The sequence below is a fragment of the Aquarana catesbeiana genome, linkage group LG02, assembly GCF_042186555.1.
Source record: "Aquarana catesbeiana isolate 2022-GZ linkage group LG02, ASM4218655v1, whole genome shotgun sequence".
Taxonomy (NCBI): domain Eukaryota; kingdom Metazoa; phylum Chordata; class Amphibia; order Anura; family Ranidae; genus Aquarana; species Aquarana catesbeiana.
Window position 1 is genome coordinate 730,870,189 of NC_133325.1, and position 144,179 is coordinate 731,014,367.

Below are 144,179 nucleotides of genomic sequence, written 5' to 3' on the forward strand. Positions count from 1 at the left end.
TTTGTTGGTCCAGAGGAAGCACAAGAACTGAGGCATGCAGGTATGGACATTGTGTTTCCTGTAGGAGGAGCCTATCTCTCAGATGCTGCCCTGGAAGACGATTTGAGAAAAATACATACATTTTATTTGGGTACAGTGTTGCACAACCGGGCAATTGTCAGTTAAAGTACTGCAGTGCCGTATTGCAAAAAATGGCCTGTTTAGGAAGGGCGGGGGGGTAAACCTTATTGTAGGTGAAGTGGTTAAATACACTAAAAAATGAAAGCCAAACTCCAGCTTACACTTTATAATCAGTTACAGCAAACAGTTTTTTTCCTTTCGGGATGATTTTGCATAAATAAATAAAAACTGTTACTAAACCCACAACAGTAAAATCATTCTATACATGCAGTAAAGCATGCGTGTTATACTCACTGTGGAACCTAACGGGGGAATCCTCTGCATTGTGTAAAAAAGGCTGCTTGATCCTGTGTGCACAGATCCTCCCCCTCCTGCACTGTCCCCCTGGAGAAGCCCGGATAAGACAGAGCCTTTGGAGTTAAGCTGCACATGCTCAGTTTGGTGTGTATTACTAGAGAGGTTTTTTTTCTTGGGAGAGCACATGTGATCAGCACAGAGCCAATCAGCACTGTCCTGACAGAGGGTCAGGAACCCTGCAGCCTCATAGAACAGCTCAGTGGTCAAATGTAGAAAAAAGGAGCCCGAAGGCCAATGAAATAAGGAAAAAATTCCATATGAATGAATATAAATACACAGCTGCCAGCACCTTAAAGTCTAATACCAAACTCAAACAGATAAAATATACAAAGCAGATGCAGCACTAGTGAAAATAATGATCAATTAAACAAATGAATGAAAACTAAAGCAGAGTCCCATTGAGGATCAAGTCCAGAAAGAACAAGGAGGTAACACCCATCCGTGTGGATAGAAATGGTAAGCTACAGAGAAGGAAATCGTGAAAAATCCTTCATATAAAGTGCATCCAGCTCCACACCCAGGTGAGTAGATAAATAAAAAGATATTTATTCCTGCGCTACCATATAGGAAAAAAGGAAGCAAATGGGAAAAAGCTGCATGCACCGAACCAGGGTCAACCAAACCTGGATGGACAATAATGTAAAGGTAGAGAGAGGTGCTGCGCTAATCCATCACATAAAGCGAAAATGAATAAAAATAAATATGTACAAATAAGGTTAAAAGCCACTAAAATAGACCATTCGTATCGTAGCTGGATAAAATGAAATGTAAGGTGCAAGAATGGACAGTCGCTCACAGGGTCACTATATGATAATTAGTGAGAATGAACGGCCTATAAAACACCTGAATAATGTCATCTAAAAAATATTGAAATTCCCACACTATAAGTAAGGGAAAAAAAAAAACACTGGCATGATATATAATAATCAGTGTGACATCATGACCAAAGTGCAGCATGCAAACATCAAAAAAGGTTATCACCAAAACTATGTGACATATAAAACACTCCAATCACTATGTGTAAAATATGTGCAAATCTCTGCAATAAACTGAAAATAGAAATGCCAAAGGTGTGACAATATATAAATCAATGAATGTGACTAAATACAATGAAGATGCGACAAAGTTCATATGTGCAAACAGCAATGTGCAAAATTCTGGTGTAGATGGAAACAAAGTGAAAAATGGATAAATAAAACTACAAATCAAACAATACAAAAACAGTTCATATGTGCAAAATCGCAAAAGTGGTGACGATAGAGTCAAAATGCCAATTCTTTTGAACGAATAGAAAAGTTCCACTGTGCAGTGCTCAAACTGAAACAAAAAAGTGACTCCTCTTCGTGTACCAATCACACAATAGTGAGCAGTGGCCTCTTACCTTACGGTAATGAGGAAATAGCATTTGATGTATGTAGGGGCTACCTCTCCTTGTAATCCTGAACCACGGTGTGAGCCCTGCAGGGTTTGGTCCCTCAGTGGATATGGAGGAGGTAAGACAAAGGAGGATACCCAATAATGTAATGTTGTCTAAACACTGGTAATCTTTATTCCAAAAAAGCAACTTCGGGGTACTCACATACATAACAGTATAAATGGCATTGAATCTGAGGAACGGCGAGCTCGTATGTCCACGTCAGAGCAGAGCGCCTATGCCGTCCCTACGCGTGATGTCACCAACACACGTGACTTCATCAGGGGATATAGGGAAGGCGTAAAGAGTGTCCTTAAATAGCCTTAGCAACTTAGTATAAGTCCTTAGACCCCATTTGGCAGCCTCACACGCTTGATGGTGAAGTATTATTGTATATAAAGAGGCAACATCTGCAGTAGCCATGATCCACGGTCCCTCTTCTCTGGGGATATCTTCTATCATTTGAAACATTTGTTTTGTATCTCTAAGGTAGGCTTTTGTGCTTTGGACGACTGGTTGTAGGAAGAAATCTATGTATTCAAAAGAATTGTCATTTTGACTCTATCATCACCACTTTTGCGATTTTGCACATTTTTCACTTTGTTTCCATCTACACCAGAATTTTGCACATTGCTGTTTGCACATATGAACTTTGTCGCATCTTCATTGTATTTAGTCACATTCATTGATTTATATATTGTCACACCTTTGGCATTTCTATTTTCAGTTTATTGCAGAGATGTCACATAGTTTTGGTGATAACCTTTTTTGATGTTTGCATGCTGCACTTTGGTTATGATGTCACATATTACTGATAGTGTGGGAATTTCAATATTTTTTAGATGACATTATTCAGGTGTTTTATAGGCCGTTCATTCTCACTAATTATCATATAGTGACCCTGTGAGCGACTGTCCATTCTTGCACCTTACATTTCATTTTATCCAGCTACGATATGAATGGCTTATTTTAGTGGCTTTTAACCTTATTTATACATATTTATTTTTATTCATTTTCACTTTATGTGATGGATTAGCGCAGCACCTCTCTCTATCTTTACAGGTGAGTAGATAGCCTGCTTACAGGATCGCCGTGACCACTAAACAGTAGTCTCACCGAGCTCAGGGAAAAACGGTCTCCTCAGGACCTTTAAAGTTGTCTGGAACTGCAGCTAGAATTAATGATGCTCAGAAAACACAAAAAAGAAAAGCTCCCATAGTGTAGTACTTTGTAAAAGCAGGTCTCCATAGGCTTCACTTCACTTCCTGTATTATTTGCCCATCCACCTCCTGAGAGGAAAAACGTGATGACGTCACCGCCGCAGGCTCCACCCTATGTATTTCGTCACTAACGGACATCGACTAGGGATTGGCTAAGGGACTGTGTCATCACGCATACTGATTTATATACACCTTCAACGCAATCTTAACTGTTGGTCACTGGATCAGTATAATGGATAAGAAGGCGGCACTGCCATTTTAACTGCTGGCCACCGATTGGAGCAATAGATATACAAAAGTGTAAAAACTAAAGAAATAAATCAAAAGCACCGCCATCTAGTGGCGGAAATGTAGAAGGAAAAAATTTTAATGTTGGATGGCAAATTAGAAGGAGAAAAGGAAGTGAAAAGAAGCCATACAGACACCACATGTTTGTACAGACAATAAAAGACATCATAGATGCTAGTATTACCTAATTCCTAAAGTGAAGGTAAAACTAGAGATTAATAATAATGGTACATAGATAAAAAAAGGGTAACAATTTATTGTTAAAAGATAATAAATGGAGATGGGCAGAAGAACTGTTTTCCCCTTTTAGATAATCACTAAGCATTATTTATGAAACAATTAATGTCCCAGTCGACGTTTAAACCGAAAGGCACATAAGATTTCATATCAAAAATCCATCTGGTTTCAAGTCTGGAGATTGATCTGATCATATTCGTACCCCTCCAATGGGGTCAGATTTTGTCAAATGCCAGAAAAAGAGTCCCCTTAAGTTTCTTATCGTGATACTTAGCGTAGTGTCTAGATAAATTATGCTTTTTGAAACCCCTCTTTATATTCCCCACATGTTCAGATAGGTGTAAATGCAATTCCCTTTTTGTGAGGTCCAATATACTGCTTAGAGCATGGACATTGAATCATACAAACAACAAATTGAGTAGAGCAAATAATGAATGATTCTATATTGTACATCCTATTTGTCTGAGTAGATTTAAAAGTCTCACATTTTCGACCTCTAAAAGAATTAATTTGGCAAATGCTACATTTTCGGCATGGAAAAAAACCTTTCATAGAATGAAAAAATATAATGGTTTTTGGGGGGTCTACTACATTCGGGGCAATACTATGCCTCAAAGAGGGAGCTCCTCTGTATATTACTACAGGGCGGTCCAGAATAACTGGACCAAGAACTTTGTCATTCTTTAATATACCCCAATGTATATTGTGGATTTTTTTCATGTTCGTTAGAATATCCTGTAATCATGGACCATCCAAATTTATTGTCTGCTACATGGTTAGTCCCTCTTGTTCTGTTAAGCATAATGCACCTATCCATATTAGCAACTTTATCAATGGTTACATGAATTTCTTTTTCCAGGTAGCCTTGAATCTGGGAGTGACTCGCCTCATACTGCAAGGTGATACCTCTGTCATTCTGATTGAGTCTTAGGAAAAACGCCTCAAGGGAAGGCAGATCTCCGTCCCACAGGAGAAGGACATCATCGATGTACCTTCTCCAGAAGCGTAGCTCCCTGGGGGGATCTGTATCGATCACCTCTTGCTCCCAAGGGGCCATAAATAAATTGGCTAAGCTAGGAGCAAATTTTGCGCCCATCGCAATGCCACATGTTTGTAAAAAGAAATTACCCCCAAACTAAAAATAATTATGGCCCATTGCAAAAATCAGAAGCTCCATAACAAAATCTCTTTGCAACTGCGACAGAGAGTGATCCTGTTCGAGGTAGAACTTCACTGCCTCAAACCCTTGCTGGTGAGATATGACGGTGTAGAGAGAAGCCACATCTGCTGTCGCCAGAATGTAGCCCTCTCTCCACTCACACCCATTCAACAGGTTGATAACCTGTGTTGTGTCCCTCAAATAAGAGGGGGTCGCAACCACTAAAGGCTGAAGAAAGTCATCCACATATCTGCCTATCCTTGCTGTCACCGAGTCTATGCCACTAATTATAGAGCGACCTGGGGGTTTTGAGAGATTTTTGGGAATCTTAGGCAAATAGTACATAACCGGTACTCTCGGAACTGATGGTACCAGGTATGCCTTTTTTTTTTTATTCAAAATTTTTTGTCAGAACCCCTCATCAATTATGCTCAAAAGTTCTCTTTTGAATTTTGCTGCAGGGTTTGAGGCCAGTGGTGTGTAGGTTATACGATCAGACAAAAGCCTATTCATTTCATACTCATTACCATACCCATACCCCAGATGATATCTAATCAGACGAAACGCGCCGGATCGAGTTCTGCCAACATCATCGCGTCTTTTTATGTCCTTTTATGAGCCTTTTATATGCTTCAGAAACGTGAGTGTTTACTTGGCCTCCTTTTTTAATAAATACAATTTTAAACGTTATCACACTATGTGGAACCTTTCTTTGATTTTGGGTTTCATCGTGTGAGCAAGAGGACCTCCTCTGTCCTTCCCTTCCTCCATCTGTGCCTCATCCATTTATTTGATGTGAATCCATTGCTGATTATTACCGTAAGGTTTGGAATTGTGACCAAGGCAATCTGGATCCTTAATGGTTTCCCATATATGGTGTTCATCACCACAAGCTCAGTCAACTTAGGTGGTATAAGCCCCCTTAAGTCCACTGATTCCGGTAAGCCTTTAGTCAAATTGGTGGCGGTTCTTTTTACTAGACATGTGCGATTCGTTTCCTAACTAATTGATTTTCATATGAATTTGTTAGTGTTCGTACATTAAGATCAATTCGAATATCTGCATAGCTGAAAGAGCCAAAATACGAAAATTACAAAATTACGAATAAGCAAAATAATGAACACGCGAAAATCCGAACTTATGAACGGACAAACCTACGAAAATACGAAACTCTGAAACAGTAACAGAAAGATGACATATAACGAATGATTTACTTTTGGTATTTTCAATTCTTTGTCTGTTCATAATTTCGTATGTTCGTATTTCCATTTGTGTGCTCGTAATTTCGTTTCTTCGTCTGTTTGTAATTATGTTTGTTCGTGTTCTCAAATCGTTCTTTTGAATGGACAGTGTAAGTGTATCTTAATATGTATGTTCGTAATTTCATATGTTCGTAATTTTGTGTTCTCGAATCGTTCTTTCGAATGGACAATGTATTAGTGAGTGATGTATCTTACTTAATATCTTTAGCCAATCAGCTTATCCCTTTTGTGTCTGAGTCACACTGCATTCCTGAATCTTTTTAGATTCAGTTGAGGAGACGGAGTCAGGTCTCGTGACTGAGGGAGTGGACTGAAGTAAGTGCAGGACTTATTAGAAAAGTAATAGGAAGTAGCAATTATTATTCTTTATTTCCTACGAAGGTACGAATCAACGAAAAAGGCAATCTCACAAAAGTAACAATTAAATTACAAGTAATGTACCGAATAAACGAAAATTATTATCTAACAAAATTACGAATTTCGAATCAAAGAAAAGTAGACTAACGGAATTACGAATCATTTCGTTTCAACGAAAATAAAACTGTTACGAAAATACGAACAAGTCCGAATATGAAAACTCGCGTCTTATGAAATCACAAATCGATACGAATGAAGAGAAACTTAAAGAACTGAAACGAAACAAATTTTTTTGTTGTGCATGTCTACTTTTCACAAGAATTTTCCCTTTAATACGCCTTCATCTTGATGTCATCTGTTTCATCAATGCCTTTGGGATGCTCACTCATTAGCTATTGATTCCAAGACTTTTTTGAATCAACTCTTTTCTTGTCACTTTTATTATATATATTTTTTTACTGGGTGGACATTATTTAGTTGACACTGATAACACTCACTGTTATTTTGTACTTAGTGTATTTAAGCGCTGCATTTTTTGTTTTGTGGTCGTTTTCAACACATGTTGTTGTATGGCTTTCAAATGGCTTTTATCTTGTAAGTGCAACCCACTTGTTTTTTTATAAAACCTGCTTTTACAAAGTACTACACTATGGGAGCTTTTCTTTTGTATGTTTTCTGAGCATCATTAGTTCTAGCTGCAGTTCCAGACAACATTAAAGGTCCTGGGGAGACCGTTTTTCCCTGAGCTCGGTGAGACTACTGTTTAGTGGTCACGGTGATCTGGTAAGCAGGCTATCTACTCACCTGGGTGTGGAGCTGGAAGCACTTTATATGAAGGATTTTTCATGATTTCCTCCTCTGTAGTTTACCATTTCTATCCACACGGATGGGTGTTACCTCCTTGTTCTTTCTGGACTTGATTCTCAATGGGACTCTGCTTTAGTTTTCATCCATTTGTTTAATCGATCATTATTTTCACTAGTGCTGCATCTGCTTTGCATATTTTATCTGTATGAAAACTACTCCTACAAGCTTCACCAGGAACTGATAGAAATCACAAGACGGCTATATACTGCTGATGAGAAAAGGTATTTAGCAGTTTATATTTATTAAATAATTGAAGGGGGAGGGGGATAATTGCATTTCCATGTTCTGTGTACTGTGGGAGATCAGAAATAGTGAATGCAGGTTCCTGGGTTTAGTAACACTTTAAGTGGTTTGTCTCATCCATGTAAACTGATACATTCTGCTGGGGAGCTTGAGCTTATGAAAAACATCAGACTTACTGGCTGGATCACCAGATGAAAGTAAAAGAAAGAAAGCCTAAAAAAGCTTTTGAGTTTAATACTGTTTTAAATAGCATTTTGGTTTTTGGTGCTCAGATGCAGTGTAGTTTCACTTTAAAATAAAGGAAAAAAAGTGAGAAAAAAAGAAAAAACCAATGCAGCCACTACATTTAAGAACCGGTAAGCTGCAACACTATCAGTTTTTGTTGTTGAGCTTAGAAACGCTTTAAAAGAGAAGTATGGGTTTGGGGGTTATTGCAGTTTTATACTTACCTAGGTGGATGCAGCATCGGTCAGATGCTGCATCTGTCTCCCAGTGTCTCTGCACTGAGAACCGAGCGATCAAACATCGCCGATGGCTCAGTTCTTTCGGCACCCCAAGCAGAGAGCTGCTGCCTGTCAATCGGCAGCTCTCCTGCTCTGCTCCGCCACGCTTGGGGAGCCGACATCCCAGCGGCTCGCTGAGAGGCTGAGACGGCTATCAGTCCAGGCACCTGGAGGATCCAGACTCCCATTGTCGGGATGACGCGATGCCTGGACTGATATTGGTGATGTCAGCAGTCAGCGGACTTTAGCTCGCTCTCTGCTGAAAACGGGTCACAGGAGTGCAAAACGAATTGCACTCCTATGACCCAGAGGAGAAGCCCAGGCAAATGAGCTCAGGCTAGACTTCTCCTTTAAATATATTTGTTTGCATGTGGTCATACTTACACCAGCAACTTAAGCAGTTTTCTGGGGTGTGTGCTGGAAATCAGACCATGACCATCCCTATTAAAACAAAAGTATCAAATCTGTGCAGCGTCAGTGATATCCTTACGTAACGTATATTCTATTTACATAGTCGGTTTTATTTCTCCGCTTCTGAGTCTTTATGGCTGATTATATTTAAAACAACACAGAGCAATTTAAACATCCCAGAGCTGTACAAAGTGTATCTATCACCTGCAGAGTTTTGGAATGAAGTGATATGTCAAGAGGATAATCTGTAACATAATAGGTTAGGTCTGAATCACAGCCACGTAATGTGTTCCTGTTTGATTTATTCTAGTTGAAATTGTTCTATTTTTTTTTTTTTTTCAGTCTGGATTTCCTGCAGCCGAGTGATTCAGCTCTCACTGCAGACTGGAGTTGGAAAAGAAAAACTCAGAGGTCGCCAGAGGTCATTATTTTCACATAGTTTGGAATAATGAGAGCATCACATGTCAGCCAGCGGAGAACAAAATGTCACATGCTCCAGCTAAAGGTCGGCGCTGGTCAGAGGTCGCTCAGAGAAGGCCAGGAAATGACCTCACGGGTCAGACAGAGTGCACAAAGGAAAGGTCAGCAAATGTCACGCAAAGCATGCAGCTGTTTGAGAGATGAAACAAGCAAGGCACCTTTTGTGCTGACACTTTCTAAGGTGACATCTCCACAAGACTTTCATTTACTCAAGCCTTTTCCTCATAAAGTTTGTATCCAAAAGATGTGGCTGCACGTTAACCCTTCATGTGCATGGCTATGGCTGTTTCAAGCCCATGTCTATGGGCCCATTCACACCCTGTGTGGGTGGACTGCGCAGAGCAGTGTGGTCCCACTGCAAGACATGACTAAGACCGCTTTCACACTGGGGCCGCCTGTGCGTTAGCGCTAAAATGGCACTTATTTTAGTGGCGCTTTAGCGCTGTTTAAGAGGCGCGCTTTTAACCCCAAAGAAGGGGTTAAAAACACCCATGTTGAAGCGTTTCCAATGCGCTTCTCAGGCGCTTCTGAAGCGCTGGCCAATCATTGCAATGGGCAGGGGCATTTTGGGAGCACTGTATAGAGCGCTCCCAAACCAACCCAAAGATGCTGCTTGCAGGACTTTTTCTAATGTCCCGAAAGCCCGCAAGCGCACTGCCCTAGTGTGAAAACGCTCAGGCTTTCACATTCTGGCTGCACGGGAGGCATTTTTCAGGTGCTTTACCATACCTCCCAACATTTTGAGATGGGAATGAGGGACACCTACTAGCAAACGTATGTAGGCATAGGACACACCCCGCCTGCCACGCCCCTTAAAGGGGACATAACCAAAAAAAAAGGTTATTTAAATCAACAAGTGCTTTTTTTACCACTAATATTTCTTTATATTGGCTTTTAAAATTGACAAATGCAGCAATTTATAATTTGGATGAAAGGTTTAGCACTGGGAAACACTTTTTGAAAGATAAAAAGTGCATTTTATATACAACTATATAGATCAGACCAAAATGAGGGACAAATGAGGAGTAAAGAGGGACAGAGGGACATTGCTCCAAATCAGGGACAGTCCCTCGAAATCAGGAACAGTTGTGAGATATGGGAAACAGATACTTTTCCTTGACCGCCGACCTTCTTGCCACCATCTTCTATAATCCATTGCATGTGCAGCTGCGTGTGCACAAATATACCAAGAGCAGCAACAAGCCTGCAAATGCGCCCTTGGTAACATACTGCCTCCTGGATAGGTGTAATGTGGCATTCCCAGGAAGCAGCAGGGCCAAGCCTAGGCCAGAAAGCAGGAAGTGTTGCTTTGCACTACAAAAAGGTATAGCATTGTGGGGGCTAAGGGCCCCTAGGGGGCCTGGGGTCACTTTAAGAGGCTAGGTGACACTATGGGACCTAGGTGGCACTGTGGGAGGTTAGGGCATCTACAGCTACTGGAGGCCTGGGAGGAGGGAGGTTATGGCCACAGCCCTGTGGTTGAGAAACAACGAAGACAATATTTGCTTATCTTGGGTTCATACAGTATGTTATTCCTGTGTACAGGCACTTGGGCCACAGTTCATGCTCTTTCTTGTCCCCTGTGCCCAAGGAGCCCTTAGTGGACACAAGGTAGGCAAAAAGTACTGCCATATAACACCATTGGTAAATGACAGGTAAAAGCACAACTACCTCAGTGTCTTTTTTAGTAAACATATTTCAAATTATAATAGCTATATTTACTTTAAAGTCATTTTTGATATGACACCTTTCACAAGCTTGCTCTTACATGTTTTTGGTGCTGTATTAAAGATTTGTAAAATAACCACTAGAGGGAGCCCTCACTGGCTTAGTGCACTTACTCTGAACTAATGGGGAAAAAAGATAACTACAGACTGCATTGTTTTCAACGAGTCAGCTGACTTGTAGACTTGCATCATTAGGAAAGAGCAGTAAGGACATTCACTCCATTGCAAAGCAGGAAGCACAGCCTGCATATGTAATGAATAAATATTTATAACCTATATATAGCCTGAACATTATACAAAGAAACAACATGCATTATACATGCTGATTAAATCATTTACAGTACATCAAATTGAGGTTTGGCTTGCCAATGACAGGCTTGCCCCCCTAATACACTTCTCAGTAGACCATTTGCAGGACAGAGCCTAATATTAGTGACAACATAGATTGCATGATTATTCAAGTCTCTGTACCCCACATATTGCAGATTCTGGTTGTATAGCTTATTGTACAAAGAGCTTTCTTTTCTGACACTGCACTGTCTTTGAAAGTAAATTCACCTGAAAAAAAAAAACATCAGGGAGAGATGCAGGCAAACCAAGGTATTCAAGAGGTAATACTGAATTCTTCTATTTGGCCAGTGGCGGCTGGTGCTCAAAAATTTTTGGGGGGTGCAAACAAACTGAAAAATTCTGAAAATACCCCATCAATTGCAGCCTCACTGTACCATCAATCGCAGCCACTGTGCCCATCAATTGCCACCACTGTGCTCATCAAACGCAGCCACTGTGCCCCATCAATTGCCACCACTGTGCCCATCAATTGCAGCCACTGTGCCCCATAAAATGCAGCCACTGTGCCCCATAAAATGCAGCCACTGTGCCCCATCAAACGCCATCACTTTGCCCCACAAAACGCCACCACTGTACCCATCAATTGCCACCACTGTGCCCATCAATTGCCGCCACTGTGCCCATCAATTGCTCCCACTGTACCCATCAATTGCCGCCACTGTGCCCATCAATTGCCGCCACTGTGCGCATCAATTGCTCCCACTGTGCCCCATCAAACGCAGCCATTGTGCCATATCAAATGCTGCCAGTGTGCCCCCCGCTGGCCCACCGTCTGCACTTACCTGTCTCGGTGGGACAGCTCCTCGATGTCTTCTCCCGTCCTCTCTTTTCGTCCTCTGCTATGATTGGATGCCTGGCATCCAATCACAGCGCCTGTTGATTCAGCCAATCAGGTGACGGGTAACATATCTGAGCACCTGATTGGCAGAGAGGCGGTTTATTGTTAGGAAAGCGAATATTCATTTGCTTTTCTAACACAGCTGAGTGACCTGCGGGTGCCCAGCATAGGCGCTCGCAGGTCCCCGGCCATGCAGCCGGAGCCCCACAATCTCTGGGGGAAAAGATTCCCTGCTAGCTGTCAGAATGGGGGATCAGGAGCAAGCGGGGTTGTTCTGGAAATTTTATAGATAGGCAACTCCTATCCTCATATTAATTAGTGGTCCCAAATTAATAATAACTACTGCAGTAAGGAACAGACACAAAAGATACACACAGCATCTTTCCAAAATAACTGTTCTGTTTATTTGACGCAATAAAAGTTTTTTTAAACACATGATTACATAGGTATCACATTACTATTACAATTGTATGTTAACAAGGGGCGTAACATAGGCAGGCTAATTCTAATCAGGACTTGAAAGAATGCAAACATGTAATGAAAACATTATTAGTGCCGTGTGCACAATGAGTGCAGTGTGAAATACATAGGAAAACCATACAAAATGGAATAATATTTTATACAGAATTTATCATTTCCTTAACAAGCATCAGTGCATATGTAACATTAATATGGGTGTAATATGTGACATGTTAAAAAAAGGTGAACTTATCCTTTAAAAGAGTCCTTTGCATCAGCAACAATCTTTCCATATAAAGATATCCAAAAGCCCTAAGATAGCTGCTGGGTCTTGACATCTTGCCAGGTTATGTAGAGAGATGAGGGGGTGGGAGAGGCAGAGGAGAGTAAGTAGACACTCTCCAAAAACAAGAAGCAATTGACTGTCCTATATTAGTCGGGTTTTTAGAAAATTCAAAGGCACATTACAAATGGATATAAAAATCATGTATGGAAGGAAATAGCCCTACTAATAGGGCGTACACACGGTCGGACTTTGTTCGGACATTCCGACAACAAAATCCATGGATTTTTTCCGACGGATGTTGGCTCAAACTTGTCTTGCATACACACGGTCACACAAAGTTGTCGGAAAATCCGATCGTTCTGAACACGGTGACGTAAAACACGTACGTCGGGACTATAAACGGGGCAGTGGCCAATAGCTTTCATCTCTTTATTTATTCTGAGCATGCGTGGCACTTTGTCCGTCGGATTTGTGTACACACAATCGGAATTTCCGACAACGGATTTTGTTGTCGGAAAATTTTATCTCCTGCTCTCCAGCTTTGTGTGTCGGAAAATCCGATGGAAAATGTCCGATGGAGCCCACACACGGTCGGAATTTCCAACAACACGCTCCGATCGGACATTTTCCATCGGAAAATCCGACCGCGTGTACGGGCCATTAGAATTGAAAATACTTTAATTTCCTGTGTTTTTAATTGTTTAAGCTGGTGATGGGTTTATTTAATAATAAACAAATTATTGTATCGTTTTAATGTTAACCATCAGACTTCTGCTTATGCCCAACCAAATTGGTATCAAAACAAATGTAGAATTCTACAAAATGACTAACTTATACTGGAAAGTGGATAATTATGTACTGTATTTTCTGTTATATTGCAAACTATTTCTGAGCACTTGTATATACTTGAATATTTCTGGCTTGCATTTTCCAGCTTATTCATAAAATGTGGGCCACTGTATTGAACGTGCAGGACTTTACGGATTTCTCCCTGCTCCCTCAGTGGTTGGAGGAGAGACAGTCATATGACACGTAACCAGGCTCTCCTCCAAGCTTTTTTTTCCTTCTACCATTCATTTTTTATTGCACAATGCTCTCTTCAGACTCCCATATGTCCAGTTCTGGAATCACATGGCACAATCAGGTAACATAAGGGGGGGAAGGGGGGTACCAATCATTCTTAGTTGCCAGCAGTCGTAACTGGTGTTCCATTGGTTGGGGGGGCATCACGCAGGGGCCTCGGGAGGGGGGTGGCTAGGGGTGGCTGAAGCCCCGAAGGTGACCCCAAAAAGCCCTGAGTCTCAGGCATGCAGCTCTCCAAACTGATCCCGAGCGCCGCCGAGTTTGACTGAGTGCCATAGCAGGTCCCGCCTTCTGGAGCCTGCAATGCCTATGATGGATGTCCCACTGGTCCAATGCCGGGACCGCGGGACATGTGACATCCATCATAGGCACTGCAGGCTCCAGAAGGCGGGAATTACAATGCGGCCGCCGCGCCACATCCTCGCTCGGCACTCGGGCGGGTGGCTCTCCTCTCCTCCTCGGCTCCTCCTCCTCTGACTGACTGACTGACTGACTGCCTGGTTGGTGTGACACCGCACACCACAGCTGAGGTAGGTCAGACAGTATATGTAAATGTCAGTGGATGTAGGTCAGGCAGGTCAGTGTATGTAGGTCAGTGTAGGTAGGTCAGTGTAGGTAGGTCACTACCGTCAGTGTAGGTAGGTCAGTGTATGTAAATGTCAGTGGATGTAGGTCAGGCAGGTCAGTGTAGGTAGGTCACTACCATCAGTGTATGTAGGTCAGTGTAGGTAGGTCACTACCGTCAGTGTAGGTAGGTCAGTGTAGGTAGGTCACTACCGTCAGTGTAGGTAGGTCAGTGTATGTAGGTCACTACCGTCAGTGTAGGTAGGCCAATGTATGTAAATGTCAGTGTATGTAGGTCAGGCAGGTCAGTGTATGTAGGTCATTGTAGGTAGGTCAGTGTAGGTAGGTCAGTGTAGGTAGGTCACTACCGTCAGTATATGTAGGTGAGTGTAGGTAGGTCAGTGTAGATAGGTCACTACTGTCAGTGTAGGTAGGTCAGTGTATGTAGGTCAGGCAGGTCAGTGTAGGTAGGTCACTACCATCAGTGTATGTAGGTCAGTGTAGGTAGGTCAGTGTAGGTAAGTCACTACGGTCAGTGTATGTAGGTCAGTGTAGGTAGGTCAGTGTAGGTAGGTCACTACCGTCAGTGTATGTAGGTCAGTGTATGTAGGTCAGTGTAGGTAGGTCACTACCATCAGTGTATGTAGGTCAGTGTAGGTAGGTCACTACCGTCATTGTAGGTAGGTCAGTGTAGGTAGGTCAGTACCGTCAGTGTAGGTAAGTCACTACCGTCAGTGTATGTAGGTCAGGTAGGTCACAGCCCAGCCAAAAAAAAGCCTGCGTCATGTGTACACCCCCCCGTTTCTGGCCTTGGACTTCGGGCTGAAGCCCCTGGTCTTTTTGCCACCTAGCAACGCCCCTGGGCATCAGACAGACCTGACCACATGCATTCGCCCCCTCCCTGCACTCCAGCTCGCCTCCCCACACAAACCCCCCCTGTCGCTCGAGCCCGTCACTGCACACCATACCCCCCTGTCGCTGGCTCACTCGCCCTCTGGTCTGCCAGGCCCCCTGTCAGCCCTGCACTTACCCCATGCAGGTCACTGCTGCAGCGGCGGCTTCCCCTCCTCCATCTCCTCCATGTCCTGACCGTCGCTTCTCCTCCCAGCCGATTTGGTATTCGGACTCCCAGCCAATGGGATCTTAGAGCACTGCTCCCTGAGCCCACCCTGTTGTGTGACATTAGCAAATTAATATTCACTAATGTCTTCCTGTTTCTCCTCCCGGCCAATCAGGATGCGGGTCCTGAGACCCCATTGGCCTGGAGGAGAAGTAGGAAGACATTAGCGAATATTAATTCGCTAATGTCACACAACAGGGTGGGCTCAAGGAGCAGTGCTCTGCTCCCCGAGCCCACCCTTTTTTAAAGCCAATTAAAGCCTCCGGCTCTAATCACATGCTTAAAAAAAAATGGAATCTATGCGTTCGGCGCCCTGCATGTAGATTAGGGACCGGATGCATGGATTAGGGGGGCAGCGCCCCTGCACCCCTAATAAGCGGCCACCATTGGTTGCCAGCAATGATAATTATAGTACAAAAAGATTTTCCAGCATTTCTTTGCGACAGATTGCTGTTCCTATTCCAGTGGAAAAATAAGGAGTAAAACTTCCAATACGGAACCCTTCATGCACTGCAATTATCAGCGCACCAACTTAGAAAGCAGATTGAGGTTGGCCCCAGAGTTGCCTAATTTGGGCAGATGCTCATCTTTTGCCATAAGACACCTGCCTTACTATGGGTCCCAGTAATTAGGATTTGGAATGTGGATACAACTTTTTTTTAAACTTAGCTTGAACATAAATACCTGCCTGTTAGTTTGGTCCCTTTGAAAGTTTGCTACCATAAGGAAGTAACACATTTTCCTTGGGATTACTACGTTTGGTTCCTTTTCTTTAGTATAGGACCCAAGGCTGCAAGTAGACTCGTCCCCGGAGCCCAGCAATCCAAAAGAAGCACACAGCTGCCTCTAAAAAAAAGACATTGATTACATTTTTGCCGATATGGGGGAACTTCCCAGGAGAACATTTATCTACAATACAGCTGGCAGGAAGGGTGTAGCACAAGAAGTACACGTTTTGATATTTTTATTACACTAAACATAACTGAACAAATTTAAGATCACCTAACAAAAAATCAAAACAGTTTACATTATGAAAGGCTAAAAATAATTAATTAAAGCCTACTCTGGGCATAACTAAAAATAATAAAAATAAAAAAATACCCTTGCAATGGGGCCCTACTGCACTCCAAAGGTTAAATGTTTATTATGTCTAGAGGTGCTGGAATATGAAGTAATACATATCGTAATTTACACGTCAGCAAGGTTCCTCCGGCGAGACCGGTCCACTGCACATTTCTCTCTAAGGTGCATCCACCTAAAGTCACACTCCATCCTCCGTCAAGTATAATGCAGGGTTAATAGCCCTGAACTGTCCATGATGATGCCAAGGTAGCACAGCAGGACGGAGGAAGGTAAGCGTAAGGTATATGTAATCATTTCTGATCCTCTATTACTTACAGCAGTAGCAAACATGTAAGCTTTGCAATGCTGGAGCGCCACACTGCAAGGGTATATTTTTTTAATTCCTGGAATTCAGATTTACAGCCTAACTCCAGATAACTAGAGTGGAGAAGAGTTAGGGCCCATCAACATTTTGTTGCTGGAAGTAGCACAGTGGCTAAGTGGTTAGCCACTTCTGCATAGCAGCACTAGGGTCCTTGGTTCAAATCAGTGGTGGCTGGTGCTGTATTTTTTTGGGGGGGGTGGCAAACAAGACAATCCCACCGCCACCCCTGTTGGTCGGTTGGTCCTGCACTCACACCGACACACCCCCCCAGTCGGTCAGACCCGCACTTACCACATCTAGATTGCGGGCAGCTTCGGCTCCTTCCTGCGTCTCCTCCACTACGTCACGGGCTTCACAGCGGCTTCCCTCCTCCTTCCCTCAGCGTGGCGGCCCATGCGATCGCTTCTCCTCTTGAGCAATCGGGTCCCACCCAACTGGGTGGGCTCAGGGCACAGTGCTCTGCACCCAGGGCCCACCTTTTTTTGAAGGACTGATAAAAGTGGAGTAAGTAAGTTACGCCGGCCATAGATGGATTAAAATTTGGCCGGTTCAGCAGGGACTGGCCAAATTTTGATCCATCTATAGGCAGGATGGTTGTACAGATCGACTTCTGTACAACCAACCTATTGTTTTTTTTTTGTTTTTTTGCCAAATTAGTGCGACCGGCTATAGAGTGCAACATTGATCATTGTATTCTGCGGGCAGGGAAGGCTCCCCACTGGCAGAACACAATAGCACTGTGGGAGGGATTTCTTCAATAGTACTGTATGTTTCAACAGTACCAAGCCCTGATGAAGGGGGACCCGTTAAACCCCAAAATGCATTACATTTTTTTTTACATAAGAATTTGAATAAAATAAAATCTGGACGTTATACATTCTGCTTTTGGTACAGAATGGCCCTGACTTTACATTGCTGGCTGTGTCCCCATTTGGGGAGATTTCTCCAAACCCCAAAAAAGATTTAGAATTTTCCCCACTTTCTGTCTTTTTAAAGGGTCAGTTTATTGAAAAAAATGCATAGCCATTCATCCAGTGAATCTACATGTACTTTTTTTTTTTTGTTTAAATTGGGCATATATGAATTATAATGAACTTTAATTTCACTTTAGAATTAATGTTCTTTTGTTATATACAGTAGTAAAATACTGCTTTATGGCCACTAGTTGGAGCTGAGAAAAATAAGAAATGTGTATGTCTTTGTAACAAGAGATACAATGTAACAATTGTAGAGGACACTAGCAGGAGTTAGCAGATAAATGTAATTGCTACATTGTATCTTTTTTACAGAGATATATGTATTTCTTACACGCCTCAGCGCCATCTAGTGGCCACAATGCAGTATTTTTCTAGTGCATAGCCTAAACAACATTCGTTTTTGCCCAATTCACACAGATCAAATGTACATGCAGATTCACTGGATGAATCTAGGATCTAGAAGCAGACCTTCTAGCTGTTAGACAGAACAGGAAATGAAAGTAATACACATAATGGGGACATAAATAGTAATAAAAGCACATGACTGGTGTATGGCTAATGTGTTGGCTGCCACCACCTATTAATCCCACCCCTCTTTTTCTACCCAACAAATACCTTAGGAAAGAACTATGCGAAAGCTTCTGGATTTAAATGGCCATAGCAGCCCCTTTATTAATAACCATAACAAAGTTTTATATAAAATAAATTCCATTTTATATAACCCAACTTTATGTACCCGCCTTAAACTGACTGCTATGTCTAAGGTTCATGAAGGAAGGTTTTCAATCACATCAGCTGTACCACCACCACCTAGGCATCCTGGCCCCTAGCCGTAATTCCACCAGTTCAGGGACAAACTATTACCAACTTCTTACTCGATGACTGATAGCCCATTATTTTCATGATAGGGAAGGTACCCATACCGAGATAGGCCCAACCCATTCCACACCACATACTGTATTCCTTTCAACATTCCGACCTTCAAGAACCTGAGCCCCTGCAGCCATCAACCTAGACAAGAAAACACAACATTAAACCAACCACACAGCCCAAGATAGGGAGGGAGGGAGGGAAAGAAAAAACTTCCTGTGCTGTTACCTCTCTCCTGCTGCCCCCCAACTAATGGAAACTACCCCCGCCCCCAGGGACTACCCAGTACCCAGGCTGCACCCCCCTACCCTTCCATCGCTACAATGTAAGCCACCCCCCCCACCAGTACACTAACAAGAATTGACCAGTGCAGCCTGCCCAGCGACGCCCAGTCATGTGGGCCCTGCACCTAGGTTCCCTTTGCTCCGGGCCTGTTCTGTAAGGGTGTATCCACATTTGTGAATGCAACCGCATTTCGATTAGATGTGAGAACCCAAGCAGGGGTTGCCATGATTAGCTGGGGGAGAGGCAGACCCATTGAAATCAAAGGGAGATGGCAAGCTTGGCTTCCGCAGATAATCGCTGCCGCTCGTATGTAATCGCTCATGCGAGTAATCGACCCTGGATGCAGATGTCCAGGGCAATTGCTGCATGAGTGATTGCATGTTAGTGACTGCAATTAGCTACGGGAACTGGCAGCCTCCCTTTGCTTTGAAATGGTGCTGCCTCCTGCAGCTAATCGTGGCACACCCGGTGGGGTTCTCCCATCTAATCACAGTGCAGCTGCATTTGCGGATGTGAATATAACCTAAACCTCAGTCAGGATTTTATTGCTGTCAGTGTGGCAGATTCAGAGGACGGGTGTCAAACAGAACAGGTGCTTCAAACTCTTCTCTACGAAAACAAAGAACAGGTTTTCTCTGAAGTTGGTTTTAAAAACTAGTGTTGTCATTTGGCACAGCCAAAAACATTTGTAGTGCAATTAAGGACTCAAAGGTCCCATTTTTAAGAAACACCTGCAGCCAACTGTTCAAATTCTTTCCTACATTTGTTCTAAACACAGGGAGCACAGCCTCAGTCATACTTATGGGAAGAGAGCATGTTGTACTGGAGACACTGGCACCATTCCCTACATACAGAGGTCTGGACACAATGTCATAACCTCATACAATTCATGGCTCTGATCTTTAATATGTGTTACCAAAAAGCAGAAGGGAATGCTTAAAGTGACACTAAACTCTGGTTTGAAAACAAAATTCTAAGTTAAGCATGTATGTTGTATTGTAAATCAGAAAACTACCTTCTTGCTCTCAGCTTGTTCCAGAGAGTGGCTATTTTTGTTCTCCATGGTCCAACGGTATGTAACAACATAGCCAACCTCTCTTGTGCGCTCTTGAACAGGACTATAGGATTTATAGTGTGCACCAAGCTGTCAGTAGCAGACCCATTAAGTACTGTAAGTTGTGAGGTGGGACTTCCAAGGATCAGGCTATGATTTTCCAGCACATCCCACAGATGCTTGATTGGATTGAGTTTTGGACAATACGGTGGCCCAATCAAGACCCAAACTCGTTGTGTTCGTCAAACCATTCTTAAACCATTTTTTCAGTGTGCAGGGTGCATTATCTTGCTGAAAGAGGCAACTCTCATCAGGGAATACCTTTCCATGAGGGGGAGTACTTGGTCACCAACAATGTTTAGGTAGGAGGTACAGGTCAAGGTAACATCTACATGAATGGCAGGACCCAAGGTTTTCTAGCACAACATTGCCCAAAGCAATGCCAACCACCAATAAATTTACTGACAAGTTAGTAAAAACCAGTGATTTTTTTTACAACTGCCAGTAAATATCAGGGGCTGATAATTTCATGCTGTGTTGACTTTTTAAGTGTAAATCAAGCAAATTACTTTGTTATAGGTATTGTCAGTATTTCCATATCATGTTTATACTGTTCAAATATTCACTGGTAGTTTTCCATAGGACTTCCGTAATTTCTTAGGTTGCCAGTAAAAAATGTGCTCCTCCAGTAAATTTTCCATGTTTTGTCAGTAAAAAATGGTGCGGGAGGTTGGCAACCCTGCTCTAGATCAGTGGAGTCTAGAGGAGAAGAAGCTGTGGGAACCTGTTGACCTGTTCCCTGTTGAGGGAAAAGTGGAAGATTGGGTAAGTAAATCTTTTTTTGTTTCCCTAGACCAAAAGGAGCAATTAACCCTTGCAGTGTAGGCACAGCCCCACTGCAAAGGATCAATTTTTAGTTGCCCAGATGCAGCCCCTTGGGCTTTAGGCAAAGCCAGTGGATGGGACTGGTGCTCACATACAGCAGTTGCAATCCTTTGCTTCACACCTGCATCAAAAACTGTCACTTCTGTTGCATTCAGTGGCCAGTAAGTTCATCGAACGTGACCCATTCAAGCAAAATGGAAAGCTCTGCAAATGCCCGCAACCGCATGCAATGCACATGGTTGCAGTACATTGATACAGCAATTACGGTGTTAAAACAGGTAGTGAGAAGACGTCACACTGCTAATTCACAGCCTGTCAAATCCCTCTGAAAAACAATCTGAATGCAGATCAAAGTCTGGGCTTACCTCAAAACTGCTGTGTAACTTGTCGGTGCTATATAAATACCTATAATAAATAAAAGCAGGCTTGTAAAGTTACTGAGGGGTCCTTTTTAAGCAATGATGAGAATGACAGCTAGTCAAGGGTCAAGTTTCTACCAACATTCACAGTGTGGAAAAACAAGTACAATCCAGACAGCTATGTTTGAGATTTGTATAGCAAGGGAAAGCTGCGTGGTGATGGATTCAAGGATGTGAAAAACTGAGCTCTCACCATGCAGCCTGTACACAATTAGAGCAGAGGGACTCAGCACTTTCATTCGATAACTCAGCTCAACTTGTGACGTTGTTAGTGTGGCTCCCAGACTCAATAAAATATCATCAGGAAAATGGATGTGCTGGACGAGTGCTGGTAAAAAACTGCACTCAGCACAATGCGGTGATCCCGGAGATCTATCATCCAGATAGCATACAGATTGGAATGAAGGAGGATCAGGTCTGTTCATGTAACATACAATGGGTATAGAAAAGAATTACCCCCTTCTAAAATAATCACCTTGCCTGAAATTGAGACAAATACAGTTTTTGTTTTATCCAGCTGTATTTACTCAGTGTAACTTATAACATCCAAGTGACAGATATAACACCGTCATGTCAGAAAAAAATAGAAAAATTCAAAAACAGATTCACTGAGTTGGAAAAAGGATCACCCCCCCCCCCTCCTAAAAATGACATGTAAACTCAATGAGGGGTAGCTAATCACCTTCTCCAAAGCCATTTGACTTTCAACTGTGATCAGCTGTGGTCATTTTGATTAGCGCTTTCATGGAGTATTTCAGTCCCGAGTAGTGCAATTGCAAGCAATCCACTATGGGTGACAAGGCACGGTCACCAGGATCTCTGGGATAAAGTTGTGGATAGGCACAAGTCAAGAGATTGATACAAAATAATGACAACAGCTTTATCAATGCCTAGAAACAAAGTGAAGTCTATTAAGAACTGGAAGGTATTTGGTACAATACAGACCCTCTCTGGATCAGGATGTCACTCCAAACTGGATGAAAGAGCCAGGAATTGAAGACAAAGAGTGGTCATTGTGTGCATCTGACAACACTATCACAAATTTTCCACAAACATGGCCTGTATGGGAGGGTTGCAAGTAGAAAGGCACTCCTCAAGAAAGGCCACATGCAGTCATGACTGAGCTTTGCCATAACGAACCTTGAAGATTCTGAGGCCACATGGAAAAAGGTGTTATGGTCAGATGAGACTAAAATTTAATTATTTGGCCTCAACACCAAACAATATGTCTGGCAGAAATCCAATACAGCTCATCATCCAAATAACACCATTCCTACAGTAAAGCATGGAGGTGGTAATATCGGTAATATCCTGTTATGGGGATGTTTCTCTGCAGCAGGGACTGGATCACTTGTCAGGATAGAAGAAAAATGGATGGGGCAAAATACCATCAAATTCTTGAGGAAAATCTGCTGCCCTATACCAGAAAGTTGTCAATGGGGAGAAGGTTTACCTTGGCATGACAATGACCCAAAACCCAGCAAAAATGACCACAGAGTGGTTGAAGGAGAAAAAAGGTGAATGTCCTTGCATGGCCTAGTCAGAGCCCAAACCCATTGAAAATCTGTGGAATGACTTAAAGACTGCAGTCCACAAATGGTCACCATCAAATTTAACTGAACTTGAGCAGTTCTGCAAAGAAGAGCGGGCAAATGTTGCAAAGTCTAGATGTGCAAAGTTATTAGAGACATATCCCAACAGACTAAAGGCTGTAATTAAAGCAAAAGGTGGTTCAACAAAATACTGACACAAAGGGCGATCCTTTTTTCAACTCAGTGATTCTGTTTTTTTTTTGTTTGTTTTTTTCTGACAGGTTGGTGTTATATCTGTCGCTTGGAGTAAATACAGCTGCATAAAACAAAACATGTGTCTGTCTTCATTCAGGCTGCAAAGCAAAGTGTGATTATTTTTTTTAAAAGGGGGGGGGGTGATTCTTTTCTATACTTACTGTACATGGAGCAGACGTCACTAAAGATTAGACACACAAAACATTGTATTTATTTACTATGCTAACCGATGTATCATATAAACTGCTCTAATAACTTCATTCAAGGAATTAAGATATGACCAAAGGCAAAACGTATTTTTTTAACTGCGGCTAAAGTGGGGAGTGATTAGAACATCTTTTTATATTGCTATTCACATCCTTGTTAAGGAAGTTTATCCTCTCTACTTGTCCTGGAAAAGAAAATCCAAATTTCTAGGTTGCCCCCCAGAACAGGAATGGAGAGGAAATCCTCTAATGCATGCACTACTTTTAAAAATGCACTGCAACCAGAAGGCATGGTACTGTTCTTCCATGTGATCTGGTGAAGGCAAACGCACTTGTGGGTAGGTGCACCATGGTGCGGCGGCAGAGTCCAGATGCAGAAAACAGATCTGTATTGAAACTGAGGTTCAGCAATACACAACAGGCCCAGTGGGAAGTCCACCCAAGCAGGAGCACTCACAGGGTGTAACAGCGATGAGTAGTAGCAGAAGGTCTCAGGTTTGCCGACAGCATCTGTCCCGAGGGGCAGAATGCGGCCTGGTCGGTCCTTACCCAAGTGGGGATGTTTTCAGGAAGGATGACATGTCCCTGCACTTTCCATACTCATCTGGAACTTCTCCCTGACACTAGAGTGATCTGTCACTACACTAGCCACATGCGAAATGCACACCAAACCCAAGAGCCAGAGTCTTAAATTGACTCTGCCTGACCCAAGATAGCTACCGAAGTCACATGGGTCGCCAGCATCCAATCGGATGCTGCCCCTCAGTGACCGAGGAAACTATAGTGAAACTAGGTTCCTCTCGACTTCCTCCTTCACCTGCATTGCCATTATGGACAACCACCACCTGCAGTGGAGAAAATAGACTGCACCTGCCTACACGCTGCATTTGCAATCTGTGTTTGGGGTGTGGATCGCACACCCAATGCATTTTGTATGCAGTACAGGAAAGAAAAACACAGAACACAGATTTCTCACACCTTTTCTGGTGTGAACAAGCCCTAATTCTATTCACAATACAAAAAAAAATTTACCTTCAGTTTTACCTTACCTTAAAGAGACACTGTCACTTTGCCCATTTAGGAAAATCACTTGACCTTCGGAAGATTTTACCCCTTTCATGACCAGGGCATTTTTTGCTATTCTGCAATGTGCTACTTTAAAGCGAGTTCCACCCAAAAATGGATATTCCGCTTTTCGGAATCCTCCCCCACTCCGGTGTCACATTTGGCACCTTTCAGGGGAGAGGGGAGAGCAGATACCTGTCTAATACAGGTGTTTTGCTCTCACTTCCAGGCATAGATAGCCGAGCCACTTCCGGGTATCTACGCCACTTCTCCACAACCCCCCCCCCCCGCTGTCTTCTGGGAGACACACAGGTCCCAGAAGACAGCAGGGACCAGTGGGATCGCGCAGCGCGTGATTCCCTTACCAAAGATGGCAGCGCCACACCCGAGAGCCAAGGGACGAGTCGGCTTCGGGTGCAGACATCGCCCTGGACAGGTAAGTGTCCTTACTTTAAAAGTCAGCAGCTGCGGTATTTGTAGCTGATGACTTTTTAAAAGAATTAGGCGGAACTCCGCTTTAACTAGCAAATTAAATTGATGTTATTTTTTTCACACAGATTTCTTTTGGTGGTATTTGATCACCACTGGATGATCTGGACCATATTTTTTTTAAAGAGAAACAATATTTTTTACTTTTTGCTATAAAACATATCCAAAAAAAAAATCAAATTTCTTCATAAATGTATTCCAAAATGTATTCTGTTACATGTCTTTGGTATTAAAAAAATATCTAAACGTGTATATTGTTGTATATTGGTTTGCATGAAAGTTATAGAGTTTACAAACTATGGTATATATACTGTAATTTTTTTTTTTTTAACTAGTAATGGCGGTGATCAGCGACTGTGATAGTGCGGTGGGAAATCTGACACTAAGGCCTGATTCACACCTATGCATTTTTAGTGCTTTTTGCATTTTGCAGATTTGCACTACAGTCCATTTCATATGGTTTCCTATGGACCACGTTCTATAGTGCAAATCTGCACAGTGCAAAAAGCACTAAAAATGCATAGGTGTGAATCAAGCCTAACTGATGCTAGGTAGGAACTGACTAACTGACACTGACATAATAGTGACACTAATACAGTGACCATGGCTAATACTCATAGGCGTGCGCACAGGGTGTGCCTGGGCACACCCTAATTACCTAGTGCGCATTAGCATTATCGCTTTGTGTAGCAGCAGGGAAGTGGGAAAGATCTCCTGCTTTCCTGCTCTGCCATAGGAAAAGAGATTACGCACTTCTCTTTCACTGCACCGGCAGGGAGATCAATGTGCCAGGCCCATATATTTAGACACACATGCATGTGTGTTTGAGCTTTGGGGTACACACCCTAATGCAATATGCTGCGCACACCTATGCTAATACTATACACTGTCTCTGTACTAATTACACTGGCTGGGAAGGGGTTAACATCTAAAGGAAATCAAGGGGATATCTGTGTGCCTAACAATGTGTGCAATATGTGCTGCTTTTACTAATCGATGTGGCTGATTTTTCTCCCTGCTTTGCTTTGCAGGGAGAAAAAAAACAGCCACATCGCTGCTCCATGTACAGAGCCCTGTGTTGTTAGTAAACACAGGGTTCTGTACTGTGATTCGCTGAGCCTATCAAGTACCGGCCATAAATCATTGGCCGGGACCTGCTGACTGGCTTGTGCTGTACCCCCTACCCAGAAATGCCGGATCACGTACATGTACATGTATGGCCACCTCGTTGTCATATATATGCATGGGGCGGTCTGCAAGTAGTTAAATCCAAAACAAGAAATGAGAGGAAACCCCTCCAAAGTAAGGGTGTCCCCATTGGGAGATTTTGCATTTATTCCTTATTTGGTGACAACCCAAAATGGGTGATTTTACTTTCGTTTCTTGGCGATCAGGAAAAATAGAGAGGGTAAATCTCCCTAATGGGGACACAGACAGCAATTAAAACCAGACAGGTGTTCTAATCCCTTCCCACTCTATCCATAGCTAAACAAAGTTTTGCCTTTAGTTATACTTTAATATATTAAATGTGTCAAACAGATGACAATTTATGTTTTAAAGCCCAGTTTAATTTTTATGTTACATTTCCCAGCTCTACAAATTTGTTTTGCATTATTTCCAAGGTCCTCAAATTCTATTAAATTATCTTCCTTTCTCCTTATGATTTAATACTTTACTCCCGATCTTTCCCACAGCCAGTCTGTAGACATAGGGACATCTATCTGTACAGAGCATAATGGATGCTGGAATTGCCCTAACCTGATACCAGTAATGCAAAATGCAGCTCACAGCGGTAGGAGAAAAGCAGTGCATGTAGGGAAAACAAAAGCCTAAAATGATAGAATTTGAAACGAGGTAACTTCTCAAAATAAAATGTATGAGCATTTTGGAACCATTTAGGCCTCTTGCACACGGTACTGATGTTTGAACATCAGCATTTCTGGCTGTAATTTCAGGTATTTGCGCATGCGCATTTGTTCGTACAATACATTCCTTATGGCAAAATCTGTGAAAATTCTAAATACGTATGCTCATATGCTTGTATTTGTGCGTATTGGTGCAAAATACTGACCGGGAAAGCAGATTTTTTTTTTCTTACTCAAGAATACGCACTGCTTATTTGCGCACATGTGTGTAGAGGTACATTGTAAACAATGGGCTGCATTTTAGATCAGTTAAACAAACGCTGTACTGAGCCTTTTGATACTGCAGTGTGCAAGAGGCCATTATTCAGTGCCTTGAAAAAGTATTCATACCCCTTGAAATTGTCCACATTTTGTCATGTTGCAACCAAAAATGTAAATTTATTTTATTTTATTTATTTCAGGTACTTATATAGCGCCGTCAATTTACGCAGCGCTTTACATATACATTATACATTCACATCAGTCCCTACACCCTCAAGGAGCTTACAATCTAAGGTCCCTAACTCACATTCATATATACTAGGGACAATTTAGACAGGATCCAATTAACCTATCAGCATGTCTTTGGAGTAAAATGTATTTTATTGGGATTTTATGTGATAGACCAACACAAAGTGGCACATAATTATGAAATGGAAGGAAAACGATAAATGGTTTTCAATGTTTTTTACAAATAAATATGTGAAAAGTGTGGCGTGCATTTGTATTCAGCCCCCTTTACTCTGATACCCCTAACTAAAATCTAGTGGGACCAATTGCCTTCAGAAGTCACCTAATTAGTAAATAGAGTCCATCTGTGTGTAATTTAATCTCAGTATCAATACAGCTGTTCTGTGAAGCCCTCAGCCAAGGTTTGTTGGAGAACCTTTAGTGAACAAAGAGCATCGTGAAGGCCAAGGAACACACCAGACAGGTCAGGAATAAAGTTGTGGAAAAGTTTAAAGTAGGGTTAGATTATACAAAATATCCAAAGCTTTGAAAATCTCACAGAGCACTGTTCAATCCATCATTCGAAAATGGAAAGAGTATGGCACAACTGCAAACCTACCACATCATGGCAGTCCACCTAAACTGACAGGCCGTGCAAGGAGAGCATTCATCAGAGAAGCAGCCAAGAGGCCCATGGTAACTCTGGAGGAGCTGCAGAGATCCACAGCTCAGGTGGGAGAACCTGTCCACAGGACAACTATTAGTCGTGCACTTGCCACTCAGGCTTTATGGCTGAATGGCAAGAAGAAAGCCGTTGTTGAAAGAAAGTCATAAGAAGTCCCATTTGTAGTTTGTGAGAAGCCATGTGGGGGACACAGAAAACATTTGGAAGAAGGTGCTCTGGTCAGATGAGACCAAAATTGAACTTTTTGGCCTAAAAAGCAAAATGCTATGTGTGGCGGAAAACTAACACTGCACATCACCCTGAACACACCATCCCCACCATGAAACATGGTGGTGGCAGCATCATGTTGTGGGGATATTCTTCTTCAGGAGGGACAGGGAAGCTGGTCAGAGTTGATGGGAAGATGGATGGCGCCAAATACAGGGCAATCTTAGAAGAACATCTGTTAGAGTCTGCAAAAGACTTGAGACTGGGGGCGGAGGTTCACCTTCCATCAGGACAACGACCCTAAACATACAGCCAGAGCTACAATGGAATGTTTTAGATCAAAGCATATGCATGTGTTTAGAATGTCTAGTCAAAGTCCAGACCTAAATCTAATTGAGAATCTGTGGCAAAACTTGATAATTGCTGTTCACAGATGCTCTCCATCCAATCTGACAGAGCTTGAGCTATTTTGCAAAAAAGAATGGGCAAATATGTCGCTCTTTAGATGTGCAAAGTATTTACTCAATAGGGCTGATTAAAAATGCACGACACATTTTAAACATATTTATTTGTAAAAAATGTGGAAACCATTTATCACTTTCCTTCCACTTCACAATTATGTGCCACTTTGTGTTGGTCTATCACATAAAATCCCAATATAATTAATTTACGTTTTTGGTTGTAACATGACAAAATGTGGAAAATTTCAAGGAGTATGAATACTTTTTCAAGGCACTATACAGTAGTTTGTTTGTCTTTTCCAGGATTTTTCCAACCCCAGGCAGCTGCAAGAGCCGCAATGTTCACAGGAGATCAGATACCCTTTTACTGGTGTAATGCTGGTTACCTGAAAAGTCTCCTATGAAACCTTTCTCATTGGGAATTTCCGGCATCATCTCTTCTGTCTGCATGGTATGGGGAGCCTAGTGGCTTATGGCTAGTGTTTCTGCCAAGGAGAACTGGAGACACTATCTGCATTGAGTTTGCAGGTTCTGTGGTTGTGTGAGTTCCCTCGGATACACTGGCCTCTGTGGCAAACCTACAAATCTCTATATTTAATACAATAACAAAAATATGTGAGGCACATCAAAAAAAGAAAAGTGAACATTCCATAGGTAAGTACTAAATCTCTGCTTCTGAAAGGGAATCTTTGTTTGATTCTGCAACAGAGTCAGTGCTAAAAAAAAGTGTCAGAATAATTGCACTCAGCCTCTAAGAGCTCTGATATGATAACAAAAATATGGAAGATTAATCGCCCTATAGCAATTTTGCTGCTACAGGGCAGTAGCTGTGCACCAGATCATGTATATATACTCCCGCCTGCAGGAGTCACGCATGTGATTATTCACAGAAGAAGCCGATCTGTGGGTGCCAGACACTTGATGTCCGCCGGCACCCACCGATCGTCGGGCAGAGACTTCGAACGGAGGTCTGCCTATGTAAACAAGGCATAGTTCCGTTCTGACAGGGGGGAAGGGATGGATTCTGTGTTCCTGCAAAGTAGGGACTCAAATCCATCTCTTCCCCTAGTAAAAGCAGCACACATAGTAAACATAAACATTGGCTAGGCACACCCTTTGATTGCCCCTGATATTTAACCCCTTCCCAGCCAGTGTCATTAGTACAATGACAGTGCATATTTTTAGCACTGTATCAGTGTCACTGGTTCCTGCAAACTGTCAAAAGTGACAGTTAGTGTCCGAATATTCACTGCAATATTGCAGTTCCGCTATAAGTCATCACCATTACTAGTATAAAAATAAATTATAAAAATTCAAGTATATATCCCATAGTTTGTAGACGCTATAACTTTTGCGTAAACCAATCAATATACGCTTATTGGGATTTTTTTTTGTTTTTTTTTTTTTTACCAAAAACATGTAGCAGAATACAAATTGGCCTAAATTTATGCAGAAATTAGATTTTTTTAATTTTTTTATTAGCAAGGTTTTATAGCTAATAAAGATGCGCAATCCAAAAAAATCAAAGGAGGAGGCCAGCATGTGCTACAATAAACCAATGTGCTCAAAACTGCAAAAATAAAAACATTTGTTTTTATTTTTGTTTTTTGTTTTTCTTTTGTTTTTTTGTTTTTCTTTTTGCATTTTTGAGCACATTGGTTTATTGTAGCACATGCTGGCATTTGTATGTGCCTCCTCGTTTGATTTTTTGGATTGCGTGTCTTTATTAGCTATAAAACCTTGCCAATAAAAAAGTGTAAAAAATCTTCTTAATTTCTTCATAAATTTAGGCCAATTTGTATTCTGCTAGATGTTTTTATTATACATAAATAAATAAAAATATTATTTTTATTAGTTATACACATTTATGGACTGCATATTTAAGTTTTTTTTAGATGCAGCACCTTTTCTTTTATACATGTATTTGACATATTTATATATATGCACTGTTTTGTTTGTTAATTGGGTTTAGCGCAGATCTCCAGCTATACAAGGTTTTATAGCGGAAAGTAAAAAACAATGTTTTTTTTTTTCCCAAAATGATTGCTCTTTTTTTGTTCATAGCGCAAAAAAAAAAAAAAAAAGAAAACTGCAGAGGTGATCAAATACTACCAAAAGAAAGCTCTATTTGTGGGAAAAAATGACAACATTTTTATTTGGGTACAGCGTTGCATGACCGTGCAATTGTCAGTTAAACTATTGCAAAAAAATTACCTGGTCATGATGGGGGGTAAATCTTCTGGAGGTCAAGTGGTTAAGCTTGTCAAAAAATGTAAAGACTGAAAGTCACGTCACTGCAATAATAATTAAAAATTTGCATTCAGTGCACTCTACTTTCCCTTTTACATTTCCCTTATACATTTTTCGTGCTGATCACGCAGCTTTATCATGGTTTATCGCAGACGGCTCTAACAGTATGAAGGATGCCAGCTGAACAAAGCTTATACACTCAGCCATATTACTGAGCCCAGAAAGTAATATTACCTCTCCCAATAAAAGAGGATTCACAAACAATGATACGATTGTCTTTTTCCGCCTACTTATTGATGACGGCTATAAACGCAGGCACAGGATACTATGTCCTCTTACTCTAATGCTGATTACACTTTTAAATGCTCCCTCGTGTATAGTTGTGTAGCTCCAGCATGCTGTCTATCCTGACAACACTCCCAGAGGGAGATTCATAAAGGGTTAGTAGGGCCCCATGACCCAGTACAGCAAGTCCCCGAGTCACAGGTGGCGTTATTATATCATTGTGTACATATACAGTACATAAAACTATTATGTATTGGGATTAGAGTCTTACATAAAATACTCTTTTCACAAGCAGAATCATTTACAATTACTGTGTATAATTTACAGTTGTGATCTGTTTAATACTTTATTTTTATAGTTCATACGTTTGCCATAATAATTATTTGATACTACACTTTTTCAGCAAGTTAAACTGCCCTTAACATTACATGGCGGTCAAACATGTGTTCATGGTCTAACCTTTAGCATTAAAGCAGTGTTAAACCCAAAAGCAAACATTAATTATATTGCAGCTTATCATTTCTTAGATGTGATGGCTGCGCTTGTTTTTTTGTTTTTTTTGTTTTTTTAGCCTTTCTTCTATTTTTATCTGGTGATCCAGCCAGTATATCTAGCAAAACAATTGTAATTGTCAATAGAAAAGCAGGATGTGGGGTTGTCACTGAGGTGAGCGCATGCACAATATTAGTATAAAAAAATAATTTTATTGTACAAATATAGTTTAAAACCTACAGTTGAGTATAAAAACATGCAATCATATACAGACGATAGCACAGCAGCTGTAAGCGGAACTTCAGTCATTTTTTCAATGTTTCATCTTTCCATCTATTAAATCTTCTGCCCTTGTTGTTTTAACTTTGGATAGTAAAACATTTTTTTTCTGCCAGTAAATACCTTATACAGCCCACTTCATCTTTCTTGTGTGGTAAAAAGCCTAGGCTTATGACATCATGCCCAGCTCTCTCTCTCACTCTCGTGAGAGTTTGCCAGGAAAGGAGGGGGATGAGTCATAAGAGGGCCAATGAAAGCTGCAGAGCTGGAGGTGTGTCTCTGTAAATCCAGAAAGTGAACAGGCAGCAGTTAAAATGGATGCAGCTAGACTCAGTGGAGGGAGATTTCTGCAGCATATTTGGCAAGTACAGGATCACAGTATATACAAAATAATAAAAGTGGTTGGAGGGAAGCTTCAGAATGGCAAAGATGTTTTTTTTTTTTTTTTTTTTTTACAAATTATGTGAGCAGACTGCAGTTCCTCTTTAAATTGTTGCACATTTCCAAATTCCAGTAAATACATTGATTTGCTTCATTGGTACATTGTAGTCCATCGCAGAACTATTTCTCTTCAGGGAACTTTGATGTATATCTAGACCATTGTCATATTAAAAATATATATATATTATACACCCAAACAATTTTTTGTAATTTAATATGTTATCTCTGTTAGGAAAGGGCTCACCTGCTGGTGGCACTTTGGCTCTCAGATCCATAGGCTGCAGTTCCAGCATCCCCCAGCGGGTGTCTCTCAGCAGCCAGAAGCTCACATCATCTAATGCAATCAGTCATAACCTGATGCTGGTTGCAGGAAATGTATTTAAACCCTGTCCATGCTCTTCATTCCTGCCTTGGTGTTTTGTCTCCAGATGCCCCTGACCTGTGTTCCTGAGTTCCTTATCCTGTTCCTGGACTCTGATCCCAACCCTGCAGCCTGAACCCTTCCCACCTGCTCTCCCTGTCTCCTGTTACCCTCTCCCTGACCTGTCTGGCTCCCAGATCCCTCTGCTTGATCTCCCGTGTATGACCCTGGCTCTGTTATGACTTCGCTTTGCACTCCCTGCTTTCTGTTTATATCTGGTTTGGACAGTTGTTTATTGTGTGTCACGGTTTGTTTGGTTTTCTGGTTTATTTTGCACAGTATTGGAGGTGCGTTTACATTTATGTTGTTCACTTATATTTAACCACCTCCCACCCAGCCTATAGCAGAATGACGGCCGGGCGGTTGTTCCATTATCCTGACTGGAAGTTATATGACGTCTTTCAGGATAACAAGCCGGTGTACACCCGCGGGGGCGCCCTGCTCGGCAATCGGTGGTGCTGTGTGTTAGTCTGACACAACGCAACTCCGATCGTGGTAAGGAGCCTCTGATGGAGGCTCCTTACCATGTGATCAGCTTTGACCAATCACAGCTGATCATCGTGTGAACCAGGAAGTGCTGGTAAATGGCTTTCCTCGGTTCGCACTGACAGGGAGAGCCGATTGGCGGCTCTCCCTGTCAGAGGGGGGGGGTCTGCGCTGATAATCAGCACATTGATTATCAGTGCAGCCCCCATGAGAGGTAAAACAATAGTGTACTAAAGTGCTGATATGGTGTCTAGTAAATCAATATAGGAAATAACTAAATAATCAAGCTGCAACTATGTGAAAGTGTTCTGACACCACTAAAGTGAATATTAAAAAGCAACAATTAATAGTGTGCTAAAAATGAACTTCCTTTGGCATACTTGGAGCTCAAAACCACCCTTCGGGTGAAGGACTTGGAGAAACCCACGTCTCAGCTCTATGGGTCTCTGCTGGTTGCTGCCGGCCCTAAGTTGTCTCCCCTCCGCAGGAAATGGGTGGGGGACATACCGGAGCTGGACGAGGATGACTGGAGGGAGATTTGGGACTTTCCCTTCTCCCCTCTGGTCTCAGCTATGGACAAACTGGTCCAATACAAAATTGTGCATAGAGCTCACTACACGCCTCACAGGCTACACCAGATGTCGCCGGTGCATTCTCCGGCATGCTGGCGTTGTTCCTACCAACCGGGTGACTTTTTCCACATTTTTTGGGCTTGCCCAGCAATCGAACATTATTGGAAAGAAGTACTCCAGGTGATTGCTAAGGTCACTCGTGTTCCTTACGATCCCAAATATTGTCTGCTGGGGCTGGTGGAACAACTGACAAGGCTCAGAGCCAGGAAAATACTCATATCCCTGCTATTGTACTATGTCCATAAGGCCATTACGATGAACTGGAAACAATCGTCTTCCCCCTCTTTCAGATTCTGGAAAAGCCTAGTGAATGCCAGTTTACCCCTGTATAAAGCCACCTACTCGGGCAGGGGTTGTCCACAAAAATTTGAAAAGGTATGGATCTTTTGGCTAGATGATAATACCACGGCAACTGATGCAGTAACCAATTCCTAGATTAACACTATATCTCTAGTCTGTTAGTATATTGACCCAACTACTCTCATGTTGCATTATCCTGTTGGTACCAATTTGAGCACAGATTCTCCTCAACTGAACTTCTCCCCACATTGGGGTTATAGTATAAGTTAGTTTGTTTATGTTGTGCCCTGTTGCGGTATGTTGCCGCATCAGAACTGCCCCTGCGTGGGCAAGGTTTGGCCCCCACATGGGCTAATTTTGTGTGCTAATGAAAAATGTAATAAAAAAGATTTCGCAAAAAAATTAACTTCCTAATGATAATTATATAAATAAATGAAGTGCTAAGTGATAAGGCAGATATCAAGGGGACAGCAAAAAACACATCAGACAACCCTCAATATAAACTGAGATCATTCATCAGAGTTAGGGCATATTGCAGTCCTCTGAGGTTTATGTGCATAAGACCAAAGTCCATGAAAGTCCTAAATTGTAACAAGAGCAAAGGAAAAACCAAAACAATTCCGGGATGTTTATTCAGTCATTGTCAGCGGTCTGCACAGTAGGATCCTCCTCTGCTTTTTTTACGCTATTTCCTATTCTATTTTTTACCATACATGCAATGTGAGATATTCCCATTTGTGTGTATCTATATGCATATATTTATTTGATGTACTGTAGTTTCGTAGTGGTCTTATGGTGATAAGCAAAATTCATCATTATTATTACTATATTTAAACCTATTTATTTAATGTGCTGCAAGTTTTAAGTGATATACTAGTTGACCACCAGAGGGAGTAGGTGATTAGCAGCCTATTGAAAGTAAAGGAAGATTGGTTTTTAAACTTTAGTTTTTATATTCCAGCTAGGTTTTAAATGTCTATTGTCTGATTTTTTTTTTAATAAATTTATTGTGAGCTGTCAACATGTTATATTGAAGCTAATGAGCGCTGAACTAGCATGATGATCCAATGACCACCGAAGTCACTATGGCAACCGGCACGCTATAGCAAGCTTAAATACGGAGACTTGCTGTCACATGGCTACCCTTGATAAAGTCACATGACATGTGACGCAACGCGTCGGGAGGAGCCAGTGACGTCATTTGATGTGCCCTTTCGCTACACATTGTATGCGGTATGAGGAGAGGAATCGCGGTGAGCGACTGACTGTTCATGTGCGCTGTTATTTTATAAGTACATGTGAGTGGATCCACTTATGCTTTGTTTGGATGTGGATACAGTTTTTCGGTTCATTGCGCAATGATGTTTTCTTTGATTGCATGAATGAAACATACCACTGGAGGAATTAAGAAGTATAGCGTGGGGAAATTAGCAGAGGAGGATCCTACTGTGCAGACTGCTGACAATGATTGAATAAACATCCCGGAATTGTTTTGGTTTTTCCTTTGCTCTTGTTACAATTTAGGACTTTCATGGACTTTGGTCTTATGCACATAAACCTCAGAGGACTGCAATATGCCCTAACTCTGATGAATGATCTCAGTTTATATTGAGGGTTGGCTGATGTATTTTTTGCCGTCACCTTGATATCTGCCTTATCACTTAGCACTACATTTATTTATATAATTGTTTTTGCTGTCCCCTTGATATCTGCCCCATGAGAGGTGCCCATCAGCTGCCAGTCTGTGCCTCATCAGTAATGCTTGTCAGTGCCCATAAAGGTGCCAATAGGTGCCCAAAAATGTGCAAATCAGTGCCCATAAAAGTAATGCCTGTCAGTGCCCTTCAGATGCCAATCAGTAATGCCTGTCAGTACCTCATCAGTGCTGTCTATCCAGTGCCCTTCTATCAGTGCTCATCAGTGCTACCTATCAGTGCCCATCAGTGTTGCCTATCAGTGCCACCTATTAGTGCCCATCAGTGCCGCATATCAGTGCCCATCAGTGCTGCCTATCAGTGTTGCCTATCGGTGCCCATCAGTGCTGCATATCAGTGCCGCCTATCAGTGCCCATCATTTATACATATTAGTGCCTCCTCAACAGTGCCTATCAGTGCCACCTCATCAGTGCCCATTATTGTAGCCTCATCAGTGCCCGTGAGTGAAGGAGAAAACAAAATTTTATAACAAACGAAGAAAAAAAATGTTTTGTCCAAAAATTGTTCAGCAAAAAATAAAAAAAAAACAGTGGTGATCAAATACCACCAAAAGAAAGCTCTATTTGTTGGAAGAGAATGATAAAAATTTAGTTTGGGTACAGTGTTGCATGACCGCACAATTGTCATTCAAAGTGCGACAGCGCTGAAAGCTGAAAATTGTCCTGGGCAGGAAGGGGGGAAAGTGCCTGGCATTGAAGTGGTTAAATAAATTATATAATCTTACACTGTACTTGTGCCTGAGATTCTCTGTGGCAGGCCACACATTTCTGGTCACACCGGTTCCTGACATAACACCAAGGTCAGTCATTGGCAGGACTACTAGAGTCGCAGCAGTCGCACTTGCGACCGGGCCCTGGCGTTCCGCCACTGTGGGGGGGCCCCAAGAACCAGTATCTCCCCCTGCACCTCTGGGTGGCAGCTAACTATACTGTGGAGGGGGGAGGGAGGGGGCGATCGGAAGCTCTGTGGTGTCCGTGGAATGTCCCATTCAAAATACTGGCTAGCAGTTCACTTCCCGAGTTTCAGTGTACACAGTGGAGAGGGGAGGGGAATCTGACCCGGCAGGCACCAGATTCAGTGCACACTGTACAAGTGAGTCAGCTCTGCTTGTACACTCTTGCCGATACCTGCCTGGGTCAGAAGCCCCTCCCCTCTCCACTGTATACACTGAAACTCGGAAGTGAACTGCTAGCTAGTATACTAAATGTGGGACATCCCGTGGACATCACAGAGCTTCCGATTGCCCCCTCCACTGTATAGTTAGCTGCCACCTGGAGGTGCAGGCAGGGGGAGATACTGGTTCTTGGGGCCCCCCACAGCGGCGGAACGCCAGGGCCTGGTCGCAAGTGTGACCGCTGCGACTCTGAATGGACATCCCACGGACATCACAGAGCTTCCGATCACCCCCTCCCGCCCCACTCCACTGTATACACTGACACCCGGGAAGAGAACTGCTAGCCGGATGGGACATCCCGTGGACATCACAGGGAAGCAGTATGTACAAGGGCTGCTGCTTCTTGCATCTGGGTTTCTCCTGTAAGGTAAGCCCAGCACCTGAGCATGCTCTGTGTCTTACTATAACAATGCACACCTGTCACACTGCCCCCCCACCTATCACAATGTCCCCCCAACTATCACACTGTCCCCCACTTGTCACACTGTCCCCTAACTATCACACTGCCCCCCCACCTGGCACACTGCCCCCCACCTATCACACTACCCCCCACCTGTCAGACTGCCCCCCACCTATCACACTGCCCCACCACCTGTCAGACTGCCCACCCACATGTGACACTCCCTTCCCACCTATCACACTACCCCCCCTGTCACACTGCCCCCCTCTTCTCACCTGGCCCCCCACCTGTTACACTGCCTCCCTCTTATGACACTAAGCTGTCACATTTCTCCCCTCTTGTCACAATATCCCCCTGTCATACTGTCTACCTGCCATACTGCCCCCTCCTGTCACACTGCCCCCATCATACTGCCCCTTCTTGTCACACTGCCCCCCTCCTTTCACAGTGCCCCCTCTTATCACACTCCCCCCTCCGGTCACACTTCCCAGATACCCTTCTCCTGTCACACGACCCCCCATCTGTCACACTGCCCCCCACCTGTCACACTTCCCCCACTTTCCCCATCATAGTGCCCTGTCACACTGCCCCCTTGTCACACTGCCCCCTCCTGTCACAATAGCCATCATACAGGGTGCCTTCATGGTTTCTTGCACCAGGGCCCTGAAGGTTCTAGTTATGCCTCTGAGGCCAGTCCTGAACAGAAGTGGCTGCACAGGGAAGCTATCTTGGCTCTGTTGCTGTTATATACTTTTCTTTGCTAGTGACAGAGGAAAAGGAATACTGCTGCCAGATATTGAAGGAGTGGGCCAGTGACCAGCTGTTAGAAGGCATTTGTCTTGCTCATTCCCTAGTTGATCAGGCCAGGATGTTCGGTGATGTTCAGCCATTGATTCAAGTCTGTGCAGAGTTCACTTTGTCCAGTACTCCTAAAGGCAGTGATGACTTTTCTCCCCCCTTCAGTATGGCTCAGGTAGAATCACTGGTATGGTTATTGGAGGATGATTGGGCTTATTTCTTTGAGCACTATTCAGTATGTTCCGAATAGGTGCTAGTGGAGTGTATTAACGCAGTGCAGTCTCTTGTCAGACAGCAAAGTGTAAATTGAATTTTGTTTAACCATTACCACAAGCATGGTCAGATATATTGCATTCAGCCCCAGTCAGCTTGCAACAACCCATTCCTGCTGTTAAACATCCACCTTCTCAGGTATCTCTCTCTCCATCACCTACAGCAACCACAGTTGCAGCCCAGTATACCCTATTGCCAACTACGTGTCAGTACCCTGTTCCCACTTGTTGCATCTACCCTGCCTTTAACCCATTGAAGACTACCGCTTCTCTGCTGCCTGTGGCAATCCCGCAGAAATCCTCCTTAACTGCTCCCTCTTTTTCACCATTCCTCAGCTCTTCTCTTTCATCAGCTGCTCCCCCTACTCACAGCCCTGCGTTTACATGCAGAACCTCAGTGGCTAAACCCAAAAAAACAAATTTTTTTCCCAACTCGCACAATCCTGCCACTATCCAATCCTGCTTCCACGCCAGCCAATCTGCTCCAGTCTGCTTCCACGCCAGCCAATCTGCTCTAGTCTGCTTCCATACCAGCCAATCTGCTCCAGTCTACCTTCACCATTGTCAATGGAGTTAGGCCTGCTTCTGACAGTCTTGAACCTATTGTCCAGCCTGATGTGCCTCTGCCTGCTGCCCAGTCTGATGTGCCTCTGCCTGCTGCCCAGTCTGATGTGCCTCTGCCTGCTGCCCAGCCTTATGTGCCTCTGCCTTCTGCCCAGCCTGATGTGCCTCTATCTGCTGCCCAGCTTGATGTGCTCCAGTCTGATTCCACACCAGCCGATCTGCTCCAGTCTGCTTCCACACCAGTCAGCCTGATGTGCCTCTGCCTGCTGCCCAGGCTAATGTGCCTGCTGCCCAGCCTGCTGATCCGGTGTCTGCTGCCCAGCCTGCTGATCCGGTGCCTGCTGCCCAGTCCACTGATTTGGTGCCTGCTGCCCAGCCCGATGATCCGATGCCTGCTGCCCAGCCCGATTATCCGGTGCCTGCTGCCCAGCCTGATGATTGGATGCCCGGCCGAAGGGGCTGGTGTCCGATTCCCAGCCTGCCTCTTGACATTCTGTGCCCAACAACTTGCCTGCCTCTGATGGTCTGCTGTCCGATGACAAGTCTACCATTGATGATCTTAGTTCTCTTCTCCCAACCACCCCGCCAGGTTCTACTGACTCTTTGCCAGCTGCTCAGTTGGATTGTCATGCAAAGGCTGAGTGTCCACCTGCTAATGGGTCTGAAAGCTCTGAGTCCTCACATGCCTTATATGGGTTACCTGCTTGGCCTGAGATTCGTTTGACTGTTGCCTCAGTTGAGTCCCTCTGGCAGTGTTTTGATCCTATGGCTTCAAAGCCTGGTGGTCTGGACATACCCTTTGTAACTGGTAGCTGCATTTGCCTTCATGGCCCTGGTCGTGATAAACTCCCACGGAATGGCAGAGTATGATCTGTGCCTTGCCATAACTCGGATGCGATTGCCACAGCTCCAGGTGTAATAGGGGACCCGGGTCACATAACCAGTGCCTCAGAGAGACCTAGGTAGCTTTTGATGTGCAGAGCAAGTCCTGGAAACCAGGCAAGCTATGTGGTTATGAAGAGACACTTCGGTGTATAGGTTCTGGTATTGTCACATGACCCCAGGGCTAAGTTTGCAGATTACCTGTGGAACCCCAGCACTTCTTCAGCCTCTACACATCTTGTGTAATGGATGACTGTCTTTTATAGACTGGTTCAGCTATGGCTGTCCAGAAGCCGCACCTTCGAGGGGGGTACTGTCAGGAAAGGGTTCACCTGCTGGTGGCACTGCGGCTCCCAGATCCATAGGCTGCAGTTCCAGCACCCACCAGTGGGTGTCTCTCAGCAGCCAGAAGCTCACATTATCTACTGCAATCAGTCATCTCCTAATGCTGGTTGCAGGAAGTGTATTTAAACCCTGTTCATGCTCTGCATTTCTGCCTTGGTGTTTTGCCTCCAGATGCCCCTGACCTGTGTTCCTGATGCTGTTCCTGGACTCTGATCCCATTCCTGGACCCTGATCCAGACCCTGCGGCCTGATTCCTTCCCACCTACTCTCTCTGTCTCCTGTTACCCTCTCCCTGTCCTGTCTGGCTCCCAGCTCCATTTGCTTGATCCCCTGTGTATGACCCTGGCTCTGTTATGACTTCACTTAGCATTCCCTGCTTTCTGTATATATCTGGTTTGGGCAGTTGTTTATTGTGTGTCACTGTTTGTATGGTTTTCTGGTTTATTTTACACAGTTTGGTATATTGGAGGTGTGTTTACATTTATGTTGTTTCACTTATTTTTAAATAAATTATATTATCTTACACTATACTTGTGCTTGGGATTCTCTGTGGCAGTACACACATTTCTGGCCACACCGGTTCCTGACAATCTCATTAGAGCAAGTAGGGAGATGTGCTCACCAACTTCACCACAGTACAAATGTTTAGACCTCCCGATGTGTGGGAAGGGACCAGGACTATAAGGTGACCGTTTGTCTCACGGTAAAAATTCCAGGACAAAGTCTGATGGACATTGGACCATACAACCGAGGAACCAGGCAGATCTGGTTTTCAATACCCAGAGTACTATAATAAAAAGATTTACAACTACATAGATATGTATCTGCAAAAACATCCTCTAAAAACATCCACATAACCATACTAGCATGTCTACGTACCTTACATGCCCTACTACCATACACCCCATATTCCAACACCTCTCTCCCCATTCACATATACATACACATGCACTCACACGCACATTTGCTCACATGCATCCCTAAGCCCAATCGCCTACTCAACACCACCCTGTCATGATCCACCCAGCCCACCCTTAAACCACCTCACCAGTCACAGTCTCAACAATCCAATCAGGATATCCCCAACCCCCACAACCGTCACCCACATCCAATTCAATACATGCAACCACCATAAGCAAAAGGTTGCCGCTCCAATCTCTCAAAGCCGTAACAAGACACCCGCCCTAATAGAACTCACAGGTGCTGGCTCTGCACAAGCTTGAGGAAAGAAAAAGATCCCGGAAAAAGATCCCGGACGGCCGCACACCATAGAAGGCATCTTTATTGATATGAAGAAATAAAATCCAAATGCAGTCACCTCATGTACACCTCTTGTCTTCAATCTTTGATTTAAAATTCAACTTCACATCCCAGGTGTCTCCTATCTCTTGGGTGTCGTTCTAGAGTTTGATTATGTGGGCAGATCTCCATTTGAGACTATTTCTGGATTGGCTATCAAAACCTGAAGTCCCTATATATACCCATGATCAAACTTTAATCATTTAGCTATGAATAAGTGCCATGATGGGGCGTGAAACATGTTAGCTATTTTTCCTGTTCCTCCCTGTACATGAGGTGACTGCATTTGGATTTTATTTCTTCATATCAATAAAGATGCCTTCTATGGTGTGTGGCCGTCCAGGATCTTTTTCTTTCCTCATGCAACCACCATACACGCTCACATAAACCATTCAAACCGAACCAAACCATGGAGGGCAACAGCACCCCCCCAAAATAAGCCCAGAGCAGTCCAAGCCATCACCCCATTCTACCCCCCCCCCCCTGAAACAACCCCACATACACATCTAAGACAACACACCCACAACATATAACAGTGGCCAACCTCCACATCCAAGCCCCCCAATCCAAACACACACTGCAACAACCCCACAGACAAAGCCAGACACCAAACCACCTAACACATATTGTACCCACCCCTCACGCACAAGCACAAAACCAACAGCCTACACCAGATAGGCCCCTCAATCAGCCACTGCCGCGCACTTATAATCCCAGCACCACTTATGTCCTCCGGTAATATTTACCTTTTACATCAAAGCTGCACAAATGGCAAAGTCTCTGCTGGAGCCAAACCCAGCTGTTGGTCCCGCCACCTATCTTTAAATGTATGATCGCACTGGATATCTCTGGGCCACACGTCCTATCCAATTCAATCGCCCTGATTGATGAGGGTGTGCGCAACACCCGACTTCCCAGAGAGTATATCTGTTGTTTTTCAAAAACTCTTCTGCAGATTGTATCAGTTACAGATATGAGACAAACCAATTACCACTGACGGGGCACTTACAATGTTTGGCTTTTATTTATTAATGTAAAACCTTTATCCCAAAAGGAAAAACAAATATTTGCTGTACCTGCTTATAAAGTATTAGCTGGAGTTTGGCTCTAACATGTTAGTGTATTAAAATCTGCTAGTACATCTAACACTCCCCTCCCGCAGACTGACAATGTTGCTGTCCAAAGGTGTCTCTGTTGCTCCTTCATCCAGAGTGGGGGCATTGTAATACAGGAGGTGTGTTACTGGCCAGATCACCAGGTGAAAACAGAGATAAAAGAGCCTCAAAGAAGAAAATAAATGCAGTCAGCAAATGTCATGGTTGGTAAGATGCAATACCTCTTTAGAGTATGTTCCAGTTGAGGAATATTTACCTTCACCTCCTGTCCTAGTGATGTTGGTCACTGAGGTCTTTGATCCATCCATCATCTCCAATGATAATTATTTCAGTAATAAAAACATTTTGATTCAAGTGGGGGATTTGGTGGATAGACGTTGAGAGGAAAGGGACTCATTTTGTATCTTTGATGACACACGTAGGGCCCTTTCACACCGTACGCAGTTGACTGCAGTTGGATGTATTTTGAACTGCACTCCAACTGCATAGACAACCCAAAATCAAGGTAATCCTATGGGCATATTTTACAGCATTGCAATGCAGTTCAGCGCAGTTAAAAAAAATAGAGCATGTTGCATTTTTCTGCACTGCAGATGTAGCGAACGCGCTACAAACTGTAAGTCAAGAAAACCAAGCCCAAAAAATGTATAGAAAGATGCACTGCAAATGCAGTGCAAAATGCGCTTATTAAGCGCATGTCAATCACACTTTAAATGTGCCCTTAGGGTCCATTCACACCAGGAACTGCACATAATTGCACATTTTTGGCTGCATGCTTACATGCATTTGAAGCGCGTTTGAAGCATACTTGATGTACGCTTGACACGCACTTGAATGCGTTTTGCGCTTTGTTTGCAGTGCATTTTTCTATATGTTTTTGGGCTTGGCTTTCTTGGCTTAAAAGGGTGTGGCGCGGTGCAGTGCGTTTGAAGCACGTTTGTAGCGCATTCCCTGCATTTGCGGTGCGGAAAAATGCAGCATGCTCTACTTTTTTTTAACTGCACTACAATGATGTGAACTATGCTCATAGAATTACCTTGATTTTGGGCTGTCTATGCAGTTAGACCTTGATTTTGGGCTGTCTATGGAGGGCAGTTCAAAATGCATCCAACTGCGTTCGGTGTAAAAGGGTCCTTAGGACATGTAGTCTACCATGTTCCCAGTGGAGGAGACTACATTAGAGAGTTTATCCCCAACCTGGCTTTGGGCAAAGAATCAAGCATATCTTATTGAAAGCAGCAAGAAGTTTCTCATGGGATTGAAAAGCTAAGATCAGAACTTCAACTCCGGTGTACAGATGAAGAAAGTAAAGCAGAACTAAACTGCAGAATATACTCATTTCAACCTTCCAGCAATTCAACGGATAGATTCCTAGTGTGCCACTGTCATCTTCTCTCTGGGTCTCGATTTTCAGCCTCCTGATTGGCCGGTGGTGGATGATGTCATCCAGTACATGCACAGGGGAGATATGTCGTTCAGTCAGCAGGCAGGTAACGTGTATTAGTGCAGAAAAGACATAACATTTCTAACCCTTCTGCAATAAGAAGCTACCTGCTGACAGTTATCTACAAAGTAGGTTTCATTCTGCTTTAAGGGCTGTTTTTTTTTTTTGTACTTACACTCCCTTCTTGAGGGGGCCATCTGCTTGCTTGTGTGGGTGTGCCACTTGGATCTCACTGGGCTGCATTGTATTCTACTTCGATTTTGCTTCTCATATTGCCTCCACTGAAGTAGATAATGAAACGCGTCGGTAATACAGTCCCAGCCTATCACATATGAAGTGGACTCTGACAAGTAGCAATATTTATTTTGTGATCCAAAGCATATGGGTAGAGGTTATAAGTACACACACATTTAAAAGTGGTGGCTGAGAGGCAAGATTGAAATGTATTCCTGTATTTTATGTCTGTTATGGCAATTTTTGAATGGTCTTCAAATTCTTGTATGTATCTGCAATAAAGCATACACTCACCGGCCACTTTATTAGGTACACCTGTTCAATTGCTTGGTAACACAAATTGCTAATCAGCCAATCACATGGCACACTCAATGCATTTAGTCATCTAGACGTGGTGAAGACAACTTGCTGAAGTTCAAACCAAGCATCAGAATAGGGAAGAAAGGGGATTTTAAGTGACTTTGAACTTGGCATGGTTATGTGCCAGACGGGTTGGTCTGAGTATTTCAAAAACTGCTGATCTACTGGGATTTTCACGCACAACCATCTCTAAGGTTTACAGAGAAAGATCTTAAAAAGAGAAAATATCCAGTGAGCGGCCGTTGTGTGGACGAAAATGCCTTGTTGATGTCAGAGGTCAGAGGAGAATGGGCAGACAGGTTCCAGATGATAGAAAGGCAACAGTAACTCAAATAACCACTAATTACAACCAAGGTATGCAGAATCCCATCTCTGAATGCACAACACATCGAACCTTGTAGCAGATGGGCTACAGCAGACCACACCAGGTGCCACTCCTGTCAGCTAAGAACAGGAAACTGAGGCTACAATTCACACAGGCTCACCAAAATTGGACAACAGAAGATTGGAAAAACATTGCCTGGTCTGATAAGTCTCAATTTCAGCTGCGACATTCACATGGTAGGGTCAGAATTTGGTGTAAACAACATGAAAGCATGGATCCATCCTGCCTTGTATCAATGGTTCAGGCTGGTGGTGTGGGGGATATTTTCTTGGCACACTTTGGGCCCCTTAGTACCAACTGAGCATCATTTAAACACCACGGCCTACCTGAGTATTGTTGCTGACCATGTCCATCCATTTATGATTACAGTGTACCCATCTTCTGATGGGTACTTCCAGCAGGATAATGCACCATGTCACAAAGCTCAAATCATCTCACCACTGGTTTCTTGAACATGACAATGAGGTCACTGTACTCCAATGGCCTCCACAGTCATCAGATCTCAATCCAATAGAGGACCTTTAGGATGTGGTGGAACAGGAGATTCATATCATGGATGTGCATCCAACAAATCTGCAGCAAATGCGTAATGCTATCATGTCAATATGGACCAAAATCTCTGAGGAATGTTTCCAACACCTTGTTGAACCTATCCCACGAAAAATTAAGGCAGTTCTGAAGGAAAAAGGGGGCCACACCCGGTACTAGCAAGGTGTACCTAATAAAGTGGCCAGTGAGTGTATATGTACGTTTTAATACACGGTCTTTCACTCATATCAAAAGTAAAAAGTTTCCCCCTATACAAGAATTTGATCATTAAAGAGGAACTTCAGCTTACCCCTCCTTCCTTCTTTTTTTTTTTCTATACCCTGCTTACCTGGTGGTGTTGTAGGCATAGTATGGATACTCACCCAGCCACTGGATCCAATTGTCCCATTACTTTTGGTCCCTTAAAAAGTGAAAGACACATATATAAACTGTTGTAATTCCTACACCGTTCACCTGATTTGGATGTAAATTAAAGCTGAAAGTTTGCAGTTAAAGCACATCTTGTTCGTTTCATTTCAAATCCATTGTGGTGGTGTATAAAGCCAAAAAGATTAGAATTGTGTCGATGTCCCAATATTTATGGACCTGACTGTATATATATATATCTATATATATATATATATATATATATATATATATATATATTTATATATATAGTGGGCACGGAAAGTATTCAGACCCCCTTACATTTTTTACTCTTTGTTATATTGCAGCCATTTGCTAACATCATTTAATTTCATTTTTTTCCTCAATGTACACACAGCACCCCATATTGACAGAAAAACACAGAATTGTTGACATTTTTGCAGATTCATTAAAAAAGAAAAACTGAAATATCACATGGTCCTAAGTATTCAGACCCTTTGCTCAGTATTTAGTAGAAGCACCCTTTTGATCTAATAAAGCCATTAGTCCACAGGAATGGCAGAGGATCCCCAAATCCAGGTGTGAAAAACTTGTTGCATCTTTCCCAAAAAGACTCATGGCTGTATTAGATCAAAAGAGTGCTTCTACTAAATACTGAGCAAAGGGTCTGAATACTTAGGACCATGTGATATTTCAGTTTTTCTTTTTTAATAAATCTGCAAAAACGTCAACAATTCTGTGTTTTTCTGTCAATATGGGGTGCTGTGTGTACATTAATGAGGAAAAAAATGAACTTAAATGATTTTAGCAAATGGCTGCAATATAACAAAGAGTGAAAAATTTAAGGGGGGCTGAATACTTTCCGTCCACACTGTATACTCTGCATTAGTGCATTCTGTGGTGTACTGTTTCTAATACACTTCAGGCTGTGTATTAATATATATACTGTTTCTAATACACTTCAGGCGGTGTACATAGTATCTAATACAGTGTGTACAGTTACTACTACACTTCTGGTGATGTACACAGCACATAATACAGTGCAGCCATAGTACAGATTCTAATACAGTGCAGGCGGTGTACACAGTATCTAATACAGTGTGTACAGTTTCTACTACACTTCTGGTGGTGTACACAGTATACAATACAGTGCAGCCATTGTACAGTTCTCTGTGTGCTCTGAACTAGAGATGAGTTTCGAGTTCGAGTTGTGCTCATGTTTGACTCGAACATCGGCTGTTCGCCAGTTCGCCGAATAGCAAACAATTTGGGGTGTTTGCGGCAAATTCGAAAGCCGCGGAACACCCTTTAGAAGTCCATGGGAGAAATCAAAAGTGCTAATTTTAAAGGCTTATATGCATGGTATTGTCATAAAAAGTGTTTTGGGACCTGGGTCCTGCCCCAGGGGACATGGATCAATGCAAAAAAAAGTTTTAAAAACGGCCATGATGGGTGACCCTGCCCTCTTCTGACGTCAGAGGAAGAAGAAGATGTAGGAAGAAACCAAAGGAAGATAGAAGGAAGAAGATGGAAAGAAAAAGACTTTAAATAAAGGAATTGTCAAAAACTGCCTCTTGTCATTTTTAACATTTTTGACACTTTTTTTGTGAAAAATGATAGGGTACCCCCTTACCATTTCACACAGGGGGGTGGGATCTGGGGGTCCCCTTGTTAAAGGGGGCTTCCAGATTCCGATAAGCCCCCCGCCCGCAGACCCCAACTAACAACCACTGGGCAAGGGTTGTGGGGATGAGGCCCTTGTCCCCATCAACATGGGAACAAGGTGCTTTGGGGGGGACCCCAAAGCACCCTCCCAATGTTGAGGGCATGTGGCCTGGTACGGTTCAGGAGGGGGATGCTCTCTCGTCCCCCCCCACTTTTCCTGCAGCCTGCCAGGTTGCATGCTCGGATAAGGGTCTGGTATGGATTTTTGGGGGGACCCCACGCCATTTTTTTTATTTTGGCACATCGTTCCCCTTAAAATCCATACCAGACCTGAAGGGTCTGGTATGGATTTTGAGGGGGACCCCCACACCATTTTTTTTTCATTTTGGCGCGGGGTTCCCCTTAATATCCATACCAGACCTGAAGGGCCGGGTATAGAATTTAGGGGGACCCCCCCGCCATTTTTTTTTTAAATTTTGGTTCGGGGTTCCCCTGTGGGGAAATCCCATTCCGTTTTTATCAATGAACTTTTATGTGTATTGTCAGACCGACAATTCATTAATAGCCACGAGTAACTTTGAAATGTCATTTTGCTGTCAGACTGTTCTAAACACGGGAAACATGCGCCCCTTTACAGGCTTACTATAGACACCCCCCAGGTACGAAATTTAAAGGAATATTACACTTTTATTGCTTCACTTTAAGCATTATTAAAATCACTGCTCCCGAAAAAATTGCAGGTTTTTAAAACTTTTTTTTGCATTGATCCATGTCCCCTGGAGCAGGACCCAGGTCCCCAAACACTTTTTATGACAATAACTTGCATTTAAGCCTTTAAAATTAGCACTTTTGATTATTCATGTTCGAGTCCCATAGACCTTAACGGTGTTCGCGCGTTCAAACAAAATTTTGCCTGTTCGCATGTTCTGGTGAGGGGGGTGTTTGGCTCATCCCTACTCTGAACCAGCGGTGCTCCGTAAGCGTTCAAGGGGCTACGCAAGCAGTCAGGCTAAAAGATGCCATGTGGTGCTTGAGTTGCTTTGCCTGAGTTGATCTGCCTAGGGGACAGGAGCCACACTGGGGCAGAGATTCTGTCAGCTCTGCAGGGGCAGGCTAGGAGGTTGACGCCACGCCAGCTTCAACCTTGAATGGTTGTATGCGACAATGGCACCAACCTTCTCTCCGCCCTCCGACAGGGACACTTGACCCATGTTCCATGTTTGGCACATGTCCTGAATTTGGTGGTGCAGGTACCCAGGCTTACAGGATCTCCTGAGGCAGGCCAGAAAAGTCTGTGGTCATTTTCGCCGGTCATACAATGCCAGTGCTCGGCTGGCTGACATTCAAAGGGAATGCAACCTACCCACCAACTGCCTCATTTGTGACATGCCCAACAGGAGGAACGCAATGTTGGCGATGCTGCAGCGGCTGCACACACAACAGAGGGCCATCAATGAGTACCTGTACGAGTATGGCACCAGAACAGGGTCAGGGGAGCTTGGCTTCTTTTCGCCATGCCAGTGGCTACTGATCAAGGATGCATGCACTGTCCTGTCACCATTTGAGGAGGCCACAAGGATAGTGAGCAGCAACAATGCATGCATCAGTGACACTGTCTTTCTAGTCTTCCTGTTGCTTCATGGAATCATGGACAGGGCACCTGAGGCAGAACAGAGGGAGGAAGAGGAGGACTTCCTTATCTCTCAAGGCCCCCTTTATCCAGATAGCTTTCCTGTGGGCCCGCTAAACACACAGGAAGAAGAGGAGGATTGTGTCAGCATGTATGTAGAGGATAACACTCAGCAGCAGTCTTGAAGGGATGGTTTTCAGTCCCCAGAAACCCAAGGAGTTGTGCGTGGCTTGGAGGAGGTAGTTACGGATAATGGGATCCTTAATGACCCAGAGGACTCAGAATCGAATGCCTCTGCAAACTTACGCTGCATGGCCTCCCGGATTCTGCAAAGCCTGCAAAAGGATTTGTGGTATCAAGGAGAGGGATCATTACTGGCTGGCAACCCTTCTTGATCCACATTGCAAGGGTAAGGTTGCAGAACTCCTGTCTTCGCAGAGGGAGAGAGGATGAAACATCTTCAGGAGGCCTTAAAGAAAGATTTGTGCAACGCATTTCCAGACCCTGAAAGGTTACAATTTCCTGGTGCTGAACAACATGTTGCTGAGGCTTCGTTCAGTCAGAGGAAGAGCGGTGGAGAAGGTGGCCGGGTGACCGATGCCTTTAAACAATTTTTCAGTCCTCAGCGCCAAGGTCTGATCGGTTCAAGCAACCATCGCCAGCATCTGCATTACATGGTGCAGGAATATCTAGAGCAGAGAAGAGCAGACTTGGAGACCTTTCCAACAGATCATGCACTGGGTTACTGGGTCTTGAGGATCGACCACTGGCCAGAACTTGCGCAATATGCAATTGAGCTATTGGCCTGTCCTGCATCTAGCGTGCTTTCTGAACGCACATTCAGTGCTGCTGGAGGGTTTGTAACGGATCAAAGAGTGCGCCTGTCCACAGACTCTGTTGATAGGCTCACATTCATAAAAATGAATCAGTCTTGGATCAGCAGCAATCAAGCACCTGATGCTGATGTAACTGATTGAATTTGCTATAGATGTGGGATCCCTTGAAGACTGCCTATGCTGACTATCCTATTCCTCCTCAATCTTGATGATGCTAGCACAACAATATTTTTGGTTCAGGGCACCACCACCACCACCCAAGGCCCATTTTTTCTGCCCCTGTTTAAAAGGGGCATGTAATTAAATTTTTGATATAATATTTCACAGCAGGGCCGTTCCTGAGCCCAACAAGAGTATCTGTGAGGGCTTATAGTGTTGTGGCACCACCACCACCAAAGGCACAATTTTTCTGCCCCTGTTTAACAGGGGCATGTAATTACAATTTTTGATATAATATTTCACAGCAGGGCCCATTCCTGTGCCCAACAAGAGTATCTGTGAGGGCTTACAGTGTTGTGGCACCACCACCACCGCCCAAGGCCCAATTTTTCTGCCCCTGTTTAACAGGGGCATGTAATTACAATTTTTGATATAATATTTCACAGCAGGGCCCATTCCTGCACTCAACAAGAGTATCTGTGAGGGCTTACAATGTTGTGGCACCACCAGCACTGCCCAAGGCACAGTTTTTCTGCCCCTGTTTAACAGGGGCATGTAATTACAATTCTTGATATAATATTTCACAGCAGGGCCCGTTCTTGCTCCCAAAAAGAGTAACTGTGAGGGCTTACAGTGTTCTGGTACCACCTACACATAAGGCCCAATTTTCTGCAGAGTATAGGGCAAGCCGTATAATATACAGTGGGGACGGAAAGTATTCAGACCCCCTTAAATTTTTCACTCTTTGTTATATTGCAGCCATTTGCTAAAATCATTTAAGTTCATTGTTTTCCTCATTAATGTACACACAGCACCCCATATTGACAGAAAAACACAGAATTTTTGACATTTTTGCAGATTTATTAAAAAAGAAAAACTGAAATATCCACGCCATGTTTTTTTTTTTTGGAAATGCACACCCCCCAGGCATGATATTTAAAGGAATATTTAATTTTTATTGTTTCACTTTAAGCATTATTAAAATCACTGCTCCTGCAAAAACTGCAGGTTTTTAAAACTTTTTTTGCATTGATACATGTCCCCTGGGGCAGGACCCAGGTCCCCAAACACTTTTTATGGCAATAACTTGCATATAAGCGTTTAAAATTAGCCCTTTTTTTTTATTTTTTACGTTTGTGTCCCATAAACTTTAACGGTGTTTTTTGCCTGTACGCATGTTCTGCTGCGAACCGAACCGGGGGGTGTTCGGCTCACCCCTAGTGTTTACATCTCACTTGCCCCTAAAGCCCCAGCCGCATTCGAATCACGCTCCTAAGGCTATATACAGGTGGTGAGGAAGCGATGCAGCTCCTGCTAACTGCATGTTTTAAACCCATTTTTGTTGACATACGCACCATATGCGTGCATTGCATGTGGTGGTTGCGGAGCGTTTGCGATGCTCCCCTTGAATATGAAGCATTCAGTGGGCTTGCTGCCCACCAACCCCTACATGTTGAGTCAACTTTCCCGTGGATACAAAGCAAATCATTGCAGCAGTGGCATGTAAACGCCCCTCTCCGCTGCCTATTGCAGCTTAGGGGTGGGAGGTTGGAAGGCATTAAATCACTGTGGATACAAGGGAACACCTGCTCTAAGAATGCTGATAGTTATTGTAATGGTCACAGTAAAGGGGCTGATATTTAAACACCTTTTCCAGTTGGTGATCACTGAAAATTTGCTTCCCTCTACTCTAACTGTCAAGAGTCATAGACAGTGTCACAGCACTTACAGAAAAATAATTTAAAAATACATCATTCTTTCAGAAGAGCATTTGTGCGGTCAGGAACTGATGTGGACGAGAAGGCCTGGCCTGCAGTTTCTGCTTTAATTCATCCCAAAGGTGTTCTATCAGGTTGAGATCAGGCAGTCCAGTCAAGTTACTCCACCCAAATTCGCTTATCCATGTCTTTATGGACCTTGCTTTGTACTGGTCCAAATCATTTGGTGGAGGGGGGATTATGGTGTGGAGTTGTTTATCGGGGTTGGGCTTGGCCCCTTTCAGTGAAGGGAACTCTTAAGGTGTCAGCATACCAAGACATTTTGGACAATTTCATGCTCCCAACTTTGTGGGAACAGTTTGGGGGTGGCCCCTTCCTGTTCCAACATGACTGCACACCAGTGCACAAAGCAAGGTCAATAAAGACATGGATGAGCGAGTTTGGGGTGGAGGAACTTGATCTCAACCCGATAGACACCTTTGGGATGAATTAGAGCAGAGATTGCGAGACAGGGCTTCTCATCCACATCAGTGCCTGACCTCAGAAATGCGCTTCTGGAAGAATGGTCAAACATTCCCACTCCACTTCACACTCCAAAACCTTGTGGACAGCCTTCCCAGAAGGGTTGAAGCTGTTATAGCTGCAAAGGGTGGGCCAACTTAATATTGAACCCTACAGACTAATGCCCCGTACACACGGTCGGATTTTCCGACGGAAAATGTGTGATACGACCTTGTTGTCGGAAATTCCGACCGTGTGTAGGCTCCATCACACATTTTCCATCGGATTTTCCGACACACAAAGTTTGAGAGCAGGATATAAAATTTTCCGACAACAAAATCCGTTGTCGGAAATTCCGATCGTGTGTACACAAATCCGACGGACAAAGTGCCACGCATGCTCAGAATAAATAAAGAGATGAAAGCTATTGGCCCCTGCCCCGTTTATAGTCCAGACGTACATGTTTTACGTCACCGCGTTTAGAACGATTGGATTTTCCGACAACTTCGTGTGACCGTGTGTATGCAAGACAAGTTTGAGCCAACATCCGTCGGAAAAAATCCTAGGATTTTGTTGTCGGAATATCCGAACAAAGTCCGACCGTGTGTACGGGGCATAAGACTGGGATGCCAATAAAGTTCATGTGCGTGTAAAGGTGTCCCAATACTTTTGGAAATATAGTGTATATACATAATTAGGGATTACTAGCAAGAAGTGTATGCATCGAGAGGTGGGGATTGATTTACAAAAGGCAAACATGCTGTTCACTTTGCAAGGAGAGTTTTTCCCAGGCATTGGTGAATGGGGTGAAATTTCACTTTGCAAAGAATAGACAATCACGTGCAAGAAAAATAAAAAAATATATGTTTTTGCTAGAATATGATTGGATGATGTTAGTCAGAAGAGCGTTACCTTATTCACTAAGCTCTGGAGAAAATTCTTTTGCCTAGTAAACAGTCTATTTGCCTTTAGTAAATCAACCCCAAAGGTCATATAGCAAATGTTACTTGGAAAATATTAGCTATTTTTAAAAAAGTGATCTAATGGCTATGGTATATTGTGTGTTTATAGCTTTTGTTCCGGTTTGAAATTAATATTTTAATCATACCAGTTTCTTCTGTTCATGAAAAATTAATATATATTTATATTTGTGGGGTTTAGGTTAGTTAAAAAGAGACTCTGTTGTGTTTCTCTGAATATACCATATGACAAAAATCTGTTTAAAAAAAATAACCCAAAAATTAGTAATAAAATATGCAGTATGAATACCTTTTTACTTTCATCAAGTATAAGGATGCACCTTTTTAAAAAAATCCATTATAAAATGTTGGGTCATTCTCAGGAAATGCAGATTTTCTTAGGTGACATCAGCTTAGTACATCTGGACCTATAGCTTGATCACCATTGGGTACAAACCCACACATTGCCAAAGACTGCATTGGAGCGGTCACAGCTGCGATCTGATTTGTTGCTCCTAGTGACAAATGTACTTTAAATGCATAAGACTCCAAAAGATTTTCAGAACTAAAACCTTGAATTGATTGAACATTAGCTGTGGCTGTAAGTAATGAGAGGCTACATAAAATACTTTATAGCTGCATATATAGTATGAGTCACTTGCATTTTATTGAAATTCAGTATATTAATTGATTTACCATAATAAGCCAGACTCGTTTAATTGAGATCAGATACAGCAATCAATTGTCAGTTCTTTTGCTCCATTTTAACAAGTGCATGTATAACAAGTCCCCATAACCATTGAGCAGTATATGTCTGACTGCAGCTTGCAAGGGCCTCTGGGTAAATCTAATAAAAATATGTATATAAAACAAGAAGACATTCTGTCTTTTGAAATGTGGAACAAAATTGGAGCTGTAGCTCACAGCCAGCAATAGGCTTTAGACTTCCTTCAGACAGCTGCATGAATTAACTTTGCCACAAGCACATCACAGGGGATGCCATTGCTGACCTTCTTGTAAAAATGTTACTTGCTTGGCTGTCATAATGACTTATTGGGTTCAGTGGTTTCTCATTATCTACTCTGTACAAGCATACAAATAAGGAAAAGACTATATAAAATTTGACATCTGATTACCTGTCACAGGTCAAAATTTTGACACAAAAGGCTCAGAAATATAGGCAGACAATAATAGAAATGAAATGTAAAAATTGAAAGCCTACATGACAGGTTTTCTTTAAATGGGGGTGTTGGCAAGGCAGTATTGACCCTTGCCAATGAATCCCTTGGGAGTCAATGTTGAGCTAAACAGCCCCCCGGCACATCTGGGCAATTGATGGATTCAAGGTTTGGGTCAATGCATCCTAAGGAGGCTGACTATTCACTTTTGGAGTGAGCAAAGAATAGTGTTTTCTGATTTTGGAATACAAAATTGTATTTTGTGCAACAACTACTCTATATTAGTATTTATTAGAAATATATTCTTCAGCTTGTAGATGCTCTATGGTAAACTATATGTCTTTTCTTTGTATAATAAAAGCTCTTGTTTACTGTCTGCAGTTAAGCAGCAAAATACCATATGTGTACCGTGCACTGTTTGTTTGGTAGGGCTATATACAAAATTTGGAACAGGTTATGTGCCCAGACATAGCCCAGGCACCTACTCTGAGAAAAGCAGAGAACCCAGATGCCCAGTCATAGCCAGCTACAGCAGATAAGTGCAAGATACAGCAACAGAAAGAAGACTGCAATAGAATAAAACAAAATGGAGAGTAACACAGCTGCAACAAAGCTTTCATTTGCAAATCTAGCAAACCAGAACTACCAGTCTTGGAAATGCAAGATGAAAATGCTGCTAATAAGAGAAGGTACGTGAACATGTATAAATGAAGTGAGGCCAGAACACTCTTCAGATGAATGGGTAGAGAAAGATCAGAAAGTTCAGAGTACAATCTCTTTTTGCATAGAAGATGATAAAATCATACATACATGTAAGTGTGAACCTACTAAAGAAAAGTGGGTAAGATTACAAAAAGTGCATGAAGGAGCTAATCTCAGCAAAAATATATATATATTTCATTAGAAAGCTTTACCAAACTAAGCTGATGAAAGGCCATGATATGCAAGATTACATACTGTAAGGCACACCTTGGAAGTGATTGAACACCTGAGAGGTAACAGAGAAGAAATAAAAATTTTTATGTCACAGCACTATTACCCAGTGGTTTACTAGAAAGTTATGAAACACTTGTCACAGCACTTGATGCATGTCCAGATGATGACCTGACATTTGAATATGTTAAGGGCAAGCTTGTGGTTGAATATAAGTGTAAAACAGAAAGTATTAATAGTGACAGTTTATAGACGAAAAATAGGAATAAAAACGGTAACATGCAAGAAACACGTGACGGTTTCGTGTGCAAGAAACAAGGTCATTTAAAAGCAAATTGCAGCATCTGAAAAGCTAGAGTGCAAAAACAAACTAAACAAAAGGCCAAAAGTGTGAAGGAAGAAACCGATTTTGCTCAGATAATGAATATGTTTTTCAATCCAAAAGTTGCACCTCATCTTTGCAGGCATGGTGAGTTGATTCAGGAGCCACGAGTCACATGACAGAAATTTCTTTATTCACCTTGACCAGAGTAAAACATAAAAATTTACCACAGCTAATGGGCAAATATTGGAATCAGAAGGAATAGGAGACAGTTTTCTTTACTGTTCTATTTCCCAGAGTGTCACCAGAAAGATACCCGTGAAAAATGTCCTCTATGTCCCTGCTCTTGAAACTAATCTTTTGTCAGTGAACAAACTCACAAAAAAGGCAATGTGGTGACCCTCCAAGATGACAGTTGTGCTATCACAAAAGGGGATATCTTACTTGCAAAGGCTAATATTATAGATGGACTGTATCAGCTGAACTGCAATGAGGTGGTTAATACTGCCAAGGTGATAACACACAGGCGATTCTCAGAAAGCATGGCATAATATTTCAAACTACTGTGCCATACAATGCAGAACAGAAAAAAAGAATGCAGAAAGAATTAACATACTCTATGTGAGAGTGGAAGAACCATGTTGTTTAATGCAGATATGCCAACCACATACTGAGTGGAGGCAATTATGACCACATGCTATCTCCAAAATCAGCTATGAGTAAAAACAACAGAGATAACTCAATATGAACTTTAGATAGGAATGTTTTAGATGGTTCAAATTTGGGGACCTTTTATTCCACATAAAAGGGCCCCGAACTTGAACCATCTAAAAAAAGATTGAAACAAAGCCTATGTGCACATCCCAAAATAAAAAGTACAAAATGGGATGCTTGTGCAAAGGAAGGTGTACTTGTGGGCTACAGTGAATCTCAAAAGGGATACAGAATTCTACATCAAGACACAAACAAGTTCAAAATATCATGAACTAACACAAACACTTCAGACTGAGAGAAATTCCACATTAAAGTATTGAATTCAGAGACTGCCTTGCAGCTAGCAGTTTTACCTAGGCAGGCAAAGGTGGCTACTATAATTCTCCTAGTGCAGGTCATATGCATATCATGCCACAGGCCAGGTACATAAGCATGAACGTGAATGTTACAGGTGTGATTTGGACACAGGTAATAATCTCAGCTCAGAAGATGCAATGGAAGCTTCCTCGAAGAGTAATGATGTAGACACCCAACATGTGAGAGTATTAGGCACCAAGTAATATTAGCAGCGCAACCGTTGTAAGGCAAGATGGTAAAAATGTGTTATTGGGCTGTGCATGTTGATCCCAGCAGCTCCTCATTTTACAGAAATAATCTGTTTTTTAATATAGCTGGAATTCATTTGCTAGATAAACACATTTTCTGTTTAGGACCTATACTGTTGTGCTGAACACAGCTGTGAAGCTTCATATTGCATGAGCATGATTACCGCAATCATTTTAATAGCAATGTAAAACATGAATTATTACTCATTTGTATAAGTATATTGTAAAATCCAGACATGGCAAAATATCAATATTTCATCGTAAGTAAACAATAGCGCAATATAACGTTTTATTTACATTGGCACAGGTTTACTGTTAGTGCAAAACAGGTTCCAGTATAAAGAAAAACTGCTTATAGCATGGAAAAGCCTCCAACTTAGAACACAGTTTTTGCTATGAATGTTAGCTGCTTATAACCATAATAAATATGCAGAGGACTGCTTGTCTAAGCAGAGACATGTCATATTATATTAGGTTTGAACCTAAGATCAAATAAAAAATTAAGATTTTAAATGAGGCTATTTACATAGTCTATCTACCCAAGGCTTTGGTTTTCATGTAGGCATGGCTCTGGTACCCTCTTTTAAAGTGATACTAAAGTCTTTTTTTTTTTTTTATTAAAAAAAAAGTGATTATACTTACTTGCTCTGTGCAACAATATTGCACAGAAAGGTCACTTACCTCCTCTTTAGGCAGTCCCTGCCAGCGCTGTCTACTTCTCCATCTTTCGGGTCCATTCTGTAGCAAGCCATGTTGCTTAGGAGGCATCTGTGCATGCTCAATCCTGAGCTGGGCTGTGTGCTTCTATAGACACACACACAGCACCAGCAAGCCATGTCCCCACTCCCTCCTCACAAGAGTTTGACCTGACAGCAGCAAAAGCCTATGGTTTCGTTGTCCTCAATTTTCATGCTGTGAAAGCATGAAGTGAAGGATCAATGACATGGAGCCTGGTAAGTGTTTAGAGATGGGGTGCAGGAGGGGTAGGACAGATAGTGGGGCTTTTTTGTACCGTAATGCAGAGAATGCATTAAGGTGAAAAACATTTAGAATCTAGAACGACTTTAATCTTTTTATGTATTACTTATAAAAATACTTATCTACAGTATGTAGCACTACTCATGTAGGAGCCACTGGAAATTTGCACAGGTTCCCAAGTGAATAGCCCCACAGCCAGGCACACAAGCACAGTAATGCCCCGTACACACGGTCGGATTTTCCGATGGAAAATGTCCGATCGGAGCGTGTTGTCGGAAATTCCGACTGTGTGTGGGCGCCATCGGACATTTTCCATCGGATTTTCCGACACACAAAGTTGGACAGCAGGAGATAAAATTTTCCGACAACAAAATCCGATCGCGTCAATTCCGACCGTGTGTGTGGCCTGTTCCGACGCACAAAGTGCCACGCATGCTCAGAAGAAATTCAGAGACGGGACAGCTCGTTCTGGTAAACTTAGCGTTCGCAATGGATACAGCACTTTCTTCACGCTGCAATGTTAAAAATGGTTTAATACAGCGCACTCTCTTCTTCTTTATAATGTGAGAAGAATTAAGTAGTTTTGCTGCTCATATTCACACACACTTCTCACAAACTTATTTCGTTACTATTTATCTGGATTTCCTCAATATATTTTGATTTCTCACATCTGACATTTTTTTTATATTTTATTTATTTTTTTGTCTTTAATGTAGATTTTTTTTTGTGTTTCTCTTTTTTTTTTTTTTTGGTGATTTTGATTTGTACTCCCGAAAATGTTTGTGTATGTTTTTTGTGACAAGTTCCCACAACACCATTGATATGTTGTTCTATTTAATCTGTAGGAGATTGTTTGGTGTTGTTGTCCCTTGTTAATTTCACATTGTACTTTAGAAATGTACCTGAATCGTCACCAACAAACTGTCCTTTTTGGATGAAAACACACACAGGAGAGTAGAATTTACCTAAAAAATTTTATTAAGGGCTCACAACTAAACAAAGAGGGAGGCAACGCTGGAGAAACTGCAGAAGTGGGTGAAGCCTTGGACCTCCAGGGCAGACATCAATTATTTAAAAGCAAAATTGGTGGCCTGAGGAGTCCTTATCTATGGGAGTGCAGTCTGGTCCAGAAGTCCCAGAGATCCGGAAAGCAGCAGATGACATCTGTGTCCCCAGGCTGTGGTCATACGAGAGACTGCATCTTCTGTCAGACCAGACTGAACCCAGGGTCATCACTCTTTGGTCTTCTTTCCACGCTTCCTTCCACGCTGTGGCTGTGGTGGTGGAGTTGCGGCAGCAGAAGGAGGAGGAGGAGGATCGTCGATCTCAATGACATCCGTCTTGGGTGTTAGTTCCCCACTCAACCCCTTAGGTAGGACTTTATAAATCAGGTCCTCAGAGAGCTTGCGTTGACCCTCCTGCATGCCCTGCAATTTTGTGGCAGACATGCAGGCAAAGGCCTCTTCAGGACTGGCGAAGGCTCTGAGGGACGCAGAAGCCTCCTGGATCAGCCTGTACGCTGAATCCTGCATGGGACTCGGAGTCGTCTTCCTGGCTCGTTTATGTGGCAGGCGGAGGGGAGGGACCTGAGACTCAGTCAGGCTGCGACTGGTCCCAGGCTTCTCTTGGCTGACACTTAGCCCCGCCTCCTCCTGGCTGCCACTAATCCCCGCCTCCTCCTGGCTGCCACTAATCCCCGCCTCCTCCTGACTGCCACATTCCACAACCTCCTCCTGGCTGAGGTCTTCCTGTGTATGAAAAAGGGACATAGTTTGAGATTTTTAGTCATCAATTACACACAATTTTCACCTCCTGACTGCTGCAAATTCAATGTTAACAAATATAACAGACTATCCTTCTGAGCCCAGCAGTTTTGATTCTTGTCCCAATTTTGGGTGCCCACTACTGTCTATTGATATGTAAAACACTTTTTTTTATCAGCAATTAGTGATTAATAATAACATCTAGTAAACATCATTTATTTATTGTCCTGAAATCTGTAGAAGAATGCTATACCTGACTCCAGCTGGGCTCCTCCACTTCTTCCTGGCTGGAAGGCCCAGGTTGTACATCGGAAGCCTCAGCTGGTATGGAAGGAAGCGTGGAAGGAAGAGTGGAGAGGGATTCCCTGACTTCAGTCTAGTCTGACAGAAATCGCAGTCTCTCGTAGTACCACAGCCTGGGGACATAAACGTCATCTGCTGCAGCTCCGGATCTCTGGGAATCCGTGACCTTCCTGCGCTCCCTAAGATATGTGCTCCTCAGGCCACCAATTTTGGCTTTTAAATAGGGGATGGTTGCCGTGGGGACCACCGGCGTCACCAACTCCAGCAGTTTCTCCAGCGCTGCCTGCCTCTTCTGTTTGTGGTTATGGTGGGGGTGTCTCACTTGCCACAGACAGGGCAGCTCCCTGTACTTGTCTATGAACAGGGGCAGGAAATTGTGGTCGTTGAACCCATCCATTTTCTCTGCAATACACAACACAATACAAACCCTAATGTCAGGCCAAACTCCCCTAATCTTGTTACAATATAGGCTTCCATTTCGAAGCAGTATAGGCCCAAGTTTAGATCCTACCTTCGTTAGCAAGATCGGCGTCTCCGATGCTCCTTTCTCCGCTCACAGATCGTACGTAAGACAAACGTGTGTTACGCTTTATACACACTGCGCATGCGTATAACTCCACCCGCCCCTGACGTTCTTTCTAGTCTATTCCCCGCCCCTTTTCGTTCGGCGCAGTGGGGGAAGAGCACATGGCGGATAGACAGCATGATCGTGATAATTGGAGCAACGAGGAGGAGGAGGAGGAAAGGCCGGAGCCTGAAACGTCCCGATCCAGAAGGAGATTAAAGGACTCAAATATGTCCTTTGGGGAGATGTTGGAGATGGTGGACATCCTGAAGAAGGCCGACTATGATGGAAAGTATGGGCCTTACCCCAACCCCAATGTCCGAAAGGCCAAGATCATGGCGAAAGTGGTCAGGAGTCTGCACCGGAAATTCGGGGTACGACGATCGAAAGATCAGCTCAGGAATCGGTGGTCGGACCTGAAATTGCGAGAACATGAGCAGTACAGAAAGATCCGGAGAGTGCTGCAAAAAAGTAAGTAGTTGTGCTGTGTTCCTATTCTTTATGTTTATTACGTTCGTGCTGCTCCATGTGCTTTTAGGAACTGTTGTACAGTTTAAAATGGCAACTTTCATGTTCATGGGCACATTATTCGTTCGGATCACACATTTATCTTTAGGACTATAAAATACCATTGTTTAGCCCATATGCATTTGGCCAGCATTTTGAGGCCCTATACTTGTCTTCAAAGAATTGGGTTGTGTAGATGGCTTTGTTACTAGAATGAAATGCAAACTAGATTGTGTGTAAGGAGAGGACACTGAGCAGCTGTTTTCACATCTGGATACTGGAGCACTAGTGTGGGACCCCAGAACACCATTTTTATTAGGGGGGCCACACAGGTGCTCCAGTGTATACTATAGGGGGGCTACATCTGTGAAGCTTGTACCAAACAGGTAAAGTATTGCAGCTTGACAAAGGCCAATAAAAAATATACATCTTGGAACTCGGCTAAAATAGACAATTGTACCCCACTTCCAAGCAATGTTTCCTATTTCTAGTTCTGCCATCAAATATCTGTGTGCTAATTCTACCATTTTTGTTTTACATAGGGGAGAAAAGACTCGGAGGACACCCCTCATCCCAGGAGAACACAGACCCCCCACCTCTGGAAGAAGGTGAAATACCAACAACCCAAGAAGAAGAGCAGGAGGAAGAAGAAGATGTGGTGGAGATTGGCACCACAACAGGTGAGTGTCTGCGACCACAGGCTCAGGTAAACGAGATGGATGGTGGCAGATTTTTGAGACCTTTTTTTTTTTTCTTTATCTCTTTTTAGGTGATCGTGATGTGAGGGATAGAGAACGCTTTACTTCTGAAAGTGCCCAGATCCTGATCGGGGAGATCATGGGGTGTAATGCCGAACTGCAAAACATCCAGCAAAAAATCAATGATGTTATTATAAAAAATAATAACATCATTGATGTTTTGGGGCGAATTTAAACCCCACAAAATCACTTGTTTTATTGTGGTCCAATCTTTTAAAATTTTTTGCAATGTTTTGAAAAGTCAAATTTGGAGGATGCACACAGTGTGCCAACATGTGCTATCTGCCATCACGGGAGATCAATGGACGCGTTTTGGGGGTGCAACCCCTTCCTCAATTATAAAGTAGCGTTGAGGAAGGGCTTGCTCCCCCAAAACACGTCCCTTGATCCCCCCTGATGGCAGATAGCACATGTTGACATTCGTAAATTTGTGTGCATCTTCCAAATTTGGCTTTTCCAGGGGTGATTTCCCCCCATCTGAACGCTATATCAAACCCAGTTCCTAAATACTGATGTCTGATATAGCCTTCAGCTTTTACATAATGGGAACTTTGTGAGTTCAAGTTTTTTGGCTTTCTTGTTGGTTTTACACAGGCCTGTTTTATCTGAAATGGATATTTCGATTTTTGATAATGCTACTGCAAAAATTGTTATACAACAAACATGTTGGTTTGTTTTAAAAACCTTTGGTAAATGCACATGTGATTGTGCAGGTATAAAAAAGTGGCTTACTCAAGAATGTGTGGATTATTGTCTCAACACTACAACACTTTTGGGGTGATGTAATAGCTGTTTTATGCAAAAGTGGGGGTTATTTCCTAAGGGCAAATACACTTTGCACTACAAGTGCAGGTTCAGTGCAGTTGCAAGTGCACTTGGAGTGAAATGTGTTTTTGCATTTAGGAAATACCAGCCAACAGTGCTTTGTATAATAAGGTTACACAATCACGACATTTTCTGGACTCCACACATTTCTGTCAGGGTCAGCTAAAACAAACACAAGCAGTAAATGTCCACAAAGAATTTATTTATTTTTTTTATTTGAAAAAGGCTTCACATATTGTCTGGCATATTGATAGCCCCCCTACCCGCAAAGAACTCCAGGTATCGTAACCGGAAATCACGGGCACTCAGGAAGGGCAAGCCAGGACGGCCACTTTCAAGCGCCGTCAGTGTTGTTGGATGTAGGATTCCGCCCTCTGGCCCAACTGAGCCAGCATAGTTGGCAGAATGTTTTCTTAAAAAATTATGGAGAACACAGCATGCCAGTATTATATGGTTCAGTTTATACTCCGCCATATGGATGGGTGTCAGAAATAGTCGGAACCGGCTGGCCAGGATTCCAAATGTGTTCTCCACCACTCTTCAGGCTCTGGCCAGCCGGTAATTAAAAACCCTCTGTTCCGGGGTGAGGGTCCTCATCGGGAATGGCCGCATCAGGTGGTCCCCCAGCGCAAACGCTTCATCAGCAACGAACACAAATGGGAGACCTTCCACATTGTCCTCTGGAGTTGGCAAGTCCAAGCTGCCATTCTGGAGACGCCTGTAGAACTCCGTCTGGGCGATCACTCCACCATCGGACATTCAGCCATTCTTCCCCACGTCCACATACAAGAAGTCGTAATTAGCCGACACCACCGCCAACATCACTATACTATTAAACCCCTTGTAATTATAATAGTACGACCCCGAGTTGGGTGGTGGGACGATGTGGACGTGTTTCCCATCAATTGCCCCTCCGCAGTTAGGAAAGTCCCACCGCTGGGCAAAGTGGGAGGCCACAGTCTGCCATTCCTGTGGCGTGGAAGGAAACTGTTGAGGAAAAAACAATAAACATTACTATTTTTTCACAGAAACATGGCAAGCAGATTATACACAAACATTATGGGGCAACCTCCAGATAGCATTTATTAAGGGGAATTTAACAACGCCAAAGTATAAGGTACACCTATCATATTCCCCCTCCACCCCTCTCATGGGCCATTTCTAACATTATAGGGGGGGGAAACTCTTGGACAGGTAACCCTCTTCACTTCATTGAGAGATGAATGCCTAAATACAGGGTATTACTTGGAACAGCCCCTCCTTAGTTACACTATTGGCAGCCCACTGGACAGGTAAGAAGTGTCATAATACAAAGATATAAATACACATTGTACACATTTGAGGACATTTGGACATTCTGCTATTACAAAAACTTGAAACAGTACCATTTGAAAGTATACAGGCAGGCCCTTGCACTACATGCTTTGGGGAATTCATTCATAAATCAGAGCACTAAAGAGATGGGTATAGTGTGTATGGGTTTGGCAAAGTCAGCAGATAGATGATTGAGGATAGAGAATTGGGATCAGCTGACTTAGCAGTTGGGGGAGGGAGGGTTACTAAAAATTATTTGGGGACACCACAAAAAAAAGCCTCTGGCACTCTGCCTGAATTTAAATCAAAAATAACATTACCAAACATTTTAGGGGGTGTTTGGGGTAAAGCACTACTATGGAGCAGATAAAATACATTGTTAAGTGACTACATGAGGTAATTATAGGCCAGGAGACACCATGCTGGGGAGGTTAGTGAAGGGCAAATATGTATGAAGGACTGAAAATAATAATTACATAAAAATCCAGCATGCATGAGGACAAAGGGGACATTCACAGCATATTACAATCATGGTAATTAGGGAATGAGGAAAGAAATACAATATATTATCAAACATTAAAGACAATAAAATGTGATATAAAAGGATAAAAATCTTACCTTCATATACTCCTTCTGCAGGACCTGTATGATGGCAGAACAGATCTCTGGGATAATGATCCCCAGAGCCTGGGGGGAGATGCCTGTCGAGAACTTCAAGTCCTGCAGACTTCTCCCTGTGGCCAAATACCGCAAGGTAGCGACCAACCTCTGCTCCGGAGTGATGGCTTGCCTCATGCAGGTATCCTGCCTGCTAATATAAGGGGTCAGCGAAGCCAACAGACGGTGAAACACGGGGTCCGTCATCCTGAGAAAGTTCCTGAAATCATCAGGATTATTCTCACGGATCTCACGGAGCAAAGGCATATGAGAGAACTGGTCACGCTGAAGCAACCAATTCTTGGTCCATGAACTCCTCCCCACCCTGTTCATGGACTGGACTTGTGTCAAGGTCAGGACCCCAACACCAAGCCCCCGCACAGCACGAACTCTACGAGGAGTACGCATACGAAACATGGCTAGAAAACGGTCGGCTGCTCAGAACGAAGTAACAGAACGCACTGAAGAACAGCAAGGCCTGTGAAGAGCGACCTGAAAAACAGCAACGAGCAGGCAAGATCACACAGAAAACTCCGATACGAACTGACTGCACGCACTGAAGAGCAGATACAAACCCACAAGCACAAACTGAACGGCAGAAAACGATCTGAAAGCCACGAGTCTGAAAAAGCGCGAATCGTCTCTCACCAAACTTTTACTAACACGAGATTAGCAAAAGGAGCCCAAAGGGTGCCGCGCTTGGTTCTGAACCGGCCTTTTCTAGTCTCGTCGTACGTGGTGTACGTCACCGCGTTCTTGGCGATCGGAAATTCCGACAACTTTGTGCGACCGTGTGTAGGCAAAACAAGTTTGAGCCAACATCCGTCGGAAAAAATCCTAGGATTTTGTTGTCGGAATGTCCGAACAAAGTCCGACCGTCTGTACGCCCTATTACTATTTTCCTCAATAACCAGTCAGTTTATTTTTGAAGATCTTGGATAGGGTTGAGGGAATTGAGTAGGGTACTCCAAAAACAGAAATTAGGTACAAGCTGAGGACAGTAAACTGCTTTCTGTGAAAATTAAGCAGACGTCCTTGCATATAGCAAACTCTGGACTTGGCTTTGAAATAGAAGCAGTTAACAGCACACCAGATTCTTCCTTTAGAGCAGCAAGAGCAGAGTCCAGTCACAGAGAACAAAACAGACTAAACCCTTCAGGACACCAGCCGATGTCCCCTTTAGCAAACACCAAGCTGACTCTCTAGCACAAGAAAGGTGGCAGCAGCTCAAAAGTCTCTAAGATCTCTCACAACCGTCTGTACTCACAAAAAGCTCCAGGGACAGTTAGTTGTCTCCTTCCAACTTTCAAATGGCACCTTTCTCCAGTGATACCAGACTAGATCTTCAGAAGACAGCCCCTCAGTCAGCTCTCCTTAGCTTCAGCATCCAGGCCCTCAGGTCACCTACCTGATGCCTCACACACAGCAAGCACCAGGCTGGACTAATCCTCTCCAAGAAAAAATCCAGAACTCAGTGTGCTCAGAGAATATATACAGTCTCCCAGCATGCCTTCATGGCCCAGCTCCCTGGGATTGGCCAGGGCTGTATAAATATTCATGCTGCCATCTGCATAGCCCCACATCTATGATCCAGAAAGGTCTCACAGCTTTCTTGGAAAGCAGAGGGATAAAACAGACTTGCAGCAGCTGATAACACTAAGCAGACCTAACTAGTCAAAGGCAGCTGCTCTGAAAACAGTGAGCAACTAAATTTACCTAACACAAAGATTACAACCACACTGACTACAGTGTGACAAGCTAAATTTACCTTTCAACAATACAGCTCCACAAAACTCAGTGAGCCAACACTAAATCTACCTGTCTATTCCTAGCACTTATCTAGGAGGGTACTACATATATTTAGAGCATAAGTTCACCTTAAAAAAAATTTACATCTTTTGGTGGGCACAGCAAGGCTGCATTTGATAGGCACAGTTAGGCTGCATTTAATGGGCACAGTGGCTGTAATTGATGGGCACAGAGAGGCACAATTGATGGGCACAGTGGCTGCAATTGATGGGCACAGTGAGGCTACAATTGATGGGCACAGTGGGGCTGCAATTGATGGGCACAGTGAGGTTGTAATTGATGGGCACAGTGAGGCTACAATATATGGGCACAGTGAGACTGCATTTGATGGAGACAATGAGGCTGTATTTTGATGGGCACAGTGAGGAAGCATTTGATGGGCAAAGTGAGGCTGCATTTGATGGACACAGTGGCTGTAATTGATGGGCACACTGGCTGAAGTTGATGGGCACAGTGAGGCTACAATTGATGGGCACAGTGAGGCTGCAATTAATGGGCACAGTGATAAGGTATCTTAATCCGAGGAGATGAATAACTGCCCACTTATAGAAAGGGAATCCCTCAGTTGATAAGAAAGGGTGCAGTGATAGGATAAAATATGCATTCGTGTATCACCACCACTGTGTACCTCCACCAGGGGTCTAGGCTGCTCACCTTATTGAGTAGACCTTCTGCGCTAACAGCAAGGTCACTCATGCATTCCCTTCCACAGGGTAAAATATGGAGACGGAGGTCCACTTGCAGTATCCCAAGATCAGTAAGGATAGCACTGATTCCCAGTGTAGGAGTATATAGCATAAAAATCGAACCAGATGGGTGGCTGTACTGACGTCATGAAGCCCCTCGCACGTGTACCGTCCGTATGGACTTCCTTATTTTTTGAGCGCTGCACTGCTATATTTTGTGAATTATCTTTTAGGTTTTGTATATTGGCCTACAGTGTTCAGCTGCTGAGTTTATATCAATATGGTTTTGCGCTGTCTGTTTTTTCTGCTTAGTTTTTTTCTGCTTAATGGGCACAGTGAGGCTACAATTGATGGGCACAGTGTGGCTGCAATTGATGGGCACAGTGAGGCTGCAATTGATGGGCACAGTGAGGCTACAATTGATGGGCACAGTGAGGCTGCAATTTATGGGCACAGTGAGGCTACAATTGATGGGCACAGTGTGGGCGCAATTGATGGGCACAGTGAGGCTACAGTTGATGGGCACAGTGAGGCTGCAATTGATGGGCACAGTGAGGCTGCAATTGATGGGCACAGTGAGGCTGCAAATGATGGGCACAGGTGTACAGACTCTGGAACTCAACACATGCTATATTGGCTGCATACGTCTGACAGGTGAGGAAGGTGCACTGGAAGTGGCGGTGATCACCTGTGTGCTAGATCCATGCATCTTTCTGCAGCCATTTTTATTATAGAATTATTTTTCCTATTATGAGCGTGAGTGGGGCCTGTCTAATTTCATAAGGCCTCACAAAGCCTAGAGCCGCCTCTGCTCAGCTGGTCTGTGGGTGCCAGCCATAAATCATTGGCAGGGACCCGCTGATCAGCTTGTGCTGCAGCGAATGGCAGCTTGAGCTTCCAGGTACGTGCTTGCATGCGTAAGTGGACCTGGAAGAAAGTCGCGATATACAGGTTTGTGATTGTGCCTGCACGAGTTGACCTATAGCAGTAAATGTACTGCGGGTCGGCATTGATTAACCACTTCAGATCCGCACTATAGCCGAATGAGGGCTATAGCACGGATCTGAGCGGCCTGCGCTCCCCCTGCAGGGCGCTGGATCACAGATCGGAGTAAGGGGTCGATCCCAACCCCCTACCACGTGATCAGCTGTCAGCCAATGACAGCTGATCATGTGATGTCAACAGAGCAGGTAATCAGCTATTTTTTCTCCTTGCGCTGACAGCGTGAGGAGAAAAAAAAAAGCCGATCACCGGCAGCCATGAGAGGGACATCAGTTCTGATCACTGCGAGCTGCTGCAGATCCTCAGTGCCCACCTGTGCTCCCTGCCAGTGCCACCTAGCAGTAGGCAACAGTGCCACCTACCAGTGTCCACCACAATCAGTGCCTCAACAACAGTGCTGCATATCAGTGCCCATCAGTGTCACCTACCAGTGCCCATCAGTGCCCATCAGTGCCACCTATCAGTGCCACCTATCAGTGCCACCTATCAGTGGTACCTATCAGTGCCCATCAGTGCCACCCATCCATGCCACCCATCACTGTCACCCATCAGGGCCCATCAGTGCCATCTTATCAGTGGCCATCAGTGCCGCCTTATCTGTGCCCATCAGTACCGCCTTATGTGTCCCCATCAGTGCCGCCTTATCTGTGCCTATCAGTGCCGCCTTAACTGTGCCTATCCGTGCCCATCAGTACAGCCTATCAGTGACCACCAGTGCCACCTCATCAGCACATATCAATGAAGGAGAAAAATTACCTGTTTACAAAATTTTATAACAAACTATGAAACATGGGGGGGGGTTCAAAATTTTCCATCTTTTTTTGTTTGTCTAGCAAAAAATAAAAATCCCAGCTGTGATTAAATACCACTATAAGAAAGCTCTATTTGTGGGGAAAAAAATGATAAAAATTTCATTTGGGTACAGTGTTGTATGACCGCGCAATTGTCATTCAAAGTGCGTCAGTGCTGAAAGCTGACAAGTGGTCTGGGCAGGAGGGGGGTTTTAGTGCCCAGTAAGCAAGTGGTTAAAAAAGAATTTCAAGAGTATATAACCTACTTAGATTGCAGTGATCAAGAATATGTCAAATAAAGCCCAGCATGCAGTGCAGTGGTCAGAGGTATGACATTTACAACACAGTGTCTAAAGTGCAGTGCTCAGGAGTGTGTAATGAACAGGGCACACGGGTTAAGAGTATGTAACATACAGAGTTCAGGGATATATAGGGTGGAAGTATCCTATCCAGAGATATATATAACTCAATCAGCACCATCCCTTCAAATTGCATAATCATAGAATGCCTCCCACCTACATTGACTGGAGGCCAAGGTATTAGGACTTTAAATGTGACATAAAGCAATTATGTAGAACAAAATAAAAAAAAAACACTGGATTCTTTATTATACAATTAAAAAGGAGAAATAAGAAAACACTGTAAATCAGGAACACATAGGATCATGTGCAAATCCAGACAAAGGAGATAAATTCTTATATACAGTATATCCTGTTATCTCCAACATGGTGTCAAGGATTGATGCGTTTTGTGCAAAGATCGCTTCCTCAAGATCCACGCCTGTCGCATATATATTAAATCTCGGCACATGAAAAAATATCATCAGATACAGTAAAAGCATGTTAACACCAGGGTCAACCCACAGGTCTTCCACTCAACCAGAAAAGCATCCAAAACCCCCAATTCGTCTACTCATATCCCATGATATTATAATGCATTACTCCACACTAAGTTAAATATCCATAACATAAATATAGGTGGGGGCCCTAGTATATCCAAATTGACAAGTTGTGCCCAACTATATTCATATTAGTGTGACCGGCAGCCTGTATATATACAGCATTAAGATGACGTCCCTGGGGCACCATCTTTGCACATGGCACCATGAATAGGGGGTTTTTGGATGCTGTTTTCTGGTTGAATGGAAGATCTGTGGGTCAACTCTGGAGTTATCATTTTTTTATCTGATGATATGTTTTCATGTGCCGAGATTTAATAGATACACAACAGGCATGGATCCTGAGGAAGCGATCTCTCAGTGAAATGTGTTGATCCTTGATGCCATGTTGGAGATAACAGCATAAATAGAAAGAACTTATGTCCATTATCTGGATCCACACATGATTTTATGTGTGTACTAATTTACTTTGTTTTCTTCTTTCACTTTTTTAAAGAATGTAGTGTTTTTTTTTTATATATATTGTTGTATATATTCTCTTTGTGTCACATTTAAAGTTCCAATACCTTGGCCCCCACTCAATGTAGATGGGAGGCATTCTATGATTTACCATACAGAGTTAAGGGGTCAAAAGAGTGTAATTCACAGATTGCAGAGTTCAGGAGTGCATTAAACACAGAGTGCAGGGCTTAGGAGTGTGTAATGCACAGTGCAGGAGTCTGATGTTCATAATACACAGAGTGCAGAGGGCAGGAGTAGGTAACACAGAGAGTGCAGACATCGAGAGTGTATAATGCAGAGTGTGCAGTGGTCAGCATTGCATAACGTAGAGAATGCAGGGGTCAGAAGTATGACCGGTGTACAACCAAAAATGACCCCTTCTTTAAGTACAACCCTCCCCTGAGGCCCATATCTCTCCCACCCCCTCAGTACAGACCTGAGTCACAGTTCAGTTAGTAGAGCCTTCCTCAAATCTGAAATGCAACGGCATTAGCAGAGCTGCAGTACACACACGGCAGTGCCATAAAGCACACAAAAATGCCAGTTAGCCGCAGCCTTAGAACCCAGGGCACTGTGTGCCCAGCACTAGTGACATTCCTGGGTAAGGATATGATGCAGTGTTTAACAATGGTTTCTGAATTAGAAAGTTGACTCATTGAAATCATTTTGCACACAAGGCAGTTCACATATTTGTATCTGGACACTGTATTTTGCTGTTTGCCTACAATTATACATGTCCTTGTCTGTAATCTGGTGATCTAAAGACAACTGTTTATGAGCAAACAAAATTGTCCAGGCCAGGTGTTCTCAATGTCACCCACTGCAGGTCACCTGTCTCTCTACTGGAATGACCAGGTCATGCGATCAACAGTGGCCACTCAGCCCATTTAAACTAAAGGTGGGCTGACAGTGGCCACTGCTGTTCGCATGTAGCCGCACACAGAGCAGGTACCTGCAGTTTGGAACAGATGCCTGAGCCTGGACACAGTCATTGTGTGCTGGATCATTTTTTGCATCCTGTTTGAATGTGCAAACCTGCTTGCCTTGTAATGCACTAAAACTGGCCATACTCATAAAGATTTCTGTTGTTCAGTCCCCTGGGTTGAAATCCATATATTCCCCCATCCAGCCTAAACAGCATATAGTAGATGGAGGAATCTTCCACTACCTGCTAATGGCTGTTAGAATATCCGAACAGTGACTAGCTGCAATGCATACATAAGAGGTGCTAGGATCTAGATTTAATGTCCAGTATAGTGAATAACCATCCCACCAATCAAGCAGAATTTCTTCAGTGAGTCTGCTTCCATATAACCAACAACCCAAACCATAAGAGGGGTTTGTAAGGAAAATTCAGTAGATAGCAGTTAGATAACAGCCAACATGTTATGGATATTCACAAACTCTCTTTATTAGGCTGTTTTGTGCTGTTGAAATTTCAAAAATTAAAAAAAAAGACCTGTTCTAGATTCTATTCCCATTGGTGTGGCTCCCTCACTCCTAATTAGCTACAGTCACTGATGTGCCAATTTTTTCCAGTCAGGACCATTGATTTCTCAGTCATAGGTTGTTGAGGCAGGTCATGTTAGTAGGGCCAACTATGGCTCAAATTTTAGCCAATTCACAATAATCGGATGAAATTTGAGCTGTGTATGGCAAGCTTTAGAGTTGGTTCACACCTGAATTACACAAAAATCCAGTCTGCTTTGTTATGCAATTCCTGTGTGACTAATGCCCCGTACACACGGTCGGACTTTGTTCGGACATTCCGACAACAAAATCCTAGGATTTTTTCCGACGGATGTTGGCTCAAACTTGTCTTGCATACACACGGTCACACAAAGTTGTCGGAAAATCCGATCGTTCTATACGCGGTGACGTAAAACACGTATGTCGGGACTATAAACGGGGCAGTGGCCAATAGCTTTCATCTCTTTATTTATTCTGAGCATGCGTGGCACTTTGTCCGTCGGATTTGTGTACACACGATAGGAATTTCCGACAACGGATTTTGTTGTCAGAAAATTTTATCTCCTGCTCTCCAAATTTGTGTGTCGGAAAATCCGATGGAAAATGTCCGATGGAGCCCACACACGGTCGGAATTTCCGACAACACGCTCTGATCGGACATTTTCCATCAGAAAATCTGACCGTGTGTACGGGGCATAAGTGTGGTGTGATTTTCAGACCATTCTTTGAATGGGCTGAAATTGCAGTGAATTGCACTAAAAATTGTGTATATACTACTCTTCAAAAAAGCACTACCCCAGTACCATGCTATCCAGTGCAGGCAAACACACTGCATTTGCAATCTGCATTTGGGGTGTCAATATGATTATATTGACACCCGCAGCAGATCACACACCCAGTGTTCTGAACGCAGTGCGGGAAATGCATATGGAATGCAGGTTTCCCATACAGTCTTCCTGTGTGAACGAACCCTAACACTCAAATTAACACTGTCTGACAGGTGTAGTAGACAAGCGTACAGGATAATACTTGGAGAGAAACTATGGCAACTGATGGTGAAAGTGCAGTATAGACCAACAGAATAGCTGTATTCACTAGTATCATTATGCTGCCACTGTGCTCATCTACCACCATTTGTACACCAGCATGAGGGGTTTGGTTTTTAGTTGTGTTGTGCTTGCTACAGTCAGGTCCATAAATATTGGGACATCAACACAATTCTAATCTTTTTGGCTCTATACACCACCACAATAGATTTGAAATGAAACGAACAAGATGTGTTATAACTGCAGACTTTCAGCTTTAATTTGAGGGTATTTACATCCAAATCAGGGGAACAGTGTAGGAATTACAATAGTTTGTATATGTGCCTCCCACTTTTTAAAGGACCAAAAGTAATGGGACAGATTAACAATCATCCATCAAACTTTCACTTTTTAATACTTGGTTGCAAATCCTTTTCAGTCAATTACAGCCTGAAGTCTGGAATGCATAGACATCACCAGACGCTGGGTTTCATCCCTGGTGATGCTCTGCCAGGCCTCTACTGCAACTGTCTTCAGTTCCTGCTTGTTCTTGGGCCATTTTCCCTTTAGTTTTGTCTTCAGCAAGTGAAATGCATGCTCAATCGGATTCAGGTCAGGTGATTGACTTGGCCATTGCATAACATTCCACTTCTTTCCCTTAAAAAACTCATTGGTTGCTTTCGCAGTATGCTTCAGGTCATTGTCCATCTGCACTGTGAAGAGCCGTCCAATGAGTTCTGAAGCATTTTACTGAATATGCGCAGATAATATTGCTGAAACAGTCACATCATCAATAAATACAAGAGAACCAGTTCCATTGGCAGCCATACATGCCCACGCCATGACACTACCACCACCATGCTTCACTGATGAGGTGGTATGCTTTGGATCATGAGCAGTTCCTTTCCTTCTCCATACTCTTCTCTTCCCATCACTCTGGTACAAGCTGATCTTGGTCTAATCTGTCCATAGGATGTTGTTCCAGAACTGTGAAGTCTTTTTTAGATGTTGTTTGGCAAACTCTAATCTGGCCTTCCTGTTTTTGAGACTCACCAATGGTTTACATCTTGTGGTGAACCCTCTGTATTCACTCTGGTGAAGTCTTCTCTTGATTGTTGACTTTGACACACATACACCTAGCTCCTGGAGAGTGTTCTTGATCTGGCCAACTGTTGTGAAGGGTGTTTTCTTCACCAGGGAAAGAATTCTGTGGTCATCCACCACAGTTGTTTTCCGAGGTCTTCCGGGTATTTTGGTGTTGCTGAGCTCACCGGTGCGTTCTTTCTTTTTAAGGATGTTCCAAACAGTTGATTTGGCCACACGTAATGTTTTTGCTATCTCACTGATGGGTTTGTTTTGTTTTTTCAGCTTAATGATGGCTTGCTTCACTGATACTGACAGCTCTTTGGAACTCATATTGAGAGTTGACAGCAACAGATTCCAAATGCAGATAGCACACTTGAAATTAACTCTGGACCTTTTATCTGCTCCTTGTAAATGGGATAGTGAGTGAATAACACACATCTGTCCATGGAACAGCTGAGCAGCCAATTGTCCCATTACTTTTGGTCCCTTAAAAAGTGGGAGGCACATATACAAACTGTTGTAATTCCTACACCGTTCACCTGATTTGGATGTAAATACCCTCAAATTAAAGCTGAAAGTCTGCAGTTAAAGCACATCTTGTTCATTTCATTTCAAATCCATTGTGGTGGTGTACAGAGCCAAAAAGATTAGAATTGTGTCAATGTCCCAATATTTATGGACCTGACGGTATACTGTTGGGTAGAACAGTTAATATGAAATAAATAATAACTCCTATAAAGTTTTGCTAATTGTAGTCTAGATTTCCCTATCTCCTTATGCAGTAGAAGATTCAGGACCTGGGACAGCTCCAGGTTTCCCTATTCTGTAAACTATCGAACTATCATACAGCTCTGCCACAAAATTATTTTTACCAGACAAGTGTTGCTTGCAGTCAATCAATTCTCTTTATTGGGCTGCAGTAAGGATTCCCAAGTAGCCTTCTGTTTCAATATTTTTTATTAAAGATTTTCACAGAACAAAAATAAAGAGGTTTCAGCGTTGATTCTGAACAATACATAACGCCCACAATTCGAATTATAAACTATGTAAAAACAGAATGTTATACTATATAATTGCATGAGTACAGTGCGAAGGACATATTACAGCTATCAGCATGGCAATAGGTCATGTTTCCCGAGACAACTAGCCTGTTATATTTCCAGGTATATAACCATAATCTGTAATAATGATGCTTTTTTAACCTCAGTCTTAGTTGTTAGCTTAAAACAAACTGTTTAACAGTGTAGAACCTTGAGGTCTCAGTATGTCCTTCTATGTTATGGTAACAACGTAGGCTCAGAGTACATTCCTCGTGCCAAGGAATGTGCAAACCCCCAAACGAATAGAGGAGGACGCCCCATCCCCCAAAAAAGCGGAGTTATTGCACTCTGAGTCCCTCAACACCAAAAACCAGAGAGAAGAAAGAAAAAAGAAAGAAGAACAAAAGGGGGTGGACCAAAAGGAGCAAAGAAGGGATGATAAGAGTGAAGGGTAGGGGGGAAAGGACACCGCGCTCTGATCCAAGTCAACCAGGATCAAATATCGGATCCATGGACCCCATACCTTTTCAAACACCTTCAACTTATCTTGTAAGTTTGCTGTCAACCGTTTATTTAACATAAGCCAGGGAAGTTTATGTTTGAGTTGGTTAAATGGTATGGCGGCCGCCCTCCAGTTCCTAGCTATCATAATTTTAGCAGAAACAAATAAAGACGTGAGGAGGCTTCTCTGGGTTTTTTAGGCCTCTTCAACCTTACATCCCAGTAATGCGTGTTTCAGGGACTTGGTCAGGTTAATTTGAGTAAGAGTAAAAATTAAATTATAAACTCTGATCCAGAATCGCTGTACCTTGGGGCATTGCCACCATATGTGTTAGGCCGTCCCTTCCTGTCCACAGTTTACATCAATGACTAGTGCCAATAAAACGATACATCGTTTTTTTTTCCCGATGTGACTGAAAGAACTGTCTGAGATTTATTCGGAGATGCCCTTAAGGTCAGATTAGTGGAACCCTCCTCTATCCTGACCATTCCATCACATGAATTATATCTACAATAAAAGAATATTCTGTTTTGTTTTTTGTTTTTGTTTTCTACATGAGACTCCTGCACTGGCTGTCCTCTGCTTGATGTTTTCAGCTCTGGAAACAAGCATAAAAAGCATATCTCCATATGCCTTGACCCCCAGTAGCAGCCTAAATTTTAGACTGACCCTAACACTTCAGTGCAACTTTAAAATGTAATCCTTGACACCTACATATCTCTTAAAGGATAACTAAAGGCAAAACCGTTTTGTTTTTTGTTTGTTTTGGATAGAGTGGAGAGGGATTAGAACAACTGTCATGTCTTTATTGTTGTCTGTACCCCTGTTAAGGAGATCCCTCTCTATTTGTTCTTTTTATCTCTACCACTGACTTTGAAAGTGAACGAAAATTCCAAATGTTGGGTTGTTTGCAGAGCAGTAATAGAGGGGAAATCTTCCAATGGGGACACTTGTTCTGGTTATAATCAGAAATTCTCTCACTTTGGAGGGATTTCCTTTCACTTTTTGTTTTGGCAATGGGACATGAAATAAAGAGAAATCTCACCAATGGGGCACAGATGGCAAAAATAACCTTCCTTACTCTATCCAAAATGGGAAAAAAATGTCTTCTAGTTCTAGTTCTACTGTAACCTGAACCTAGTTCTACTTTAACCTGAACCCCAAAATGTAACCTAACACTTGACCCTAAATTCTAACCCTGAGCTTATAGTGATTGCAAGATAAATATTTGTTCTTAAGTAGTAAACACGTAGCGCCCTCTTCTAGTTAGGCTGCTAGGTAAATGTAGTTTTTGGCTCCATTGTAGTGAATGGGGCAGTGATCGATTGCATTGGTCTGTTCAGGGTTTCCTTAGCTGAGAGTTTGATTGCTCCCACCTGCCTTTGAAAGAAGTTTCCAAGGCATGGGGCAGGGAGATTCATATGATCAGTTGAATATGTATCATGCCCCAGCCAATCCCTCGAAGGAGGCATCCAGAAGGTGGCTGGGTAGGTGATAAGGGGGTTCCAGTTTGCCTGAGAGGCTGTTGCCCCTAGGACAGAGATCTCCAAACTATGGCCCTCCAGCTGTTGCAGAACTACACGTCCCATGAGGCATTATAAAACTCTGACATTCACAGACATGACTAGTCATGATGGGAATTGTAGTTCATGAACAATTGGAGGGCCATAGTTTGGAGACCCTTGCCCTAGGAGATAGCTAGGGAGACAGAATCTGTAGTCTGGGCCTCAACAGGAGCTGGACTGAGGGCCTAGGAAAGGTTGCTAAAAGATTTTTTGCTGTAGGGCACTGTCCTGAAGTCCTGGTCTAGAGAAATATATTTTTTCTCCCTCACTGAGCATCTACCTGTGGATGCTCAGCAGTAGACTTACCCCCGAGACACTGTGAGTAAAGACCTTGCTGTGGGCTATTAGATGTGCAAGAGCCAGAAGGGAACTAAGTGCCAGAGGATGCTATATGGACTGCTGCTGTAGGGCCCTAGATATACTGGCCATCCCCTGTTACCTCCAGGAAAGGTTATCATAGAGAAGACTGGTGAGAAATTTGTCCTCCCACTATTGCTATTAATGTTTCACAGTATTCTGTGGCCCAAAACCCCTCTCCTGTTAAGGTTCTTAAGCAATAAATACCAAAAAGTGTGTGGGACGGTGCTTGTGTGACTGGCAGCCTCTGCACTACATTGGGAGACCTGGACATATTCTCAGCAGACCCTTCGAAGGTTAAGTGCTACAAACCTATTATACTTACCTGCTCTGTGCAATGGTATTGCACAGAGCGGCCCTAAACCTCCTATTCTGGGGTTGTACACTGGTGCTACAGGTTGCTCCTCTTCTGCGTTAGCTACAACAGGAATCTGCTTCCTAGAGTGGCACACGTGCAGTCTCACTCCCAAGCTGGGATGTGTGTGTCCATTGATACATACTGGGGCTCAGCCCTGCTCCCTGCTCCCTCTGCACTGGATTTGACTGAAAGCAGTAGGAGCCAATGGTTCCCGCTGGTCTCAGCCAAGCCAGTTTGTGTGCATCCAACAGCGATCTCCGCAGGTAATCGGTGTCTGGGCAGACAGTGACAGATAGCTTTGGCTGGTGCTGACCTTTCATTGCAGTGTACAGGACTCAACGGTCACAGCTAGCAACCTACAGGGGGTGCGTCCAACAGCAATCACTGCAGGTAATCGCTGGGTGGGCAGACAACCTACAGGGGGTGCGTCCAACAGCAATCACCATAGGTAATCGCTGGCTGGGTGACAGCAACAGATAGCTGCAGCTGGTGCTGACCTGCTATTGCAATGTAAAGGACTCAATGGCAACAGATAGAAACCTACAGGGGTCTGAAACAGCTGCAGGAATCAACCGATTCCTGCTGCTGCCATTTGCACCAGCACTAGTTACCCATGGGAATGTAAGCAAAAAAGTATAGAATTCCTTGTCCTTAAAAAACACTGACTTTGAAAGAGTGAATGTAGAGCCGATGTTCACAGGATCTCACTTAAAGTTGAGGATGAGAACTTACTCTGCGGTCACATCTGCACATTCTGGGATTGCGCACAGAAATGTGCTCTATGCCCAGAAAGATGCAGGGGCTTCTTTGGTGCATTTGTCGTGTGAAGGGCAGCCTATTCAAGCGAATGGGCTGCCCTAAGCGTGTCACATAAAATCATGTCAAAAAAACATTTAGAAGATGCGAATGGGGCATATGGCGTAGCAACAGTCTAGTTAGCTGTGCCTGAATATCAGTCTCCTAATCTCCCTCGGTTGGGATCACATGATCAATGTCCCAAGGGTCAAGGTAGAGGGAGCTCTTAATACAGGATATGTCCACTTGAAGTTAACCAACCATATCAAGGTAATCTTTTTATTCAATCAGTTCTATTCTAGCTATACAATATAAGTTGTTAAATTCCCCACTTTGTACTTTATAAATTCTAACTGATTAACTTTATAATTATGCACGTAATGCTGTAGTTTAATAAACTAACACCAGTGATGTAGCTGGAGGACAAAGATGAACAAGGTCTGGTCACTGACCTGCAAGACATAAAAGGCAAAGGTTTGCATTCAATAACAATAAAATCATAACCACTTAAAGGGTGAATATAAATAAAACTTCATCAATGTGGCTGCACCGATGATTCATGGGTTTCCCTGTACCAGAAGCAGCGTGTCTTTCAATTAAATGTCACCATTCATTCTTTAAGAATTATACAACCATAAAGAAGATTTCACTGAACTTGCATTTCCTTTTGTTTGGAGAGCTCTTACCAGTCGTTTACTATGTCTAGCTATGGGGAGAGTTCCAATAAGCTGCATTTAAGGATCTCTGCAATTGTATACATTTTATATGTATTGGAAGACCACCAAAATGATTATGTTCTATATAGGAGCACAGTGTCTCTTTATGGTTATAGAAGAGTGAGTGACGGCTGAAAAAGACCAAGTGGTCCAACAAGTCTACCCCATTTGGGTCTTTTCTTTATTTTGTCTTTTATAAACCTCATTTTTTTCTGAGGTTAGATCTATGTTTGTCCCAAGCATGTTTAAATATATTTAATGTTGACTGACTTATTGCCTCTGCTGGAAGTCTATTCTAAACATCAACTACTTATTTGTCCCTGGAGTTCAGCTTTAAAGTGGTTGTAAAGGCTCAAGGTTTTTTACCTTCATGCATTCTATCCATGAAGATAAAAGCACCCCCCCCCCCCCAATATCTCAATCCAGTGATATGTACAAGTCTCACTCCTGCTACTGTCAATAACAGCCAGTGAGCCAATGAGAAGAGAGAGCGGGGCAGGGCCAAGCCACTCTCCGTGACACACCGAGCAGTGGCTTGGGAGCAAGCTTGCTTGGGTTCCCTCATAGCAAACTGCTTGTTATGGTGGTACTTGGCAGGAGGGAGGGGCCAGGAGCACCTGTGGGGGCCCTGAGAAGAGGGGGATCGGGGCTGTTCTGTGTAAAACCATTGCACATTGCACAGAGCAGGTAAGTATAGCATTTTTGTAATTTTTCTAAACCAAAAAAATCTGCTTTTAATATGACTTTACAGTAGCCAAAAACACATTTTTAGTGAAGTGACAAAGACGTAGAACAATTATCCTACTGTAGTCTGTGCCTTTTCTGGTGACAATCACAAACCCAGTTTTTTGTGCAGGCGTCATCAGGAAAAGAACTGCAGGGAAAAACTCCCTAATGGGGTCCCAGACAGGAATAAAAACCCAACAACATATTTCAACTTTTCCCCACTCCCCATCCAAAACTGAAAAAAAAAGCTGAGTTGTCGTATGGCTTCAAGGTCCTTAACTTGACCAAACAACCTCTTGACTGAGCTTGTTTCTATTTTTTTGGTAGGCTGATGGCTATTTTTAAAATTCATACGTTTATCTGGGCGGCTGTAGAGCCACCGAATCAATTTGACAGGACTCACAGGACTCGCAGGACTCTATCTAAAACTGAAAAAAAAAATAGTTGAGTTGTCCCATGGCCCCAAGGTCCTTAACTTGTCCAAACAATCTCTTGACTGAGCTTGTTTCTATTTTTCAGTAGACTGATGGCTGTTTTTAAAACACATAAACTGATCTGGCCATCTGTAGAGCCACCAGATCAATTTGACAGGACTGCCACAACAAACACACACACAATAAATAACATCACTGTGCTGATGTCCTCTGCAGAGTGTGAACACAAAAGTGCTCAACACTGAGCACCTCCATAGTCAGAGCTGTCAAAATCACATGCCATTGAAAACCATATATCCTACTATCCATGCGTTTTTGATGCAGAAAAAAAACACACTGGACTGCATGTGGTGTGAACTGGCTCTCAAAAATAATTATAGGTCCCTCATTTACTCTAAACAAATGAGCTGTGGAGGCATTTAAAGCATTGCATATTGATAATTTTGGGTACCATAATTTTTTGCCAATTTGCAGGCAAACAAACTTTTAAGGCTTGACATATTTGATATCTCTTTACTCAATACAACCTAATCTTTTATTCTGTACAGTTATTGTACACGAATTGAGATAATATTGTTTTAGTGTGCACCAAAATTAATTCTAGTGTATTTTTTTTTTTAAATATAGATCAGATAAAAAGTTGTGAAATTATTGTACAACCTAAACATTACAATTACAATTTTTGTATTCTACAGGACCTCTGCGTTCAAAAAATATATAATATTTGGTGGGGCTTAAGTAATTTTCTGTGTGAAAAAAATGAAAAAAAATTTCCAGTAGTGGTTAAATTGTCCAGGTTTGTATTTTTTTTTTTTTTAGTGACACCAACTTTTCCTACATTCAGCAGTCATATGGAAAATGGATAGAGCTAACTTTTGGGGTTAGGATCAGGGTTTAGTTAACGTATGGTAAGTGGGGCTTGTGATCAACCTTCCAAATCCCCTAAAACCTAAACTATAAAAAGAAAGACAGAAAACAGTATAAAAGCAGCGAATAAACATTTAGCCAACTGTCCTACAATGCAAAATTCCTTTTTACATATTTCTGCAATACAACATTATTATCCTGTACTATTAGCTTTAGTTACATATTAATTCATACTTTATGTGACCTTGCTACCTGCAACATTGCATTTTACATGGACAATTCTGTTAGAGTGGATTTAAAATATGTTCCATTTGTATAGTATATTAATATTATATTTCTTCTTTGCCTAAGCATTAAATAAGTACATGCAATAATTAAATAGGCTGCCAAACCGCTATGCAGGCAATTATTTTTTGTCTCAACTTTAAAGTCGCTTACACACTTAATTTACATTTAGTAATTTAGGATCTTATTTAGAAGATTTACGGAAGCTAAAGGAAAGGACACACAATCAATGACTTTATGGCTGAAAAGAGTCATCAAAGGGTCACGGGAAGACAAAGTAAATTATGCATTTAAAGTGCAATGTTAAATTCTGTAACCTGCTGACCTTACAGAATAGACATTATGGGTAAAGCAAAATTTAGTCAATAAACTGAAAAGTGTGTAAAAAATCTTTTTTTTCCAATGGCAGTTATTTACTATGACTTGTATAAACAATGAAAACCAAATGTCAGAATTGGCCTGAATTAATGACCAACTGCTAGGAAGTATTAAAAACACTTGGTTACAATGCATGCTTACAAATTTAATGAGCATGTTTTTTTTTCAGCCATATTAACTAACTGAAATGTCTTTATGTTGAATTTATACACACCAGCTGCAGTTTGAAATAATTTAATAGAAGAAGTCTCACTTTGGCAAGCTGTTTAGACAATTGAGGGGTTACTTGGATGAATATGCATGAAGGAGTGAGTTCGGTGTGGTTGTCATTGGTTTGGGGAGATTCTCTACTAGTCCAGATTGGAGGCAGATTCTCAACAGTGTTTAGCTGTTAGGCACTGCTGGGCTCGTGGATCATTAAAGTGTGTTTGTTACTTGAAAAACTATGCAAGTTAAGCCGTTCCTAAATACACATTTCAGCTATATTTTTTAACTGTTTGCCTGAAGTTGCCTATTATTTTAATAAACAGCTCTAAGTTAGATCATGCTTGTTATACCATAGACTCAAACGGTGTCAATGTAGCCAACATTTGCCCTGGTTCCTAGGGCATGTACAACTCTGTGAAAGCTTTTATACATTGCTTTGCCCTGCCATGCTGACCTAGCTCACCCAGTGCATTTTCGTTAATGACTTTTTTGCAGGCTTCCCATGCCAATAACACTGACCACCCTGCCCCGTATTGGATACTGTAACTGCTGGGTACTGTAACTGCTCTGCTTTCCACCCAACAGTGAACATCCTAGGACAAGACTTTTCTATCAGAGATAGGCAGCCGTTGGCAGTAAGATCGAGTTCTGGCTAGAGACCTCGCCCCGCTTCTTCTTGAATAGGACAGTGACCCACTGGTTGTAGATAGAAGCCTTCACTATATTGTGCCCAACTCCTGACCATAGATCCACCCACAACGTCCACGGAAGGTAACACTTTGTCAGGAGAATCTTCTGGTAGGAAGGGTTGAAAAAAATTGGCATGCAAGTTCACTGCAGTTAGCTAAAGAAGTAGAAAGCCAAACTGGGAGCATTGTTTCCCTGTGACACAATACATCATACACTGCAAAGGAATGGCATGCATGGGTGTCGTCGCCTGTTGACATAAATAAAAGGGCGTAAATAATAGATCAGAACAAAATATTACAGCGCACACATGCAAAAAAGACATTTATCTCCTGCAAGGCTTATTTAAAACACCTAGACATTTTCAAAAAACATTATAAAAAAATATGGGGATTTGGTCACAAATCCCCATATAATATTTTGTAATATTTTGTAATATTTTGTTCTGTTGTAGGTCTTATGGCTGCACCATATTTATTGCATCTTTTTGGGTGTGCCCCCAAATTTCTTGTTTGTCTATTGTATAGATTCTGATCAAGTCCTTTTGGGTGAGGAGCACCCCACTCCCTCATCAGTGCCTCTCATTAGTGTCCACCTGTGTCATGGGTGGAGACCTCAGTTCTCCCATATAGAGGAGTGTATTGCTCCCATGGTTCAGAGAAGCAGGATCTCCCAGTCTATGGATAGTGTAGGACCCACTAATCTTGGGGTACTTTGTCACAGTAAGTGGGCTTAAGCACCATATAGCAATATGGTGTGACCAAATCCCCATATCTTTGTTAATGTGCTAATGTTTTTTGAAAATTTCTAGGTGTTTTAAATAAGCCTTGCAGGAGGTAAATGTATTTTTTGCATGTGTGCGCTGTAATATTTTGTTCTTTCCTAATGGACAGGCCGCCACTGCTTATTACTGACCAAAAGATTTATTGTCTCAACAGTTGCTGGTTGTTAAGTAGCCCACAAGTGTTTTTAATAAAGTTCTACATTAGATTCAGACAGAAATGTATGTAATGGAAGAGTTTCCAAAAGTGATATTTTGTCCTGAGGCTTATGTGTGTCTGTAAGACTCCTGCTTATGCGTAATTACATAATATTTTGTGGGTAGAGCATCAAGCATGTGCATTGTACACAAGTGTGTAGATTTAGACTTTATTTACCAACCCCCATCCCTCCATAAGGTACAGCCTTTAGTCAGAGCGATGTAGTCAAATAGTTGTTTTGCTATTCCATTCTACTCCTGCTGCATCTCATCCCCATATTAATAACTGGGTTGGGTGCACTGGGTAAGTTGTTATCATTTTTCTCCCTAAAATGTTGGAAGATACATCGTTACCTATCTATATGGTGAAAAGTTTGTGGACACTTGCCAATCACACCTACACCATAGAGCCAAAATTATGTGGACATCTATATATATTATTTAGTTCAAATGTTTTTAATGAAAGGTTCTGTTAATGCTACAGAATAAAAAGACTGCTTGAACGTGCAGGAAGACTTGCGTCCCACAGTTGAGGAAGCTCCAGCGGGAGCTAGGCAGGTGCAAGCAGGATAGATGAACAACTGGATGCATGGTCAGACAAGCCAGGTCAGCAACAGATGGTTAGATAGAGGCATAGATGGCAGAAAAGAATCATCAGGTACAGGCAGAGGTTGGCAGCACGAGATCAGGCAGATGAGCAGAAGGCAGAACAAAGTCCAGAGACAACCCAAGGTCAGGGCAGGTAGTCTTCAAGCTAAGTCAGGAGCAATCCGGGTCAAACACAGAAGTCAGCATAATCAGATACAGGAACACGGGTATAGCTGCAGATCAGACAGCAATGGACTAGTGCAGCTGCTGCACTTATATAGGCTACTTGGAACCAGTGTCAGTGGCGATTGCGCACAGTAAGATGGGTACCCGCAGGGCCGCGCCTCAGAAACCCCAGCTGCAGTATGGCCAGCATGTTCCTGAAAGCCAAGACTTCTTACACAGGTCTGTGGATTGTCTATCTGCCCATATGAGACAATGTTGGACCAATACCAACAATCAGCCTTGACATATGAAAAGAAGGGGAGTGAGTCACATGCTCCCCTATACCCTCAAGTACAGCATATTACTCTTCAGCCCCAATGGCTGAATGGCTAAGGCCCCGAAGCTGTTAAAGGACATATAGGTCCAGTAAAGGCAAACAATGTTTCTAGCTTTTTCTGGTGAATAAATATATCCACAGTCACAAAGGTTTCTCAACTGTTAATGTCTTCTCATCCTAAACATTCACTTAGTATATTATCGATCATAGTGCATATACTTTTATGAATAATTTCCACTTATTCATAAAGTGATATGGACATGCAGCATACATCCATCATTTTCAGACATAAAGTCATTTATCGGCAGATCATACCTGCCTGTGCTATACTGCCATTTCATGTTTATTTATGATGAGGAGTTATGTGGCAACAGATCAGCTACATTTCATTATATGATATTAATTATCATTCTTTCACTGTCAGGTTTTACAAAAGACAATAAGAAATTAAAGTCAGTAAATCAGTCATTGGCTTTCTGATCACAGTAGACGTTGTGAGAGAGCTCAGAGGGTTAGGTCTTGACTATATTAAACTTGGACAAAAATACATTGCTACATAATGAAAGATGTTGGCGCAAATCTCTTTAATACGTTCTATGTGGCCATATGTAAATGCAAACGATGAAAAAGAACTGAGTCTCTTGCCAGGGCTTCTTTAAGATATAAAGAGGCTGAGACAAAGATTTCATTAGATGCTATTTTTTAAGGTTTTATTAGGATATTCTGAATGTGGGAATAGGATGTGAATGATGTCTTGGATGTAGTTTGATGGTGTAATTTGGGACATTTGTCCTTATTCAAAAAAAGAGATATTTTCTTAAAAATTAGGTTTTATTGTAACGCTGTAACCTAAAGCAACTGGGCAAAAAACATCTGGTTTTTGGCTGACATCAGCAGACTAAATTCTGATTGTTTGCTGTACTCAGTACAAAGTTGAACTCCAGTAAACACACTAAATGCACAGAAGAAATACATTCAGGTTTATGGGATCTGTTTTACTTGCCAAAATATTTGTTTTTATATTAAAGGTACATCACACAGCCCTGTCTGGCAGGGCAGGTCAGGGCTTGTTTCTTTTTTCTATTAAAATAACAAACATATACTTATCTGCTCTGTGCAGTGGTTTTGCACAGGGCAGCCCGGATCCTCCTCTTCTTGGGTCCCTGGCTGGAGCTCCTGACCCCTTCCTCCTGTTGAGTGCCCCCAGAGCAAGCAGCTTGCTATGGGGGCACTCGAGCTGAGCTGCAGCTCTGTGTCCATTCAGACACGGAGCCATGGTTCGGCCGCGCCCCCTATCGCTCCTGATTAACTAACTGAGTTTAATTGACAGCAGCGGGAGCCAGTGGTGCTGTTGCTGTGTCACAGCCAATCAGGAGGGTGAGTCCTGGAATGGCCGAGGCACTCGTGGACATCACTGGATAGAGATGGGGCTCAGGTAAGTATTAGGGGGGCTGCTGCACACATAAGGCTTTTTATCTTAAAGGGGTTGTAAACCCTCAAGGTTTTTCACTTTAATACATTCTATGCATTAGGGTAATAAACCTTTTGTAGTGCAGCAGCTCCCCAGAGCCCCACTTTTACTTTCCTGAGCCCAATCGTTCCAGCGACAGAGATGAGCACAACAGCTCCAGCCGCTGACTTGGGTCCTCATTGGATAGATTGATAGCAGTGCAGCCATTGGCTCCCGATGCTGTCAATCAAATCCAGTGGCACAGGAGCTGGGGGTGGGGCTGAGTCCTGTTGTCTGTGTCAATAGACACAGCAGCAGGATTCTGGAGCGTGCCTGCACAAGTGCCCCCATGGAAAGTGGCTCTCCGTATGGGCACTCAAGAAGAGGAGGAGCAAGGAGCGCCACTGAGGAACCCCAGAAGAGGAGGATCGGGGCCACTCTGTGCAAAACCCTTGCACAGAGCAAGTAAGTATAACATTTTAATCTTTGTTTTAAAAAATTAACCTTTACAACCCCTTTAATGCATAGAATGCATTAGGATAAAAAACCTTCTGCCTTTACAACCACTTTAACCGCTTGCCGACCAGTGCACGCCGATGTATGTCGGCAGAATGGCGCTGGTAGGCAAAAGGGCTTACAGGTATGTCCCCTTTAAGAAGTGGTGCCGCGGGCACGCACCCACCGCGGTCACCGTGACCGTGGTTCCCGCGGACTCGATGTCCGCCGGGTGCCTGCGATCGTGTCACGGAGAGGAAGAACGGGGAGATGCTTTTGTAAACAAAGCATTTCCCCGTTCTGCCTAGTGACAGGACAGAGATCACAGCTCTCTGTCATCAAGAGCAGTGATCACTGTCCTGTGTGGTAAAGCTCAGCCCCATAACAGGTAGAATCACTCCCTAGGACACACTTAACCCCTTCACTGCCCCCTAATGGTTAACCCCTTCACTGCCAGTGTCATTTACGCAGTTTTCAATGCATTTTTATAGCATCGATCGCTGTATAAATGACAGTGGTCCCAAAATAGTGTAAAAAATGTCCAACGTGACCGCCATAATGTCGCAGTCCCGATAAAAATCGCAGATCGCCGCCATTACTAATAAAAAAAAATTAAAAATTAAAATGCCATAAAACTATCCCCTATTTTGTAAACGCTATAAATTTTGTGCAAACCAATCAATATACGCTTATTGCGATTTTTTTTTTTTTTTTACCAAATATATGTAGAACGAATGCGTATCGGCCTAAACTGAGGAAAAAAATTGTTTTTTTATATATTTTTGGGGGATATTTATTATAGCAAAAAGTAAAAAATATTGCGATTTTTCAAAATTGTCACTCTTTTTTTGTTTACAGCGCAAAAAATAAAAACCGCAGAGGCGATCAAATACCACCAAAAGAAAGCTCTATTTGTGAGAAAAAAAGGACGTCAATTTTGTTTGGGTACAATGTTGCACGACCGCGCAATTGTCAGTTAAATCGACGCAGTGCAGAATCGCAAAAAGTGCTCTGGTCAGGAAGGGGGTAAAATCCTCCGGGGCTGAAGTGGTTAAGTAACATTCACAGGTCTCGTTCCCCCCTCTGTGGCCAAAGAGTGAAAGTAGAAGCAGCAGTACAATCCAGCTGATTTGATCCCTGTGCTGCTTCTCCTGCTTCCAGATCGAGCTTTAATGTATTGGGTACTGTAAGAGGCTGATACCAGTTCACATTTAAGTACTCACACAACACAATAAAAAATACTTTATATTTAATAATGTATTAACAAATACAGAGCTGCATTATTGTGTGTCTTAAGCCTCATACACACGATCGGATTTTTTGCAGACAAAACCTCTGACTTTTGTCCGAAGAGCATTGGCCCCAAACTTGTCTTGCATACAAACGGCACACAATTGTCGGCCAACAAACACGAACGTAGTGCCATACTACGTGGTTTTTCAGCTCTTTAACGCCACCCTTTGGGCTCCTTCTGCTAATTTTGTGTTAGTAGAAGTTTGGTGAGTGTTGATTCGAGTTTTTAATTTTGCGCTTTTCATTTTGGGCTTTTCAGTTCGTTTTTTGGATGCATAGAATGCACTTTTTGGTTAAGTTCTATTGGCAGATAGCATGTCTAATTTTATTTGTTTTCTTTTTTAATGCACAATAAAAAAAATGTGGAGAATAATACTTGGCTATGTGTTTTACTTTAAATGACAGTTTGGTAGGAGACAGTTACATTTAAAAAAATACAATGTAATTAACAAGGGACACCAACATAGTTTCTTACGGGATAATGGTGTTGTGGCACCAAAAAAAAAAAAAAATAAATAACAAGCATAATAATATTATTTTTGATATCACTAGAAAAAAAAAAGCATTTGAAAATTTGGTTGCAATAACTCCATCAGTATCACCAGCAAAGTAGCTTCATTATTATCCCATTAAAGAAGAAGAGAATTGTGCGCTGCATTTCGAGATTTCATAATTTGCTGCGTCACGAATGTTAATTTCTCCATTGCAAACTCTAGTTTACAAGACCTACCGCTTCTGGCTCGTCCTTGCTTCCGAGCATGCGTGTTTGTATTTTGGACTTGTGTCCAACGGACTTGTGTACACACGCTAGGAAACTCCGACAACAGACATTTGTCTGTGGAAAATTTGAAAGCCTGCCATCCAACTTTTGTCCATGGAAAATCCGACAACAACTGTCCGATGGATCGTACAAACGGTCGAAGTTTCTACCAACAGCCTGTCATCACACAATTCTCGTCGGAAAATCCAATCATGTGTACGAGGCTTTATACAGTACGTCTGTTTCAAGTTTTGTTTTATTAAAGAGGAACTAAACCCTGATGGGTTTTACTTCCTCTTTTTTCCCCTGCAAAGTAAAAGCATAATGATGCATACTAGCCCATTATGTTGCACTTACCTGCAAACAAAGTCTGCGATGTCCCCGCTGGTGGCCTGGCTGGAGTCGCATGATGTCACTCTCCCGTGCATGTGCACAGGGGCCACCAGTAACAGCACAGGCCCTATAGAAACGGCGCGATTGTGACCTTTTTTCAGTGCGCATGTGCCGATGACATCTGTGATATTGCATATGGTAAATATCTTCTAAACCGTTCAGGTTTAGGAGATATTTCCAGTACCTACAGGTAAGCCTTATTTTAGAGGCCGTCAGTACTTCAGGTGTAATCAATTTTCAGAGATTGGCACCATAGCTTGCGGATTCTATAACTTTCACAAAGACCAAATAATATACACTGATTTGGGTTATTTTTACCAAAGATATGTAGCAGTATAAATTTTGGCCAAAATTTATGAAGAAAAATTACTAATTTGCAAAGTTTTATAACAGAAACAAAGAAAAATGCATTTTTTTACTGAACTTTCGGTCTCTTTTCTTTTATAGCGCAAGAAATAAAAAACCCAGCGGTGATTAAATACCACCAAAAGAAAGCTCTATTTGTGTGAAAAAAGGACAACATTTCATATAGGTACAGTGGTGCATGACTGCGTAATTGTCATTCAAAATGTGAGAGCACCTAAAGCTGCAAATTGGTCTGGTTAGGAAGGGGGTTTAGGTGCCCAGTGGTCAAGTGGTTAAGAAACCAACATTACTTTTGGTCAGTTATCATTTTGGTTTACATTCTACATTTTTTGTTTTATATAAATTTGTGATACTTATATACATTTTTGTTTGACAAATAAACATTTCAAACATGATAAAGGATCCACAGAGCACTATCGGTTAGCTTTAGGAACATCACAGCTGACTAGTTGTGCTTGGAATCACATTTTGTATGATTTAAATTTCATGACTGTGTTTATGAAAGGTATTTGATGCTTGGCACAGGGCACAAACAGTTGGATCCAAGGTGGAGAGTGCAGTGTGCTTTATGATATGTGTTTAATTCAAAGTAGAAGGAAAGGCTAAAATAAACAAAGTTCAAAGCTTTGCCTCTCTAAGAATGAGAAACATGCTGCATACTGTTTGCAAGAATTCACAGTGTACAATCCTTTTCTTTTTACTTTTTTAGAGTGGTCACATGATCGCACAGCTCATTCTGATTTGTTGAAGTGATCGGTTTATTGCAGTTGGTTAGATGGAGCTCTGTCCCCCCTCAACAATGAAAAGCACACTGGAAGCCAGCAGGAGACATTGCGGCTCAGTGAATTTATCCCCATTGTGGAGCGCTCCAAAAAAAAATGTTTTTACAGTGTGATTTATTACAAACAGTATCAGCAGTGGGAGGCAAGGATTTCAACTTTCATTTAAAGTGGTCATTTAAAGTGGGAGTAAACTCCCATGCATGATTTTTACCTATAGGTAAGCCTATAGTAAGGCTTACCAATAGGTACTGTAAATATCTCCTAAACGTTTAGGAGGTATTTACATTAGATCCAGCTGGTTACGTCACCGGCGCATTCACTCTGAAGAAACAACATACCAGTGCCATTCCTTCAGAGTCCTGTGTTGTAAACGGTGGTTCCCACGCTCATGCATGGGAGTGACGTCATCGTGGCTCCGTCCAGTGACACAGCCGGAGTCCACGGAACAGGAAGGAAGACCGGGTGAAGATGGAAGCACCTTCAGTGGTGACAGCTGGAGTTCTTAGTTTCAAGGTACTAGCACATTATAACTTTCCCTTACAGGTTAAAAAAAAAAAAAAAAGAAGAAAAAATGGCGATTTACTACCGCTTTAATAAAAAATAAAATAAGTCGCTGCTCACTTTTAGGAAACAGGCCTTCTACAGCCCAGGAGTCCAGCAATGTCTTTACCCAGACTGGTTCTTTGCTGGTTTGGATCCCCAGCACCAGCTTCTTGGATGTGGGAGCCAATTATGATTTCCTGCTGTTTCACAGCTGGTTCCCCACCGTGCATGCTTGAGATCGAAATAGAACAAAGACAAGGCGCACCAGACTCAGTGCAGTATTAAAATAATCATTTAATAGGACAACACAAGCCAAATGGCTACTCACAAGAGGGAAATGGTTTCAGGCATATGAGAAAAGGATCCGGGTCATTCTTCGGTCTGAGCTGCTGCCCGTGTGGTAAGGAGCTGGCTTAGTCACAGTGCACATAGATGATATGCCGCTGGAGGATGAAATGGTGGTGAAGTGGTGATTAAGTCTCTATAGGTGCCCGGGAAGTGGGAAAGCCGGTGAGCTGCCAGTTCTCTGTAGAAAGCACGACAACCAGAACCCGGAAGCGGAAGTGCGTGTTAGCGTGGAACGCAAGCTACGCAGACCGGAAGTGACGCATTCCGGTGGCCAATCTGATTCGTCACTTCCAGCCTGCGTAGCTTGCGTTCCAGCGCACCACTTCCTGACCAGCCAATTTTTTGCGATACGGCACTGCGTCGCTTTAACTGACAATTGTGCTGTCGTGCAACGTTGTAACCAAACAAAATTGATGTCCTTTTTTTCCCACAAAGCTTTCTTTTGGTGGCATTTGATCACCTCTGCGGTTTTAATTTTTTGCGCTATAAACAAAAAAAGACTGACAATTTTGAAAAAAAAATACAATATTTTTTATTTTCTGCTATAAAAAACACCCAATAAAAAAATTTAAAGGATCTAATTTCTTCATCAATTTAGGCCAATTTGTATTCTGCTACATATTTTTGGTAAACCACCCCAATAAGCGTGTATTGATTGGTTCGAGCAAAAGTTATAGCGTCTACAAAATAGGGGATAGATTTATGGCATTTTTATTATTATTTTTTTTTTTTTTACTAGTAATGGCAGTCATCTGTGATTTTTAGCGGAACTGCGACATTGCAGCAGACAGATCGGACACCTAAATGACATTTTTGACACTTTTTGGGAACCAGTGAAACTATTACAGTAATCAGTGCTAAAAATATTCACTGACATTGTACTAATGGCACTGGCAGGGAAGGGGTTAACATCAGGGGCGATCAAGGGGTTAAATGTGTTCCCTCACTGTGTGTTCTAACTGTATGGGGGATGGGCTGCCTGGAACAACACACAGGTCCGTCTTCCTGCATAGCAGAAAGACAGAATCTGTGTGTCATCCCCTGTCAGAACAGAGATCTGCCTTGTTTGCTATGGCAAATCCCTGTTCTGTCACTGTGGGGAACGATGCGGGCGGCCAGCAGATATTGAGTCTGCCGGACCTGCTGATTGGCTCCCCCCCGCTGGCCAATGGACGCAAATGCGCTCCCACAGATCGCCGTGTACGAGCCTGACGTACACCTACGGCGATTTGAGCAGCCGAGCCAACCTGTCGCAGTATAACTGCGGCGGGTGGTCGGCAAGCAGTTAAACCATATGAACACATTTCATCCCACACCTTTCCCTGTCTAGTGTACCATGAATTAGAAATATAATCGATTTCTGGGGAGATAAACCACATCAGAAATGAGCAGGTTTATTTGGTGTAACGTATACTTTTGATGTCAAATTTTACAAAACCCAAGCTAACCAGTTCTCAGCTGTGCTTCCCTGAGCTATTGCTGTCAAAATGCAGTACATAAATGGCTAAGGGATGATTTTGGCAGTGAAAGGGCACTTAAGTCTTCAGAACAGATAACTCATGAGAGGATTGGCTTTGCTGCACAAAGGAGAATGCATTTAAGCTTACCTAAATCCAAAACCAAAAATGTTTTTATATTGAATAGTCTACCAGTCCTTGTTGTGCTGGTTGCATTAGTTTTCATTTTTTTCCAGCTCTTTATGCTTTATTTTTATTTGCCAATCCTGCAAAGAACACATTTCCTGCCCCTGATTGGCTATGTTACCCCTTCACTGTATCTATAGAGGGATCCATGGTTGTCACCCTATTCTTCTCTTTTGAAATGGAGTACAAACGTGTCTTGATCTCTTCATCTCCTTTACATGGAGGCAGGACAATTGGTGGTTTGCAGCTTATAACCGCTGATTGTTCACCATAACTCTTGAGACATGCATACATATATACAGTATATATATATATATATATATATATATATATATATATATATATATATATATATATACACACATCTATTCATTGGTTTGGCTAAGAGTCCAATTTCAGTGATGCCATTTGTAGATCTGTCTTTTGTAGACCCGTTTGTTGTAAGATCTGCTTGCTTGCAGATCTATTTTGGTTAGTCATTCATTCTTACCATTTGTTCTTTACACTTTTTGGATTGTTGCAATTATGTTTTTAAACTGATGTTAAAGAGGAGCTCCAGCCTCCCCCTAAAAAATTAAAAGTCAGCAACTACAAATACAGTAGCTGATGACTTTTAAAATAAGAACACTTACCTGTCCAGGGATCCAGCGTTGTCCTCACATGAATAGATTCTTCAATCGGCTTTGGGTGCAGGCGCCAGCATCTCAGTAAGGAAAACAGGCAGTGAGGCCTAGCGGCTTCACAGATAGTTTCCTATTGCGCCTTGTGATTGGTCTTGTAGTCTTCTGGGACCTGTGATGTGTCCCAGAAGAGGGAAGCAGAGGGTGCCGAATTTTCAGCTCAGATTGCCGTTATGCATCTGAAGCGGGAGCGGGTACCTGTCAAAACCCATTACCCGCTCCCCTCCAAACAGTGCCAAATGTGGCAGTGGAAGGGGGGGGGGGGGATGCAAACAAGCAGGACTTCCCCTTTTGGGTAATGTTCAACTTTAATAAAGATGCTGTTTTTACTGGACATAGGATCCCATATGTTTATTCCGATTTTTCTTTCATTTGTCTTTCACTTTTTTTTTTCCTCCTTTTTGTCAGTTTGATTCAGCTGGTGTTTTTCACTATTTTTACTTTTTCATCCATTTTCTTTTTTTGTGGGCATTTTTTTGGAATCTCATAACAAACTGAATTATTCTTCAGCCATTATAATCTATAAGCGCTGTAGGTGCATTTCATGAACTAGCACAGTGCCATACAGTACATGGAGTGATAAGAACCGGTTGATGATGCATACAATTCTGAGACACTTCTTCACTACCACCTCTATGATTAAGCACATGAAGGGTGAAACGTAGAGGCCGTGGTTTGGGAGGGGATAGAGCTGAAGCCCTCCTGTCACATTTGAAATTGAGCAGCTTTAGGTGTGCGCTTTCATCTTTCTCCTGTTTGTTGATAATCAGTCAAGACAAGCCCCATGGAAGCTGCACTTGATATGGATTGAACCATCAGGTTGTGTAATCAGTGGAGCCTGGAGTGGCACTTTATGTTTGGTTATACCTCACAGGACACTGCATTTTTAGCAAGATCAATGGGTATTTTCTGTACTTGCTGAAAATGTTCTCAGCTTGAAAAAATATAATGCAATATAATACATTTTTGGCCTTGGGTTTCGTTATCCTTTAAGTCGGGCCTCCTTTCAGGAACCAGTGCTGCTTGGGCTGTGACTGAAACGGACACCCTGTGGATGGGTGTCCAGACCAGAGATGTTGCACCCAGAACTGAAGTGTCGGTCCTTGCTGCTGACGCATAATCATAAGATAAACTGGAGTTCGTAAATGGGGAGTACAGAAGATGTGTGCATCCAGGCTTTCTGGCCTAAGCAAAGAGGTCCCTTACCATTTGCATGTGGAACCTGGGAGGGGTGAGGAACTGACATCAGAACCAGGAGACTGAATGTGATTTTTTTGCTGTTTGAAGCTGGAACAAACCCCTGTGAAGGAAAACACTGTACATTAAGCTTCACTGTTTGATGAATGAAGACCAACAAAAAGCTCTCTATTTGAAGCTTCTTCATTATAGAGTTAGGTGTACCCACCTAACATATTACCTAACTGTAGTGATTCACTCACTATAAGCAAGGAGGTTTTGTGTTGCTCTATCTGCTTCTATAACTGTCCACTTGTGGTCTTTGAATTGAAGGACAAAAATAAGTGATGCAAAGAAGCCGAACTATGCATACAGCCTACTGAATGATTCCAACAATCCTCTGGCATATAACCCAGTGTACTTTTCACCTAGGAGGGGAACAGGACTCTAGGATGGCACAAGGACAGTCAACAACAGTAAATTAGAAATACGCTTCAATGCCAGTAATAGTCAGTCAGACCCTGCAATCCCAGAAAAACCACCATTTACTAATATACCACGTGCTAAACAATATATAAAAACAGAATCCTCTCAACATAAAAACAGAGGAGAAAAATAGTGGGACTTTAAAGTGGTTGTAAACTCACTTTGAAAAAAAAACTAACACCTGCAAGACAAAGGCATAATGAGCTAGTATGCATAGCATCCATCAGAATGCATGTGCCTCCACTGTGGGGACACTCATATTTTAGTGTTAGAACCACAGATATCAGGGTGCCGTGACGAGGCTCTGTGGCTTAGGCATGCATTTGCAAATGCGTGCAGACTAAACCCCTGTTTTTAACACATACTGTTAGACAGGTCAATTTGGTTGTCTGCGAGCTGGTGGTAAGTAGGCTTGAAATTTTTTCCTGGGCATTCCCCAGGCTTTGTTTATATCTGTTTGCAGCCCTCCAATGCTCCTTACTGCGATAACCAGCTATAAATGAGGGTGGTGGCAAGTTTTTTGAGATCACGTTGGTGTTTGTATTGGTCCAGCAACGCACCAGCACCTTTGCAGCCATAGTGCTATTTGCTGGGTGTCTGGTGTGCTCCTGTACCTTTAAGAAGGGGTGGGCTGCCCTTCAGTCCACCTGCCCTCATTTATCCATCAGAATGCATGTGCCTTCACTGTGGGGACACTCATATTTTAGTGTTAGGACTACAGATATCAGAGTGCTGTGACGAGGCTCTGTGGCTTACGCATGCGTTTGCAAATGCGTGCGGACTAAACCCCTGTTTTTAACACATACTGTTAGACAGGTCAGTTTGGTTGTCTGCGAGCTGGTGGTAAGTAGGCTTGGAATTTTTTCCTGGGCATTCCCCAGGCTTTGTTTATAGCTCATTATGTAATACTCACCTGAGATCAAAGCCCTCGCTGCAGTACACAACACCGGCCGGCGACATCACTCCGGGTTACTTCTGGGTATCGCGGCCCCAGCGCTGTGATTGGCCGCGATGACATCACTCCTGCGAATGTGCGTGGGAGCCGCCGGTAATGGCACACTCACTGAAGCACACGACATGTACAAATATTGCATAAAGTATACATATATATTTTATCGATCAAATACAGGTACATTTGAACATTCTATATACAAGAGATACATAATGCGTTTATAGCTGGTGATAAACCATATGCAAAAGAGTTGCCATGTACACACACAGGAATATACATACACATACATAACATTGGACTTAATAAAATCTAGGTAATAGGTAGTATATACACGCCAATAAAATTAGATAGATGATACGCCGACCCTGTCAGGGCATCCTAAAAAATTCTACGTGTTTCATGGCTCTTTACCATTCGTCAGGAGTTAGGTGCAAAGATTAAGCTATAAATGCAAAAGATTTACGTTAATGAATGCTACCTTTTAAAAAGGGAGACAAAGCTGTTAGGGAGCAAAGAGGCTGTACTCACAAGTCGGCTGTAAACTGTGCCCAGCTGATATAAAGGGAGGAGGGGCCCCAGACAGATTGTCTGTCCCGGGGCTGAGGTGGGGTGCCCAGGGTTAGGTGTACCCACCTAACATATTACCTAACTGTAGGGATTCACTCACTATAAGCAAGGAGGTTTTTTGTTGCTCTATCTGCTTCTATAACTGTCCACTTGTGGTCTATGACTTGATGGAGAAAAATAAGTGATGCAAAGAAGCCGCAATATGCATACAACAATCCTCTGTCATATAACCTAGTGTACTTTTCACCTAGGAAGAGAACAGGACTCTAGGATTATTTATAAAAGAAAAAATTCACGCTAGGTGTGTAAATCAATTTCAAAGTGAATAAAACAACCTATGAAGGAATATCCTGCAGCTAAGCACTATAACCTTGATAAAGGGCACTACTAGATAAATACAGAAAAAAGTGCAGCGCTGGATATATACAAAACCCATAAAACGGTGCTAATAAGTGATTATTATATATGAACCATGTACATTGGAAATAAATCAAGCACAAATATATGCACCTATGCAAAAGAAGTGCTTCACCACATCGGCATCCATAAAACTTTTTCCTTGCAAGGACGTATATTAAAAACAACTCAGCTCAAAAACGAAACTCCGCGCACGGCACGGTACGAGCGTGTCTACCCTACGGCCGTTTCGTCAGAAATGACATCATCAGGGGCACCTGATGATGTCATTTCTGACGAAACGGCCGTAGGGTAGACACGCTCGTACCGACGGCGCATGCGCGGAGTTTCGTTTTTGAGCTGAGTTGTTTTTAATATACGTCCTTGCAAGGAAAATGTTTTATGGATGCCGATGTGGCGATTTTTAATAAAGGAAAGTCAAAACGCTCTACACTATTGGAGTTTCCTTTCTTTTCCCCTTGGATATCTGGGAGTGATTTTTCCTCATTGGGTCGCTGTCTGGAGGCTTATGGAGATCGTTTGCTGACATACATTTACCACCCTGGAAGAGGTCCATTCCCTGTGAGGACAACACCACGAGTTGATGCTATTATGCCTCTGATCAGAGGCTGTCTGGTAAGCCTTTAATCCACACAAGGTGACAGGCGTACATCACGGTGACAGTCACAAATTTATCTCTACAACAAAGTCACTTCAATCCTTAACCTCTATGGACACTTTTGTTTTGTATTTTGAATTTTACTTAGATATGTCATTATGGTGGTATTAACCACACACGTATCCTTATGGTGAAGCACTTCTTTTGCATAGGTGCATATATTTGTGCTTGATTTATTTCCAATGTACATGGTTCATATATAATAATCACTTATTAGCACCGTTTTATGGGTTTTGTATATATCCAGCGCTGCACTTTTTTCTGTATTTAGGACTCTAGGATTGCACAAGGACAGTCAACAACAGGAAAAACGAGAGGGGGCATGCTTGAGAAAAGCTCTGTCTAGCCTCCGGCCTAAAAGCTATTAGCAATGCTGGCCAATGCCTCGAAATCCCAAACAACACTTGACCCCGCTGCCGTGGGGTCAATAAAATGATTCCTGGCCGCGGAAAGAGACAGCCCCAGCACACGGAGAGGCCAGAGCCTCGAGGTTGATTATCTCCCCATCCTCGCACGCCACCTCCGTTCGCGAAAGCTCTCCGGCCTCATTTTGCGGCTCGGAGCTGATAGATGATCCTGGCTCCCCTACAGGCTCGTATATGCCCTCCTTGGTGAGTGAACTTAAAAGGGAGATGGTGAGCATGTTTCACAGTATGGAGAAAGCTATTAAAAAGGAGATCTCCACGGTGAGGGGGGATATGGCACATCTACTCATCAGGGTAAAGGAGACAGAACAGCACCAAGATTCATATGAGATAGCCCTTTTAAGAACTACAGGAGACTGTCACTCAATTGGCTTATGCACATAGGGCCTCATTATACAAACGCGAGGATCTCCAGAATCGCAATCGCAGAAACAACCTGCGTATCCGGGGGTTGCCAGAAGCAACCAGGGACAATGACCTAGAATCCTCGATTTGAGGCATTCTTAATTCCATCCTAGGCAACCCAGTCACTGAAGCTCTGCGATTCGATCGGGTTCACCGAGCCCTGAGGCCTCGCAACATCACCTCTGATCAACCCAGAGATGTGATTTGTCGTCTCCATTACTTTGAAGATAAAACTGCTCTCATGTCCAATCTGAGGAATACTCCTAACATTGACTTTGATGGGGCCACTCTCAATATCTTTCCTGACATCTCAGAGACCCTTGATCACCCCAGGGCCCTAAAACCCCTCTTAGGTCAATTGAAAGGAGATGGAGCTACTTACAGATGGGGCTTCCCTGCGTGTTTAATAGCTACTAAAAATGATCGCTCCTCCACGCTGCGGTTCCCTGAGGAGCTCCCTGCTTTTCTCCAGGATATGAACTTGCCGCATATGGAACTCCTGGGTTGGCAGAACCCCACACCCACCTTCTCGGCTCCCCGGAATTCCCAACTCCATCAAAGCAGAAGCTTGTCTCCACCCCAGGCTCATCTCAGAAAAATGGGTGAAATGTCTCCTTCTATACACTCATCTCCCTTGCTACCATGCCTCTATGCATCGCCTGTAGTTCACATCTTAACTCATTCTTCCATGTTACGGGTCTGATTCACTATATTGAACACCTCAATGCCTATTTTCTAAAACTGCGCTTATGATCATACTGGGTTAGTTTGTTGGTATACCCTTACTTTATATGATCATTTTTGTTTGCTGTTAACTGACTTGATGTATAAGGAGTGTTGTACATTTAGAACATTGCTAATGTTTGCAGCTATTATTGCTTTTTTATACAGGCTGTTTGCTGACGGAGCCCACTGCTCATCGTTCATGCTCTTACAATGGCGTACGTCCCTTGCCCCTCTCCTCCTGGGGTTGGTGGGAGTTGGCAGCCTTTATACTATGCTGATTGGTTTCTTCCTGGAATCCGTTTTGACTGCTTGCTTCCCCCGTCTCCACTGGGACCATTGCAGATTTCTGCATGATTTTCCTCCTACTCCCAACTGTTTTACAGACTGTTACAGAGTTTTCTGTATGTGTTTTTTCTCCTTTTTCTCTCCTTTTCTGGCTTTTTCTTATTCCCCCCCTTCTCACCTTCTCTCCCCTTCCTTTTTTTTCTTCTCTACTGGCACACGTGGTTATATAAATTATTGGCACACTCGCCACTAATCCAATGGCTACTATAAAGATCCTCTCATATAATGTATGGGGCCTTAGCCTGGCCGCGAAGAGGCATCAAGTCCTGCGAGAAATGAAGAGTTCCCCTTGCTATATTGCCTTTCTCCAGGAAACTTATCTGACTCATTCTACGTCTGTTAAATTATACTCACAGCACTTCCCACAATGGTACTACAGTCTATCTGATACCAACAAGGCCAAAGGAGTAGCCATTGGGTTCAGTAAGAGTGTATCATTTCGTTTTACTGATATGTTAGCGGAAGATCATGGTCTTTTTCTTTTTATTAAAGGGTACATAGGCAACACCAGATGTACTCTGCAAACGTTTATTGCCCTAATCACAATCAACCCATTTTTTTTACCCAAACTCTTACAAAACTTTCACAATTTGCTGAGGGCCTGATAGTTTTGGCGGGAGATATAAATATGCCTCTAGAACCCACTATTGATACATCCCAAGGCCACTCTAATATCCCATTCAAAAGATTAGCACAGGTCAAAAAAAGACTCCTTGATCTTCAACTTATGGATGCTTGGCGTCTTCTCCACCCCAAAGAAAGGGACTACTCTCACGTCTCTAAAACACACAACTCATACTCCAGAATAGATAACATTTTCCTAGATCACCTCCACCTCCCTCTCCTACGTTCAGCCTGCATAGGTACTGCCACTCTCTCCGATCACGCGCTTGTTTCTATATGCTTGACCATGCCCACTCTGCCTCACTGTCCCAATAACTGGAAGCTTAATGATTCTCTTATCTCCAATTTAACAGAGGTTTCTATGTTATCTACTACTCTATCTCAATAATTCAAAGAAAACGCATCCTCAGTTACTTCCCCCTCCGTTCTATGGGAAGCGCATAAAGCTTCGATGAGGGATAGTCTCATTGAATTGGGTGCGAGGAGAAAGAGGGAGCATGGTCAGCAGCTTAAACAGACTCTAGAGCAAATTGCTGAACTAGATAAGCGACATAAACTATCATTACATGTTTCACACCTCGAAGCTCTAACCCTTAAGAGAGAGGAACTTAAAACCCTCCTCGATCTTGACACTAAACGGAAATTCCACTATGTATCCCAGAAAGTATACGAATGGGGCAACAAACCAGGTAAATAATTAGCTAGATCCCTTGTGGCCAAAAAACTCTATCTTTAATACCCAAAATAAAATTGCCTTCTGGGGAATTGGTACTGACTTGTACAATGTGGAGGCCTGGCCTGGCAATTTTGCCATTGGCAGAAAAACGTAAACGTATACTCACTTATTTGAAAGAGGCTAACCTACCAAAATTGTCACGGACTGCCCTTAATGATATGGAAGCTGACTTCTCCATAGAGGAATTTCAATGTGCATTAAAATCCTCTCCCTCTGGTAAAGCCCCTGGTCCTGATATTTTCACCATTTTATATTATAAAACCTTTAGCGTCATTTTACTCCCCCATCTCACGGCATATGCAATTTCCATTTCCCACAAATCTGGTCTTCGCCTGGAATCCCTTTCCGCCCACATCACCGTCATCCCTAAACCTGACAAGGACCCTATCCTATGTGGTAGCTATAGGCCCATCTCCCTTCTAAATGTTGACACCAAGCTCTACGCCAAAGTTATGGCAAATAGATTGTTCCCCCTTCTGCCCCATTGGATTACAGCTGACCAAACTGGATTTATACCTAATAGGGAGGCCAGAGACAACTCTCTCCGCACCTTATCCTTGATTCATTATGTTCGCAGATGCTCCAAGTCCACCCTCCTTCTCTCCACAGATGCTGAGAAAGCATTCGATAGGGTGGACTGGGACTATCTCAAGACAACTCTCCGCTATTTTGGCCTTGGCCCCAAGATGTTTCAATGCATTTCCTCTCTTTATTCAAATCCCACTGCACAAATCCGTATAAATGGCACTCTAAGTGACCCCTTTACACTACACAACTGAACCAGACAGGGCTGCCCCTTATCCCCCCTTCTTTTTGCTATATCTCTTGAACCTTTTTTGGCCACAATTAGACACAATAGAAATATTCATAGCATCTGAATCGGACATAGACTCCATAAATATGCAGCTTACACTGATGACATTTTGTTTTTTTCAACAACCACGCATCTCATTACCAAACTTAATGTCTGCATTCTCTACCTTCCAAACATTATCTAATTTCAAAATTAATCTATCAAAATCCAAAAATTTAAGCATTACTGTTCCCCAATCAGTAGCTGATCAATTAAAACTCCTTTTTCCCTTTTGTGGGAAACCATACATATGAAATACCTTGGCATATACCTTACCCCCCACCTCCATTCCCTTTTTAGACATAATTATATCCATCTCCTCAACAACATTCGAGCTGACCTCAGGAAATGGTCACCCCAGTCTCCCTCATGGCTGGGCAAAGTAAATATAATCAAGATGAACATGCTTCCCCGCATACTCTTTATTCTACAAATGATTCCTTTAAGGGTTCCAATAGGTTTTTTTGCTCTACTTCAGACCATGATCGTTGTATGGAGAGGCGGCCACCCCAGAGTCTCCAGGGAGGATCTCTTTCGAGCAAAACACTCTGGGGGGTTGTCTCTACCTAATTTTAAAGCTTATTATCATGCTATAATACTGTCACATATAGCAGACTGCAAATATGCTAATGCTTCCAAGCTACGGGTACAACTAGAACATTCTTTATGTGGCTCGGATCTTTCCATTGCTCCTTGGATACCACGTTCTTCTAGAAATCTTTCTCATAATACCTCACCCCTCACTGTATCCTCTTTGGACGTTTGGGATGGCCTACATAAGAAACTCTCATGGTTTTATGACTCTCCACTGACACCTCTTCTGCATCATACCTATTTTATGCCTGGCTCCATTCACCCAGGGTTCCAATCCTGGTCACCTGAGGGCCCGTTACTTTTGCACCATGTCCTTTGCTCCAATTCACTTAAACCTCTATCTGAGATTTTGGGATCAAAACCAATTACATTTATGCACACATGGAGGTACAACCAACTGAACTGTTTTCTTCAAACTCTCCCCCAACCGCTATGGGGCATCCAAGACCTAAATAGAATTGAACAAGTGTTTCTTCATACGGATCCCCCAATACATTGTATTTCCCAGTTTTATAAGGCTCTTATTGATTTGCAGAGTCCTACATATCCGGCTTACCTGACCAAGTGGGAGCTTGACCTGGGCGCCAATATCACCGACAAGAAAAAGGACAAAGTTCTCCAACTTACACATTTATCTTCACTTGCTTCCTCTATGGCGGAAGCTAATTTCAAACTTCTCACCAGATGGCATCACACACCTGTTAAACTTCATCGTATGTTCTCTACCAACTCGCCACTATGTTGGAGGAACTGTGGAAATGATGCTACCCATGCCCACATCTGGTGGTCCTGCCTTCTCATTCGCCCTTTCTGGTCTAAGGTGATTGATTTGATCCCCCAGATTACCAAGGTCAATATTTCTACTGATCCATGGACAGTTCTATTCCACGCTACCTCAACGCCCATAGGAAGATATAAACCCTCCCTTATTCCACATCTCCTAAATACATCCAAGGCTCTCATCCCCGCCCTTTGCAATCAACCTACAATTCCATCCATGAAATCCTGGCTACAAAAAGTATCCGAAGTAAGCCTCATGGAAGAACTTACCCATATTGCAAGAGACACTACTAAACAATATACTTTAACTTGGGCCCCCTGGTCTTCGTTCTGCAACACCCCTTATTACAAGGATATCATCTCTTTGAGCCCCCAGGATACCCAGGCTTCCTAAATTGTCCTCCCACCTAACCAGCTATTTCATTTTTACTGACAGTGGGGGTTCATACTCCTCTGAGATTTCAGAAAACTAATGGTAATTGCTCTAAACTTAATTGTGTTGCCATGTCTGCCAGTCTACCTACCTGACCCTCTTTCTCTCTCCCCATACCCCTCTCTCTCTCTTCCCACTTCTCCCTCTCTTCTCATCTCTTCCCCTCTCTTTTACTTTTAAACTGTTGTCAATTTTATAATGTTTTGATTACTCAGTCAATTGTTAATATGAAACTTTCTGACTGAAGGACTTACCTAGAATCATACATAGCTCAGGGCCCATGCCTAATGTACTTGGAAAGTCCTTGCGTTTGTCTTCTCTGTTAAAACAATGACTTATTTTCTAAGTGCTTTATTTTCTGTATCTGCATTCCTTTTTCAATAAAAACTTATTAAACAAAAAAAAAAATAATAAAACTAGAACTATGCTTCAATGCCAGTAATAGTCATACCCCGCAAGGCCAGAAAAATCATCATTTACTAATGCACCATGTGCTAAACAATATATAAATATAGAATCCTGTAAACCAAAAAAGTACTGGAAAGTGCAACATTATCATTTTATAACAAAACTGCATTTATCTGTCACCAAAAAAACAATAAGTCAAGGTAACATTTTTTTTAAGATCGTAGGCAGAGGCAACCTAATGGTTCACACGTGGTCAGTTGTGCATACAGAACTGCTGGTTTATAGCTGGAAACTGATAGAATTGTTCACCTGAACTATATTGAGGTGAAGTTGATTACACATATGACACTCTGATCTTAGATCTACCAACAGCTGTGTATCAGATAGAAATTGAATGGTCTGTTTAGGCAGGCCCCCACACTACTACAAGTTTTTGGCAACTCTAACACAGATTGTATGATCGCTCCCAACTGTCCCTGATTTGGAGGAACTGTCCCTGATTTGGAACAATGTCCCTCTGTTCCTCATTCCTCCTCATTTGTTCCTCATTTTGGTCTAATTTATATAATTTTATAATTGAAAAGGTGTTTTCAAGTGCTAAACGTTTCATTCAATGTCTAAATTGCTGCATTTGTAAATTTCAAAAGCCAGTAGTATAAAGGAATAGTAGTGGTAAAAAAAGTACTTGCGGCTTAAAGGAGAAGTTAAGCCTGAGCTTTTTAGGCTGGGCTTCTCCTCTGGGTCACAGGAGTGCAATCCGTTTTGCATTCCTGTGACCCGTTTTCAGCAGAGAGCGGTCTGAAGTCCACTCTCCGCTGACGTCACTGCCATCAGTCGAGGCACCTCGTCATCCTGACTTCCCAAGTCTGGATCCACCAGCTGGCTTGATTGATGGCAGTCGGCTCGCTGAGGCAGCCACTCCCCGCCCCTCCACAGCTCAGTGCTCAAATGAGCGTGGAGAAGCAGAGAGGAGAGACACTGAATGACAGGCAGCACCTCTCCTCTCTGGGATCTGTGAGAACCGAGCCATCAGCGATGTTCGGTGGCTCGGTTCTCAGTGCAGAGATGGTGGGGGACAGATGCAGCATCAGTCTGATGCTGCATCCACATAGGTAAGAATGAATAAAAAAAACTAATAATTTCTTTTGTATAATTCTCCTAATAAGGGGGTGTGGTAGGGGTGTGTGTCAACATATACATCCTAATATCCTTTTGCTAATAGGTGTCCCTTGTTCCCATCTCAAAAAGCTGGGAGGTATGTTGAATCAATATACTATCAAATTGTCTTGGGTATGGCCAGCTTTAGAAACTGTCTTACAGTATGTTTAATAGAGAACAGTTCGTGTTTCTGAACACTGGTGTCCTTAGTTCACAGCCTCCATATAAGAACGTTTCCACCAGGTTGAACTAAGTACTCCTTCCAAAAATCAGGGAGGAAGGACCTGAGGTCCTCCTGAGACAATGCATCAAATAGTGTATAGCAAACAAAAATGGCCAATAGAATGAGATACCTCTCAAGTTTCTAAGATACGAAATAGCACAACTTATAGCACATAATATTTAGGCAGAGGATACCTCCCATGCCACGCTTCCCAGTAATGAGGACCACAACAAATGAAAGTACAAGAATGATCTCTTATACCCACTAAGGTTTTTTCACCATTACTTTTCTGTAAATTTAACTTGTAAAATGAATGAATTAAATTTTGTAATATAACAATGCTGGCTATTAAATAGTATGTATTATTATATTTATGTATTTATTATATTATTTTATATATTATATATTATTATATTATTGTATTTATTATATTTATGTATATATATTACCAAACCCAAGATGCTGGCAATGCTGGCTTACTTGTGAAAATACTTTCTCAGTCACTGACCCAGAACCAGCATACAGATAAGGAAAGTCAGAAGTTATCTGCACACTTGTTCCTGGTCAATGGCTAATAGTACCGAAGTCAGAGGTTCAGAATATCAGCTGAGCAGCTAGAATTTTCAAAAAAGGGTGATCAGCAGAGTCAGTATTTCTTTCCACAGGTTTCGCTTATGAAAATCCAGTCAAAATTACAGCCAGTTCTAAGTTCAAATTCCGAAGGTCCCCTCCTGGCTCCTCTTCTGCTAAATTTGCTATTGCCTGTCACTTGCCTGGTTGTAAATTTGCTACTGCCTGTCAACTGTCACTTGCCTGGTTGTTACCCTACTAGGTTTAGATGCCTTGTGTGGCCACATCTGGATCTGTGGGTGCAGCAGGTGTGAGTCAGGGATGAGAAGCTGGAGATGCTTACAGGAGTCATAAGTGTATTTACAGTATACCTCAAGTAAAACCATCTTCTTGCATTTCTCCAACATTAGTGGTGAGATCTCTGCACATTTAAAGCAGGTCATAGATAGTTCAAATCTCAGCCGGTTCAGGGGTCAAAGGTTGAACCATCTATGGGTAGGCTGATTATATCCAAGTCGATCCATCGATCGATCCATCGATCGACTTGGGTACAACCAGCATGTCAGATTTGTTGTGCGATTATTGCCAGCGGCTAAAGCTATTAGAAATAATCACTGTATTCTCCCGGCAGGGGTGGCTCCCTGCACCCCCCAGCCAGGAGAACACAATAGCTCTGTGGAGGGATTCCCCCTTCAACGCTAGCTGTGTTGATAGGGGAATAGAACGATTCCCCCCATCTATGGTCTGCATAGGTCCTTAACTGCTGCTACAGTTATGATGGTCTCTCTCCTTTAATTTATTTAATGGTATTGGAGGGGCAATCACAGCAGTAATCTTCAGGCCATTTGGGGAGATTTATTTCCAAACTAATGAAGCCTACATAGTTCTGGCACAGATATTAATTGGCAGAGCCAGTAACCCAGGACCAGTGCAGCTTGACATCTCATCCCCCCACTATAGTAGCTGTTGACAACAATGATATTTTAACTGCTTGCAGGAACTTTCTTTTCACTGAACACCAGTGTAAGTGGCATTATATTGTCCCACTGACATAAAGCATCGCTGGCCACCACTCTTAAACATTGCAAGGGTACACTACAATGGCCAACAATGCAAGGGAAGGCTTCTCCACTTACATCCAGGAAACACAACACTGACCACTAGCGTAAGAGGGCACTACACTGACCACCAATGGAGGAGGACTTTTCTCCATTATCCATCATTGCAAATGGGGTTTTCTCCATTGACCCCTTGTAAGGGTGTCCTTCTTAACTGACCAGTGATGTAACAGAACACTACACTAACTACCAATGTAATGGGGTACCTCTTTGCTCAATACCAGTGTAAGGGACCCTTCTCCTACTAACCTCCAAGATAAGTGAGATATAAGATGAGTAGATCATGCCTGCCTTTTAGTAACAGAAAGCCACAGGTTTTCATTGTTCAGCATTACAACCTTCTAGCCACTGGCATCCTAACAACCATTGATGTCATTGGTTGATAAGGAGGACATTGGGTGCATATGCACAGCATCTTGCTTGCCACTCCCCTGCCCCTCTCCATCAGCACTGGGGTCGTATTAGCTAAATAAGGGGAGAAGAGAAACATTGGAATACTAGTCGGTTCCAGAGTTCAAAGGTGTATTTGCTTGGGAAGACGAAATCACCTCTAATGCTGGGTGTCCTAAATGTGTGGATGTTGCTGTGATATGTAAAACTATTTGTTTCGTTTTTTTACATTTTAGAAGGGGGTGCCTCGAGATTGTGTATGATTTTAAAGGGGGCCTTGACTAAAAAAAGGTTGAGAAACACTGCGTTGTCTGCGTTTCTTTTTTGGCTATTATCATTTATTTAATTTCATAATTATTATTGAAAAGTTTGTTGTATAAAGGAAAGTAGTGTGAGAAACTTTTGAAAGTTTCAGGAGGAGTGAGTCTTACTACAACTGAAGGACCCTCTGTCCTCCTTTACCTCTATTACTAGCTATCACCTTTATTAATGCTAATTACATTATTATTACTATTTAAGGTACTTATATAGCAGCATCAATTTACACAGCGCTTTACATATACATTGTACATTCACATCGGTCCCTACCCTCAAGGAGTCTACAATCTAAGGTCCCTAACTCACATTCATATACTAGGGCCAATTAAGACAGAAGCCAATTAACCTACCAGCATGTCTTTGGAGATCTTATGTGCCGGCATTTCTCCGTTCCACCAACCCAGACCTGCGCAGAGAGCAATATATATACTGACCCAACAGAGATCAGAATTCATACACTTCTTACTTTGTATACTATAAGAAATGCTTACCTGGAAAATAATCAGAATATAGCTGGGACCGCCCACCCATGGGTCATTGCCAATCTAGGCCAGGCTAAACACCTTCCCCATGTATATAAATATTATTCATAACATATTTCAACTTACAATGTACAGACAGTTGTTTAACAGTAAACAGGCTATCAGATCACTTTGTCCCAGACTCTAGCTTGCGGTTAGCACAAGACTGTAACAAGACTTCCTCTTTTTCTATAGAAACTTATTTCCTACTTTTAACTACAGAGCAATAATATATTTAAAGGAGTAAAGAGAGACCCACTGGTGCGTCTGATCGACACAGTGCGGACACCAGCGAGAGGGTAAAGGCATTTAGACATCCAGGAGGGAGGATCCTGGCCACAAATTATTTTACTACCGCATTAAAACACCTTATAGGATAAAGTGGCACAAATTCTGTGCCGAGGAGGACTGATAACAGTTATTCTTGTTGCATGGAGCTTAATTTGCTATATGCTGCGTAAGGATACTGTACTCCATGCTGAGTCTTAGCTAAAATATCTATACCTTTACCCTTGGGTTGGAACACTACCATCACCCTAGTGTGTTTCCATATCTACCTTCAGGGTGGTTTGGACTATCCATACTGCCCTCCTTTCATTATGATCTACTCTTGTTTTTACTCAATGTACATTTTAACTCTTTATCTCCTGAAGAAGCGTATACTACATGAAACATGTTGAGCAATGAGCAACCTTTGTAACTGGACATCACCACCCCTCGAGTAGCCACCATTGTATATCTGGCCAATAGGAGATTAAGGTTGTGCACTGTATCTTTCATATGTTGTACTTAATTGGAGGATCCCTACCTATATTCTGAGGGTATCTGGTGATACGAGCCCAGTTATCTGTTTTTTTTAAATATAATATAAACATGTTGTATATATAAGATGCCTACACATCTCTTGTTTTAAAACAGTTTCAATAAAAACATATTTTTAAACAATATCTATGTTCATTTTGGTGCCAGTAAAGTCCCAAACTTTCTCCTTTTTTCCTCAATATTTAAAGGAGTAAAATAGCACAAAGCAGTGCAAATATTAGGGGGGGGGGGGGGGGGCTTTTTTACAAGATCATTTCAACAATAGTGGGGAAGCTGTATGAGTGAGATCCACCATTGGAAAAATGGAAACACATGGGGTGATTTCTAGCATGACCTTGTAGGATTGCGAAAAAAAAACAAAACATTTTTCGTTTTGATACATTAGTATTTATGGTTTAAAATATCTTCTTTGCATAAAATATTTTTTTTTACTCCATAAGGAGCCCAATTACTTTATTTTTACAAAACCCTGTATGTTCCAGTCCATAAGTGCTTGTAACAATATTGTGTGTAAATTCATTTTGTGCTGGATTTCCTGTACAGAAATGACAAAGAGACAAAACTCACAAAAGTGCTCTAGACCTTTTAAACATGATCCCGTTGTTAGTTAGGAAGCGTACCGAGTACTTACAGGCCGTACACATCAGAAAGCTTTTAAATGGAGGATGTGAATTCCATTTACTGCAGAAAATTGGCAGTTACAGTTTGTCAAATGCATGAAATTTAATAAATGCAGTCTTTTGTTCCTTTGTACAGCAGCGTATACAAGTTTTATGAGCCATCAGGGAGTATAACCCAGTTTCCTGTTGCAAGTGCGTTTAAGCACAGGTCACCTGGTTTAATTGCTGTTTGAAGTCAGTAGTAACTAATTATTTGCAACCTTTCCATAACTGGACAGATATGTAGAATGCAGTAGAGGATTTTTTTTTTCTTATTTTTGCAATCAGCAGCTCAGCACTCTCATAGAATGAGCTGCTCAGATTGGTCCCAGCTGCTTGCCATCATCTGTATTTACGGCAAAGAAAGATTCATAGAGCATGCCACGCTAAGTGCATTACAACCGACATAATAATAACCGTAAAGCCAGCCTGTCAGCAATGCAAAGGATTCTTTATGAATTTCCAAGCTATCATTTTCTTTTGCTTAGAGTGTAATGGGTTTTCATATCTTAAGAGCATCTCTGTCTTTGGACTAATGGTATGCAGAATTCTGAGGTTGGCGAAGGCATTGTGTTATGTTTATATTCACAGAAACAAGACTTAAGAGGGAAGCTTTCTAGCACCATCCAGATGGAAATAGCTGCTTCTATGTGAAAAGCCAAATCTAGGAACATGTAAAAGGGTTATAAATGGAGCTAAGAAAAAAGCATCCTCACAGCTCAAGTAGCATCACCTTAGAACTCTTGAAGATAAACTTTAACAGTTTTAGGTCATTTTTACATTCTTAAGTTAATAGCTTTGCACAATAATAAGGGTGCACAGCAATGGCCCCTACATTTGTGACATACTCTCTACAGGGTCTTGTACATGCAAGCTTCAAGGTAAACTATAGTAGTTTTAGGTCTGTTTTGTTTTAATGCATTTTTTTAAGTTAATAGCATTGCACAAATGTTTTAAATCATTTTATTGCAATCCATTTAGGATTTTATTAACAAGAGGTCATGGCAATGGTTCCTCCATTTGTGAATGACTCTCTACAACGTATTGTACATTCAGACATCAAGGTAAACTATTGTGTTTTTAGGTCAACTTTGTTGATATTCAAGTTAATAGCATTACACAAATATTTTATCAGTGGCGTCACAAGGGTTGGTGTCATCCGGTGCAGAAAAACATGGTGTCACCCCCCCCTCTACCAACTATAGTCCCCTCTCAGTACAGACCCCCCCCCTTCAGTACAGACCCCCCCTTCAATGCAGACCCCCCTTCAGAACATACCCCCCTTCAATGCAGAACCCCCTTCAGTACAGACCCCCCCTTCAGTGCAGACCCCCCCCTTCAGTGCAGACCCCTCCTTTCAGCACAGACCCCTCCTTTCAGTACAGACCTCCCTTTCGGTACAGACCCCCCTTCGGTGCAGACCCCCCCTTCAGTGCAGACCCCCCTTTCAGTACAGACCCCCTTCAGTGCAGACCCCCCCTTCAGTACAGACCCCCCTTCAGTGCAGACCCATAATGTGCATACTTCAATTCACGGGCCACAGCAGTGTCCCTCCTCCTGTGTAGATGTAAAGGAGGGGGAGGTGGCTTTGCTCAGCTCGGCTGTGTGAGACAGCGTCAGTGAGGACAGCTCAGACAGCCCGCGAGAGATGTGGTTAAGAGCAGTGGCGTTACCTTACACCCTGCCGACGAGTGTCACCCATCTGGCGGGTGTCACCCAGGTGCGGCCCGCAGCCCCCCTAGTGACGCCACTGTGTTTTATATAATTTTTATTGGAAGAAAACAGACATACTTTAATACAGGGTGCCTCCATGAAGATGGTTTTGCAATCCATTTAGAATTTTCTAACAAGAGGGCACAGGATTGGCCACTCCATGTGTTATTGAATCTCCATAAGGTCTTGTACATGCAGGCCCCAAGGCAAACTATAGTAATTTCTGGTCAAATTAGTTTTTTTAATATTTTTAAGTTAACCACTTACAGACCGGAAGATTTTCCCCCTTAATGACCAGGCCATTTTTTGCGATACGGCGCTGCGTCGATTTAACTGACAATTGCGCAGTCGTGCTCCGCTGTACCCAAACAAAATTGATGTCCTTTTTTTTGCCCACAAATAAGCTTTCTATAGTTGTATTGATCACCTCTGCGGTTTTTATTCTTTGCGCTATAAACAAAAAAAGAAAGCAAATTTTGAAAAAAAAAAAAAAAAAAACAATATTTTTTACTTTTTGCTATAATAAATATCCCAAAAAAAAAAATAATTTCTTCATCAGTTTAGGCCAATATGTATTCTTCTACATATTTTTGGTAAAAAAAAATGCAATAAGCGTATATTGATTGGTTTGCGCAAAAGTTAGAATGTCTACAAAATAGGGGAGAGATTTATGGCATTTCTTATTATTTATTTATTTTTTACTAGTAATGGCGGCGATCTGCGATCTTTAGCGAGACTGCACATTGCGGCGGACAGATTGGACACTTTTGACACTTTTTTGGGACTAAGGGCTATAAAAATGCACCGATTACTGTGTAAATGTCACTGGCAGGGAAGGGGTTAACACTAGGGGGTGATCAAGGCATTAAATGTCTTCCCTGGGAGGTGTTTCTAACTGGGGGGGTGGGACTGACTGGAGGAGGAGAGAGATTACTGTCCCTGATCACTAGGAACAGCAGATCTCTCTCTCCTCCCCTGTCAGAATGGGGATCTGTCTGTTTACATTGACAGATCCCCGTTCTGACTCTCTTTCCCATGATCGTGGGTGGCCGCGGACATCGTGGCCACCGGCCATGCGCATCGGGTCCCCCACCGGGCAGTGGGCGCACACCTCCAGCAGGGCGTGCACACCTGCTTTGGCTCTTAAAGGAGCCAACATACACCTACATCTATTTGCGGAAACGAGCTGACCTGCTGCAGTATAATGATGGCGGCTGGTCGGCAAGTGGTTAAGGAGTATGTAAACCCTCACCTTCTAAAACAACTACTGTAATTCAGTTTTAAATAGGAATAAAAGACAAAGCATTTGTTTATACATTAAAAAAAAACATTATAAACTTTTTCCCTTTTTAATAAAGGATCACATACCCTCAATTTCCAGCTGCATAAGAAGCGGGGGGGGGGGGGAGAAACAGCAGGACACTGATCTTCCCAGTGAATTGCTGTGCATAGGGAGCAAATCAACACAAGCCTGATTGGATTAGCTCCCAGCACAGCCAGAAAACTGACCATGCTGTGCTCTCATGCCCAGTGTGGTCAGTTTTTAATAGAAAAGCAGAGAGACTACCAGGAACACTAAAGCCTTGTAACACACGATCGGATTTTCTGCAGACAAAACCACAGACTTTTGTCTTGCATACAAACGACACACAATTGTTGGCCAACAAACACGAACGTAGTGATGTACTACATGGTTTTTCAGCTCTTTAGCACCACCCTTTGGGCTCCTTCTGCTAATTTCGTGTTAGTAGAAGTTTGGTGAGTGTTGATTCACGCTTTTCATTTTGTGCTTTTCAATTCACGTTTATCAGTTCGTTTCTGAACGGCCATGTGTCAACCAGCCATGTTGCGGAATCGGAGGAGATAACGTGTTATTTATTATTGGCCTTGGAGTTATTGATTTGACCCAAGTCCAGTCCAGGAACAGGAACAGGAGGAGGATTTCTTGGACAAAAAATTGGTTGCTTTATTAATCTTGACCAATTATGTCATATGCCTTTGCTGCGGGAGCTCCAGGAGAATAATCCAGATGATTTTCTGAATTATCTCCGGATGACGGACCCCTGCTTTCACCAACTCTTGACATTGTTGATCCCCTGTATTAAGAAGCAGGACATATGTATGAGGCTTTTCTTTTATTTTTTGGTTGAATAATGATTTGATTTGGTATATTTTCTATATTTTTGGATGTATAGAATGCACTTTTTGGTTAAGTTCTATTGGCAGATAGCATGTCTAATTTTATTTGTTTTCTTTTTTTTTTTAATGCACAATAAAAAAATTGTGGAGAATAATACTTGACTATATGTTTTACTTCAAATGACAGTTTGGGAGTAGGCAGTTACATTTTAAAAAAAAATGCAATGTAAAATTGACAAGGGACACCAACATAGTTGTATCTTTGATTTTAAAAACTACAGGATAATGGTGTTGTGGTAACTTGCACCAAAAAAAAAATAACAAAGCATAATAATATTATTCTTGATATCACTAGAAAAAAAAAGCCTTTGAAAATTAGTTTGCAATAACTCCATCAGTATCACCAGCAAAGCAGCTTCATTATTATCCCATTAAAGAAGAAGAGAATGTGCGCTGCATTTCGAGATTTCATAATTTGCAGCATCACAAATGTTAATTCTCCATTACGAACGCTAGTTTACAAGACCGACCGCTTCTGGCTCGTCCTTGCTTCCGAGCATGCATGTTTGTACTTTGGACTTTTGTCCGACGGACTTGTGTATACACGCTCGGAAAATCCGACAACACACTTTTGTCCGCAGAAAATTTTAAAGCCTGCCATTCAACATTTGTCCACGGAAAATCCGACAAAAATTGTCCGATGGAGTGTACAAACGGTCAAATTTTCCCCCAACAGCCTGTCATCACACAATTCCTGTCAGAAAATCCGATCTTGTGTATAAGGCTAATGCCGCGTACACACGGTCGGACTTTTCGTCTACAAAAGTCCAACGGACGCCGACGGACTAAAGCTGGCTGGTAATCCGATCGTGTGTGGGCTTCTCCGGACTTTCAGCAGACTTTTTCAGCCTCAAATCCGACGGACTTTAGATTTGAAACATGCTTCAAATCTTTACGTCGTAACTACGACGGACCCCGAAATCCGCTCGTCTGTATGCTAGTCCGACGGACAAAAACCCATGCTAGGGCAGCTATTGGCTACTGGCTATGAACTTTCTTATTTTAGTCCGGTGTACGTCATCACGTACGAATCCGTAGGACTTTTGTGTGGTCGTGTGTAGGCAAGTCCGTTCGTTAGAAAGTCTGCTGCAAGTCCGCCGAAAGTCCGCCGGAAGTCTGTCGGACAGGCTGTCGGACTTTTGTAGACGAAAAGTCCGACCGTGTGTACGCGGCATTAAAGCCTCGTACACACGATCGGATTGTTGGCCAACAAAGCGTCAGACTTTTGTCTGAAGGGCGTGTGCCAGGAACTTGTCTTGCATACAAACGGAACACAATTGTCGGCCAACAAACACGAACGTAGTGACGTACTACGTGGAATTTCAGCTCTTGAGCACCACCCTTTGGGCACCTCCTGCTAATGTCATGTTTGGTGAGCATTGATTCCGAGCATGAGTGTTTGTACTTTGGACTTTTGTGTGACGGACTTGTGCACACACGATACGAAAATCTGACAACAGACCGTTGTCCGCCGAAAATTTACTAGCCTGCCATCCAACATTTGTTGGTGGAAAGTTGGACAACAATTGTCTGATGGAGCGTACTAACGGTCGGATTTTAGGCAAACAGTCTGTCATCACACAATTCCCTGACGAAAATCCAATCGTGTGTACGAGGCTTTAGGGTTTCACGTAAAGGAAGCAATACAAAGAAAACGTTTTCATACAAATGCATGGTATAGCAGGCATATATCAGGAATATGAAATGTTGGTTTTACATATTCTTTAACCACTTGCCGACCGCCTAACGTATATATACGTCGGCAGAATGGCACGGGCAGGCAGAATCACGTACCTGTACGCGATCTGCCTCCCGCGGGCAGGGAGTCCGATCGGACCCCCCCCCGGTGCCAGCGGCGGTCGGCATTTGACTGGGAGCGTCGGGAGGCGAGGGGGAGACCATCCGATCATGGCCCCCCCCTCGCGATCGCTCCCAGCCAATCGGAATCCTCCCCTGCCTGTGTGTAGTTTCACACAGGCAGAGGATGTGATGTCATCTCTCCTCGGCTTGCCAGTTTCCGTCCCAGCGCCGAGGAGAGAAGACATGTAAGTGCACAACACAAACACACACAGTAGAACATGCCAGGCATACTTTACACCCCCGATCCCCCCCCCGACCGCCCCCCGATCCCCCCCCAATCACCCCCCCCGTCACAAACTGACAGCAAGCAGTATTTTTATTTTTTTTTTTTTCTGATTACTGCATGGTGTCAGTTTGTGACAGTTACAGTGTTAGGGCAGTGAATATTACCCCCCTTTAGGTCTAGGATACCCCCCTAACCCCCCCTAATAAAGTTTTAACCCCTTGATCACCCCCTGTCACCAGTGTCACTAAGCGATCATTTTTCTGATCGCTGTATTAGTGTCGCTGGTGACGCTAGTTAGGAACGTAAATATTTAGGTTCGCCGTCAGCGTTTTATAGTGACAGGGACCCCCATATACTACCTAATAAATGTTTTAACCCCTTGATTGCCCCCTAGTTAACCCTTTCACCACTGATCACCGTATAACCGTTACGGGTGACGCTGGTTAGTTCGTTTATTTTTATAGTGTCAGGGGACCCGCCGTTTATTACCTAATAAAGGTTTAGCCCCCTGATCGCCCGGCGGTGATATGCGTCGCCCCAGGCAGAGTCAGATTAGCGCCAGTACCGCTAACACCCACGCACGCAGCATACGCCTCCCTTAGTGGTATAGTATCTGTACGGATCAATATCTGATCCGATCAGATCTATACTAGTGTCCCCAGCAGTTTAGGGTTCCCAAAAACGCAGTGTTAGCGGGATCAGCCCAGATACCCGCTAGCACCTGCGTTCTTCCCCTCCGCCCGGCCCAGCCCAAGTGCAGTATCGATCGATCACTGTCACTTACAAAACACTAAACGCATAACTGCAGCGTTCACAGAGTCAGGCCTGATCCCTGCGATCGCTAACAGTTTTCTTGGTAGCGTTTTGGTGAACTGGCAAGCACCAGCCCCAGGCAGCGTCAGGTTAGCGCCAGTACCGCTAACACCCACGCACGCACCGTACACCTCCCTTAGTGGTATAGTATCTGAACGGATCAATATCTGATCTGATCAGATCTATACTAGCGTCCCCAGCAGTTTAGGGTTCCCACAAACGCAGTGTTAGCGGGATCAGCCCAGATACCTGCTAGCACCTGCGTTTTGCCCCTCCGCCCGGCCCAGCCCACCCAAGTGCAGTATCGATCGATCACTGACACTTACAAAACACTAAACGCATAACTGCAGCGTTCGCAGAGTCAGGCCTGATCCCTGCGATCGCTAACAGTTTTTTTGGTAGCGTTTTGGTGAACTGGCAAGCGCCAGCCCCAGGCAGCGTCAGGTTAGCGCCAGTACCGCTAACACCCACGCACGCACCGTACACCTCCCTTAGTGGTATAGTATCTGATCGGATCAATATCTGATCTGATCAGATCTATACTAGCGTCCCCAGCAGTTTAGGGTTCCCACAAACGCAGTGTTAGCGGGATCAGCCCAGATACCTGCTAGCACCTGCGTTTTGCCCCTCCGCCCGGCCCAGCCCAGCCCAGCCCACCCAAGTGCAGTATCGATCGATCACTGACACTTACAAAACACTAAACGCATAACTGCAGCGTTCGCAGAGTCAGGCCTGATCCCTGCGATCGCTAACAGTTTTTTTGGTAGCGTTTTGGTGAACTGGCAAGCACCAGCAGCCTAGTACACCCCGGTCGTAGTCAAACCAGCACTGCAGTAACACTTGGTGACATGGCGAGTCCCATAAATGCAGTTCAAGCTGGTGAGGTGGCAAGCACAAGTAGTGTCCCGCTGCCACCAAAAAGACAAACACAGGCCCGTCGTGCCCATAGTGCCCTTCCTGCTGCATTCGCCAATCCTAATTGGGAACCCACCACTTCTGCAGCACCCGTACTTCCCCCATTCACATCCCCAACCAAATGCAGTCGGCTGCATGAGAGGCATTTTCTTTATGTCCTCCCGAGTACCCCTACCCAACGAACCCCCCCAAAAAAGATGTCGTGTCAGCAGCAAGCGCGGATATAGGCGTGACACCCTCTATTATTGTCCCTCCTGTCCTGACAATCCTGGTCTTTGCATTGGTGAATGTTTTGAACACTACCATTCACTAGTTGAGTATTAGCGTAGGGTACAGCATTCCACAGACTAGGCACACTTTCACAGGGTCTCCCAAGATGCCATCGCATTTTGAGAGACCCGAACCTGGAACCGGTTACAGTTATAAAAGTTAGTTACAAAAAAAAAAACACAAACAAAAATATAAAATAAAAAAAAAATAGTTGTCGTTTTATTGTTCTCTCTCTCTATTCTCTCTCTATTGTTCTGCTCTTTTTTACTGTATTCTATTCTGCAATGTTTTATTGTTGTTATGTTTTATCATGTTTGCTTTTCAGATATGCAATTTTTTATACCTTACCGTTTACTGTGCTTTATTGTTAACCATTTTTTTGTCTTCAGGTACGCCATTCACGACTTTGAGTGGTTATACCAGAATGATGCCTGCAGGTTTAGGTATCATCTTGGTATCATTCTTTTCAGCCAGCGATTGGCTTTCATGTAAAAGCAATCCTAGCAGCTAATTAGCCTCTAGACTGCTTTTACAAGCAGTGGGAGGGAATGCCCCCCCCCCAACGTCTTCTGTGTTTTTCTCTGGCTCTCCTGTCTCAACAGGGAACCTGAGAATGCAGCCGGTGATTCAGCCAGCTGACCATAGAGCTGATCAGAGACCAGAGTGGCTCCAAACATCTCTATGGCCTAAGAAACCGGAAGCTACGAGCATTTTATGACTTAGATTTCGCCGGATGTAAACAGCGCCATTGGGAAATTGGGAAAGCATTTTATCACACCGATCTTGGTGTGGTCAGATGCTTTGAGGGCAGAGGAGAAATCTAGGGTCTAATAGACCCCAATTTTTGCAAAAAAGAGTACCTGTCACTACCTATTGCTATGATAGGGGATATTTACATTCCCTGAGATAACAATAAAAATGATTTAAAAAAAAAAAAAAATGAAAGGAACAGTTTAAAAATAAGATAAAAAAATAATAATAATAAAGAAAAAAAAAAAAAAAAAAAAAAAAAGCACCCCTGTCCCCCCTGCTCTCGCGCTAAGGCGAACGCGAGCGTCGGTCTGGCGTCAAATGTAAACAGCAATTGCACCATGCATGTGAGGTATCACCGCGAACGTCAGATCGAGGGCAGTAATTTTAGCAGTAGACCTCCTCTGTAAATCTAAAGTGGTAACCTGTAAAGGCTTTTAAAGGCTTTTAAAAATGTATTTAGTTTGTCGCCACTGCACGTTTGTGCGCAATTTTAAAGCATGTCATGTTTGGTATCCATGTACTCGGCCTAAGATCATCTTTTTTATTTCATCAAACATTTGGGCAATATAGTGTGTTTTAGTGCATTAAAATTTAAAAAAGTGTGTTTTTTCCCCAAAAAATGCGTTTGAAAAATCGCTGCGCAAATACTGTGTGAAAAAAAAAAATGAAACACCCACCATTTTAATCTGTAGGGCATTTGCTTTAAAAAAATATATAATGTTTGGGGGTTCAAAGTAATTTTCTTGCAAAAAAAAATTATTTTTTTATGTAATCAAAAAGTGTCAGAAAGGGCTTTGTCTTCAAGTGGTTAGAAGAGTGGGTGATGTGTGACATAAGCTTCTAAATGTTGTGCATAAAATGCCAGGACAGTTCAAAACCCCCCCAAATGACCCCATTTTGGAAAGTAGACACCCCAAGCTATTTGCTGAGAGGCATGTCGAGTCCATGGAATATTTTATATTGTGACACAAGTTGCGGGAAAGAGACAATTTTTTATTTTTTTTATTTTTTTTTGCGCAAAGTTGTCACTAAATGATATATTGCTCAAACATGCCATGGGAATATGTGAAATTACACCCCAAAATACATTCTGTTGCTTCTCCTGAGTACGGGGATACCACATGTTTGAGACTTTTTGGGAGCCTAGCCGCGTACGGGACCCCGAAAACCAAGCACCGCCTTCAGGCTTTCTAAGGCCGTAAATTTTTGATTTCACTCTTCACTGCCTATCACAGTCTCGGAAGCCATGGAATGCCCAGGTGGCAAAAAACCCCCCCAAATGACCCCATTTTGGAAAGTAGACACCCCAAGCTATTTGATGAGAGGTATAGTGAGTATTTTGCAGACCTCACTTTTTGTCACAAAGTTTTGAAAATTGAAAAAAGAAAAAAAAAATGTTTTTTTCTCGTCTTTCTTTATTTTCAAAAACAAATGAGAGCTGCAAAATACTCACCATGCCTCTCAGCAAATAGCTTGGGGTGTCTACTTTCCAAAATGGGGTCATTTGGGGGGGGTTTGTGCCACCTGGGCATTCCATGGCCTCCGAAACTGTGATAGGTAGTGAGGAGTAAAATCAAAAATGTACGCCCTTAGAAATCCTGAAGGCACTGATTGGTTTTCCGGGCCCCGTACGCGGCTAGGCTCCCAAAAAGTCCCACACATGTGGTATCCCCGTACTCAGGAGAAGCAGCTAAATGTATTTTGGGGTGCAATTCCACATATGCCCATGGCCTGTGTGAGCAATATATCATTTAGTGACAACTTTGTGCAAAAAAAAAAAAAAAAAAAAAAAAAATTTGTCACTTTCCCGCAACTTGTGTCAAAATATAAAACATTCCATGGACTCAACATGCCTCAAAGCAAATAGCTTGGGGTGTCTACTTTCCAAAATGGGGTCATTTGGGGGGGTTTTATGCCATCTGGGCATTTTATGGCCTTCAAAACTGTGATAGGTAGTGAGGAGTAAAATCAAAAATGTACGCCCTTAGAAATCCTGAAGGTAGTGATTGGTTTTCGGGGGCCCCGTACGCGGCTAGGCTCCCAAAAAGTCCCACACATGTGGTATCCCCATACTCAAGAGAAGCAGCTAAATGTATTTTGGGGTGCAATTCCACATATGCCCATGGCCTGTGTGAGCAATATATCATTTAGTGACAACTTTTTGTAATTTTTTTTTTTTTTTTTGTCATTATTCAATCACTTGGGACAAAAAAAATGAATATTCAATGGGCTCAACATGCCTCTCAGCAAATTCCTTGGGGTGTCTACTTTCCAAAATGGGGTCATTTGTGGGGGTTTTGTACTGCCCTGCCATTTTAGCACCTCAAGAAACGACATAGGCAGTCATAAATTAAAGGCTGTGTAAATTCCAGAAAATGTACCCTAGTTTGTAGGCGCTATAACTTTTGCGCAAACCAATAAATATACACTTATTGACATTTTTTCTACCAAAGACATGTGGCCGAATACATTTTGGCCTAAATGTATGACTAAAATTGAGTTTATTGGATTTTTTTTAGAACAAAAAGTAGAAAATATCATTTTTTTTCAAAATTTTCGGTCTTTTTCCGTGTATAGCGCAAAAAATAAAAACGGCAGAGGTGATCAAATACCATCAAAAGAAAGCTCTATTTGTGGGAAGAAAAGGACGCAAATTTCGTTTGGGTACAGCATTGCATGACCGCGCAATTAGCAGTTAAAGCGACGCAGTGCCGAATTGTAAAAAGTGCTCTGGTCAGGAAGGGGGTAAAACCTTCCGGGGCTGAAGTGGTTAATAGCATCACACAAGGGTTTTAAATATTTTTTTTTTTAGAATTATATTATTATATTATTATTATATATTATATGATATATTTTTTTAGAATTAAACAGACCTATAACATTAGAGTACATCTATGACACTGGTTTTGCAAAGCATTTATGGTTTTCTACATGATCAAGACCTCTCTCTAAGGTCTTGATCATGTAGGCTTCAATTTGTATAGCACAAGTATTTGCACCATACATTTAGCATTTTAGCTTTTTGCAAGCTTCAAGCAGCTTTGTTGAATCCTTTGAAGTATATGCATAGCCTAAATTCTCTTTTCAGTTTTGGATAGAGTAGATTTTTATTGTTGTCAGGGTCTCTATTTGTCCTGTGACAATTGTCACAAGGACAGAAAGTGACAGGAAATCCAGAACTTTACTGTTGTCATCAGAACAAGTGGTGAGGGGAAATCTTTTAACGAGGTCACATGTTCCAGTGACAACTTTAGGGCGTTCCCCACCCTTCGGTAAGATTACCTCTCACTTCCTCGTGCATTTCCAGGACAGGGTGTAAAGGGGAATTTCCTCAACAGGAAACAGTAGGCTTTTAGTAGGCTTTCAGTAGGTTTCAACACTACTTGATATTTGTAGAAAGCCTGCTAGCAGCTTGCTTTAACCACTTCAGCCCTGAAGGATTTACCCCCTTAACCTCCCTGGCGGTATGATTATTTCAGATTTTAGGTGCTGAAAGCGGTACAATTATTTTGCACAGAAATTTGGCGTTTTATATTGTAGGCCTGTAATTCTTAGGAATAGTTCACTTAAATCTGTCCAAACAAGAGTCTAGTAGACATCCCGGGTATGATAAAGTTTGAAAAACGAAATAAAAAATTATAATATAATAAATAACTATAAATAATTAAAACACATAATAATATAATAATAATAAAAATTATATAATAATGTAATCAAATCAAAAACACTGAAATTTGCTCAGTTCCAGAATTTTAGCTTTTATTACTTTTAGTGTTTGATGACGGATCTCCCCACAAATCACTATCGCTCAATTCTGCAAGTGATTATAATTTATTATCGCTTTTTTCTAGCTGGTCTAAAACCACTTTTGATGTAAAGAGACAGTTTTGGTTGCTATGGACAATCTCCAGTTTCCAGGCAGAAAGAACAGTTTTATATATATAAAACTGCATGCAGGACACTGGGCAGACCACTAGGGACAAAGGGGATGTGTAGTTATTTGATACAGTACTGTAATCTGTAAGATTACAGTATGCTGTATCTATACTGTGTGTTTCACTTTTGAATTTACCGCCGAACTCCGTCCTCGTGCGTCGCAACGCTCGCAGGGAATGGAGCTCGGCACTGTGAATCGAGCGAGACACAGCGGCTCGCCGATCACAGCGGGGAGACATCGCAGGATCCAGGGGACAAGGTAAGTAACCTCTATATGGATCCTGCGATGTAAGCCCGAGTCTGGCTCGGGGATACCGCTTTTGGTATGTAAAATCCACCCCGAGCCAGACTCGGGAATACCGCCAGGGGGGTTAATGACCAGGCCATTTTTTGCGATACGGCATTGCGTCATTTTAACTGACAATTTCGTGGTCGTGCGACGCTGTACCCAAACAAAATTGACGTCCTTTTTTTTCCTATAAATAGAGCTTTCTTTTGGTGGTGTTTGATCACCTCTGCGGTTTTTATTTTTTGCGCTATACACAAAAAGACTGACAATTTTGAAAAAAAAAGCAATATTTTTATACATTTTGCTGTAATAAATATCCCCAAAAAATATATAAAAAAATGAATTTCTTCCTCAGTTTAGGCCGATATGTATTCTTCTACATATTTTTGGTAAAAAAATTGCACTAAGCGTATATTGATTGGTTTGCGCAAAAGTTAAAGCGTCTACAAAATAGGGGACAGATTTATGGCATTTTTATTACGAATTTTTTTTTTTTTTACTAGCAACAGCGGCGATCTGCGATTTTTATCTGGACTGCGACATTGCGGCGGACAGATCGGACACTTTTGACACTATTTTAGGACCATTGACATTTATACAGTGATCAGAGGTAAAAATAGCCACTGATTACTGTATAAATGGCACTGGCAGGGAAGGGGTTAACACAAGGGAGCAATCAAGGGGTTAAATGTGTTCCCTCAGTGTGTTTCTAACTGTGGGGGGATGGGACTGACTGGAGGAGGAGGCCGATCGCTGCTCCTAAGTACTAGGAGCAGACGATCTGTCTCTACTCCCCTGACAGAACGGAGATCTGTCTTTATATTAACAGATCTCCTTTCTGTCCTTCTCAGGAGCAATCACGGGTAGCCGGCAGCCGAATTGGCTCCTATGTCACGCGGTGCGCACGCCCCCTATACTCCTTAAAGCGCCCGCCATACTGCTACGGCGATTCGCACAGGATAGCCATACTGCCGCCATCAAACGACGGAGCGCGGTCTGCTAGTTGTTAAGTGGCACTCAGTACTCCCACTAAAATGTATGTAAACTCAAGAACATAAATGTATTATATTGCTATTACCAGTCCATGGGCTGTATTAGTTTTCTTTTTTCAGACTTTTTTTTTGTTGTCACCTAGTTATCCTGTCAGTAACACACTTCCGGTCCTATGGCAACAACACTCACAGTATCTATGGGGCACTGTTGAAGTACTAGGGTGCTCACTCCTCGAATTTGAACATCCCCTCATCTGCATAACATGTTGGGGTGAAAGGGGTCTGTAGTTTATGAAGGACAACTGGGCAGAGCTGGTACCTGTGTTTAAAGTGATTGTAAACCAAGTAACAAACATGTCATACTTACCTGCTCTGTGTAAAGGTTTTGCACAGAGTAGATCTGATCCTCCTCTAAGATCACTCGCCGGCGCTCCTGGCTCCACCTCTTCCACGAGGGCCCCCACAGGGCACTTGTGTGGGCTTGATACCAAGCCCCACTGCCTGCCTCTATAGACACAGATAACGTGGCTCAGACCCACCCTACCCCCGCCCCCCAGTCTGCCCTGCGAGGAAGGAGAGAGCCGAGAGAGATGCTGCTTTCGGGCACAGCACTGGATTGTGAATAAATAAATAAAGATGTGAATAAATAAAGAGATGAAAGCTATTGGCCACTGCCCCATTTATAGTCCCGACGTACGCGTTTTACGTCACCGCGTTTAGAACGATCGGATTTTCCGACAACTTTGTGTGACCGTGTGTATGCAAGACAAGTTTGAGCCAACATCCGTCGGAAAAAATCCTAGGATTTTGTTGTCGGCATGTCCGAACAAAGTCCGACCGTGTGTACGGGGCATTAGAATGGAGTCTGATTTATCAAGTCTTTAAAGCAGAATTTTGTTTTAGCTTTGGTAAAATGGTAAAAAAGGATTAGAATCTCTGTCTGTTTCTTCCTGTTTACTGTGTCCTCACTAGGGAGATATCCTATCAGTTTTAGTGTGGTCACCTGGGCAGGGGAAGTCACGTGAAACTCTCCAAAGGAGAGAAAAGAGCAAAAAGAACCAACAGAGTTTCTAACCCTCATCTTCCCCAGTATCTAAATAAATAATAAAAAAAAAAAGTTTGGAACGAAAGAATATATGGTGAGTCACATTTGATTAGCATGAATTAGATGGCATTGTGTGTAACTTTATTCTTTAATGGCCTAAGAAAGCAGCAAAGGCAGAAAATCTAATTCCAGATTTTTAATTCCCTGTACTGCATGATAACATAAATTATGCAAAGTACAGTATATGCAATCTCCCACTACACACAATTAAGCAGAGAAGAGAAATGCTCCAGTCAAGTGCCTTTAAGCACACCCTAAGACAATTAGGTCAGTCAAGCTGGAAAAGTGGATAATTTAACATAGTATTGCTAATAAAGAGTATTATTAAATTAAAATCATTCATATGCATAAATAAACCCATACCTACAATAACAAAAATAAACCAGGATGTTTAACACGATTATCAAATTGTCGTCTGCGATGTAGATCAGAAATATTAGCTTTTTGTGAAATCAACAACCCCCTAAACAACATTTGTTGTAAAAAAAACTAATCAAAAGGTGGTGTGTAAATAAGTTAGCTAATCTGCATTCTTGATCAATGAATTCCTGTGCCCACACAGGGGGTCTGAAGATGGGGCTCCTCTCATCAGGGAGCACAGAATAAATTGTATCCTGTACCAGGATATAGTCAGGCAGCTTAGCCCTGGATATATGTGTCCAGCTTGTGTGGCAACAGAAATGCTGACCCTGGGCACAAACTGTCTGCATCCACGGCCCCTAATCGCATGTAACCTCTTGGCTGAGCATGCAAACAGCAGCGGTGCCAGCTATTGATTTGTACAGGCCAGCTGCTGTTAGCTATGGCAGTTTTCACGCAGTGTGCATTCGACAGGGGCCCGCTGTCTGAATTTATGGTCACTTGATGAAACGCATCGGGCGGAGCCATGTGGTGTCACCATGTGCCGTCATTGCATACACCAGAACCAGAAGTAAGCTGGTGAATACATGCAGTGATGCCAATGTTGCGTCTTAAGGGAGCAATACCTATGTATTAAAGGATAAGTTCACCTTTGGGAACATGTTACATGTTCCACCCATTTTTAGGGTGGAACATGTAACATGTCCCCAGTGCTGCAGCCGCACCCCCTGTGACAGCAGCACTAGCTGTTTCCTGTACTAGCTATCACTTTTTGAAATTAGCGTGCCCGTGCACGCTCTGCCCACACAGTCCTGTCATTCATTCACACAGCTCTGTGGAAATTAACTACAAGCCCCGACATCCTTTGTGGCTGTCAGCTTGTAGTTCTCAATGAAATACCATGGTGCTGTAGAGCGCCGTGGAAGTTCATTGATTCTTCCTGTCAGATTGTATCTGCTTGCCCCTACAGGATGTATGGACACACAAATACTCTGACATATCTGCAGGGAGACCTGCATGGCATGAGCGATCTGCGGATTGCTGGTTCAATGCTTTACAGGCTCAAAAAAAAAATTATATTTTTTTTACCTGCAAAAAAATGTGCATTTATTTTTTTCTAAAAAGTAAACTTATTCTTTAAGGAACAATGCCCTTGCTATATCGATCCACCTTATAAGGTTTTTTTCGGTATTGCCGTGGTGGTTGTCTTATTGTGGGACCTTTGTGTGGGCTTCCCTGGTCGCGGACGGGTCCCATCATCCTTTTGATGGACATTTGGCAGCAGAGATCCATTCCAAATTCCTAAGGAAAATACATTTTTGTACATACACTGCTATATTGCACATATCTTCAAATTGAATACATCCATCTGTTTCTCCTACAAAAACAACTCTGAAGAAGGGACTTTGTCCTGAAACATGTTAGGTCCATGGAGAAACTAGGTTTCAGTTTGGAATTTATAGAAAACAAAACATATGTCAAATGCGATGTATATCAATGCTTTGTACAAATCACTATAATGTTTTTAGTACTATGTTTTTTAAGCAATTTTTCTAAATAAATATGCTTTTATAATAATATCAGGACTGTTCGCCTCTAAAGTCCCTATGTACCGGGGGGTACAAGTGTTCCCTTTTCCTCCTTTGGAAGGGTTCCTTCTATAAATAGAATTTGGGATGTCGGCAACAATTTGGAGAATTTAATTTTTCTCCTTGTGGTTCATCACTCTATTCATAAAAAGTAAACTTGTTCTTTAAGGAGCCAATATTTTATGTGCACTGGATTTAAGTGCACTTTTTTGTGAGTGTTTTTGAATACATTTTTAATAAAGGGGTAATTCATTTAACCATATTACACTATGATAAGCTGTTTTATTTCTTTGAGCGATCATTGCTGAAGGGCAAATTGTACACATAGAGAGCATTGAAGACCAACTATTGATACATTTGGTAAATACCCAGAGGGGATACTAGCCTACGTTATAGGGCAAGGCACATATTGAGCTCACTATTTTAGTGGGTCATATACATAAGTAAGCGGCCTGTGTGGATGGTAGTGGAGCAGAATACACAACAACGGAACCCCCATAGTAACTCAATGGGTGACTTTACTTCACAGGCATTTCCCAGCCGTTATCGGCTGCCTCTTCTGCAGAGCTTCAGCCTCTAGAGACCGGACTGGTTCAACTGCAGAAAAGGTATGTATAGAGATTTCTTCTTCACAGGGCTAGATAGTTTAGTCTTAGATTGTGGATGCCAGTAGATTTAGCTCACGTTCACACTGAGGGCCGGTTTGACGATTTCAAACCAGCATTTTAGTCCGACTTAGGGGGCGACTTGACAGACATCTGTGTGGGTTCATGCACAGATGTCTATTCAAATTGACCCCAAAGTCACCAAAAGTAGTGCATGAACTACTTTTGGGAATCTGTGCCGCGCCGCACCAATTCAGACGGTGCTATTGCCGGCAATAGGATCCGATTTGGCATGCGATTTGACATGTTATATCGCATGCCAAATCAGCCCAATGTGAACGTGGGCTCCGTATTAGGGTGAACTTCCACTTTAATATTGAGTTGTGCTGCACTTTTTATGTATGCACATACTGAATGAGACCTTGATGTTAAGATTCTTGCATGGCCCAATTGTGACCAGTCTTTTTCTACACCCACACTCAGGTATTAGACATTTTTTTTACCCTCGTAGTGTGGTTCCTCAGCACAGCAAGGATAGTTTTTTTTCTCTAAATGCTAAATGCAACCACCCCCTGCACTGCAAGTGTTAAAATGCTTATTGTGTTTGGTGGGTAGAAGAACAGGCAGTATTTCTTACCCTATCACCCTATACTTTTTTCTCTCCGAAGCTCCAGTCTGTGAGTAGACCTTTAGCATCATAATGTACAATGCATGGTGTCACACAACCCGTCGCACTCCTACATGAGTGCTTCCGTCAGTATACAGCCTCTTCCAGTCTGAACATCAGATAGCAGATATTACAGCCACATATTGTAACTAAAAACCAGGCAAGACTAGCTCAGTTACACAGCTTGAACATGGAACCATTTATTGGATAAACTCACACAAATATATACACCAGGAGGACACCCCCCCCCCTCTGATCATATTACCCTAACAAACTGTAACCAGAAACAGAATTAACTAAGCATTTAAACAGCCTAGGTGACTCAGAGGTATGACCTTTCAGGGCAGACTTGCCGTCTTTTAGCTCAGAAGACACAACACACATTATCATAAAAATAAACACAGGACACCTTCACATAATAGCAGGAACCCCTAGTAGCAGACGGACCGTCTCCTACATTGTACAGAGGCCCATGTGATCAGCTCTTTCAATTAACACGTATAGTTCAGAATCAAATAAACCAGGAATAGTCTTTGTATATTTCCTGGGAGATATGGTGGATAAATATTACTGTCTCATATTAAGCAATCCAAGCCACATTTTCTTGTTCACCCTGTGCCCCTAATAGACACAGGGTGACTTAGACATAAGAGGTGCATGGGGAGCTAAAGCAAGGGTTTCCCAACCTCTCCAAGGGATTCTGGGTTCTACCAGCCCCCCGCCCAAAGTGACTCCTGTCACACATGGCTATTAATCCTGAATTGTACCTAGTGAGGGAAAGTGGGCAACTAAACCGTGAGTGGTTTAGAGAGGAGGTGGGGGGCTGGTCACACTCCTGGAAGGACCCTGCTGGAGCTCAAAATTAGGTAAGTGTACCCTGTTTATGCGCTGCATGGGTAGCTTTTTTCTAATTCCTGCAGCTGGGCTCTACACTAAGACTTATACTTGATTAAACTCTTTGCTCCTAGGTTCTTGATCATCTGTACACAAACACCATTCATCTTCTCATCTCCTTCAGTCTCTTAAAATAAATGATCAGTTACCCTCAAAGCCATTTATTCAGTTCCAAGCTGATACAATTTCCTTGCACTGATTAAATACGGTTTAGCAAGAGGTTAAAAGCTTGGCTGGTGTCTCTATTTCGGGAAAGATACGCTGCTGTCACAGGGTGACTATGAGGGCTCTTCTTAAAATCTCTGCGGGGGAAGGGATTGTTTCCTCACTTAACTCTGGTGTCAAAATAGATAGTTTTTGGCACTGTCAGCGGCTTAGTTTTTATTTACAGCAGGTGAACTCTATCTCCATCTCTAAAATTGTAAAGCTGCACAGAGCTTTCCCGTTGGTGACATTCTCAATGACTTCTCTGTAGATTCCTGACAATCTGTCAAATAGCTGCAGTCGGCACCCTGTCTTCTTACATTCTCTCGGCCGCGCTTTCCTCGATGTTCGTTAGCTGGAATGATGGCGCAGAAAACTCTGAAAATATTGCTGCTGCTTTCATATAAACTTTCAGCCTTGAAAATAAATACCCTTCTTCTAGAGCTTGTTATGGGCTAAAATTAAAAGTATATGTACACCCAATCACTAAAATCTCATATTAGTTTTCAGATACACTATGCTACCAAAAGTATTGAGACACCTGCCTTTACACATACATGAACTTTAATGGCATACCAGTCTTAGTCCGTAGGGTTCAATATTTGGTTGGACCACCCTTTGGACCAGCTATAACAGCTTCAACTTTTCTGGAAAGGCGGTCCACATGGTTTAGGAGTGTGTGTATATGGGAATGTTTGACCATTCTTCCAGAAGCGCATTTGTGAGGTCAGGCACTGATGTTGGATGAGAAGGCCTGACTCGCAGACTCCACTCTAATTCATCCCAAAGGTATTCTATCGGGTTGAGGTCAGGACTCTCTGCAGGCCAGTCAAACTCCTCCACCCCAAACCCGCTCATCCATGTTTTTATGGACCTTGCTATGTGCACTGGTCCAAATCATTTGATGGAGGGGGGATTATGGTGTGGGGTTGTTTTTCAGGGGTTGGGCTTCGCCCCTTAGTTCCAGTGAAGGGAACTCTTAAGGCGTCAGCATACCAAGACATTTTGGACAATTTTATGCTCCCAACTTTGTGGGAACAGTTTGGGGATGGCCCCTTCCTTTTCCAACATGACTGCGCACCAGTGCACAAAGCAATGTACTTAAAACAAGATCCAAAATTGTACCATTCTGTAAAAAAGTCCCTGCATCTTTTCAAAAAATGCAATATAAAGATGTGTGCAGGACCCATAGGAAATCATGTTAAATAGAAACTCACTAAAAAGGCATAGATGTGAACCTAGGCGTACATCTGCTTTTAAAAGGTATTAGTGCTTTAGTTTCGTTTAGTTGTAATGTACACAATGGCGGCCCTAGGGGGACGCCCCCGACATTATGCTGTGCCCCACCATGTGCCCCCCCCCCATTAAATTTTTTTTTTTTTTACAAAAAGGCAATGTCTAAGAGGGAGAGCGTCCCCAGTCAGCTCCTGCGGGTGATTCCTCCCCCCTCCCTCTGCTCGCTGACACTGCATAATGCGAGCGCTCACACAACCACGGCCGCCCAATCTGCTCCTTCCCCTGCATCCTCATTGGTAGGGAGAAGAGGGAGTTGCAGGAAGGACTCCACCAAGACTCTCAGTTACTGAAAAAACAGACTGATTTCTCCCGTCCTTAGGACAGGAGAACCAGCCTGTAAATTCCAAGAGATGCCAGACCAGAGCAGTCAATAGCAGGGGCAGGACAGCAAGAGGAAGCTTGGGGAACCCCACAGTGGCAGAACACCAGGGCCCGGTGGCAAGACAACCTTTGCAACCCTGATAGTTCTCCCACTGCTTTAGACTCTTATATTTTCTTGGTATGCATGTGACATATATCTCTTGTTTTCTGCCACCCTGGGGGGGGCCCAATACAGTAGGAAGGGGGCTCACTGCAGAACATGTGAAAGGGCCATTGTGGGATCGTAGTAAAGGGCCCCAGGATATATATATATATTATAATTGCATTTTATAGTTGCCCCCCTACTTTTGTCCCTGTCCCCCCATGTGCCCCCCTAAATATGAAAGCTGGAGACGCCACTGAATGTACAGTGTATATAAATACACAATTAGTGTATGAATCCTGCTCAGTATTGTTCTATATCTATCAAACTGTTTATGTAAATATGTTGTGTCCAACGCTCTCCAACCACCCACCTAAACACAGTAATGCAGCCACTCAGGGCTTTACCTATGTAAAAAGTTAAATGGCATTTGCATTGAGAAGGTAGTACTGCTAACGAAAGTGACCCTACACTTCGCCACGGTGGTTTGACATTTTGAGGGTTGCCTCCCTAATCCCATGTCAAACGCTCTCTGAAAACCAATACACTGATGATCACTTTTCAGAGGGGCAGCAGTATAGCCACACATGAGTAAAAGCTCTTAGAGCGGACGTAAGATACATTTGTAGTGAGTGCTTACCTAAAAGTTATTTCTGATATGATGTTCACATGTTTACATCATTGTCCTCTAATATATTGGTTTTGTATTACATGTAGAGATTTATAGATTACTACAATGACTATGCTAATTGCTTAACAGCTGTTGAGATAAGATATCAGCTACACAGGCAATGTATTGTTATTAATGAGTCCACTGACAGAAATGTGCATTGTGAGAAGGAGCAGTAAGTCACAACCATTGTGTAGCTCAACACAGCAGGAAGTAGAGCCTGCATATTTAATGAGAAAATATATATGGCCACATACCTATATAATAAACTGACTTACTAATAATAAAAACACATTTGTTGTAAGGCATATTAATTACAACTAATTTATTAGTTTTGCACACACATCTAAATCTTTAAATATAAAAAAATAAAATGATTCCTTTTCGGACTATTTATCCAATGCAACATCTGTTTAAAAAATAACTGCGAAATTACATTTTTACATTGTTTACCTAATTATATTTATCCATGTTTGAGTATGTAGAATCTGCAGACTGGTTGTTTGGTTGTTACTCAACCAGCGCTCTTTTCTTTGTTCTCTATAAATTCTTTATTTAATGAAGACATTGGTGCAATTATCAACAAGATTGTACAATAACATACATACAATTAGGGTTGCCACCTTTTCTTCAAGCCAAACCCGAACATGCTAGCGGCGCGCGGCATGGCACCCCAACCGCGGCACGATTTTGCTGCGATTGTTGCTGGCCAAATAATGGCAAAATCATGCAAACAGAATCGTGGGATGCCTGTCACCCAAAAGAAGTTTCGCTCCATGATTGGGGTGCCATTGAAAGTAAAGGGATCGTGAGCACGTCCTGCGATTTGCGCTGATTTGGGAACCATGGCAATTCCATCTGCAATACAGAATGCGAAGGTGTGAATAAAGCCTATGAGTCTTATGCACATAATGCAGGGGACAGGAGTGTGTAATGCATAGTAGGGCTCATGAGTACAAAACAAAAAGAGCACAGAAGTCAGGGGTGTGTAACGCACAGTGTAGGGCTAAGAAGAGTGCAAAATTCCCCCCGCAAGCAATACTCTCCTCCATGTTACCCTTTCATCAAAAACCCCACTCCCTCTCCTGCAAAAAAAACATCCAGCACTAGCCTTTATTCTCACCCTCCACCAGCAAAAAATCAGTTCTCCCCCCTTCCAGAACCCCCCCCCAAAAAAAAACAAAACTTTTTCCACCTTGCACAGCACAAGTGCCCCTCCACCATCCCTAAAATCCCCAGTCCCAACACAAACCCCCCTTTCTTCCACATCCCAGCACTTATTACCACCTCCTGCTATTACAAATCATCTACCCCGCAATACCATCATGGTCACCGACAGGGGGTACCATGAGGCCTCCTGTAGGGGCCCCAGCACACAGGGGGGGCCCGGACAGCTGGGGGATCGGAGTGGCTGGCAATTACAGAGGAGACAAAAGGGTAGCCACTGGTGCGGTCGTTTTTAATAAATTAAATGTTTAAAAACAATCCACTTACACATGTCAGAGCAGTAGGCATGTCAGTCTGTGAAGTCCGCTGCTAGTATTCTCCTGATCCACACTACTCTGCTGTGATCACTGAATCGCTGGAGGAAACTGGTATAAGGATACAGAGCACCGCGGGGAAGCTCCAGTGAACTGAGTCAAGTCAGCCTCTGATGATGGAGGCGTGGTTAAGCCTCCGGAATGCTCTGATTGGTCACAGGCTATCTGACAGTTCACTGGAGCCTTCCCGCGGCTCTCTGTATCCTTTTACCAGTGTTCTGACATATAGTGTCCTCCTATCAGATAGTGTCCGCCCCGTACTGCGCAGGCGCAGCGCCTGCGCAGTACGGAGCAGCAGGAGATGCCGAAAATGTCCGAAGTTGATCAGCTGACCATCAGCTGTACACGGCGCTCGGGCACCTGTTAGCGATGGCAGTGTAAGAGGGCCCCTCGCGGGCTCACTTCGCTCGCCATGCTTCGGGCACGGCCTCGCTGCGCTCGGCAACTATTTATTCTAACTCTATGTCCACTTGGATAGTAGGGAATGATCCTGGACATAGGGTAAGAATAAATGCGCAGGCGCCGTGTACAGCTGACAATCAGCTGTTGAACTTCGGAGACTTTCGGCGTCTCGTTTGTCCTCCGTACTGCGCCTGCGCAGTACAGGGAGGACACTTCTGGATAGGGGACTGTATTCGACAAGACACCGGCTTCCTCCAGCGATTCAGTGATCACAGTAATGTGGATCGGGAGAATGCTGACAGCGGACTTCACAGACTGACATGCCTACCGCTCTGACATGTGTGAGTGGATTGTTTTTAAAAATCTAATTTATTAGAAACTACCACACCAGTGGCTACCTGGCGCCTCTCTCTCCCTTCTCTTTTGTCTCCTCTGTAATTGCGCTCGTCCACCCGTCCAACACTACGATCCCCCTGCTGTCCCGGTTCCCCTGTGTGCTGGGGCCTCTACAGGAGGCCTCGTGGTACCCCCCTGTCAGCAGCACTGGTGTCTGGGTCTCTGGCAGAGGGAAACCTGGATACAACATTCAAAACCCGAACTGTGTCTGGATCTAAACTGGACAGGTAGCAACCCTACATACAATATCGACTCGGCAATAATTCCATTATAGTGAAGTAAAAGGGGTTAAATACACATATCGCATGCTCAAATTCACTGCAAATCCACTGTTGTGATATAACGTTCCTATCATTTATATATGTACATATAAGTAATGTATTCATACATGCAAAAATAAAAACCTGATTTCTGTAGTTATCTTTGTTGTATCATTTTTTTTGTAGAATATATAGAGTGGGCAAGGATAAGTAAGGAGAGAACGAAAGAGAAAGATCTGATAAAGACTTAAGTGAACTAACATGTCGGGGAAATGAAAGGGAAAGAGAAAAAAAAAAGGATGAGAGATAGGAAGAAAAGAAAAACAGGGGGATAGGATGGAGGGGATTGGGTTGGGAGAGATCTGGAGGATAAGAAAGGTAGAAGTAGCACCCCAGGCCTGGTTCACACCTATGCAGGTTGCAGTTTGAATATTCTAGGTGCATTTTGCATTTTTCAATACACATTTTTGATCCACTGAAGTCTATGGAACCAAAAACCAGAAAAAAGTCCCTGGCTCTTTCCATAAAATGCACAAATGTTAATATGACCCGTAGGAAACCATGTTAAATGGACTGTAGTGTGTTTCTGCAAAACTGAAAATGCACTAAAAAAATACATAGGTATGAACCAGGTCAGACAGAAAGCACATGTCATTTAGGCATTAAAGGAACCAAGGTATCCAGATTTGACTTCCTGGTCCTTCATGACCAGGGTAAAGTTTTCATCTGCCAGATCTCTTTAATCCTGGTAAACCATTCTTCTTTGTGTGTGTTTGTGGGTGGGGTAGTCTGTTTCCACATGGCCATAATGCGGGCCTTTGTAGCATTGGGAAGATTTTTTAACAATGAGTTTTTATCATAGGTGTGCGCAGCCTATTGCATTAGGGTTTGTACCCCAAAGCTCAAACAAACATGCCTTTCTCTGCAGCCTCAGCTGCATGGGACAGTGACTGAATGGGAAGTGCTCTCTGCTGGGCGGCCTCCTGTTCATTCACAAACTGAAACATAATAAACACAGTTTACTATGCTTCAGTTATGAATGAACACAGTGAGTGTGTGTTCATTTAAAAAAGGAAGGCACTGGTAATGACATATTTACTAGCCTTTTCCACCACTCTCCATCCTGAAACATCCCCCACAGCAGATGGAGGGAGAGAAGAGGCGGGAAACCAGCAGCACTGCGGGGTGGGGGGGGCCAACCCAGGGGTATCCCGGGCAGTAGGGGGAATCGGCACTGCACGTAGTGATTAGGATGTGCCCAGGCACACCCCCTGCACATGCCTATGGTTTTTATGTTTTGTATCGTGCAGCAAATTCGTTGCTGATGTCTTGTGTGTTCTACCAAGTCCCTCTTCCCATCCCTGTAGAAAAGGGAGGTCAGGTTGAGTCCCCCACATCCATCAGTGTAGCATAAAAGACAGATAAGGTGTTGCATATCGAAGTCTGATCGAGACAGCTTTGTTTAACCACTTAAAGACCAGAAGGATTTACCCCTTAATGATCAGGCCATTTTTTGCAATATGGCACTGCGTCGCTTTAACTGACAATTGCGCTGTTGTGCGACATTGTACCCAAACAATGTAAAAAAAGTAGGCATATCACCACAGAATCGGAATAGTTTAGTCTAAAAATCATCATATTAAAGGAAGATTAAAGTGTCATTAAAGTGGTTGTAAACCCTGTTATACCACTTGTACCTACAGGTAAGCCTATAATAAGGCTTACCTGTAGGTACTGTAAATATCTCCTAAACCTGCACAGTTTAGGAGATATTTACCATATACGCTTGAGCCTGTTTGTTTCCATGCAGACAGGCTGGGAAAGAGCCGGGTAATGTGACAGCTGTATATTGATTAGGAAAAGGGTACTTTGATTTTTTTTATATTAAAATAATTACATTGCCATCATTCACATACAGAAAGAGAAAGGATAATGTAAATTAAACAGTGTGTGTTTAGTATCACTTTAAATTAGCAATAAAGAGCATCAGCAGTGAACAGTCTCAGTAATGAAGAGTATCAACAGTGTACAGTTAATAGTCAGCAAATGTCAGCAAGTGCACTCTGTATATATATTGCTAGCTGTATATATATATATATATATATATATATATATATATATATATATATATATATATATATAGCCCAGGAGAGGTACCTCTGAATATTAGTAGCTCAGTTCAGGGTCCCTGTGGAGCAGTTGGTAAGTATACGGCTCCTGAATTGCAATCTTTAGCCGGATAATTAGTGGGGCCCAGTCTTTAGGGTGGTGCACATATAGTAAGTGCAATCCCATTAAAGCTCTGCATGCAGTGATTTAAGGCTACTAGATGGATGGTTGGTCCCTTCCTAACATTAAACATTGTAAGGGGCTGCTCACTAGTCCCAGGCACACAGCAAACTCTGATGTAGACACTTGGCTTTCAGCTTTCCTTCTGGTTCTGAACTCAGGGCAGCTCCAGTCCTCAGCACTCCTGTCTTCATTACTCCATGTCTCAGGCTACAGACGACGAGTTCAGACAGCAGCAAAAATGTGCACTCTGCAGTCCTCTCCAGCAAGAAGTTATTTTCTCTCCAGACCAGGAAAACTGCCCCTTTCCCCTGCTGTTAAGAGTCCATGTCTGAGCATTATAGTCCATCACTCCATTTACTCTTATGCAGTTGTGGCCTGCATTAAAATCTCTCAAGCGCTTCATGCCCACTGCCCCCCTCTGCTGAATGCCCACTGAAATGCATTGAAAGCCAGCATAGGAATCTTGTATAGGCACACAAAGCAACTGCAGCAAAGTTTCTTTATAGTTGCTCCCTCTGGCCAACTAAGCACCTAGCTACATATACCTGTACAATGATAGTACCAGCACATGCGCTGAAAATACCCCCGAAAGAGCAACTGCAGTCAGTGAACTCTCTTAAAACTCCTTGTGATAACTCGGCCTGATCTGGTTGAAGATGTAGGCCAACAAGAAGTGCTTGGCACAGTCTGGCCTTCAGTGACTTAGATGAAAAGAGTGTCACACTCTTATGTCAAAAGGAGTAAGAGGCATTCATCAAATAAAATGCAAGCCAGCATTATCTGGCCTCTTTAATTCTCACCAGGAGCAATAAAATGCTATGACAGTGTTTGATTTAGGGATGACACCTATGCTGAAACTCTATCTGGAAGATTAAATGCTCACTGCTGCTCTCTGTGTGCCAATATGTTTTTTGACTAATTTGCTTCTGAAGCCATTCATTTTTCATTAGCGATAAACTCGAGCTGTGTAAAAGTTCTCTCTCTCTCTGATATAGTCACCCCTTCAACTAACCATAATTCTAAATTGGAATGTGATGTACATAGTGTATTTTATGTATGTCTACACCGGAATATGTACTAACAGTAATGGTTTTGTGAGAAAAATAAATATATAATTATATTGCTATCAAACCTGTTATTTGTTACTTTATTCCCGAATCCTGTCTACAAAAAGACTTCTTGCATTGGCAAGTGGGCTCGTCATTCTGTAGTGGAGATAATCAGGGTCACTTCAACAAACTGCAGTTTTTAAGGTATAATGCATTGTTCATTCCACAGTATTTTTCTGACCTTGGGTTAATGCCAACTCTCATATTAGTATATCATATAATGCCAACACTGAATGCTTTGACAATGCTGTGCCAGACAAGTTTGGGTAAAATATTTATAATCCGCCAACATCTGAAGTCTGTACATGTACCATAGATAAATGTAGGATTTTGCAGAGGAGCAAAGGAAGATATTTTAGTGTGGCAGAATTTTCGGGTATTAGTTACGGTATGTATCCCTCAGTTACTCTGGGATCCATCCTGGCCATTTATATACAGCAATATATAAAAGTAGCAGTCTTAAAGCTGAATTACACATAGATGTAGGCACCCTGTCATCATAGGTGTCTAGTAAATTTAGTTTTATGGGTAGTAGTGTTGTGCAGGCCAAATGATAGTCTTTTCACCTGTCTCTCCTCCAAGTTCAGGGTTGTGGCTGTACCCTGCTGCCATTGGGTGACATTGACACTTAGTCATGGGGAAGGTAACAATTCTGGGCTTATGAGTATTTAAGACCCCTCTGGCATCAACTCATGACTAGTTCATGACCAGTGGTGCATGCTGGGAGAGGACATAAATGTTTGAAGAGGGGCCTGGTGAGGTTTTGTTCACTCTGTTCAGCCTGGGGAGGTGTGTGCTTTGGTTTGTGCTGATAAGGCCTGATATCTATTGGGCTTAAAGGGGTTGTAGAGGATGTCCATCGAGGACTGTCGCAGACTGGTTCACAGTCTGCTCAGAGGCTTGATGGACTTCAAGGAGGAAGAGGAGGTCTGAAGATTTCCCCTTCCCCCACCTTTCCCCGGTGTATCCTTTGACAGTTCAATAAAGCTTCGGGCCTGTGAACTTTTTTCTCCCTCCTCTACCCCACCTCTTCTACTCCCCCCTCCCCCCCATCACACCCGTTGCCCATTTGAATGCTATCTGACAGTATATGACTTTTTGTGACATGTTTTTGAAGTAATGCTTTCAGGGTAATGAGGGTAATGCGGCGTCATGCATGATGTGATGTTTCGGGGTATTATTACTCTGCACAACACATCAGACATCATACCGCAGGATGAATGTAATTTATTTGTATGCTTGGAAATGTATTGTTATGTAGTGTATTTATCTGCTGCGTCGCAGTACAGAGTGGAATGTACCCTGTTGAAGTATTTGTTTTTTGTATATTTTCTTGCAAAATAAAGTAAACATTTTCAATCAAAAAAATTAATATATTATCAAGATCCACTAGCAAACATATAAAATCGTTCTTTATGTTAATAATGTATTATGCTCAGATACCTGAAAAAAAAAATAACTCAGCGTTAAGTAGAGCACCATCCACTTCCAGAAGCAAGTTGAGGTGGATCTCAGTTGCACCCAATTCTACAAGTCACTGAAATTAAAGTAAGCCCTATACTTAGATAATTAGTTAATATATTACTTACCAACCTTGCTAGGCTAGATAAAGATTAATAAGCTGAAATCCTTTCTGCTAAAGAAGGGCAGTCAAGCTAAAATTGTATCCTCCCTTTAAGCAAAAATGACATGACCAAGTACCTAGGCTGAAGGTGGCCTGGAGTAATCTTTTCTCCATGAAGAGTATTTTAGGCTTTTATTTGTCTATTTTTGCAAGGCTGGTAATTTAAATACTAAATAAAAAAACTTCTATTTACTCATTTCAGGTCTCCTAAATATACAATTGAAAGTGTTTTGCTATATCTATTTCAAACAAGTCAAAAACAAAATACCTGTTGGCCTTGTCAGAAACCCAATCCTGTCTAAATTACCTCTGTGGACTACAGAACAACACTCTCCTCCACATGTTATGGAGATGTTGATTGGGGTGTGGTAGTACCCTTTAGGCATACCACACTGTAGTAGTACAAACAGAGAAAAAACCTAAACTGACTTTATAGGTACCATATGGGGATGTCAAATATATAAAATCACTTTTTTTTTTTTTTTTTTAAATTAATATCAGCATGTACAATTAATGATAAGACCTTTAAAGGTTACAGGTTGATACAAAGCACTAATCATTTACACACAGAATACCGCTCTGAAAGGCATGCCTAACCATTGCCTGGGTACTTATTTAACCAATCTATTTGTCATAATACATATTTTCCAGTATCATTTCAGTATCATTGACGATGGCGAGACGGCATCCCAGCAATGGTGGTGCAGCCATGATACATAAAAATGTATATCTTGCATTTTATATATTAATAAAAATTGAGTGATTTTTGTATGGAACCTCTAAAGTCCTTTTAGATTTTTATTCTTTTGTCATACTGTTTATGATATTGCAGATGTGGTACCAATTTGGCCTTATTCTCTTGCACACTTAATGTAGTAGGGTGACAACTCTGCAGCTCCATAAATACAGAGTACGGTGAGAGAGCGTTGTCATCCTAGGACAGGAGGTTTCTAACTGCCAGGATACCTGATCAAAAGGACAGGAAGCATAAAAAGAAAAAGGAAAACCAGTGCAAGCATTCCATCTAAAGACTGGTAAACTGCAACAGATTATATTCTTGTTCTTGGGTTTAGAGTGGTTCAAAGGCAGAAGGTTTTTTATCTTAATGCGTTCTATGCAGCAGCCCCCCTCAGCCCCCCAATACTTACCTGCGCCCCATCTCAATACAGTGATGTTGCACAAGAGCCTCGGCTGTCCATTACTCTCCCTCCTGATCAGCTTGGACACAGCAGGGGGCGCCATTGGCTACTGCTGCTGTCGATCAAAGTCAGTGTGCCAATTAGGAGAGAGAGGGGGCAGGGACAAGCCGATTCGTGTCTGAATGGACACATAGCAGCTGCTTGGCTCAGGTGCCCCCATACCAAGCTGATTGCTGTAGGGGCACTTGGCAGGAGAGAGGGGCCAGGGCCGCTGGTGAGGGAACCCGAGAAGAGGAGGATCTGGGCAGCTCTGTGCAAAACCACCGCACAGAGCAATTAAGTATGGCAAGTCTGTTATATTTAAACAAAAAAAAAAACAAGACTTTATTATCACTTTAAATAAACTTTAGGCTTTTGCTGACTTTTCACTAAAGGTCCATACTTATTATTATATTATTACTCTACAGGATTTATATAGCACCAACAGTTTACGTAGCGCTTTACAACTTGAGGGTTGACAGTACAAATACAATACACTTTAATACAGTAGGAATCAGAGGGCCCTGCTCATTAGAACCTACAATCTAAGAGGTAGGGTCATTTTTTCATGTTGTAAAGCACTGCGCAAACTGTTGGTGCTATAAAAATCCTGTATAATAATATTAACAGGTGTTCTTATAAAGAAGTGAATGTGACTTTCATCAAACATTCACTGTCATTTATGACATATACACCAGGAAGATGCACCTACAGTGAATTTTTGATTTAATGTCAGATTTGCTGCTTCATAAAAATAGTGTCCCTTATTTTTTACGACTTTGGCGATAACAAGCATTATTTTTAAAAATCCAGATTCTGTACAGCGATGGGAATCTTGCCATGCAGTGCAGCATCTATCCATAGGACTGTAGATAGTGGAAAATGCATTAGTTGCTTATATCCTCCTTCCTTTCCCTGATCACTCTGACTCATTTAGAGATATAAAAGATGCTAAATGGAAGTGTTCTTGTAATGAATGTGAAATCCTGGGAAATGACAAATTACTGCTCTCTCTCGTACATTCCTCGAGTGGATAATGTATACAAATTAAAGTTTCCTGAAGCTAAACGGTATGACTAATCCTAAATTATTTAAGCCTTGTAATGAACGGATGATGTAGGTTATTTGATCTTATGTTTATTCAATATTTAAAGACAGACGCCCCTGAGTTATTAAATACTGGAACAGTAAAAGTGGTCTTTTCACAGTTGTCTGCTGAACGCAAATGGGTTGTTCATTCAGGTCAAGCAATATTGGAAAGATGACTATTAAAAAGATATTAGTAATATTGGAAAGATAACTATTATGTAATACTCTGTTCTTTATCTAGATATGCTGGGGACTAGGGACTAAGGGCTAAAGATTAGTGCAACCCTTCTGGTAAATCTGGGGCAAAAAAATTAAACAATCAACTTTATGCATAGTAGTTGATTTACTAAAACTGGAGAGTGCAATATATGGTGCAGCTCTACATAGAAACCAATCAGCTTCCAGGCTTTTGGTCAAAGCTTAACCGAACAAGCTGAAGTTAGAAGCTGATTGGCTACCATGCACAGTTGCACCAGTTCTTGCACTCTCCAGTTTTAGTAAATCAACCCCATCGCTTTTTTTGTTTGCCAACTGTAGCTAGTAGTATTTAGTTACATTCAACTTGACTTGACTTATAATGCTTAGCTTGTAACTTGTCACCTTAACCCTAGCTAAAAGACCGCATTCAGACCGCATTCATAGAGTGATTCAAGTGGAACTTTAAGTAAAAAAAAAAGAAGTTGGTGAAAAGGCGGCATTTGTAATTCAGAAGAGACGTTCTATTTCTCTTCTGCAATAAAACGTCTTACCTGCCTGTCCACCTCTGTACACTGAGCTGCGCATGACCAACTCAGTGCACAATTTCCACAATGCCAAGCTGACTGAACTTCTGCACATGCATAGGAGTAATGTCACCTTGGCCTGGCCAATTAAAACATCCGGAGATCGGTACCTGGAAGCCACAGAGCTGAAGATGACAGTGGCTGGTGGGCAGCTTTAAGACACCGCAGTGCTGGAGTGAAGGTAAATATAGTTCTGCTTTAACCGCTTGCCGACCAGCCACCATCATTATACGGCGGCAGGTCAGCACGATCCCGCAAGCCGTCGTAGCTATACGTCGGCTCCTTTAAGCGGGATAGCAGGTGCGCGCACGCCTGCTGCACTCGGGGGTGCTGATGCTCATGGCCGATGGTCGCAATGACCGCCGGCCACGAGCGATCGCGGGCACGAGAGGCAGAACAGGGATGTGTGTGTGTAAACACACACATCCCTGTTCTGTTCGGAGAGACAGATCGTGAGTTCCTAATAGTAGGAACCCCAATCTGTCATTTCAAGGAGAATCTTCTTCTCTATTTTTCCTTTTTACCTTTCCAACGAAAGTGAAAGTCCCAAATTTTGAATTGACACCAGAACAGGACTAGTGGGGATATCTTCCAATGGGAACACTAGTTCTGGTGATCCTGTCTTGGCTATGGGACAGGAAGTGAATGGAAATTTCCCCTATTGGACACAGATGGCAGCCATACAGAGGTTATAACCCTCTCTTACTCCAACCAAAAGGGAATAAAAAATTTTACCTTCTACTTCAATCTAATTGTACATGATATAAAGTTTGGGAAATAACATCCTTACAGAATGTCTCAAATTTACAAGCTGACCTTAATTCACTATTTCATTGGGCAACTATGTGGCAATGAGGTTTAATGTTTGATAAATGTAAAAACGTGCTTGCATCATACATACCAGGAGAACAGCTGGGGGAGTCAACGGTGGAGAAGGACCTGGGTGTTCTGCTAGATCATAAACATAAATAATAGGTTCACCTTTGGGAACAGGTTACAAGTTCCACCCATTTTTAGGATGGAACATATAACATATTCCCAATGCTACAGCCACTTCCCCCTTCTCTTGCTCCCTGTGACAGCAGTACAGGGAGAAGTTCCCCATACTAGCTGTCACTTTTTGAAAATAGCATGGTCGTGCGGGGCTCCACCCACATGACCTCGTCATTCATACTGAAACAGAAAAAAACATGTTTTTTTCCCAATATTTTAGTTTTTTTTCCAGACCTTCCTAGCTCTAATCAGGGCTTAAAGTGGTGTTCTAGCTGCATAAATTTATTTTTAAACGTCAGCAGCTACAAACACTGTAGCTGCTGATTTTTAATAAGGACACTTACCTGTCCAGGGAGCCGGCAATGTCAGGCCCCCGAGGGTGATCCGTCAATTGGATCGGGTGCAGG